General features: G+C 39.0%; 1 protein-coding gene across 1 annotated transcript; it reads left to right on the forward strand.

Annotated features, from left to right (window-relative positions):
* Positions 1–23,521: 23,521 nt before the first annotated feature.
* Positions 23,522–81,797, forward strand: LOC139942019 (neuromedin-B receptor-like). The gene is made up of 2 exons (XM_071938686.1): positions 23,522–23,657; positions 78,351–81,797. Exon 2 carries the CDS (start codon positions 79,267–79,269, stop codon positions 80,371–80,373), a length of 1,107 nt encoding a protein of 368 aa, XP_071794787.1. The 5' UTR covers positions 23,522–23,657; positions 78,351–79,266; the 3' UTR covers positions 80,374–81,797.
* The last annotated feature ends 26,506 nt before the right edge of the window (positions 81,798–108,303 follow it).

Here is a 108,303-nt window from a genome sequence, read left to right on the forward strand (position 1 = left end):
CTACACAAATATGCCTTGAAATTGCGTGGTATTCGTTTTACCTCGTCGACAAACACGGTCGGCCGTTAAATAGCCGACCATGTTAGTTCGCGACGTAAAATGGAAACCGTGCAATTTTGAGTGATAATTGTGTGGATAATTATATTCTACTTTTAAAACATCTTTCTAACCATATGCATTTTATAACAAACGGTTTCAAACGCTTTTCATAGACCAACTCGTCCGATCTAAGGCAACGTGTTCCTTTAAAGATGCTATGTCAGATTTTTGGCCCCTAACATTCAAAATAGATTTTTTTGAGTGAATGGTATTTCAAAGAGTATCACCCGCTCTAACAAAAAAAAGTTTAAGTTTTGGAACCATGACAAAAAATTAAAACGTTTCTTATAAAACACATACGAATTGGTCACGTGATATATTGTCGGGATCCCGACAAAAACTAATTTTGAGCACTTTATTTCACTGCTACTAATAATGGGCGGACTTTTTCGAGCAATGGCTCAAATGAAAGCTTGTAACTTTCTCGACCCCCATCAAAATACCTATTGAATTTTAAATCAAAATTTTGGGGTCAAATCGGCAAAAAATCTGACATAGCATCTCTAACTACAAACGTGTAGTGTCTCTAAAACTTCCTTTGTGTTATTCTGAATTATTTCAAAATTAAGTATCGCTTGACTTATGTTTTATTACTCACTGAAGAAGTAATGTTGCAAGTGAATAGGTTATAGTCTAATATTATTCTTCTTACAGACAATTAAACTTATCAAAATCATCAACTATGATTGTGATATCATTCGTAACAAAATCCCATGTAAATCAGCACAAACAATAGCCTAATTTGTTTTAAAAGCAAACGTTGCATGAGCCTTTTTATTCGTGGCAACATTTTTATCCAGAGTATTTAATTGACGGGGAACACGCAGGACGCAATGATATTACTCCACTATCTGTCTCTTTATTTTCTTACATTCTTGTGACGGAGACATTTTTTGTCAAACTATATCTTGTCTCTTGGCTACGGAGAAGTTTCACTTTGTGTTGAATTATCATGACATTATTTACAAACATTCATATATATAGCCTTGGCAACCATTTTGGCACAGCAAAGTGTTCACATACAAATGGAAGGACATTTTATGACAGTTTCTAGGTGGATGGAGAACTTTCAATTTCCCAACGTAGATAATCTTGGCTGGCCTCAAAATGCCCGAAAAAACGCCACACAGTCCAATCATTTTCAAATTTGACCTTTTTTGCTGGCGCGGAAAATCCTCTTTCGAATGTACGAACCCGTTTGTTTGTTTTTGTAGTCCACTGTGGGGTCATGTTTCAAAAATCATTCTGAAGTGTTGATGTCCCTTTTACTGTAAATATGAGGTACTTTTATCGATTTATCTTCTCCATTTTTGGAAGTTTTGAGGGGGAAAATGTATCAAATAAAATGACATTTTACACCATTTTCATATGAGCTTAGAGAGTTGTAATTCGTTTCTTCATTTTCGAAAGGACTCTATCTATTGAAAAGTGAGTCCATCAAAACATAAAAAAAACTTTAAAAAACTGAGACTTCTTACAAGACATTAAGTGTGCCCGACCTTATTCAATTCAAAACGAATTTTGAGTTTTAAGTCACACTGACATCCAATGCCAGTAATTACAATTTGTAGAAGGAAACAATTTAAGAAGTTTGTTGCAGAAATCAATAAAACGTCTTCACAGTATAGTAAGCATATAAATAATGTTACTTGGAGAGCACACTTGATGATGTCAACATGAAGGAAACAAGGTGAAACACAGTTTGTGTACCTCTCTCTATAGAAAACTTGACAACACTTCAAAACAACAACCAGTGGACAAGGACAAGACAATACAATCAGGAGTGAGACTCGGTACAATGGAATAATTGGATTATCAAATTTTAAATATAATGAAATCAACAATTAGACAAGAACACTTTTTGATGATGTGACTTGAATGAAATGGTTTGGGACTTTATCTCATTTTTTTCAAGGAGACGTTAACTAAATTTACTGGGGTTAAGAGCCTTCAGTTTGGATGCAATTAAATTACACGGACACATCGCGTATGGGATACTAAAGCGCACCTTTCTTTTGTTTAACATTATTTAACTGAAAATAATTTTAATGATTCTTAAAAGAACTAGGTTCTTTTTTTGCTGGTGTATATTATTTTGTTTTCGTATTGTGACATTGTGTGACAGGTATAAAAACACTCCCCCCCCCCCCCCCTATTTGTTGTGGTTGAACTAACTTAGTCTTCCTTTAAGTACCACTTGCAACAAGTTTTCTTTTGTTTAACATTATTTAACTATTTTAATGATTTTTAAAAGAACTAGGTGTTTTTTTTGCTATTGAGTATATTATTGTGTTTTCGTATTGTGTGACAGGTATAAAAACACGCCCCCCTATTTGTTGTGGTTGAATCAACTTAATCCTCCTTTAACAAATTATTTGTTAAACCGAGCGATCTCGATTGTAAAGCGCTATATGATCATGCTCTTTGGAATAGTGTTATACAATCACTGTCATATTGAAGGAACTTAGGATTTATTTACAACAGAATAATAATGCACATTGCGGCGAATGTGTGTTTCGTACAAGAACCATCAGTACACAAAAATATAATTATGATAGCGTGTCTGTGTCTTGTCATTAAAACAAGATTCGCAAGCCAAGGGGCTGTTCTATTACAAGACACGCGGGAATTTAAGAAGAAAAAAAGAAGAAAAAAACACCCTTAAAACAGTCATTGAAACGCATTGCGTATGTAATAACACGCAAAGATCATGACATCTTCGAACTGCGTCCAGGGTTGCTCAGGGATGCTTTTGCATCTTACTCTCTTTCTTCAAGCGGTCACAACCGGAGTGATGTTTTTAAAAATATGAGTTTCATTTTATGATTGCCCGCGGATTCCAGACTGTCCATTATCGTTCGTCATTCCGGCCTTCGCCCACCTTTGGCAAAGCAGAGGTCTTTAACAACGTAGGCGTAACTTTATGCTATCAAATGACACTTTTTTTGTCTTAATGTAAAACGCTTTCATAGCACCCACGACCTGCTACCAGGGGATTGTAAGATTTTCGCAGGGCGGTCAGTTCATTTTGTTTATTACAAAATAAGGGAATCAGAGGCTTGTTATTGTCACGTTTTCTATTTGGAGACCTTGGTGTGCGTTATGTTAACTTTTAGAAGGACAAAGGGTTGGTTCCACCATCCACCGTCTGAGTTTACCCTTTTGATCTGTTTTTCAACGATTGACAAATTATGGTTCTGTTTCGTGATATCACTAAGGTTATAAGTAATTGATCAAATATCTAAAAGCATGAGTTAGTTAAGACACAGGAGTCGATTTCACTAATAGTTAGGAGTCGTCTTATCTCGAGTTAGGACGAGTAACTCTTCCTAACTTAGGACTAATCTTAAGGTCTGCATGCTACAGTGCAGGGTTTGGACTCGTCCTAAGTCCTAAGATTAGTCTTAAAGTTAGGAAGAGTTTTGTAAAATCGACGGCAGGACACATAAGGTGATTGTCAAAAGACAGTATTATCACTGGGTGGTTACTAGCCTTGCTCAAGGCAGTCGAATTATTCACTCCGAAAAAAGACCGCCGTTATATAAAACCCACCCGTATTCACTCTGCGTAACATCGCAACATTGCCCCCGTACACTATCCGCATGCGGAGGCCGTCAGGCCGACAGCCTTGTAGGGTCTGTGTTGAAGCCACCGACCTCATTACTATAATAAGCGAAGATTTTCCACGGTCAGCTCATTACCATAATGCCCGCGAAAGACGAGACATGTTTACATCACACACGAGCATGATATAGGGTCCAAAGGTCGTGATAAGGGAAGTGCGTGATTGGACGTCAAAATGAATAATTCATTTGCCTCACACCCCTGTGTTGTCTGATAGTTCTGACGAAAGATATACATATTCATGGACTGCATACTAGCATATCCGAGAGCCCCCCCCCCAATTTTTTCCACTAGTGGAATTTTTTCAATACAACACATTAAACCCGGAAGGTACAGACCCGACAAGGCTGTCGGCCTGACGGCCTCCGCATGCGGTTAGTGGTACGAGTGCGATGACTTGTGTGAACAGTATTCGTACGATCTGACAGTGTGTATACGGGTGGGTCATGCGGTGTGAGCGCACGCACCACGAACAGGGTATACGGGTGGGTTTACAGCGGCGTCTTTTCGGAGCGAATAATGCGACTGCCTTGAGCAAGGCTAGGTGGTTACCAACATATGCATACAATAGCAAATCTGTGAAAAGTTTGGCTTAAATTTGCACGAAAATAAAAATATAAGTAAATAAAAAAACATTCTTGTTGCACAACATTTGTGTGCTGATGTCAGAGAAAGACTTCATGTCCGAAGTCTTTCGCAGATACAAATTTTGTGAGAACTTATCTCTTTCTCAAAAACTACGTAACTTCAGAGGGAGTCGTCATACGAAATACGACGTTTATATTAGCATTGCTTCAACCGATTGCCAACGTCATGTACACTCGCAAGCTTTTAACGTATGGCGTGGGTGAGATCAACGGGCTCGAGGAATGGAATAAAATCCCACGAACGATGATTGTTACCAACACAATAATCGTTCTCGACCGTTAAATCTCATAACTCAAACCCTCTAACGGTATCGACCATAGACGACACTTAAGACATGCACAATCAATATTTCGTAGTCATTAATATTGTTTGACTCGTGGTGAGGAATACGAAATGCCACAAAGCCCCTTGTCAGTCTGGTGCATTATTCACTTTGATGGTGACCCGGTTCAGTGTGTGATCCATCACTTAGCCGTGCCCAAGGAGGCGTGGTAAAGACCATTACTGTCATGACTGTGTCCTTAATGCATCACGAAGAGGATTTGGCATTCGACTTATCGAGAATGAAAAAAAAACGTTTCAGGTTTTAGAAAGAAGAAAAAAAAAAAAGAAAAAAAAATGCACTAGATACATTCTGATGCGCGTAAGTCTTTGGATTTCCCCTTAGTCTTTACTCGTATTACATTGAACTCTAACTAGTTTGGTTTGTTTCTCTGTTTGTTTAGATGTTCTTCCCGTAAAAAGAACTCGGCAAACTCCATTGGGATATATGAACGCCAAGCTGGTAGACTTGACTCAAGTCCCAATCCCGTGCCATCCCCAGGAAACTACTGTTTTGTGATGCTCTGCGTCCCAAACCTGTTCCGCATGCTCGGGACCATATTTTGACGGCGAGCGCGCACTGTACTGTATGCTACGGGTTGTTTGATAGTAGGTTGGGGCCTATCACACGAGAATGGGACTTGAATCAAGTCTACCAAGCTGGCAACAGCCAATCTCTATCACACAAACATTGGTTTAACGAATATGATTATGAATTGCATAACTAACGACATTTTGATTACGTTACCAGACGACAACATTCTATAGTCATTGTAAAATACAGTGGTTACCTGGGTAGGATTCGAACCCACAACCCTGTGATTGCAGTATATTCGTAGGTTCCGTGTGTCGTGAAAAAAAAAAACAAGCACTTATCGCTCAAATCGGCTTTTAGATGTAGTCCTGGAACTATAAAGAGGCCCTTGCCCTTGAATGTCTAGTCTTGATTAATAAAAAACAAGTTCAATAACATGTCTGGAAATAAAAAATTATAAGCTCTTTGAGACGCCCGAATTTAAAGTGTTGTTATTATCACCGTACATGACATCTCTCTCTCTCTCTAGTCGACCGGGGTCGGAATCATGCTAAGTTTCGCCCATCCCTGTCGATCTCTCATTAAGTTGGGAAGATCAGCTGGAAGCACCCCGATGTCCCTGGCAACTACATCTGTATAACTGAGCCTTTGTCTTCCCCTGTTTCTCCTTCCATGTTTCGGTGACCAGGTGACTAGCTGAGAGACAGGTTCTTTGGTGCTTCTGTATGAATGCCCTGCTAGTCTCAGACGATGATTTTGTATTTTGATGGATAGTTTTGGTTCTTTACCATACAGTTCTGTATTTGTCGTGTGTTGACTCCAGTGAACGTTGAAGCATTTCCGCATAAGTTTTGTGTAGCACCCATCCAGTTTCTCTTCAAGTTCCCGGGTGACATAAAACAATTCTAACACTTTCCTTTCATCCTTCAAGCACCATACATTGTTTGACGGCACTTTGATGAACAAATAGAAAGTGGGATTCCCTAAGATCCCCTTTCTCGTTCAAAGAATCAAAACAAGGGAAAATATTCACACCGCCTAAATCTGTCCCCGTTTCTGAAGATACACGAGAGTATACGACAATGAGAAGATTATAGATCATGGTGTTTAGACATGGGAATATAAACGGCGTTATCTGGGCCCAATTTCATAGAGCTGCTTAAGCACAAAATTTTGCTTAAGCAAAAAAATTCTTGCCTAGTAAAATCAGATTACCGGCCAAGACTCCACTCAATTGTTATGCTAAGTAAACAACAGCTAAATACCAGTCACAAGCAATGTATATGACATGACATTTTTGCCAGTAACATGTGTACAATAAGCGAGCTATTTTCGTGCTTAAGCGAAGTTTTTGCTTAAGCAGCTCTATGAAATTGGCCCCTGGGAAGAATCAAATCACATGGGGCTGGGAACTCAATACGCAAAAGGGGCTTAGATCCGAAACTGAAGTCAAACGAGGGTACACTGGGTCATAAGTCAGAGACACTTGTGGGCTGGGGGAAGGGGGGGGGGGTGTGATAATCGCTAACCCGATACACCAAACACTGTAAGCACAAAATCTTGCTGAGCACAGAAAAGATTCAAACGCGGGTACAAAGGGACAGAGCTCATACAAACCAGTTGGCTGGGGAAAGTGATGGTCACCAACCCGATAAACCAAAAACTGTAAACACAAAAACTTGCTAAGAACAGAAAAGTATTGCTAATCAGGAATAGGTCACCAGCCAAAATTACATCAGGTTTACATTGTTGTGAGTGGTGTCCCACTCGATTTCTGCTATAGCAAAACAAGATTGTCGCAAGCAGTATTTTCTGCTTAGGCAATTCTATGAAATTGGTCCAAGATGATATTTTACAGCGGGGGCGGGGAAGGGGGGCAGTGAATGACACAAACTAAAAAAACAAAAAACAAAACAAAAACACAGTGATTACGCTGTCATCTTCGAAAACACGTACGAACACTTGTAACTCAATCCACGCCATATAAATGTCATATCAAAAAAGACGTTTCAGTCCATCTCACGAGGAGACCATTACTAGTAATGAGATTTGAAGTGGGTCAGTACATACAGTGATTACTCCAGGCCCTTGTTTGGGTCTCTCCTGGCTAAAACGATCTTCACTTTACAAATCTGTCCTTCGGGCAGAGCAACAAAAAGGGAGACGAAGATGAAGAAAATGTTCCACATATAATATCACTTGTCACAATGTCAGACCTGTCGACCTACATTTAATTCTGTTTCTTTTCGCAAAAAAAAGTCATTATCTTTGGAAATTTATAAAAGAACTATTTATCGGATACAAATTTCTATATCATTGACATCCTTCGGTGCATTTATTTCTTAATGTCAATAAGATGGCCTGGTTTTTTAAGTCGAGATCTGCCGACACTTCTTCACCAAACGACCTTGCAATTGATGTGAATTTTGTAAGCTTTGATGCCAGTGAAATTTACGAGATTTGAAAGTTATCTAGTCACCACAAAATTTCTGCAAAAGGTCAGTTTGGGCAAACAAACAAGCACCCGACAGACACCCCAACAAAACAACACATAAAAGGAAGTTTATTACGACTACGACCACGACAACTACACCAACAATGACAATGACGACGACAACAGCATCAGCAACAACAACAACAGCAGCAGCAGCAGCAACAACAACAGGCGGCATTACTCGCGGCTATGACATCACAACTATGACGTCACAACATTGCAACAGGTCTATGACACTGACTTCCACCCTCTTTGACAAGTTCATCTGTAGGCAATAGTAAACAGACCACAGGGTGCCAGACTATATGTTTTTTTTCTCACATTCTTGTTTCGGCGAGGTTAGTATGGGAAACAAAAACAAAAGCTGTAAAACATGTGAAGCTTTACAGAAATGCATTATGTTGAAATGCACGGCATCGGGCCTTGTGATCTAGCTGTGGCTCTATCCGTCTGTTTCGAACCCCGTACAGAAAACGCACGTTTTCAACAAAACAAGCTGGAGCCCAAGCCAGATCCCAATCCGATCAAGCGTTGTTTCGAAAACGCCGCACGAACCGTATACATTTTTTTCTGCCTAGATTAAAAATTGCCATCCTGAAAAAATTTCCAGATTTTCGGGGTTTAAGGTTTCCATTTTTTGATCAATTTAGTCAAACGGATTCCCCCATTGAAAAGCACTACGACAGTGGAAATTAGAATGTATCGATACAGGAAAAAAGTTGTGCACATTTCAAGAATCATGTCATCCGCGATCTGGCCGCATGTTCGTTACCCTTTACTTGATCACTAGTGGCGTGTATTGTCAACCACATCTCCCTAACTCTAGCGTACACGTCAGGATACATTAATCCCAGCATCATCTGTACCTATATCATTCCACTATTGCATCCATTCCGATACAGGAAAACCTGAGTGGCTCTTAATGACTTAGCCTAGAGCATGTCTTGCTTTCTTTTAAAGGCCCTGGACACATTTGGTAATTGTAAAAAAAAGACAAGTCTTCTCACTTGGTGTATCCCAACATATGCATAAAATAACAAACCTGAGCAAATTTGGGCTCAATTGGTCACCGAGCTTGCAAAAGAATAACAACAGAAAAACACCCTTTTTGAATTACTTTGTGTGCTTTCAGATACACAATAAAAGGCTTCAATCAGCTGAAGTATTTTATTATTTGAGTGAGAAATTACATCCTTCTCCAAAACTACGTTACTTAAGGAGGGAGCTGTTTCTCATGATTTGTACATTATCACCATGCTCTCAATTGCTCGTTACACAGAACGTTTAATGCTAACAATTATTTTGAGTAATTACAAATAGTGTCAGGTGCCCTTTAACTCAGCGCGACTTGATGTCATGAAAATAGTCGGAGCCGACGGTGCGCTTAGGAACAGAATTTCCTCTCGCGCCTTCAGGGATATGATTCGGTTCGTCTTGAATCAGAAAGATAGATGCTATTCGGGATGATTCTTGATGGGAAATGTCATTTGAGTTGAAATCTTGGCTGAAAATGTTATCTGCTTTCTACACCTCCTTATTTGTGATAGCGAAACGGTACTGCCGCAGTGATGTGGGGACATCACCTTAAACCACACCCCACCTAGTTTTCCTCTGCACGGCCCAAAATCTCCTTTCTAACACATTGCATGCACACTTAGCCATGTACAAAAGCATTCTGCACCAAGTATGCATCTTACAACTACACAAATTCATACAATAAATAAGTTAACGACGTGACAAGAATTGAGCGTTGTCAAGAAATTCAAACAACATTAGAGCAAACAACCCAATCGCCTACTAGCGTTTCTACTGTTTGCTGAAAAGGTTGGGTTCGAGGTTGTTAAGGTGATCATTTTGGGACGCAGCTAAACATAATCCACTCAATCCTTTTGAGCATCCCTCACCCCTAGCTCCCCCTGGAAATGGGAAAAAAAAAAAAAAAAAAAAAAAAAAACAGTCCTTCGCCTTCCACTTTGGTTTTCCCACCTTCTGTTTCGAGTTTGTTTTTACATTTTGCTCACTCCCCAGAGAATTGCTCACTCTATCCTCCAAAATGTCAGGTATATTTTCTTTGTGACTTCCCAGGTTGAACAAATCGGATTAGCTTTGAGTTTGCTTAGCTGTTCAACAAGCTTGAATTTTTTTTACAAGATTTTACATTTTTGAAAGGGGGGGGGGGAGATCCTTTTGGGGACAGAGTTCTAGATAAAGCTGTTTTTCGGGTATTTTTGTTTCTGGGATCGAGAGCATTACCCGAAAAACAAGGTCTATGCAATTTGGTGTCCGTTGGGTCTCGTCTTACAAAATAAAATCTCTAGGAATGTGAGCTACATGAACAAACTAGACTCAAAAATGTTACCAACGTCGTTCGCAAATAAATTTCCCTACCCAAATCATTTTTTCCCTCCGGGTTTATAAGTTTCTGCCTGGTCGGAAAATGTTGTTACTCGTACGACGTGATGTCACGTGTGCGCACAATGTGATCAACACAATGTTCGTCTGAAAAGTGTTAAAAATGTCATCGCAACAATACATTCCAATAAAGAAATATTTTTTGTTCTGACCAAACAACTTTTCTGAAAGTTTCATCAGGTTAAGATGCTTGTTTGTTTGTCTGAATGATCTTTCCAACAAGGGAACTCGGCAAACTTCCACGAGGGATAAAAACACCAAGCTGGCAACAGCCAACCTGTCTCACAAACATTGGCTTAACGTCTATGATTAGACGACAATATTTTGTTCTAGTCATTGTGAAATCAACGGTTAGCTGGATGATTCGAACCTACAACTTTGTGATTGCAAGTCCTGCCTGCAGTCTAACCACTTGACCACGGTGGCGGCATGCCACTCGTAATGCCTCCTCGTGTGTAGTGCGAATGGTTGCTTGTCAATGATTTTTGTTCAAAGTATTTTGCACAGTTACACGTGTTTCCTTCAAGGTATGATATAAATGTTGAATAATTTTTTTATTTTTTTTTTTTGTATTGAAATCTTTGTTTCCAAATTCACTTTTGTGATGGATAAACTCCTTGCACTGACCGCCATCCTTGATGAAACGTGAAAGGCTATCATTGGCTGAGAGTCGTGCGCAGCGCGTACTCGGGTATTACACTGTCCCCATTGTTTTTCATCCAATATGGCGTCCAATGACGTCATGTGCAATCCAACTATTATCTCAGGTATAAACTTTACCAATTGTTCTGCTTTAATAACTTATCAAATGTACTTTCATGTTCTGTAAAATACAGCCCGACCAGTTGATATCTAAAAAAATAATATGCAAACTTTAACCCTGCGTCTAGACCTTTTTGATTTTTTCTTTTCTTAATTTGTTCACTAAGAAGAGATTTGTATATTTATTACATTCCATGCCATGAGACGATGTAATTACAGCCCAAAATACACACACACAGGTTTGCCTTAAGGTAAAGCTTCAATCAACGTCCATACGGATATATTATATTTAACGGAATATGACAACTTACTGCGTCAATGATGACGCACGGTGCTTTAGAAATTTTAAAGAGAAGATGTGTTTTCAATTATAAGATAAATTGTTATTTTTACCCTCAGCGAAATTTGTGTAAGGTTGAGCCGGTGCATCAAGTATATTATCGGTACCAAAAAGGCCCGTTATTAAAACCGTCGAAATGTAATTTTGGATTGGTGTCTACTATTAGTACTAATGAAATGTATTTTTGGATTGAGCAAAGAAATACTGACTAGAGTGGGATTTGAACCTGCTATACCTCCAGATTGACGTGTCGGTGCTCTCCCAACTGAGCTATATATCGCCCTATACTGGCGTTCTCTCCATTTTGTCAAAATCCTTTATAAAGCCATTGGACACTATTGGTTACTGTCAAGGTCCAGTAGCTTCACTCGGTGTATCTCAAAATATTCATAAACTAACAAACCTGTGAAAATTTGAGCTCAATCGGTCATCGAAGTTGTGAGATAATAATGAAAGAAAAAGCACCCTGGTCACACGAAGTTGTGTGCTTTCAGATGCTTGATTTCGAGACCACAAATTCTAAATCTGAGGTCTCGAGAACTACGTTTACATCAGAGGGAGCCGTTTCTCACAATGTTTTATACCACCAACAGCTCACCATTACTCGCTACCAAATAAGGTTTTATGTTATTAACCATTTTGAGTAATTACCAAAAGTGTCCATTGCCTAAGGGCTAGAGGAAGAAACATAAGGGAAAATACCTTAAGGGAGCTGAAGGTAGGAACTCATATTCATCTTGAAAGCAGTCTAGACTGTTGGACTGAGGGAAACATGCACCAGACAAGGAGTTCCAAAGAGATGCAGCACGTGTAAAACTTTTAGAAAGGCCCTTTGTTCAACATCTCAAAGAAACTATTAAGTGCATGGATAACCATGGCCCAATAGTATAGCGCTGTTTAACGGTAAGCAAATGTTCGTGCTTATTACTATAGCAGAACAGTTTTCTAAGGTGCAAGCGTATTTCACAGGCTAGCAGAACTTGCGCGTTCACCGTGGATTTGCATTGTGGCCTCATTTATTTTCGTGCAGTAAGCACCGAAAGGTTAGTATGCCCTTTCGTGTGCTTACGGGGTATATAATTAGCAGCGCTATGAAATGGAAATCGCACAGTAAGTACAACATTGGCCGCTAAGCAACTCTATGAAATAGAACGCCCTAACCGGAGAAACCAGGTCAGATAGACTGGTGGCATATATTAAAGTAGGCCCTTTTCGAAATGACGGCTTCGGCTTTGGATTCGGCTTCAGGCTCCATCCTCGCGTCTGAAGCCCTGAACGCCTACGCACAGAACGTGCAATATTGTGAAGACAACCGCGGGGCCACAAGCTAACCAGAAGCCAAATCCAAAGCCGAAGCCGTCGTTACGAAAAGGGCTTATGAAAAGACCTGTAGACTAGACAGAGGTTGTCGCCAGACAAAGGCTAACTCTTCACCAACCAGATTAACGGTTTATACCTCAGCCTGCACTTTACATCTAATAACAGATAAATGGCAGGCAGAAGCTCCGGCTTAAACGTGACAACATTACTCCATTAGGGGACGTAGAGTTGTCTTTTAATGGATAGAGAAGCGTCAGGATACAAGACCTTTGAAGCTCGATAGAGACAGACATCCTACATAGAATAACTAAGTGTGATACATCTCTTAAAGGAACACGTTGACTTGGATCGGTCGAGTTGGTCTTTGAAAAGTGTTTGAATCGTTTGTTATAAAATGCATATGATTAAAAAGATGTTTTAAAAGTAGAATACAATAATCCACACACATTTGCCTCGAAATTGCGTGGTTGTCCTACGAAAAGAACGGCTAAAAACATCGTGAACAGCATATTTTCAATAAAAAAGTGCATCTTAAAACAGTGTTGGTTTTTTATTTCTTTGCATGATTTTTTTTTTTAATTTTCAAGAGTAATTCATGTGCAAAAGAAGAGGCCTTTAAAGCCATTATACACTTTCGGTAAACAGTATTGTCCAAGTCCCACACTTCGTGTATCACAACTTATATATAAAATAACAAACCTGTGAAAATTTAGGCTCAATCGGTCATCGGAGTCGGGAGAAAATAACGGGAAAACCCACTCTTGTTTCCGCGCATTTCGCCGTGTCATGACATGTGTTTAAAATAAATCCGTAGTTCTCGCTAACGAGAATTTATATTGTTTTACTGTTTTCTCAAAAAGTAAAGCATTTCATGGACTAATATTTCAAGAGAAGTCTTTCACCATTACCTTCTGTACACCCTGTAAATTATTTGAAAATCTGTGTTTTTTTTTTTTTTTCTGTACCGAAAGTGTATAATGGCTTTAACAAAATGAGAAACGCTAAAAATCTTGTAAACGGCACATGTTCAGTTAAAAATTAAACAAAAACAGTGTGGGGTTTGTAATCAGCTTACAATTGAGTTACCCTTCGAAAGTACATAGAACAAAAAATCATATACAATTTGTTGCGTTAGTTGACTCTAAATATTATTTGGTCAGAACTAACCCGTATTCCATGTCCCACGGGCCATGGCTCATTTCTGGGTTAGGTATTCTGGAAACTGGTTTAAATATTATTATTTTTTTTTTTACTAGGATTATATGCATCTGTTTGACACAGTTCTGGGTTCTTGTTTCTGGGTCCCACTCAAAGACATAAAAGACCGTGATTATCTGATTTTATAGAACATGTCAAAGTTTCAACAATTGTAGATCAACATAACAAGGTTAAGTAATAACTAAGAAAGAAAAGCTGACATCTTTATGACTGACCGTATATATTACAAGAAAAAAAAACTAATACAGAGCTCAGTGTTGGCTCTTCGACCAAAATAAATAAGTAGTGTCGTACGGAAAAAAACAATTTTTTTGAACGGCAGTTTAACACTGCATTCATTTAATTATTTGTTTTTTAATGTGTAAGTTAATTTATTTTGTTATGTATTTTTGTTTACTTTTTTTTTTACTTGTAAATTTTTTTTTAAAGAGGTCTCTGCTTTTTATCTAATCGCAATTTAATTCATCATAAACTTCTTTATGATAAGGTTATGTCTCTCATTTTATTTTGCATTTTTGTTTGTTGGGGTGTTGGGGATTGTTTTTGTCACGTGTTTGGTTTCTATTCGGTTTGTGTTCGGTAACACTCGCAAATTAGCTCATAGTTTACCTCTGTTTTTTTTTTTTTTTTTTTTCTTTTCTTTTTCCCTAGCGTGTGTCAATACTGGTCCGGTTTTATGCCGGGGCCGCTGAACTCTTAATGAACTGGTCCCAAAGCCCGGTCCGTTCTTTAAATACGGCTGCAGTACTTCCCCTAGATTACTGTTTTGAGTGCTTTTCCCATCACTTCTGATACCCGTATGTGCACTGCTCTTGTCCTATGAGGCTAAAGGAAGTAATTTAATTAAAGCCAAAATCAAACGGACAGTTGGTTATGAAAAAGAAAAGAAAAGAGAGCGAGAACTGTTTAGAACAGCAATGCATGCGGACACGGCCAGGTAAAAAAGAGTTCCACCAACGTCAGCAACTTTTATTGTAGCATTTACGACAGTCACGAGAATAAATAGAGAGGGTTTACCAGGCCTGCCAGGACCCTAGTCTCTGACTGCTTGAACGGCTGACTCTGTTTCCGGTGTCGGACGGTGGGACTTGATGTCTCAATAAGGCATGAGAAGCAGAAAATAGCTTTGATTGAATTACGTGTGGACTCCTTGCTCTCCAGTCGTCAGAGCAAAGACGTTATTGCCAACGGGGATCTCTGGATGACAAATACTGCAGAGTCTTCAGTTTTATGTTATCGTATGCTACTTCTCAGGTTTTCCTTTTTATGTCTGTACTGAGCGAGTAGATTTATCTAGATAACATCAAGCCCAGGAAATATCAATTCAATAATGAAAGCTTACAAGGTATAATTAATGTTGATTGACCAAAGAAGCAATGTCGTCTGAAATACAGTGTCATTGTATCACATTAAAGGCACACGATGGGTAATATCAAAGACTAGACCAGCAGGTGTATCCCAACATAATTGTGCATAAAACAACAAACATGTGGCCATTTTAGCTCAATTGGTCATCAAAGTCTTGTATTATTTAAGTTACCTCTTTCTTAAAAAACTACGTTACTTCAGGGGGAGCCGTTGTCTCACAATGTTTTAAACTATATGAACAGCTCTCCATTGCTCATTACCAAGGAAGTTGATATGCTAGCATTTTTTTTTTATTTTTTAGTTTTTACCAATAAAGGTCCGGTGCCTTTAATGGAAAAGGAAGTTGAAGCACAAAAATACTCTGTAAAATAAACGAAGCATGTTTGCATATCTAGCCATACTGCAATGCCCAGCAATGGGTTTATTTTAAAACGTTGTGTCCAGCACGCTGAGCGATTGAAATTAATTTGATTTAGCAATTCTCTACCCTTAACCTCAATTGAAAGGGAAAGGGAACAAACACTATACCGTTATTGTATTTTCATATTGCGAAATTAATATTACTGCGTTGTACGACAAAGGCAACAATCTTTTGGCAACAATATCAAGTTTATTAATTAAATGTCAACGGAGATATGTTTATTTTGTTTCCAAATAAATGAAGGACAAAACCTACGTATAATATAGGCCTATAGGCGAAGTCTTGTTTCCAGTGTTGGTGATAATGTGATCGTGTGTAATCATACAAAAGGGTTGCAGACTACTACCCTGGCTTTTATTTCGGTACATTTGGTTTTAGAGTTTGATATCATAAACCAGAAATGTACATTCACACGGGTATACACTCTAAAACATCCGTAGTTTGAACTGACCCGAATTCGGGGTCCCAGGGAGGTCTGACCCGTTTTGGGGTTAGCCTGACTCGGTAAGGGGTTTACAAAACGTTTTACTCGCATTCTTGCGTCAGTTTGACAGGATGTTAAACACAAGTTTTAAGGAGTGTATTAAGCTTTCCCACTTTCGTCTACTCTAATGCTTGCGGTAATTGACATCTGAATTTAAAACCACATTTTTCCAATACAGTCTTTTGATGTCATCTACATCTGGCCTTTGCCTCCTGTAAAGTCTCAACGAATATTACTCATCATACAAACTGAACAAAAAAAAAACAAGTAAATGGAACAACATACGACATGTACAACAGATCTGGTGGAACCATCAAAATTATGCTCATTGTGCCTTCGGTCATGTTATTATTGCATCGTTACCAAATCACAGTCACAATATCGTCTATAATATTGACGATGTTGTGACAAATCACAGTCACAATATCGTCAATAATATTGACGATATAAAGCCAATAGATGGATTGCACATGACGTCACTGGCCGCCATCTTGGATGACAAACAATGAGACAAGTGCTCGCGTGTACTACGCACGACTCTCGGCCTATGACAGCCTTTCATGTGTGCACGTTTCATCAAAGATGGCGGCCACTGATGCAAGGGTCTACAATGCGTGATACAAAAGACATTTTGCTATGAGGGACCATAGCATTAATTATGCACGGAATAGTCATGACTAAGTAAACACTAATACTTATTTCTGTACAAGACCATAACAAGAAAGACTGAATCGACTAGGGATAACAGTGTTGCGCGTTTTTCCTGCCCGAGACAACAACGCCCATTCACTGCTGCAAACTTGCTAAACAATGCTCGACCCATTTTTTTACCAAGAGTAAATGGAACGTCAAATTAAGTTCGGCAGACAATCCGTGCCCCATAAAAAGAAGAATCTGATTGTTTATGAAATATTTGTTGGTCTATTTTGGTCTATTCGAACAACCAACCAGTTCCCTGTTCACTTTATGGAAAATCATTATTCACGATGCCAGCTTATGGTAGAGTGAGTCAGCTTAGACATGGGATAAAACGAGATAGCAGTCTTGCAAGGAAAGAACTTGTAAACCAGGCACTGGCTACTTATTCACAAAATGCATTTACTAGAAAGTGAATAAGGAACAAGTAACTACGCGCACCCTATGTCTATTTTCAAACATGCGTCAAAGCATCTTCCAGCTGTCGAGTTTTAATTTTAAGAAATCGGTTTAAGATAATTGGAGACGGACCCAGAAACTTCGTGGTTTGTTTAAAAATTACCATCGCACGCAAAGTCTTTAATTTTTATTTTTTTAGTTTGTTCATTCCCCCACCGCCATTTTAAAGATAGAGTCAAGAAAACCTATTATAAGATTGTCAAATTAACTAATGTAATTAATCAGCGATGAGAATTTTCTTCTTCTATAAATTCAATTTGGAAAGGTCATTCCGTTGGGACCATCATTCAATCCGATTATTTCCGCAAACGAATCAGTGAACATTAATCAGCTTAGCGATAACAGGTGCTTGAGCTGTCAGTATTGACGCCGTTTGCTGATTATTCATACTTCACTTTGTAGTCATGTTGAAGGCAGAAGTTGTGTGTCGGACGATGTGTATTTTGCAAGATGGGATCCTAGTCCCACATTGTTAATCATAGCAGTTCATACAGAAATGTTTCTCAGTCAATTTTAGTAACTGTTGAATGAGTATAGATATTCGGCCACAAGCCCTGAACACCTCTTATTTCTTTTTTTTTTCTTTTTTTTTTTTTTTAACCTTGCAGATTGAACATTATAACCTTTTGAACTACATCAGTTTGCACATTGTCTACATTTACTTAAAGGCAGTGGACACTATTGGTAATTACTCAAAATAATTATTCGCATAAAACCTTTCTTGGTGACAAGTAATGGGGAGAGGTTGGTGGTATAAAACATTGTGAGAAACGGCTCCATCTGAAGTGCCATAGTTTTCGAGAAAGAAGTATTTTTCCACGAATTTGATTTCGAGACCTCAAGTTTAGAACTTGAGGTCTCGAAATCAACCATCTAAACGCACACAACTTCGTGTGACAAGGGTGTTTTTTTCTTTCATTATTATCTCGCAAGTTCGATGACCGATTGAGCTCAAATCTTCACAGGTTTGTTATTTTATGCATATGTTTAGATACACCAACTGTGAAGGCTAGTCTTTGACAATGACCAATAGTGTCCACTGCCTTTAAAGCTTGCAGATTGAACATTGTCTATAACTTTTTGAACTACATCAGTTTGCACATTGTCTACATTTACTTAATAAACAACATTTTCATCTCATGGACATGTTAATGTTTCTCAATTAATTATTATTTGTCTGTCCTTTGATAATTGTGTGTGTATTTTGTTATTGAATGTTTAACGTCAGTAAGGTTTCATTGATGGATGCTTTACTCCCGATAAAAAGTGTTCTTGTTTTAAAGGCAGTGGACACTACTAGTAATTGTCAAAGACTAGTCTTCACAGTTGGTGTATCTCAACATTTGCATAAAATAACTCACCTGTGAAAATTTGAGCTCAATCGGTCATCGAAGTTGCGAGATAATAATGAAAGAAAAAACACCCTTGTCACACGAAGTTGTGTGCGTTTAGATGGTTGATTTCGAGACCTCAAGTTCTAAATCTGAGGTCTCGAAATCAAATTCGTGGCAAATTACTTCTTTCTCAAAAACTATGGCACTTCAGAGGGTGCCGGTTCTCACAATGTTTTATACTACCAACCTCTCCCCATTACTCGTCACCAAGAAAGGTGTTATGCTAATAATTATTTTTAGTAATTACCAATAGTGTCCACTGACTTTAAACAAAATAGAAAAAAAAAATTGGGAAAAAAAAAACGTATTTTATAAAAGACCACTGGTTTGCTCTAGCCAACAACGGCAGCAAAAGCTGGTCTTACTGGCACACAAGGATAGAGCCGACCGGTCGGCTAGATTCATCATCTCACGTCAAATTGTTACATACTAAAGAGTTAATTAATTGATTAATTACGTACAAAATTCCATTCACTCTTCTGCCAGGATATGAAGAGGATGTCTAGTCACTTCTCCCCATGAGAAATCCCTATAATGAATGTGTCTCGCATACTTGAACTAGGCTATGTTTTTTGTTATGTGTTTTGCGGGGAAAATCCCATAAATGTTAATTGGTGGATTGTATAGGGTCTTATACAACGTTGGAAAGTTGAACCATGAAAAATCATTAAAATAAACCATCTTGATTTTTGACATAGTCATGTGTTAAAGGCAGTGGACACTATTGGTAATTACTCAAAATATTGGCATAAAACCTTACTTGGTAACAAGTAATGGGGAGAGGTTGATGGTATAAAACATTGTGAGAGACAGCTCCCTCTGAAGTGACCTAGTTTTGGAGAAAGAAGTAATTTTCAACGAATTTGATTTCAAGACCTCAAGTTTAGAACTTGCGGTCTCGAAATCAAGCATCTGAAAACACATGCACAACTTCGTGTGACAAGGGTGTTTTTCCTTTCTTAGTTATCTCGCAACTCCGACGACCGATCGAGCTCAAATTTGAACAGGTTTGTTATTTTATGCATATGTTAAGATACACCAAGTGAGAAGACTGGTCTTTGACAATTAAAAATAGTGTACACTGTCTTTAAGTTGTCGGGTTCATATTATATATAATAACAAAATAACAAAATAGCAGACCCGTGTGCATGTACTGCGCGACCCCAAGAGAATACAACCTGTCAGCCATTTTATGATAATTGCAACAAATTTCTGCAAAAAAAAATGCGTTCTTAAATTACATTCTTAAAAGGAATTGACTTTCCCTAATCAAACAATCGAAAGTGAAACAGGAAAACAATTCTCACTCGGTACAACTTCCAGTCTTTGAAATGGTTTGCTCGGAAGCGAGCGACTTGAAGAAGTAGTTGTTTGTCTTCTGGAAAATGGGAGAACTCCCACGATGAATTATAATGATAACGAACAGATTAGAGGCGTAAGGTATGAAAAAATGTAGATCAAATTGAGTATGTGTATCTACTCGAAAAAGGAACCAGTAACAAGTGGATTTTTAAAAGCCACTTGGGAACGTGTTTCGTGCCCGGGCTTTTAGTAGTTCTAATCAATCACTTCTTGATCAAGATTGACATACCGGCTCGCGTCAAAGACAGCAGGGAGGAGTGTTAAGCTCGGTTCATACTTCCTGCGTATGTGAAAGGAAGGCGAATGTTGACGTCACATGACTGTCTTTTTTTTTTGGCAGCGAATGTTTTGCAGGAGTTCAGCACAAGTCAACTGATTCGAACTATTCGCTGCGAAGTTGTGACGTCAAAATCCGTACATTTGCATTTTCAGGAAGTACGAATGGGGCTACGGACAAACCTCCTTTTTTTTAAACCGGTTTATTGCATGTTTATTTTAATGTTCTATACTCTTAAAAGAAGAGAACAAAAAATAGAATGAATTGTAAATTTGAAGGGTTCCTGAGTTATTTTATGGAGACAAGATTAATATGTTTTATGGAACACGCTGTGTCCCCCCCCCCCCCCCCCCATTGGTATCGAGCAATGGACAGCTGTTGATTGTGAGAAATGGCTCCCTCTGAAGTAACATAATAACCTTTGTGACAGATGTAAATTCTCACACAATTATTATTAAAAAGCCTTCACGCCCGAAGCCTTTCGAAGGCATCTAAAACTACACAAATTGTGCAACAAGGGTGTTTTATTTCAATATAATTTTTCTCTTGCAAATTCGATGACGGAAGAAGCATAAATTTTACTCTCATCAAGTATCCTAATATTTGATGGTCATTAATTGTTGAAGTATTTAACAATCTAATACGACCACAACAAGTCAACTGATTCGAATTATTCGCTGCGAATTTGTGACGTTAAAATCTGTACATTTGCATTTGCAGGAAGTACGAATAGAGCTACGGCCAAACCCTTTGGTCTTTTACAATTGTTTCTTGCATGTTGATTTTAATGTCCTATATTCTAAAAAGAAGAAGAAAAAATAGAATGAATTGTAAATTTGAAGGGTTCCAGAATTATTTTATGGAGATAAGGCCGTGTCCGAAACGGCGACTTCGGCTACAGCTACGGCTAGATCGCGCGCGTCTGCCTATTCTTCAACACTGGTAGACGCGCTGATCTAGACGTAGCTGTAGCCGAAGTCGTCGTTTCGGACACGGCCTTAGATTACTTTGAGGGAAAATAAATTACCATGTTTTATGGAACACGCTGTGTCCCCCATTGCTATCGAGCAATGGAGAGCTTTTGATTGTGAGAAATGGCTCCCTCTGAAGTAACATAATAAAAATGGAGAGCTTTTGATTGTGAGAAATGGCTCCCTCTGAAGTAACATAATAACCTTTGTGACAGATGTAAATTCTCAAACAATTATTATTAAAAAGCCTTCATGTCCGAAGCCTTTCGAAGGCATCTAAAACTACACAAATTGTGCAACAAGGGTGTTTTATTTCAATATAATAATTCTCTTGCAAATTCGATGACGGAATAAGCATAAATTTTCTTCTCACCAAGTATCCTAATATTTGATGGTCATTAATTGTTGAAGTATTTAACAATCTAATACGACCACAACTTTAAGTAAGTTATAGTTACGGTTCTGACATTCTCTGACAGCCGTTTGCCATCAGGGCCATCGCCAGTAAATTGAATTATTTTGTCCTTTCTTTGAGAGACAACTTGTTGTCTCGATTTGTATAAATAGAATCCCTAACGCTGATGAATCATTGAGCTAATGAGCTACACGAACAGATTGCACGTCATTCTCGAACCTACGATACGGGTGACAGCTTGCGCCATTTAGGTACATTCAGAAGTTGGCACATCTTGATCTCTTTAAAGGCACTGGATACTATTGGTTATTACTCAAAATAATTGTTAGCATACAAACTTACTTGGTAAGGAGTGACGGGGAGCTGTTACATTGTGAGAAAGGGCTCCCTCTGAAGTAACGTAGTTTTCAGATGAAGTAATTTCTAACTCAACCATTTTAATCTGATAAAAGACAGTGGACACTGTTGGTAATTGTCAAAGATTAGTCTTCACAGTTGGTGTATCTCAACATATTATGCATAAAATAACAGACCCGTGAAAATTTGAGCTTAATCGGTCGTCGAAGTTGCGAGATAATAATGAAAGAAAGAACACCCTTGTCATACGCAGTTGTGTGCATTCTGATGCTTGATTTCGATACCTCAAAATTCTAAACTTGAGGTCTCGAAATCAAATTCGATGAAAATTACTTCATTCTCGAAAACTACGTCACTTCAGAGGGAACTGTATCTCACATTGTTTTATACTATCAACCTCTCCCCATTACTCGTAATCAAGAAAGGTTTTATGCTAATATTTATTTTGAGTAATTACCAATAGTGCCCACTGCCTTTAAGGCCTGAAGCCCTTTTTAGGTATCTGAAAGCACACACATTTATGCAACGCAGTGGTGTTTTTTCTTTCATTATTCTCTTGCAACTTCGATGATCTAAGTTTTCGATGATCAGCTGTGCTATTTTGTGCCTATGTTGAGATACACCAAGTTATACAACTGGTCTTTGACACTACTACCAAACGTATCCAGTTCCTTTAAAATATTATGTTTCCCGTTCGTGTATTTATTTCTCATAATTTCCTTGCCTTGCAGACGTCTTGTTTTGAGTCTACCGTCTCTGTACAAACAAACTCAGCCAGAATCTTCATCTAGACACTCATCTAGGACCCAAACCACGTTTCCGAATATGGCGTCTCGATTCAACATTTTGGTAAGTTTTTCGATTTCTAAGAAACGGTGACTTCATTTCTTCAAACACAAAATGTTTTCATCAGATATGTAATCAAATAAAACGACGACGATGTCAAAGACCTGAAACATTCAAACTAACTTTGATGGGTTGTTTTTAAATGTCACCGCTTCTAGCCATAACTTAAAACCTTCACTTGTTTATAACAGTCAAATAATCTGTGATTAACAAAGTGCCATTTTTATGTTAAAATCACCCAAGGGAAACTAAGTCAATGATATGTGACTAAACAAAGGGATTACCAAGTGTGCGTTATCACAAAACACAACACAGCGAGCGATCAAAATGGCCCGCACAAAGGTCCCAGAGGCACTCGATTTAAAGGTAACAAAAACATGATTCCTATCTAGCATTGTGATCAAGTAAACATAATCAAAATGTCAATGCCACTGCCTTGGGCGGGTGAGAGCCTCAGTAAAACACAGCGCGCCCTCTGTTGCCACCGAAGGCACACACGGAGCGCTGAGATGCAAACCCACTACATCATAGCCAATGCAGTGCATCGAATACGTAACAACATCACTGCACAGCAGTGTGTTCTGTTACCGGTATAGCGCCGCAGTGTTGTCGCTCACTTTATATTGAACGTCGGTGACAAGAACAAAGTATTTCAACCACTCTCTACCACCTTTGGACATTTACTCCCCTCTGCAAGCCGATGGACAGGTAAATTGCCCCCGATTGCAATAACACCCGAGCACAGACAACCTAGTGTGGATCTTCTTTCTTCATTACTCTCTCCGCTCTTCTAACCAACTTTTACAATCTCATACCGTCTCCAACTTCAAGCAGGTATGTAAAAACATCATCTTGACAGTTATAGTGTTGTGTGTTTGTGATAACCCCGCCGCGCTGCGTTGACTTAAAAGTCATATTCACATGACAGCAATTTAACTGGGGTCCCTAAAGCATGGTTGTAAAATGTAGCAATGTTTGACAAGATTTTGCAAGAGAACTTGGACAGTAGAAAATAATTTGTTGTCCTTTCACACGAGGTACATTTTCTTAAAAGTGTATAACCATGCTACACCTTAGCAAGGGACACTTGATTTTATTAGCTCTCGTGTGAAAGAGGGTTTCATACGATCTCGGTCGGACCACTGCCTATCATTCCTCCACCGCACAAATTTTCTGACACTTTGAACATTTACACCGCGTGGAGATTGGAAGAATAGTGCCTTCGGTTTGGGTTTTCATTTTGACCGCTTGATATTTTTTATAACACCTGTTTTTTAAGGTAAAAAACCTGGATTTAAGCCAGCTATTTTTCCCTTTACCCCCTAGTGTGGCTACAGGCCAACATTGTGTACGATTAGTGGGATGATTCCCCAGACTGCACTGACTTTTTCAATCTATGTAATTATACCTGTTTGTAAAGTACATCCAGACTTGGCGACCAGACTGTTGTTGTTTTTGATAAAACGGCTAAGTGGTCAGCAGTGGTGGGTTGAAAACTCATTCCGAGCACTTTCCAATTCCCCGATGTCTTTACACTTTACATGTGGAGTATTTTTTTTTGAGAAGGTGCACTTAATAGCTCCTTTCACACGAGAGCAATTAACAAGGGTCCCTTGCTAAATTGTAGCATGATTGTACAATTTTACAAAAGGTTCCTTGTGTCAAAGAACAAAAAAAAGTTCTACTGTCCAAGTTCTCTTACAAAATCTGGTCAAACTTTGCAACATTTTACAACCATGCTAAAATTAGGCAAGGGACCCCAGTTAAAATTGCTGTGTGTGAATAGCACCTATGACAATTTATCTGTGAACTCGACTTTACATCTTTATAGTTTACGATTCTTTACATCAACAACATATATGTTCAAGCCCTTTTGTGTTTTTGAGAAATTGACATAATTGTTTTAGCACTCTGCAATGAGGAAATAGATCGGAAGCATGGATAAACCGTGAACTGCAGTTTTCATCCGTTTCATTTTAGGGATGTCGCACATCCCGCTCCCCATGCATTTTGATGTATATCCAATGTAAAAAAAGAACCAGTCAATCGCTGTGTGTTCCTGAGAAATTGATATAATTGTTATAGGGCACTGTGGAAAGATCCGGCGTGAATTACTGTTCATCCGCACCATTTTAGGGATGTCAACCCGCCCCTGGGCCAGGGGGTCTCCGCTCTTGATAAGAACGTGCTTCCCCTTGTCAGCTTCTAATTCCATTCTCAATATGTTGGATTATCGTCAATGCACTCTCCTTTTTGGTTGTGGATTTCTGCTGGTTAATGTGGGGAGGGGTGGTCCCCGAGGGGACGTAGGGGTCGGGTTACAATTTTGTTATAAATGCATCTAGTCGGATCAAGTATAGGCGAGATTTGTGTTCTTGAGTTGCGGTGATTATTTACTTGTTGTGACTTTTTGGGGGGCTTTTCAACTGGAACTTTATTATATTATTTGGTTTGCGGAAACACCATGTGTGTATTTACTTGCCAGGTAGAGTTTGTTCTTAGAGAACTGTCTTGCTTCATTCTACTACCGCGGAGTAGATAATCGGAGGTTCGGGAGACTTCTCAGTTATGAAAAGAACTGTCCTGCTTCTAAAACAATTACCTGGGTGGATGGTATAGAAATAGGCTGGGACTACTGCCTTAGCTTATATGATCGTGATTAAATGTACTACCGCGGAGTCAGTTCTTGGATTGGTCTCAACGTTTCGACTAGCTTGCTCTAGTCATCGTCATGAGACTTTATTGCCTCAGAACATTCTGAAGACAACAAACTGAAGAAGGGTCTATTCAATTGGATCTACAACACTAACATTACTACGGGAAACAAAGACAAAAACCGAAATTATATCAGTCGCAAAATTAATCTTGGATTTCACAACGAGTTAAGACTAGTCTTATCTCGAGTTAGGACGAGTTACTCGTCCTAACTTAGGACTACCCATACTTTTTTTCATATCTCCTAGAACTAATCCTAAGTTAAGGCTAGTCCCAACTCTTTGTGATAATTTGCTGAATGTGTAATGGAGGTGTATTAATTGTAACATTGGTATGTTTAGAGCCATTTGGTTTCTGGATTTTTCTATTTTTATTGACTGTATATCTTTGACAGTACAAACTCACAGAGTAACACCATGTCCAAATACCACTTGCAAACTAGCAGTATACATTTACATTCAGATGCGTTTCTCAAGTCATTGTGTGAGGAAGTTAAATAATGCATTGGGAATGGGAAATATGTCTTCATGTACTTACATTATTAAACATTTAAATTGCTTTTCGACCTACGGCTGTGCCAGAATGTGAGTGAGAAAGTCGTTGAGAGCAGACTAAACCCAACACCCCGACACATAGATATGTTTATTATGCAAAAGCTCGAAGTGTTATGAATAAGTCCGATAATTTTTGACATTTTATGCTGTGCTTAGAAAAAAAACTTTTCTTGCGAGGTGGGTTATAAACTCTTGTAAAATCAATCAATAATTAATAAATCAATCAATCAAAAATTATTTCCACATTGGTGAAAAGGGAGAATAATAAGTAAAGTTGGTATTATTTAAATCAGAGACGATCGAGAACTGGTCATGGAAAACATATATCGAAAATGAAACGAAATAATACAGTGTATGGATACAGAGCAAAACAGATCATAATACCACAAAACACCCATGTTTTTTGATTGGCGGAACATGCACCACGTGTCATTAGGTTTGCCTCATAACCTATTAAAACACCCACAGCGCTTCCAATATTTAAATTTGAGTCCAATGTGGATAATTATTGGACGCTTCGGATAGCATCGTTCCCAAAATAATGGTTCCCCGCCCATTGGACCAAACGAGGCAAGGACGAAAGTTTGTGTCAGTTATTATAAAACAAATTGAATGCAATAATTCGTTCATGCAAATGGTAACGGAATATCTTTCCAGTTGTTACGAGGGTCAAGATGGATTATCTTGCCACACTGCCAATTAGAGCTTAAATAATATGTAACTAGATAAACACTAAAACAACAAACCTGAGAAAGTGTTGGGTCATATATCATCGCCAGAATATTTATGATACCATGAGCGTCAGTTAGGCCCATGTATCTTGCATGCTTGTTTTGTTTTGTCAAGGCAATTTAATAGTTCGTCCTGCCATAATTTAAAGTTGGTCTAGAAGTGGTCTAGACGTGAACATGCGATCAAACTGTTCATGTTTTGTAATGAATTTTGCGCACGTTTATTACGATTAGATATACGCATGATGAGGGGATGGGGTATTCAAGTGCTTTCTCCTAAACGTTGGCTTTTCCCAGGTAGAAATATTTCTCCGGGGGTTAGTGCTTGGTGAAATGTACAAACTGTGAGCTTTCAGATTGAAACCAATATTTATTTTGGATGATTACCGGTATTCTCTATCCCCGAGGCAAGACTGACCTTTTTTGTACACATCCCAATGTCGCTGCATTGGTGTAAAATGGCATTCCACACCTTCCATTGGAACTAAATTGGTTTTATCGGAAGTTGTGTTTTTATATATTTTACACCACGGACAAAATTAACCCTATCCACTAACAGCATACCCGTAGGATCATTGCTTTAGTAAAATAAACATTCCCGTATAAGAGAGAGAGTTAACAGACCAGAAGCAAAATTGTTTCTGTTTTCTTAATCAGTTTCAATTTTAAGCTGATAAAATTGAAGGCGACTGGCTCGTAAAGTCGAGTTACTTCTCCTCTATCAAACACATTGCCGCGTTGAGTAGTTTGCAAGCTTCAAATCTGATTGACACCAAAGGATGCCACTGTAGTCTTGTATGATTATCTGGATTGACGTTTGTTGTTGGCGCATATTTATGATGACTTGTAAAGGCACTGGCCACCTTTGGTAATATTGTTAAAGACCAGTGTTCTCATTTGGTGTATCCCAACCTATGCATAAAATAACAAATCTGTGAAACTTTTGACTCAATCGGTCATGAAAAATACAAGAGAACACAATACAGAAAAACGCCCTTGTTACACATTGGTGTGCACTTCGGCGCCTAATAAAATGCTCCATGTCTGAAGTCTTTTATTTCGAGAAAGATAAATGCAGTCACTGTGGTGTGTTGATTGAAAACTGAAGAATGGAACTGAATGTAATTCTCAAAACAAAAATATTAAAAGGGAAGTCTCGCCCCTTTAAATCATCTCGCCCCGCACATTTTCTTTTGAGTCACATTTATTTCGCGTTACCCGTTTATTTCGCATGGCTTGCTTTGTCAAGTCATATAATGTCACGAGCGTTAAGTCTTAACCCAAATGTCTTATTTCTCATGTCTTGTGTATTTTTCAATCTACCATGGTTGACCCCAATTTCTTTGTTGTTTACCGCGGTGGTCGCTCGGTATTTAAGTCCCCCCCCCCTGTCGACAGTTCAGATTTTCCAGATGACGGGATCAAGGGGTGATGGGATGTTCTACCGTTTGTGCCTTCTCTGCCCCCCCCCCCCCCTGCTCTCTTCAATGCGCTAATGTGACTTTATCAAACTATTAAAGGAACATTACAGAATTACTAAGAAAAAAATCGTCTTAGATGCACAAAACTTACACGGGCTGTGATGATGATAGTAGAAAACATCCCTTGAAATATTTCTGACCGAAAAGTAATTTTTGATGATAAATGTATTAACTTATTGCCCGTTTTGGCGTCCATTTATTCATTATTTGTTATTATGTCACGCAAAATGTGCAATTGGTTTTCATTCTTTTCTCGTGACCCAGATGGCCGATCGATCTCAAACTTCTACAGGTTTGTCAAGGATAAAATAAAGTGCACACTGTTAGCAACTGTTTTGTTGCGACTTCAATTGAGTTCTGTTTCAGAGCTTTTAATGTATTTATTTGTCTGTGTGTGGTATAGCGTACAACTAACGCTAAATTAAGTTCGATCATTCTTTCGCACAACTGACACTATCGATTTACTCGAATGTGTTTTTTTCCCCCCAATATTATTATCCTTGTTGAAAAAATATTGTCTGAATCAATAATGACTGTGGGCCGTCTGGTTTTACAATCATGTCTAAACTCTCAGCAGAACTCAAGGGTAAATAAAAGTGAGGCGTATAAAGGCAGTGGCCACTATTGGTAATTACTCAAAATAATTATCAGCATAAAACCTCACTTGGTAACGAGTAATGGGGAGAGGTTGATAGTGTAAAACATTGCCAGAAACGGCTCTCTCTGGAGTGGAGTAGTTTTCGAGAAAGAAGTAATTTTCCACAAATTTGATTTCGAGACCTCAAGTTTAGAATTTGAGGTCTCGAAATCAAGCATCTAAAAGCACACGACTTCAGGTGACAAGGGTATTTTTTCTTTCAAAGTTATCTCGCAACTCCGACAACCAATCGAGCTCAAATTTTCACAGGTGTGTTATGTTATGCATATGTTGAGATACACCAAGTGAGAAGACTGGTCTTTGACAAGTACCAATGGTGTTCACTGTCTTTAAGCAGGCTGTCGTTTTTTAGTCTGACGGTCATTCAAAGGTCTCTTCGTATTAGGGGTTAGACTTGTGGGCAAGTCGTTAAATTACTGTCGCGGTGACAGCGAAACGGCTCTCTCCCAACTATCCTCGCGAGACTGCTGTCCCTTGCTGGTGAGCGAGACTACTGCTCTCACCACTGCAGGTCCCGATTTGGAGCTGGTGGTGGTGGGGGGGGGGGGGGGGGGGGGGGCACGCATGTCCATCCCTGCATTGGCCGCCATCTTTGATGAAATGTGCACGTGTGAAAGTCTAGTGCGTTGGGGAGGGCAAGTGAGGACCTGGGATCAAACAAAGTCCAAATGCAGAGTTTTTTAAACACTATGTGGACTAACTTACGTCCACACAGGGTTTTCCACCAGTGTTGAAGATACAGGATTTTCCTTTATAGGTGCAATAACTATAAAACAAAGGAATGTCCACAGAGTGACTTCAGCGTGTGGGTTTGCTGTTACGGGGGTGCCCTTGTGAGGTATTTTGGAACAATGGACCCCACAAGGGATTTCTTTGTTTCAACCTTGACCCCGCAAGGGTATTCTCTACAAAAGGGAATAATAGAACAATAATATCATAGCCCCACGAACCGGATCCGTACAGTTATATGCGTGTGTGATATACGGAGAGAGTTCAAATTACTGTACCTTTCCAAAAGCAGCTGTATTTTTCCTTTAAGCAACCTCTTTTCCTCATATCTTTCTTATATTTCAGAGCAACGATCCCCTAAGTCCATTAGAATCGATGCAAATCAACTCAAAGGTCCTTTGCCACGGGAATCAGACTTTTTTGGAACACATGCGCAAAACACGGTTGCACTCAATTTGGATTCCTGGAATCAATGCGGTTCGATACATGGCGAAGAGTACAACTTTGGCCTTTTGTTTAAAAGAGAGTGTAGCCCTGGTTTCTTTCCCAACGGGTGAGGCTTGGGGATCTTGCTTGGGGAGAGTGATGATAATGTAGGTCTGTTGCTTTGAACATAGAGCGAATGTTAAACTGGAGTCTGACACACTAGAGTTACATGTACCTGTTCGTAGAGCAAATACAATGAATGTACTAAACGTTCGGGGAGAAAAGTACATTCCAATATAATAGCGTGAACTTATCAAAACGCGTGTGGACTTTTTCCTCAAGAGGAAACCCAACTTTTGAAAACAACAATCTTAAACCTAGGATTTGAAACTTTGTATGGTGGGAATACGGAATAGTAAGGTTTGCGGTAAGACCTTTAATGATTTTCTAATTTAGTTTGGCATGGTTTTAGAAAGAACCATTAGGTTTCTTTCGAAATTTCGATCAGTATGTTTTGATCGTCTTCTGAAGAAAGCTGAACTCTGTAGACGATGTGACCTCAGTTTACATTCAAACCGCCCTCTGTTGACAAACACTGCGCACGTCTGTTACGCCGGGCAAAAAGACGCGTAGTCATGGTAAGATTGCGTGTACTTTTCTAGCTGGCTGCCAAAACACAAATGTTTTGCCCGGTGGTATACGCGCAAGGCCGCGAATCATGTTATGGTTTTTGAGTGACGTGAGACGTTAAGTCTGAATCTTAAAACTGTTATTGTGCTCAGTGTCGACTCTTTAATCAGATTCGCTGCTAACTGAATACAAGATTTTACATCTATTTAATTTTACACTGTATTATTATACGTTAACTTGGCATTAATGTTATCTGTTAAGTTTTCAATTTTACACTGGTATAACCTCTGCACACCTCATCTATTTGTACCAACACTTCAAACAAGGGAAAATCAAATACAAGTCTCACTCTATCCAGTGCAATTGTACGCTCGAATTAACCTATGGTTCACTGAAAATGGCGTAATAGACGGCAAATAAACCTCATCGGATGACTTCTCCATTCTCCCGTCCTGGGAGGATTCTAAAAACAACACTTCGGAACAAGCCGGAACAGCGTATAATTCCGGAGTGCTAAATCCCACGAGCCATTAGAGGGTTTGTGCGCGCTGTTTATCTAACTGATCACACAACAACACGGTGACCTACTTCCCCCTTGGGATTAGCCAGAGGGTCTCATTATGTGTTTGTAAGCGGCTCGTGAAACCGGGTGCAATTGTTTTTTTGTCTACACTTTAGAATGCACTCTTCAAAAAAAAAATCCTGAATCGATTTAGAACAATGTAAAGAGAATTTTGAACATGACATTTTATAGTAAGAATTAAATAAAACAACGTAATATTATACGTAATTCTATACTCCAGGTGGAGTATATGGTCCGGTCTAAATGGCAACTGAAGAAAATAGTCCTTAAAACAAAGTATGGACCTAATCTTATGTCAGGTGACTTGTGTCAATACAAAAATTACGGAGGTTTTGGACCTAGCTTGTACACACATATGAGATCAGAGTCCCTTACACCAAATATAAGGACAAGTCGAAGTAGTAGTCAAAGAGTGAAACAAAATTCATGGTTTGGATAACATTTCTACCATAATGCTGTCATATCGTAAATTGTGAAACAATTTCGTGAGTCTTTCAAAAGCCTCGCCGAGGTTTTGGGGGATTCTGGAGGATATGTGATTTTGGTTGGGTTCTACTAGAACCAGTGGCGACCCTAAACGAACACTTCATTCACCTTCATCCCGGCTTTACCACTGAGCTGTTATGATCGCCGGCCGTTCAGGTCAGTCCCCCTCTCATTAACTCCTTGCTGAAGCAAAAAAAAAAAAAACGCCTCCGGCTCGAAACGTGACAGATTTCACGCCCTGCGAATTTTCTTGCAAAATGAAAAACCTCGCTCAATTCAGTTCGAAAATATTTGGATAATGACCGCTGAAGACCGGCTTGGCGTTAAGCAAATCCTTGGGGTTGGTTTTTCAGTAAAAGCTTACAAAAGAAGACCCCCGGACAGACAGCAGGCATGATTTCCGTAACTCCGGGATATATGCAGACTTAATTGATTGACTCCAATCAGGTTGGTGGCCGTTGATTCATTAATTGTTTGATCTTAATGCAGTCGTGTTTTACTTTAAGAAAGAAGAGCTGGGGTTTAATACCCCGATGCGTTTAGATGATTCAACATAATGGTGTATTATACGGATCCTGTGGCGTTTAACGTAAGCCTACGCGTGGCTAGCGGCTTGCTGAAGGAGACACCACGGGCCTGTAAGGCACTGGAAACCATTGTTAAATATTCAAAAGATATTGGCATAAAAACTTTTACTTATAAACGAGAAATGGAGAGCCGTTGATAGTATAAATCATTGTTAAAAACGGCTCCTTCTGAAGTAACTAAGTTTTTGAGAAAGTAATTGCTCACTTAAATGTTAAAGGACTTCAGGCCTGAAGCCTTTATGCGACAAAAGTGTTTTTTTTTTTTCTTCTTTTATTATTCAAAGACCAGGGTGATGTGCACCGAAAGAGACAACTTCCATACCGCGACCAAATCCATTATTCTTCCTCATACTAACTGACTTTTTTTAAAGAGCCAATAAAGGATGATCTCAATATGTCAATTATTACCTTTTTATGGCCAAATAGACATCGCAGATACCGGTTAATAACAATTTTACTCTCAAAATTTGCAGGCAGTAATAAATATCTCGAGTCAAAAATGCACCCGGCCGCGCGGCTTTTTCAGCCGAGAGTCAAAAAAGGCTTATCTATTATAATGACCCTGGACGCCAGTGACGAATTTCCCCTATTGCTTTTGAACGCAGTTCTCCGGCTTTGGCATTTCCACACCAAATAGCCGCCACTGACGTCACGATTCCTTTGCCGCGCGGGTTTGTTTGACCCCACGTTTTTCAGAAATTTGGCTTGGAGCGTTCTGGAGAAAATCCGTTTTTACCATGTTTTAACGTGAGGTAAAAGACTCGTTATATTTTTTTTATGCTTCATGGATGGACTGCAGCTGTAAGAAAACTGTAATATCTATAACCTTAAGACCATCCTTTATTGGCCGTTTAAAAACATTCTTGGAGAAGTACACCAGGGAGATATTTTGATAGGTGCAATACAGAATTATAAGAATGTGAAAAGAGCCGATGGCGTGTAATAACGCGACGTTTCGATTAGGTTGTTTTGAATGTCTTCAGGGACAGGCTGTTCACAATTAGTGTACTTTTTTTTTAATCATAACCAAGAGCCAGAGGCGACAGGTGGGGAGTAATTGACGGTGCGAATCCATAGTATGCAAAACAAACTTTTAGACAAGAGGTTACTTTGACTGTGAAGTATATGGATTTTAAAATGGTTAGTATTTTGTTAGTCTCTTGAACACACTAGGTCGGTATTATAGTTTTCGACAAAAGCTTTTTTATACAAAACTCGGCTTTCTGCTCAAATAGCCTCATGCTCTCGCTCCTATCTTGAACATTCTCTTCGTTAATTTTATTATTTGCTTTAACACTACATTAGTTATGTATATACTTTTGATTTTGTACCTTTGTCTGTACTGACAAATTCTCAAATTGAATTATTTGCCAAAAGGAGCATGAAATAAACGTCATATAATGAATTGATATTGAGCCATTTAGGCGTAAGCAAGTATAACTACTCGGCCATAACAAGCCGTAAAAGATGATTCAGCACATGATAGTTATTCTCAATTATTGTACATTTATTCAAGCATAAGCTGCAATCAACTTATAAGATTTAAATGCATGGATTGTTTTTTTTAACACGGTATGGTGACACTCTTTAATAATTTGCAGCTCTGCTTACAGTTAAGGAAATCAAAACTACAAGCAGAACTCGCCCAATATTTGCACTTTGGACACATTTTCTGCCACTGGATTACAAACTATTTGCTCAAAATTCCATTTCCCCCATATTTCAAGCTTGGCACGTCTATAGAAATCGAAGTGGTGGATTCTACATCAAACTGTAGTTAGAATCTTGTATTTTGAAAAGTACTTTCGAAGTTCGAGTATAATTCACATACAAACAATCCCAAATGGCCGTTAAAAATCTACCCGACTCGATCGTGAGACCTTGGCAATGCTGCGTGGATTGGGGGGGGGGGGGGGGGGTGGACAAGTTTCCCGTATGTCAAATAGATCCGTAAAGTAAAACAGATTGTTGTTTGCATAGCTCCATACAGAGATTGGCTATCCATGCAAATAATTTATAGAATGGCGTCTGACTTTCTCGTTTTTAGGGTGGAAGAAGAAACAATTAATTAGAAGAGGTTTACAAAACCGCAGCGAGTTGCCCAGACAGCACGTTGCTCTTAACGTACTTTAACATGTCACGTCGATTCAATCATCAATGTAAATTTGCTACTCGATTGGTTCAATTAGACGTTATTAAGTGAGTGTTGCAACATCAGTACTTTGACGTTTTGGGTGTGAATGCTGATTTCAATGGTTAGTTTGCTCATCTTTTTAATGTTTATAACCAAAGTAAACTGGGCTGGAATGTTTTGTTTTCTGTTTAACATTTTTAATTGTTACAAAACATTTGTAACTCAACAATCTAATGGTGGCACTTTAAATGTCTCTACAACCATGACAACCCGAAGCAGAAATGTATTGAACGGTGTGGGTTTAGATCATGATCTGGTAAGATTGGATCCCTGGTACTCGGACAACCTCCGGACGTTGTTTGACCACGCCCCTTGTTTGTAACCACTTGTTCATCTCGCATATCCATCCAAAACCATCTTGTTAGACTAGAAGAGCATGTTCCCACTACCGTTTAATGTTGACAGAAGTCTTTTTCAAACGCTCTTTACAACATCTGAATCTACCAAAAGGGTTTGTGGCATCTGAGCAGCTCATGCGCTTTCGGCATCGAGTCATGTATTGTTTACACCTGCATCCATGTCTGAAAATGTGACGACGAGTTGATCGTTCAAAATAAAACACCATAAAAACGGTTAAGACTTTGGAAGTCCCGGAGTGAACTCGATTCAGCAAACATAGATAGTTGCGGAGGACGATTATTTTTTCTGTACATCAAAATTGCCACTGTCAGAGTGTTTCTTTTTTTTAATGGGGGAACTGTTTTCCTTCTAAATCGATTAAAAAACGGGAATCCTTAAAACAAAAATCAGTATAATTTTTGAGAATGGCAATTTTTGTCAGTACATCCAAAATTGCCATTGTGGATTTTGATTTCTTCTAAATCAATAAAGGGGATCCTTAAAAAAAAATCAGAAAAAAATGTTTCAGGATGGCAGTACTGTTTTGCGGGGGGGGGGGGGGGGGGGGGCGGATAGAAGAGCACTTTACACAAAGTACGGGGACTTCAGAGCGTGTCAGAATCATTCAATCCTACCGTATCCTCTTCATTTCCCGGGGATCCACGTCGCTGTTGACTCAGCTACAGAGCGGTAAAACTGATCCCAATGAATAAGACGAATTAGGGAGTACTTCCAGGTAAATAAATATTTAAAAATATATTCATATTTATTTAAAGAGAACTTAGAGAGATGAAGGATACAAAAGCAAGTCTTCGTACTTTTGAGATGGGGTTCTTGCAATGGTTTAAAAAAAAAAAAGTGCCGTACCCTAACGTGATTTGTCACCACAGGCGCTTCAAACTGACAACAAGAAGTATCTACGCAACAACTTATCGCGTCTTAATAATAAATCTCAATTAAGCAAGAGACGAAATGTTTGTTGGGTAACACTCTGTCATTTTCTTCCTCGGCTCGGGTGTTACAAAGATTATGTTCACTTTACTTTCCTGGTAAACCGCGAACATTTTTTTTTTTTTCTTTTTTTTTTTTTTTTTTGGGGGGGGGGCGTGTTTAATGTTTGGTTTGACCTGACGTTTGATGGATAGGGTCTTCGTGTAGACCTCTGGGCAACCTAACATGAGATCTAACTAGGATATGATGATGTTGTGCCAGTCAACTTGCTGTCCAGGCATAATAAAAGACTGCAGCTGAAGTCTTTCACTATTTGATTGAACAAAATGTACCTCTGTCTCAAAAACTTTACGTTACTTCAAAGGGAGCCGTTTCTAACAATGTTTTATAATATCAACAGCTCTCATGACATTGCTCAGTATCAGTTAAGTTTTTTATGCTAACAATTATTTTTAGTGCTACCAATAGTGTCCAGTGCCTTTAAAATATTACATTTCCCTTTAACATGGCATGAATTTGAATGTGATATCTATACCGTTTCAAAGTTAAAGGCCCTGTCACACGATGGCGTATCGCCTGAACGTATACCAACGTATGCCAACGTATGCACAAAATAGTTCGAACATTTTAAAAGTCCAAGAACGTTTAACTTCCCAACGAATTGCCTCGAAAAAGTCGACATCGGTGTTGGAAAGGACGTATCCATAGCGTATCCATAGCGTATTGAACGTATACATAGCGTATGACTAACGCATTGATAGCGTTTCACTAACTGATAACAAAGTTATGACAGCGTAGCACAGCGTATGCAAGCGAATGAGTAACGTATGCCTAACGCATTCGTAGCATATGTCTGCCGTGTTTAACGTATCCTCAACGTATCCTCAGCGTATCCTCGGCGTACCACGAAAAGGTGACCTTTACCGCTCCGATCTCAAGCACATCATTCCCGCCGATGTCATCAGGCTGTACGTTTCCCTGTTTAACTTATGCCAGCGTATGTCAACGTATGTCAACGTATGTCTAACGTATCATGAACTTACGGGGAACTTATGCAGAACATATCAAGTACACGTTCAGTACGCCGAGAAAATTTGAAAATGCTCAAAAAAAATTGCGGGCTCGACCTTTTCAAAATTTTAACAGCGTATCACAGCGTGCTCTTAAAGGAACACGTTGCCTTGGATCGGTCGAGTGGGTCTTTGAAAAGCGTTCATAACCGTTTTTTTTATAAAATGCATATGGGTAGAAAGATGTTGTAAAAGTAGAATACAATTATCCACACAAACATGCCTCGAAACTGCACGGTTTTCCTTTTACCTCGTCGACTAACACGGTCGGCCATTTATGGGAGTCAAGTTTTTGACTCCCATAAATGGCTGACCATGTTAGTTCGCACAGTAAAAGGAAAACCACGCAATTTCGAGGCAAACTTGTGTGGATCATTGTATTCTACTTTTAAAACATCTTTCCAACCATATGCATTTTATAACAAACGGTTACAAACGCTTTTTATAGACCAACTCGTCCGATCCAAGGCAACGTGTTCCTTTAACGTAAACGACGTATCCCCAACTTACCCACAGCTTATATCAGCGTACACCAACGTATTTTCGATACTTCGCATACGTTGGATTACGTTCAGGCGATACGCCTAGTGTGGTAGGGCTTTAAAGTTTGCAACTCGGGTATTCATCGCTCATCATTAGTTGATTGTTATCGTTTGCTATTGCCTACAATATACTATGTATCCGAATAGTTGAAAGGGTCCTGCAACAATGACGCTGCAAAGTTGTAATTTATTTTTTATTTTGAGACATCACCACTTTGCGTTTTGGTACAGTGGTGGAAACTTGATCATGGAACGCGCTGAAAGCGCACTGACAAAATAAATGAACATGTGAAGAACAAAAATAGAACGGCGCTCACACTTAAAATCGACAAGCAACTATTTGAAGACGACGTTCTGTTTGCCTAAAACATTACATGAATTTATGCGAGACGGATAAAATGAAATTCCGTTTTTGACAGATATGAAGAGTTATCGGTTAATAGAGAGCGTGGTTTCTTCATTCTTTAATGTTGGAATAGCGTGGGGGCGGTCATGAATCTAGTCATAATTAAATTAGTAGGCCATGGTAAACAACCATCAGAACCGAGCGATGTGCGTAAAACATTTATCATTAAACTGCTGACATGGGCAAGGGTGTCACGCCACCTGAAGGCATTAATGCAATACTTGGTACAAGCAATGAAGAGCAGTTGACAAAAATACACTGTGAGGAACGGCTCCCTTTGCAGGAAAACAGGCTTTGAGAAAGAGGTAATTACTCACACCAAATGTTCAAAGACTTCAGGCCTGAAAGCACACACATTTGTGCAAGGTTTGTTTTTTCTTTCATTATTCTCCTGCAAATTTGATGACAAATTGAATCCAAATCATAGATTTTTTACTGACTGCATATGTCGGAATACACCAAGTAAGAAGACTGGTCTTTGACAATTACCAAAAGTGTCCACGTGCCTTTAATGCAATGATGTTATGAGCTGCGGTGATTACCACTATGTTACTTCAAGCTAACACACACTATGGTGCCGGATGAAGTGACTGACAACAACACATGGACTAATTCGGCAACATTCAACATTAATATTACATCATTTTGCTTTCCACACTCCCCATTACTTTAGGCATTGAGGACTCTAATCATTCAATTAAATCAAATTGGTTGTTTCATCATACGGTTTCATTTGGTTTACTGGTCCCTGATGGTAGAAAGCCAACATTATAAAGGTATGTTCTTGACAAAATATTCCGTCGTCAATGAGCACATCTGAACATTCCTGTGTGCAGGAGTTTGCACTGTACGGGTAACTGTTTAATGAAGCGCATTCAAAATAAATTAATTAAATACATATACAATGCATAGGCCGCACCTATGTTACATTTCGTTTCTACAGTCAGTCCCCAAAAGTACTTCAACAAGACCATTCGTTGGGCCAAAACATGTTGCTCTCTGTTGCAACTGTCTTTCAGAAGCATTTTGAAGTGTGTATCCATTTTCAAATTGAAATTCGGTTTCTTTTCCGTTCAATTCTTTTATTTTAAATTTCATATTCAATGGCACTTTTTACACATAAATCAAAACGCTGAAGGACAAGTCAGGGTGTTTCTGTTCATCTGTTTGGGGTTTACTAAAAAATAAAAATAAAATAGATGCAATAGACAAGTACAAGACGGAACTGAAAGTACCAGCTTAGAGTCTGTATGTAACTCTATAGGCTAGGCTACCAGACTCGTCAAACTTTTACACGATTGAGTGATTATTATCGTTAATTGGCCTCTGTGATTCAGCACACTTTAAAGACAGTGAACACTATTGGTAATTGTCAAAGACTAGTCTTCACAGTTAGTGTATCTCAACAAATGCATAAAATAACAAACCTGTGAAAATTTGAGCTCAATCGGTCGTCGAAGTTGCGAGATAATAATGAAATTAAAAAACACCGTGTCACACGAAGCTGTGTGCTCTTAGATGCTTGATTTCGAGACCTCAAGTTCTAAACTTGAGGTCTCGAAATCAAATCGTGGAAAATTACTTCTTTCTCGAAAACTACGTCACTTCAGGGAGCTGTTTCTCACAATGTTTTATACTATCAACCTCTCCCCATTACTCGTCACCAAGAAAGGTTTTGTGATGACAATGATTTTGAGTAATTACCAATAGTGTCCACTGCCTTTAAAGACGGTCGTGTGACACATTTCATCATTTTTAATTTCTTCGTGCAACCACGCACCCTTGAACCAGTGAGCTTAAACAAATCGGGTGGGACACGGCCGCACTGATATCTACAGTGTCCAAGGTCAGCTTGAACATCTGACGTCACACTTCTAGACTCGTGATTAACGTACGCCATTAGCCTAGGTCAATCCCCCGTCCATATTACACATATACATTAATTTCACATGGAGATACGCAGTTAAATCCTACATAGGGTCTACATATCAACATTACATGCAAGTACTGGCCGTCGATTTCACAAAACTCTTCCTAACTTAAGACTAATCTTAGGACTTAGGACGAGTCCCAACCCTGCACTGTAGCATGCATACCTTAAGATTTATCCTAAGTTAGGACGAGTTACTCGTCCTAACTCGAGATAAGACGAGTCCATCTCTTTGTGAAATCGACGGCAGGTACACCATAGAGCTATGATTGTACATGTATATATATTGTACATGAACATTTTACATTGTACTTGTACAACTGAACCATGTACTGTACATACTGCATAGTTGTGCACACTGCATTTAAGCAGATGACCGAAAAGCTTTCCGTGTTTTGATTGGACAAAGGTCGTGTTTGTCAGCTGCGTCCACATCACCCTCGACTAATAAAAACACGTAATACGGAAAGCTTACGTCACTGCACGTTTATCCAATGACATCATTGTATCCAATGATATTACTGGTTCTATATATTAAACCAGGGACCAGTCTAGACAAAGGGTAGCGTGTGTTGGGTTCGTTTCCCATAGTAACGTTATTGTATTACAAATGGTCAACTCGACCTTGGTCTATTTTCTCCTATTGTTACAGTAATCCTGTATAGGCATATACTTTATTGATATCGATTTAAAGCTAGGGTTATAGGTTTGTTTACGTCAACATGCAGATTTATATTAAAGCAAGATTACAAAAGAAGGTCACAACTGAACACAGTATCTACTTGTTGATAAAACAGCAAAATATGTAACCGTTTTATTTTTTACAAGACCGTTTAGTTCATCTGTGCATGTATAGCGAGGTGACAGCGGGTACCAACCGCATCCCTGGCTGTAGAATTCACTATAGCCATAACGGACACCAGCCCTCAGAAATCTGAGAAACGATTATCTAAGAAACGATGCATAAATAAACCCAAGGGCTAACAATATGGTCCTTGCTCTATGGTTTATAAGTCAACACATAGCTTTTGTTACGAAAAAGGCAGCTTGTGTGCAATTTGTAGGTTCTTGATAAACATGTATAAGAATCTAGCCCGACAGGTCGCTTGGTGATGTAGTTTACACAGTGAACAGTCTGTATGATTATGTATTGATACTTTTACGCAAAATTTGTTGCGTAAACATTGTTTATATACACACAACCTCAATGTTCCTGAATCCACACTGCCCTGTGTCAATTTATCTATTGACTATACAGCCTATAATGCCCGTCCGTATCGCAGCTCGTGCATGTATACATGTCCAATTTTGCCACGCCGCGAGTCATCTTGTTTCGCAGACTGACATTGAGCTCCGGAAGGTTAAACACTGCTCGGTTAACAAATTGAACCAACAACAGGCATAGCATAATAATTGTATAATTATTTGAATCAGTAACTAGATGATGTTTGACAGGTTCATATTTGTTTTCATACCAGTTTCATTACGGTTTTCACTGACCTGAGAAATCCAATGTTGCTACGTGAAAGAGCGTTTACACAATCCTCATTGCGTGCTAGATCCAATGAAAATTCAGCAACTGTGCGTTGTTTCTTGAACACGTGACCAACTCGGGGTTCCAACGGTCATGAAGAATGCTGGGGAAAGTTTAAAGTTCGGAGTAAAAAGTTGTGGAAAAGTCATGACACATTCTAACAAGGAGTTATGAAAAATTTATGTTCATCAAACAAAACAGAAACGTCCTAGGGAAAAAGTTGGTTGATCTTGCACAAGTTCCCCACAACCCTCGCATTATACTTCAGTTAATTGTATGCGCTTTACCAACTAAGCTGCATCCTTATGCTGGTGGTCTCCCTTTTCGTCAATACCTTCGTTCGGGATGCCAATCATTAGCCATTCAACTTATAGCTGCCCGTAAATAGCCACGGATCAAATCAGTATACATGCTGCAGTACACATGGATCACTTGGGATGCAACTTTTGTTTCAAATGTAAAGTATAATATTTGTTAAATTTGCGTCGGGGATAAAGAATATTAATTTTTTGTTTTTACCCATATACACCGATGTGTGTTGCACGGTATACTCAGAACTTTCCCAAGTCCTGTGAACAAAATCACAGGCACTTTACTCGGGTGGGATTCGAACCCACGACCTTTGCAATTCTAGAGCAGTGTCATCCAACTAGACAAATGTAAAGTTACCACAAAGGAAAATGACTCACGTAAATAGGTAACAAGTAATAAACAAAACTGAAATAAACTTAAACTTTTAAATAACTTTTTAAAACAGCGACAGTATGGTCAACAAAATTCTCAAACTTGTCACTAAAAAAACCTGGTAAGTTCATTTTGAAAATGATGTCGGAACCCTACAGGATAACTGATCATTTGCACTGGCTTGTTATTGATTCAAGCCTGACCTGGAACTGGACCGGAATCCGGAACAGTTTTAACCCCGGAGCTTTTGTAGTGTTGTCCGGAACTTGTCTGATTCCTGAGAAGTACTTGTGGTTTTCCATTATCATCCAGTCATGCTGTATTGGTTACGTCAGTGCCTTTCCATGTTGTTTTCCCCACAACAATTAGCGGAATTAAGTAATACGTCAGAGACTATAGTAAGTATAAGCCCTTTCCTAAACAGGTAAAAGAATAAATGTTTTCGTTTAGCTGCACAAAAAGGGAGAAAACATTTTGTAGAATCACCGTTGAGCAAAAAACATTTTAAGGCATGCCGGGACTGCTCTGTACAGATAGAGCGGTTGTCTTGTTTACTTTCATGTATACTTCCGTTGCTCAAAAACAACAATGTTTTACGTCAGACATTATTTTTTGTTAAGAACCATTTACTTAATCAATGTGACGTTGCCGCACAGACAACAGTAATGCTTGTCACGCCCCCTTTCGGCGTGGTGCTTGTTATTGTTTGTCTGCGCTGAAAACAAATCTGACTGCTTGCTTGTACATTTTTTAATTGTTTTTTCCCCTCGATGTCTGTTCTGTTGATGTTTGTTGGTTAATTCGTCCTGTTTGCGTTTTCTTGTTTTTGTGCTTGGGTGGATGTTCTTTTTTTGCTAAAGTCATCATTCTCTTTCTCCAAGTCAGACTGCTTGCTCGTTCGTGTAATTACTTTTCCGGCGTTATCTTAGTCGATGTGGCATCAACATTAATTGCGATCGTGCCTCTAACTAGGTTTGAACAGTTGAGTTAGTGCTGTCATCCTTCTTCTATCAATAATTGTGCCTACTTGTCATGTATTGCACGACGTAAGCTGCGGGTACGGTAACATGGCTCGTTTGCATTTAATCTCTAGTTCTTATAAGGTTGCCTAACAATGTTTGTTTCAAGCTATTGTTACATTAGGTATGTTGCTTTGTTTGAACACTGATTCAACATTCAATCTTATCGTACCTATTGGCAGTAACTATTCATTACAGGATATACCTTTGTTCAGTGACTGGACTGCAGGACAAGCTAGCTTGTCATTTCACAAAGTCCGCCAGCTTTTCCTTGTTTAGTATCGTAAGGTTTTCTTGTCATTTAAACATTGTCATTATAAGGCAGTGGACACTATTGGTAATTACTCAAAATTATTAGTAGCATAAAACTGTTCTTGGTGACGAGTAATGGGGAGAGGTTGATGGTATAAAACATTGTGAGAACCGGCTCCCTCTGAAGTGCCATAGCTTATTAGAGAGAGAAGTAATTTTCCACGAATTTGATTTCAAGACCTCAGATTTAGAACTTGAGGTCTCGAAATCAACCATCTCAACGAACACAACTTTGTGTGACAAGGGTGTTTTTTTCTTTCATTATTATCTCGCAACTTCGACGACCAATTGAGCTCAAATTATCACAGGTTAGTTATTTTATGCATATGTTGAGATACACCAACTGTGAAGACTAGTCTTTGACAATTACCAGTAGTGTCCACTGCCTTTAATATGGGACTTGAGTTTGAAACCTCAAACATTCTGAGCGTACGCTGGATTTACGCGTAGCTCTTGGAAACAAATCTAGCAATGTTAAATTGTAATTTTCTTGAGTTAGGACGAGTTACTCGTCGTAACTTAGGACTAGAGCCGTAACTTTTTAATAACTCCTAAGTTAGGACTTTCCTTGTGAAATATTGACCAAATGACCACGTGGACAGAATTTCGACCTGTCCTCAGAAGTAGCGGACATGTTGCCTGTAGCAGTCCACTGTTTCGGGAGAACGCTGTTGAGATGGTTGTTCAATACCGGTACTAACTTGCGAGTAATGCAGTGAGCGTCTGCTCCTCTTGAAAGAGGGCTGTCTTATAAAGGTTTTAGCTCATTCGATTTGTACACCATCTTGCACTATGTACAAGTTTTCCAATGAGTGGGTCAAAAGTGTTTGTGAGCAGGCTATACGAGTGCTTTAGTTTGCGATTCGGAGAGAAGCTAGGCTTACCTTTCGTTTTCATGCATGTACGATCAGATACTTGTCATTGTTTGTCCTTTCTCTATGTACAATCAATCGAGGTATTTGGTCTCTTTCTTAAGCCAAGCCTGACCGTGGCCGTATTAGCAGACTGTTTGCCGAACTGGGAATCGTTCTAAAGTCACCAAGCAATTTTACGTTCCGCCCTTTCTTCAGCTCGTGCCGCTGCTTGTCACCGATTAGTTGTTGCTAGCTATAGCTCTTGCAAGCTAGCCTGCAATCCAACGTTCTTCGGTGCACTTAGCCAAAGCATTTGTAAGCTGTGGCCTAAAGTTGTGCGTGTTTGGACACTAAGAAAGGACAAGCACAAATAATCGCGTGGCAGCGTATGGTTGTTTACATCCCAGTGACAGTAATTGTGGTATAGCTGTCGGTGCCCAATTTCATAAAGCTGATGGCAGAAAATACTTCTTGACAAATTTCTTTGCCAAGAGTGAAAATTGAGTAGGGCACCAATTACAATAATGCATAGCTTAATATAATTTTGTCTGGTTATCTGTTTCTGTTAAGCAGCACTTTTTTTGTGCTTAGTAAGTTTTTGTGCTAGCATGTTTTATTTAATTGGACCCTGCTCGTTTGCAAGCCATACTGCAAGCCAACATCACACAGTCAGTGTTCTCTTGCCTATCACTTGACAGTCATTGACTGTTGTTTGAAGTCAGGCAAATGATTTCGGATACTAGTACAGAATGAGCAATTGAACATGGATACATATCTCATGATCTTAGCCTAAGGGATTATCCACACTGTCCTTCAGTTCATCTGCTGTCATTTTCCGAATCTAGCTTAAAGCTGTTTTGGAAACGGGATGCAATTTTTATCAAACACGTCGCTAGCAAAGCGACGACTATCACTAGTAAATAAGGCTCAAAATCTCAGGGACATATACCATAAGTCTGTCAATCATACTTTATTGCTTGAATTTAACCCCCTCATGTTATACAAAGCTGTCAACCTGCAACTCCCAAGTCGAGTTGATCAAGCAATCCACGGGACTTGATTAATCAAGTAGTCGCGGTCGCGCCGTATTCTACTAGCTCTAAAGCGGCTGCTCAGCAGCGGTCTCTCTCCCATGCGTCCGGTAAATGGAGTCGCCAGTTAAGACACAAAATAATTACCGAGTTTAATATTTACTGGGATTTGATTTCAGTGTGGAGAGAGGCGTGACATGTTACTGTTTCAGAAAGATCATAATAAACACTTCTCTCCAGTGGAAACCCGAGTCAATTTTGCAAATTATTTTTGGGGATATTATACTATTATGTGTATTGTTTTATGTAGGCCTATATAGATTTATTGCTTTGTTTTTTTTGCTACTATCTCGAATCCTGAAAGCTTGTAGTTATTCCTTCTTGTCTTTGGACACATGATGAGCAACGGTGATTTAAAGTGCCACTGCTCTCTTGAAAGTATGAAGCCTTAAAAAACTTTCAAAAGCAACCCTTTTTTTTAAGAGACCGAGGTGGTCACAGATTGAAATTTCCCTTGTGACCACGGCCACAACGTTTTTCAAGAGATTATTTGCCTGCGAGTAAAAATCAAGCATGTTTGAGCGTTGAGAGTGTACGGCTAGAGGAAACCACGTTCTGTAGACGTACAGGATGCTAACACCTTAACTTCATTTGTTACTCCCCAATTTCCCCTCTCACATCTTCAAAATGCACAACAATCTCCTCTTTTACGTTTTAAGGAATCTCATCAAACTCAGCTGGGAGAAGTGTGGTATCTTCTCCTGACGTGTGTACTCAGAAATTGAATGTCCGCACTTTACTTAATGTTTTTTCGCCTTCAATTGGCGTGTCTTATTTCCCTCCTTATCTGATACGAGAAGAGAGCTTTGCAATCTAATTTGAGTGGGAAATAAATTCCTCCAAGGAGATGATTGACCCAAATATTTCGGACAAATTTGTTCATACCCAGCGACCGTCTGCTGAGATGAGCCCAGGAAGAGTGACATATATCGAGAGAAATGGTCACCGATGATGGAGAACAAAATTGCAGCTGTGACTCGTCTGTGGATTTGTGAACGTGTCCACCTGTGGAACCATAGGCTTAAGTCACGAGCCAGGAAGACTGGTACCCTGTCTTAATCCGCTAGACACGCATCCGCTAGACACGCACAGGTTTTTTTGTTTATAGAACCAGTGATTTAATTGGATGCAATGATTTCATTGGATAATATTGCAGCGACGTAAGCTTTCTACTCTGTGTTTTTGATTGGAGCGAGATGATGTATGTCATCTGCACTTTCAGTCGTCTGCACATGCATCGTGCATACTGTGCCCTGTTCGAGTGTATATAATAATAATAATAATAATTACAACATTTATAGAGCGCTATAACCAGATTGACAAAACAGAAGGGTTTTAAGTTGAGATTTGAAAGTGTCCAATGGAGGAGTTGCTTGAATGTGGGTGGGTAGCTCATTCCAAAGTGCTGGAGCTATGACTGAAAAGGCCCGATCGCCATAGCGTGTCATTGGTGCGGGGTCCCCGGGAAAGCTGGAAATGAGCTATTGAAGCCGGAAATTAGCTATATCTTCCTGTACATGTACATGTGCATGCATTTTCGTGTAATGAGGTCTTATTGGTTATTGCGTGTACGTAGGTTTTGACTGCGAATCTCCATGTAAAATAAATGGGAGGTCAAAGGTGCGTTTGGAATGGGATTGACGTAGTCTCAATGCAGGTTTCTGGCGTAAGCCACGAACCTCGAAGTGTGACGTCTCGAAGTTCAGGCAGCCATTTTTTTTTCTACATCTAAATTGCCACTCTCGTGCTTTTCAATTAGGATTTTTTTTTCTAAATTGATTACAAAAAAAGGAATCCTTAAAAAAAGTCAGGAATGTTTTTGATGGTGGCAATTCTATATTGAGGCTATGAGCTGAGTGATTTGACAAACAGGGGGCGCCCTCTGTTGGCAAACAAGTGGTGACGTCACTGAAAGATGATCACACGCTGAAATGAGATGGAGAAGTCCCCAACTGTCTTTTTGTGAACAGACGGATATCAGAGAAACTATACTAATGTGATGTTTCAAACATAATATTACAACCTTGATTACTGGTTTCAAATTGCGATAAATGATTAAGTGTCACTTACACTCGCATGTAAGTTATTTGTTATAAAAACAACGTTGACAAGAACACGTGTAATTTACGCTGCTGTAACGCTTTATTAAATTTCCTTCTGTCTCATATTTCCATATAGCTTATTCTCATCATACAGACTCAAATAAAATCACTCTGAACTGACCCTTCCATGACCGGGTTTCCTTACTGGGATGCTTTAACCAGACGAATCTATCTTTAAAGCAATGGTTACTATTGATAATACTTGAAATAATTGGGGAAAAGGGTGTTATTATTGCGGATACATTGGCGTTTAATGTGCGTGGCTAGCGGGTTGCTGAAGGAGACACCACGGGCGATAAAGGCACTAACAACCTACTTGGTAACAAACAATGGAAGGTGTTGATATTGTAAAAACATTGAGAGAAACAGCTCCCTCTGTGGTAACGTAGTTTTTGAGAAAGAGATGAGTTACCACCCAAAAACTAAAAGACTTCAGCTGAAGCCTTTTAATTATAAGCAACTAAAGTCGCACAAATTTGTGCAAAAAGGGTGTGTTTCTCTCATTATTCTCTTGTAACTTCAATGACCAACTGAGTCAACAATTTATTTTTAAAGTTTTGTTATTTTCTGCATAGGTTGGGATACACCAAATACTGGTATTTGACAATTACCAATAGTGTCCAGTGTCTTTAAGCATCCATACATTATAACGGTATAATGCTAGTCACCATGAACTCAGGCTTGCGTTAATCACACTTAATCCGTTGGGCCAATAATTCTTGTCGGGGTCGAAGGCCGGAGTTTTACGGACTTTCGTTCACAGGGGGGAAACCAATAGTTTGGAAAAAATGGCTATTACTGAGTTTTGAGTTCATGTATGACTGTGTATAAGTGCGTCCACCGTTATTGATTACAGGGGCGTGATTCACAACAAGGGACTCATGTCCTCTCTAATAACTACATGCAGGGTCGGGGACTTGACCCATTTCTGGGTCAATCTGACCCGCAAAACTCAAATGGGAGTTTAACTTGAATTCTACGATACCACTAACATTTTTGTTCAGCATTATTTGAAAGTTTTATTTGAATCACATAAACTACCTCAGTAGGCGTTTAATTGGATACTTCCATCCTGTATATACCTTCAGTTTGCAATCAATTGCAAATTGGGAACTCTGTGCACGAGCTAACTCCCTTCTCTAACATAGGCCTATTCCTTAACCCTGTTTTGTTTTCAAATCAATTTAATAAAAATGTATTTCGATACTGCCCCCATATGATATAACACATAATTGGTGGTTTATAATATTAACAGTGGGTGTTATAAACAGTTGACAACATTTTTAAGAATTCAGAAGGGCGAAACTTAGGATTGGGTGAAGCCTTTGCTTTTGCACCCTTGGTAAAAGAGCACTGTCTACTCCCGTTTTTGTCTACCCCTTCTCGAAGCTAAACGTTGCATAAAAATCAGCTTAGACTCTCACAGCTTGCTGTCCTCAGGTCACACGCATTGAACGGAAGCGTTTGATGCTGAAGGTTTACGTCGCTTGACTTGTAAAAGTATACGTGCTTGAAATTCTTGAACAGACTACTCTGGGCGAAATAAAGAGGAATAGCATAACATGATGGTCATTGAGGGTCAAGATAACACTATAAAAGGGTGTTATTCCTTCGCTTTCTAATATGCTTCATACGCGATAAAAAGTAGGGATAGTTATAGAAGATATTTATTGACGGGAGTAAACTTCGGTCACTAAAGGCACTGCACACTATTGGTAATTACTCGAAGGAATTGTTAGCATAAAAACGTACTTGATAACGAGCAATTAATTGGGAGCTGTTGATAGTAATAAAAAAAACATTGTGCGGAACGGCTTCCTCTGAAGTAACATAGTTTTCGGGCCTGAAGCTTTTCTTAGGCATCTCAAAGCACATACATTTGTGCAATGAGTGGTTTTTTTTTTTTTTTTTTTTTTTTTTTTTTTTCCTTGCAACTAAGATGACCATTTTCCTTGCAACTAAGATGACCATTTTCCTTGCAACTAAGATGACCATTTTCCTTGCAACTAAGATGACTAGTTGATGACAACATTCACAGATTCGTTATTGTGATACTCCAAGTGACAACATCATTGTGTAGTATGTACCCTTCCTTTAAAGACAATAAAGATATAAGTTCATATTATGCATATCGCCCGGTTCATAAATAACAGGATAATAACGCTGTCTGTATTGTGATAATAGCCGTCTAGGTTTGCCATGCCTCGGGGGGTTAATGAATATAGGGACGGCAACGTAGATCACCAGCCCAAACCTCATCTTGCTAATGGACTAATTGGTAATGCTTTCTCAAGCGTTGTGTCTAAGCTAATATTGTAAAAATGTTAAAAATGTGTTACGCATGAACGGTTTTAAAGCTGTCTATTTCTCAAACGAGGTTTACTTAATAAAAATAATTTACTGAAATTATATATTGAGCCTTATCTCGGAGGAACATCCTATTCGATGGAGCATACCATTTAACAAGTACACAAAACAAAACAATTAAAACCTGTCCTAAATATAGCAGGATTACTCAATTCATCATGCAGTGGGGGAAAACGCAAACTCATTTGAGTTCTGTCTGAGTGTCAAACTCAGAGATGGTATTGAGAATGTTGTTTAGTAAATGTTTACAAATAGGGACCATTTGTTTTGGTCACGTGGTTACTGGACAACATTTTTCGGTCGAAATGCAGCACAACCCATGTAAAGACAAGTCTGGCACGCTGTTTTCACCACAGCTGTTTGTTTTTTTTTGCACAAATTGCGGCTTCTTGTGTCGATATCAAAAATATATTCCTATTAGTTAGGACCAGTCCTAGGAGTTATTAAAACATAAAGCTGTAGACCTAAGTTGTGACGAGTTACTCCTTCTAAGTCGAGATAAGACTAGTCTTAACTTTGGTCTGGGGTCGTTCGAAAGTGTCAGGGTTATCCTGTTTCTTTATTTTCCTGCTTATGTCCCCTGTACTGTATATTTGATGTAATTTTTATAAATCTTGTTATCTTCTCAATTTTTTGAGGTTTTGAGGATTTTTTTAAAAACTCTTTGTGAAATCAAATGATCAGAAGTTATTAGTGTAGGCTAACCCTTGATTCCCCCCCCCCAAATCTTGAAGGAAATTCAAACCTTCCTGACGTCTGGAAGGACTTTAAGATCGTCGTTTCAACCTGACCCCTGACTTCACTCTCACCCTAGCAAGAAGCACCATTAATTCTGATCTTTAGATAGAGCGTGGTACTGCAACTGTTTTCTGGCCTTAGACACGCGTCATAATTTGATTAAAAGATTAGTGACTTGCGCGCGTTTAAACGTCATGTTTATATTGTTATAGACTGAATAGAAAGCCAAGGGCCCCACAGAGTCCTCATGAAAAAAACAATATCGCTCTCTGTGGATTTATTACAGAAATGTACTGTAATCCACTGTAAATGTACGTAATTTTTAACAGTGCAGCAGTCGATAAAGGCAGTGGACACTATTGGTAATTTATTAGCATAAAACCTTACTTGGTAACGAGTAATGGGGAGCTGTTGATGGTATAAAACATTGTGAGAAACGGCTCCCTCTGAAGTGACGTAGTTTTCGAGAAAGAAGTAATTTTCCACGAATTTGATTTCGAGACCTCAGATTTAGAATTTGAGGTCTCGAAATCAAGCATGTGAAAGCACACAACTTCGTTTAGGAAGGTATTTTTTTTATTTCATTATTATCTCGCAACTTCGGCGACCAATTAAGCTCAAATTTTCACAGGTTTGTTATTTTATGCATATGTTGAGATACGAGAAGTCAATAGACTGGTCTTTGACAATAACCAGTAGTGTCCAGTTTCTTTAAAGCTGTATTGACATATTATTTTGTATAATGTGTTTTTACATGTTTATAATAAGGGTGAGTGCTTTTTGCACTATTCTTGTTTTCATGATTTCTGTTTCTATTATTCTATCTGTCGAAAGGCCAGATTCTATTTCCCTTTGGATTTCACGTTGTGCTTGTGCTCCTAGGGGAAATGTGGATTGAGCTAAATCGGTCGTGTATGAACAAATATGGAACAAATATGTATATGGAACAAATATGTATAGGCGTGACGAGTAATTTTTAACCCGGGTAAAGCACTTGGTTTAGCCCGATTCAAAATCAATTTCAAGGGATCAAAATGAGTTAGACATCGATAAAAATCCGACGAAAATGGTTGGAGAATATTTACGATTGAATTTTATTTTAACAATTTGACCAGAAACTTGCTGACTTGTATAATATCGACATCGTAAAGTATGTCCTCATCAAATGGCGTAACTTGTTGGTTGGTTTTAGAAGAAAACCATACACTTTTAAAGAATGTTTGTGTGAATTATTATATTCTTCTTTCTAACAATTTTCACCTCATAACAAAGCGCTCAATCCGAAGGCAAATCAAAGAAAACGATCCCTTTAACTGAGCGTAAGCTTCACATTGGTATGGGTTTGGGCTGCACTTAGGTTTGGGCTACGCTTAGGCCTGGGCTATAGTTACACACAGCACGCACGAGTGATATAATGTTAATAAACATACAATATCGATTGTGTAAAACCCTTCTTTCATGACAAATAAATACTGTCTGAGCTGTATATTACTTAATTGTAAGTTTGTCTTCGGATGGGTAACTGTCGGTTGCGTCTCAAGAGCTTCAGGGTTGTCATGGAAACGTTGATGGGCATCTCTTCCCTCATTGGTTTGGCTGTCACTACCTTAAAGACACTGGACAGCTTGGTGTATCTCAACATATGCATTAAATAACAAACCTGTGAAAAGTTGAGATCAATTATAAGTCGTCGAAGTTGAGAGATAATAGCTGCTTAAGCAGATGCTTTATTTCGAGGCCTCAAAATCAAGTTCTGAGGTCTCAAAATCAAATTCGTGGAGAATAACTTCTTTCTCGAAAACTACGTTACTTCAGAGGGAGCTCAGAGGGAGTCGTTTCTCACAATGTTTTACATACAATCAACCTCTCCCCATTACTCGTTACCAAGTAATGTTTTGTGCTAATACTGTTTTGGGGTAATTACCAATAGTGTCCAGTGCCTTTAAGATGTTTTTGGGTTTTTTTCAAATCACCCACAGCCGTAATAGACAAACTTCGATTCGTATAAATACAATACAGTTAACAACAACAACTGGCGAGTGCTTCAGAGCTCCATTTCATAATGAACGCTTTCTGCCCGTATTAAGTTTGACAACTGCAAGCGAAGACTTGTCTATCGTCATCAATTCCGGGTGTCCATTGTCGTTAGTGGAGGAGTGCCATTTTCGGCGAATTTGAAATCCCAAAGGGAAATTTTTTAAGAGCTTTTCCGCAAACATTTTGAATTTCTGTCTTGTATATCAGTTTGAAATTAATGAGCATTCTGGTTTTCGTGTACCATTACCAGCAGGAGTTGAATTACGTGTGAACATGATTATTGGATAAAATGCAACACTGCATGCAACTGTTTCCTGAGGGTGCGAAAGTTTAAAGGTATATGGAGGATTGGTAAAGCTGACAAAATAGTCGCAGTGTTCATGTTTTGTGCGATCTACATCTGAAATAGCAAACATATTGGCTGAAAGACACTGGACACTATTGGTAATTGTCAAAGGCCAGTCTTCTCACTTGTTGTATCTCAACATATTATGCATAAAATAACAAACCTGTAAAATTTGAGCTCAATCGGTCGTCGAAGAAAAAAACAACCTTTGTCATACGAAGTTGTGTGCTTTCAGATGCTTGATTTCGAGACCTCAAATTCTAAATCTGAGGTCTCGAAATCAAAGTCTTGGAAAATTACTTCTCTTTCGAAAACTTCATTACTTCAGAGGGAGCCGTTTCTCACAATGTTTTATACTATCAACCTCTCCCCATTACTCGTTACCAAGTAAGGTTTTATGCTAATAATTATTTTGAGTAAGTACCAATAGTTTCCACTGCCTTAAATATGTTGTATGGGTCAGGAGAAAACAGGGAAAAATCATGCTCAGCAACGTCCCTATGTTGGTCCTTTCTCTATGATTGTAACAACCAATCTCAGCTATTGCGTTTTTACCTTTTTATCTTGGTTATAGATACAGCTTTCTGTACAACTTTATTTCAGACGGAAATGTTTTATGGAAAGAAAACAAAAATGGTTCTAGTATGAGCTTCAGAACATTAAAATTAAACAATTTTTTTGATTTATCATTCCTAATGATCCTGTGGGTATATAATATATTTACCTGTACTTTTCGGTGCGCATATAAACAAATCGTCAGCCCATCCCAAAACCGAACCAAAAACGGGTCAGGCCCCACGGTGACCCGAGATCCGGGTCAACCCGACCCGGAAGTTTTAAGGAACAAGGGGGAATATCGTGTTGGGCGACAATCCTTGCATTTCATTACACATGCACACTAAAAAAATGTTTCAATTAGAGTTTCAATTAATGTCTGTGTGGCTCTAGAATATGCTGTAGGGTCTAGTCTGGCTCTTACGCACAGTGTAAATATTGCGCAACCTTTTTTGTCCTTTTTTGTGTGTTTCTCTTCGCACCATGCACCGTCAACCAATCGCGGCACCATAGCACCATCCCAGTTTAGCTTCCTGTACGGGAAGTATATGGGGATTATTAAACGCAAGACTCAAGAGAGAGACACATTGATGTTTACATCTGGCAAGTCTTTTTGCCGGAGAAAAAAAAGAATTCTAACTCTTCATTCCCTGGCATCACGTTAAGTTTGCGTGACTGTTTTCCCCAAAACGACCGGAGCCAAAAGAAAATATTTGATCAAAATCACAACAGCTCAAGTCCGGGTATCCTTCAACTTTTTTTCAATCAAACATCCGCGAGACTGCCTCGAGCCAACAACATCTCCGATTTCATTAACGATAAGATGGCAGTAAACTAACCACTCTCTCCCCCTGGGGAAGGGGAGGGAGGATTGCCCCTATACGATTGTTAATTTTTGACACGATATCCATGATATTCTGCTCCCGTTCTCGTGTGAACACAGCACCCTAGAGAATTAGCCAATTTGGCAGAAAGTCACGGTCAAAACTAGAGAACGTCCTCCTTCCACTTGTGGTTCGTAAACTCCCTCGAGGGTGGAAGGAAGATCTGGCCAAATTGGAAAAATAAGGAAAGCTTCATTATCAGAAGTGTTTTCTACACATATCGGTGTTTATTTACGTGTAAGATAAGGTCCAAATGGGGTCAAGTAGCCTGGTTACTAACCGTATCTTCTTACGCTATATAAGGCAAGTACAGATTGGTAATTTAGTATTCTGCTGCATCGACTAATAATATTGCCTTTTAAATCAGGATTCTGGATTCTAAGGTCTGAGTGTTGAGAAGTGAAGTATGGATAAGAGGCGACTTGGGGAACTAAGGCACCAACCAAATAAACAAGGTTTTTTGAGTTAATATAAGGTCAAAGATCAACACTGTTTATACCCTTAATTGAGATCAGACCAACAAAAAAAAAAACCCATTAAGGCAGTGTACACTATTGGTATCTTATCAATGGATTTTATCTGGTAAGTCTGCTGCCACCAAGCGTCCCAAAAGTCTCCCATTTATTCGCTTCGGATTTACGACGATATCTTAAAAAAAAATTAAAAAAATAAAAACTCTTACATTCCGCCGAGTATGATTTATTAGAATATTTACTTAATAATTTACATAATCGCCAAACATTTTAATATGGTGCTTTGAAACATTTATATAATAATAGAACCAAATGCAATTTTAAAAAAAGAAAATTTGATATGCATTCACCTGTGTATCCATAAACTTAGTTGGTGATAATAGTTGGTAACTAATTTGTAGTTCGTTGTCACGTAGTCACATTTCCGAAGCTGCAAAGGAAACAAGTTCCTAGAAAATCCCATGATAGCAAAAACAGATTTAATGTTTTGTGTGATATGTGGTCCAGGTACATGCTTCTATTTACATGTGGCTACGTCATTACTAAATCTTGACCTGTTTATGTAATCACTAAAACATTCACAAAACCTCCTCTGGGAACAGGCCGTGCAAGTCTCGCGTGAGTTCTGTTGTTCTTTAAAGGGAAGGTATCGTTTGGTAATCACTTTTAACATTAATGGCAATAGGAACCTTTGGTTAGAAGCCTCAAGCAACATTTGATAGTATAAAGCATTTAAGAAAACATTTCACTGTGAAGCAATGTGGTTGTAAAAAAAAAAAAGCCAAAAAAGGTTTCATGTCCCCAAATTTAAATATGATAAGCTTACAGTGTAACGCTTTTCACGATGTGTATTTCTAACTACGATTAGTCTTCCTGTGTGAAAATTTGCTCCGGTTTTTAGGCGAGATCACAAAAACCGCGACCTCAAATTGAAACGAAAACTTCAGATGTCAGTTTTATTGTATATATCTACATTTAGATAGGTTTAAAGCAATCGAACGGTTCCCAAAACGAAAGGTAAACTTTGCCTGGCGTGGAGTTTCGTTTTCTTCACGCGTTGAAAGAACCTAAGCAACATGTGGACCCAACCCAGTGTTTGTAGTAGGTTATCTCACTGGTGGCCTTACACTTTCGACTTATAGTGTATCTGTGTACAGAGGAAGAGTCCTATAAAAGGGCGAGCTATATCATGTGCGAGTAAACAAAATAAGATAACCTTGTGTAAATTTATCTTCAGCGTTGATCTGAAACAAAAACCATTTCGCAATGTAAACCGTGAACAAATTACTGCCAGATGCGTTAACGTGAACCTACCCTAGAATTCGCAAGTTATGAAGAAAAAAAGAAGAAACAAAAAACCAATGTGCCACAGAAGAAGACAAATCCAGCATAAACCAGGCTGAAATCTTTCAGCTTGGATTGACTTCTGTGACGGTTCTTAAAAATGAGTCGATGAATTTGACGGTGGGTTGTTTGTCTTGTACACGTAAGTTATACAGTACTTTTATAAAACGCAAGTAGTAAACTAGGTTTATGCATAGATAACAAATTGTACAAACGGAGACCTTTTGAAGGGTCGTCTTCTTTAGTTGAACACCAGAGATTTATATCAACAATATTATGCAGATATTTTGCATGTGTAACATTTTCAGCAGTTGATCTGACCTGGTTCTAGCGCAGGGAACACAGCCGTTACACGACCTCGCTTCCCTTAGATGCCATAGGCACTCTTTGTTGTTAGTAAATTTAGCGAAGGTATAGGCCTACAGATCGACACATTGTGAGCAATTAAACTTCTACAGTTATTCGTTATTCAATTAGAAAGGTTCAATAGACAATTATCGCTTTATGAACTTTTTTTTTGTTGAAAGTAGTCTTGACGACGGTGTTCGAAAAAGAATGAAACCTCATGAGGCAATTAACTTTGTACACTAATTCTCTCCTCCATAGTACACGTCCTAACACCCACAATATGAACTAAGTCATCTCTACACAATGCTTATGTAATATTCACGAAACTTGATTACTATTCATCGTTTTTAAAAACAAATTCTGATCAAACTTTCATGGGATAAAACAACTGTGTGATCTCAGCCAATAACAAGCCGCCACGAAAAACACAAGCTTTTACTAGTTATTAACTATACAGAATCCTAACTCAGATTATCAATAATTGACACTAAAACATGGAAGACACTCTATATTATTTACATTCGTCATCAGTCACAAAACGAAAGTTCATTAAAAAAAATGCGAACCTCCAGTTTTGTTTTCGCAGCTGTTTTTATTTAACATTACGGGGGGTTATTAAACAAACCATGAGTACATACAGCTTGCACAGCAAATGAATACCATAATTTACACATAGTCATTTCATGTCCAAAGGGAATGAACCACAGCGTGCATTAGGTTTGACGGGGCGCTTAAAGGTGCAACTATTCACTTTTAAACTGGTAATAACGCTGCACGTAATCATACTCGGGCACGCGTGTACGTTGACCATCACTGTAGCCTCATCAGCCAATATCATATTACACGGTACAGGATTTCCATTTTTAAAGGATTTGGGTACTTTTTATAGGACACAAAACATTGTTATGGGACCCGAAATGCCCACCAGTAATCTTTCTACCTGTAGGTTCAAACTTTATGCTGGGGCCGCTAAGTAGTAAACATTGCTGTTTTCATGATTAATTTGCTTACCGTTGATATGTTGTTTTCCTAACAACGAGTGTTCATATTATACGGCCTTTTTACTGTTATGAATCGAATTAAGGAATTGCTTTTGTCGTTTCACAAAGTTGAAGCTGACTTTGACTTTTACCTATGTTAAGGTCATTAATCACAGGGTAGGAGAAAGGTTGTTGATGTTCAACTCTGATTCAACCGACAATTTAATTCAGGGGGGGGGGGCACCATCGGAAGCCTGGAAAACACTTTGCAGCGTCCCATTGGGGGCCTTCCATTAGGAACGAGGGTGTAGAATGGAGTCTGATCCGGCAAATTAATTTGCAAAACTTGCCATTCTGGTATATTAAAGGTGAAAGTATCAAATGCGCAAGATGAACTATAACGTCTTGAATGACAGTTTTTAGACGCAATTTGTTTGATTTTTTTTTTTTAAGAGTTCCTGCTAGAACATTGCCAGTGCAATTTTGAGATCCTTGTGTTCCTGTTGGGAGAGAATGCTACTCTTAGGCAGATTTCAATTTCGGAACATCGCAAAAAGATTCCCACTCGTTTCCAACGCGTGCTCTTCACTAAAAGTACTTTCATCCCCCAACAGGGAATTTTTGAATAAGCGGCAAAACAATAAATCAAAATCACGGAGTGAGTAAGGGGTTTCCCCGTAAAATAAATGGATTTTTTTCTCTCTCTCCTGTGGGATCGGACGTAGATTTCATGATTTCTGAATTTTTCTGAATTGATAAGTGCTAGGTCAATAAAAACCTCGTCGTCCAACCATCTCGCTAAGGTGGTAAAGGTCGCACAAACTAATGTTTTATAGGAAAGAAAACCCCGCTTGGGAAGGTAAATTTGAATGTTGGTTGTCCCCTTACTAATCTGTGATTAGCACTGTTCTCTCCTGGTATATTCTAAATCTGAGGTCTCGAAATCAAATTCGATGAAAATTACTGAAAATTACTTCTCTCTCGAAAACTACGTAACTTCGAAGGGAGCCATTTCTCACAATGTGCTACCTCTCCCCATTACTCGATACCAAGTTAAAAAGGTTTTGTGCTGATAATTATTTTGAGTAATAGCGAATAGTGTCCAGCTTTAATGCTTGTCTGCTAAGCAGAAATGAGCAGGAGATCAGTTACAGATTGTACATGGTAAATGGTAGCTGGTAAACTTATTCCCTGGTAAGCATAATTTTGTTGTGCTAAGCAATTTGTCGGCTTAAGCAACTCCATGAAAATGTGCCCTATATCCCGTAGACTACTGTACTGTCTGAGTAGAGGGGAGGCCTACATTAATTGTGCCATTTGGGTAAGATTCAATTATCAGTCATCGTGAAATGAGAGCACCCAATATTGCCCTTGCGTCCCACAAGCGTACAAATAATGACGATAAACGGTGAGAGTTCGATGCCGTTTACAGCAATATTGAAACAAGAAAGTTAGTGAGGCAATTAAACTAAACAAATATATCGTCGATCGCGCGCGGACTGTTGCTGGTGACTTCAGTGTTATCTTGGTCGGCGATAGAGCCGGGCCCAAACATTGCCATGATTATTTTAGTCTCCCCACTGAATTTGCCAAGCGCACGAAGGGCGAGCAGTTAAGATTGGGGTTTCATAACCTACAGGTTTTACAAAGTGCAATACTGCTTTTATAGAGATAAAGAGTGCAGCCTGACTGTTGGGACGCATAACATGATCATGGCAATTGGACATTTTGGATCGCTTGGTGGCGCCATATATTCCGCTAAACTTCCATCGTTTACGTTTTTCTGTTTTTCTGGGGGGTTATCTGAGCCACAAACCGAGAAGAATGGTTACGTGATCGATCATTATTATTAAGGTTTTACGTGTGTGTTGTTCTTTATTTGGTATAACACAGCTTGTTTTGTTTGGTATCAGAAAATAAACATTTGTAAACATATACACTAATGTAATGGTCAGTAATATTCTCCTGGTTGCGGATTGTTCACAACTTTATGTGAACGCGTGATTACTCCATCAGTGCTGTACTGATTTTTTTATCAAAACTGTATCCTTGGTACAGTCTGAGCCCTGTGGAAATAATCCAAAACGCATCTTGAGTCGAAACCAGCCGAAACAAATTCGAAATCAAGAAGTGGGCACCGTACAAAATAGACAAAACTCATTTAATTTTGGCATATTTTTCTACTGGTATATTTTGCGTATTGCGTGAGGTCTAAGATACAAATAATGAATTTGCTCATAAATTGTTTTTAGTTTACAGAATAAGGCCCACGCAAGTTAGATGTGCAAACGCAATTACCGGCCCTAAACAAACACGCCCGAAGAGCGAAGTTTATTACCAACCATACGAAGCGAAAACCACACACTCCGATACGACGCCAGATTCAGTGTTTTTATAAACTAAACAAATTCTTGAATTATAATTTTAATAAGTTTCACATTTATAGTGATATCGCCAACACACTGTTTACGAACACGTCGACCATTATCAATCTATTGTTGGAAATTAAAAGAAAACAAAGTGGCTCGAGGTGGACAGACGAAAACTGACAGAAATGTCTCCCGGAGTCAGACGAACTTTGTGTATATAGAGAGATGAAGCAAGCGAAATGATATTAGGCACCACAGATTTGGAATGTATAATAATAGTATACTATAATAACAGTAAATACTTTTATTATACTATAATAACAGTAAATGCTATTATTATACCGTAACTATAATACATTAATAACATCATCAGTATTGTTGTCGCCGAAGTTCTTGGTGAAGGATCCATTTGTGCGAGGTGAACTAATTACAATTAAAAAAACATTTGCACGAGTCATAAGTTTCTCATTTGTGGAATACACTTTCAAGGCCGAATCTCCCATGCAAGTTAAATGCACTGGAAACGTTTCGTATTTCTCAAAGATCAGTATTCTCATTTGATGTACCTTCATTTATGCATACAAATAACAAAGCTGTGAAATGTTGGGCTCAATTTGTCATCGACGTTGCAAGATAATAATGAATGAAGAAAAAACACCGTTGTTGCATTACTTTGTATGCTTTAGATTTCAGATGCATACTAAAAAGGCTTCGGCTGAAGTACTTATTATTTGAGTGAGAACCTTATAACCTCTGTCTTAAAGGCAGTGGACACTATTGGTAATTGTCAAAGACTAGCCTTCACAGTTGGTGTATCTCAACATATGCATAAAATAACTAAACTGTGAAAATTTGAGCTCAATCGGTCATCAAAGTAGCGCGATAATAATTATGAAAGAAGAAAACACCCTTGTCACACGAAGTTGTGTGCGTTTAGATGGTTGATTTCGAGACCTCAAGTTCTAAACCTGAGGTCTCCAAATCAAATTCGTGGAGAATTACTTCTTTCTCGAAAACTATGGCACTTCAGGGGAGCCGTTTCTCTCAATGTTTTATACCACCAACCTCTCCCCATTACTCGTCACCAAGAAAGGTTTTATGCTAATAATTATTTTGAGTTACTACCATTAGTGTCCACTGCCTTTAAAAAAAACTACCTTTCTTCAGAGGGAGCCGTTTCTCCCAGTGTATTACACTATCAACAGCTCTCCACATCTCGTACGAAGTAAGTTTTTATGCATTTACTTCGAGTAATTACCAATAGTGTCCAGTGCCTTTTAAACTCATATTTCATGTCAGAAACTATTGTCCAGTCTCGGACATTTATTTGTCACAGCTGCTTATAAACTCCTCGTTAGGTTGTTTCGTTTCCATAGAAGTTTAGGTATTTCCCCCAAAACCATTGATGCGTCGGCTTGAGGTTAGATGTTGTGTCCAGATGGTTGCCACAGACTTTTGGGACTTCATCGCCAAAATAAATGGATTTGAACAGCTTGTGCGTTATGGTTTTGTGATTACTAAAAAAAAAAATTGGGTTAAACGAGTTATGTCGTAATAGATCTAACTGATGCTATAATTGTTTACCAGTTTGAGGATAGTTTGGTGGTTTTCTATACATTACAATGCGGTGAGATTGAGGTGTTTATGTATTAAATTCCCATGAAATACAATATTATTTTAAGGAAATTAAACAATGAATAAATCTAAAAGTTGATGAGTGGATTATTAGTTCGCAGTCACTTGGGTGCAGCCCGCAATGCATGTATTTGGAGACTGAACGAAACTATAGACATAAAGAAACTATGCAAACGGCGTTGGGAAAGTATACACAATACACGGCCTTTAAGTTTTAACCTTAGCAAGCTTTCAGAGGTAGGGTAGTAAGTGGAACAGGAGGGCAAACAAAGTTTTGTGATTTTCGCCTGTGCAAAAGCGCACGTACACATAAAGAAGATACGTATATAGTGACATCGGTTATAACACCACAGTGGGGCAAGGTGCAGATATACATCGGTTTGTGCCACTGAACGAACGTAAACATCTCGAGGAGGTGACTGCGATGTAGGTTATCTGAAGACTTACACGCAAGGAATAGGGTGGTGGTAAGGGAAATGATTAAAGGGTTATGGGGTAAGGGGTGGGGTTAAGGTGAAAGGATTAGGGTTAGGAAAACACACTGGGGTGGCAAAACATTGGGCTGTCGAACATAACGGGTGTCATAAAGGGGTGCCAAAACGTAGGGGTGTCGAAACATATGGGTGTCATAACATAGGGGTGTCGAAACATATGAGTGTCATAACATAGGGGTATCGAAACATACTGGTGTCGTAACATAGGGGTGTCGAAACATAAGGGTGTCGAAACATATGAGTGTCATAACATAGGGGTGTCGCAACATAGTGGTGTCGGAACATATGGAAATACAGGGGTTTGGAAATATAGCGGTTTCGGAACACATGGGTGTCATAACATAGGGGTGCCGAAACACAGGGGTGTCGAAATATAGGGGTGTCTAAAGATAAGTGTATCGAAACAAGGGATGTCGGAACAAGTGGTGTCGAGACAAAGGGGTGACAGAATATAGGGGTGTAAACATATAGCTTTCCCCCGGGTGTCGAAACATATATAGGTGTATCAAAACAAGGGATGTCGGAACATAGGGTAGTCGAAACGAGTGTCGAAGCACATATGGGTGTCATCGAGGGTAGATGGGGAAGTAGTGTGGTGCCTTGACATGGTGTGGATATTTAGTGCTCAGCGTATAAGTAAACAGGGAACACGACTTTAAGTCGAAGACTGCGATGAAACACTTGGAGGTTTCCTTGTATTCAATGCAGGACTGTGTTGGATTATTCCAATTGATTCAAGTACCATAGTCCACTCAATGAGCACTTTGTGAAGCTCTTACATCGCGAATGTACTTCCGATATATTAGTGAAATCGGACTTATATGGGTTTTCAAATTGGGTATTGTATTAACGACACCAAGGGGGGAGAATTCGACACCGCGTTGCCAAGTGTTTGGTGAATGCCATCCTCAAAAAAAAAAAAAAAAACATCCTTGTGATTTATTCAACTCTGAGTCCGTAATCCGAGAAGGTGTGTTTCATCAGAACTTTATCCGTTTTGCTATTAATGTATTAGTTTGCAACTGCTCTAGTCTGACTGTCTACGTGATGCACGCGTTGCAAGTGATTCTATTACTGTTTTCTAAATGGGGGCATTCGACCCACACAAACAATCAGGCATCACTCACGATAGTGATGTTTTTGCGCAAAACGACCATGCATCATTCTCCGGTGATGGGAGCGTGGTTTGTGGAGGGAGTTTGTTCTGAGCGGCACTGTCGGGGGGATTGTGATCTATGAAGGCTGATCTGGACAAATTGAACTGATAAACATGGGTTCCGAAAGCAAGATTTTTGATTCTCTATAGAAAGAAAGATTGGCTGCATTTGGGTGATCTTAATCATCTAGTTTCGTAAAGAGAGTTGCAGCAATAATCTTTGAGCATTTCATCAATAGGTCCAAATTGCATGTGTTTCCTTACGAGCAATGGTGAGATGTTGATAGTATAAATTATTGTAAGAAACGGCTCCCTCTGAAGCAACGTACTTTTTGATAAAGATGTATAATTTTTCACTCATTAAAGCCATTTGACACTTTCGGTAAACAGTATTGTCCAAAGGCCACACTTCGTGTATCACAACTTATATATAGAATAACAAACCTGTGAACATTTAGGCTCAATCGGTCATCGGAGTCGGGAGAAAATAACGGGAAAACCCACACTTGTTTCCGCACTTTTCGCCTTGTCATGTGTTTAAAATAAATCCGTAATTCTCGATATCGAGAAGTGATAATTGTTATAATGTTTTCTCAAAAAGTAAAGCATTTCTGTAAATAATATTTCAAGAGAAGTCTTTCACCATTATACCTTTTGTAAACCCCCTTTTTTTTTTTCTTTTTTTTCTGAAAGTGTATAATGGCTCTAATATCAAAAGACTTCAGGCCTGAACCCTTTTATTACGCATCTGATGAAAGCACACAAATTAGCGGAACAAGTGTGTTTTTTCTGTTGTTATTCTCTGGTGACTGCGATGACCACTTGAGTCCAAGTGTGATTACTGGTCTTTGACATTTTACCAATGGTGTTCAGTGCCTTTAAACTTTATTTGGAAAATTTGAATCTGCTGTCAATTGGAAGTGACTTTGCAGGAATAACTGTTATAAACTTGACACACAAGAACTGCCAGCGCTTCGGAGAAACGAATCCCCATTACTGAACACACTAATATCTGTAAAGTCGTAATGTCTCGTGTCATTACGAGAAGTGGCGAGAAGTCGCATTGGTATGAAATGCGATCTATCTCCATTTCGCGCGCTCATTAAACAGCTCCCGCCAAAAAAACGACTAGTGTTTGGAGAAGATTTGTATCGTTTTCAAATTAAAGATCACGTTTTTGTCATCAGATGTCAAATATAGGGATGGAAAGAACGTTTGCAATTTATTGGTAGTCCTCCGAATGAGTGGTCGGTACTGTAGTTTGAATTAGCCAGGCTATGTAGTGCCCGTCAAACGGTAATTGTTGCAGAATGAAAAATGTAGTTGAACATGAATATTTAGTTACCTGTTCATGTTTGTTGTGTTGTTTAGCCTTCGAGAAAAACCCTGCTAGGGTCGAAACGTTAAGTTGTAAGCCATTTTCTAACATGATTGCGAGACAACCGTAGATGTCTTTAAATAATGTTATAGGTAATGAGATTGTAAGTTGCCTTTATTTTTTAAGGGCCACAGACTACAAGATTGTGGTGCTTCTGAATAAAAACAAAACAAAAGTGTATATCCTATATTTAAACAGCATTCGTAAACACAGTCCCAAAATGATCCCCAAAGCCATTCACAAAATGACTTAAAAACCCCTAAAGCCAAAATAAAGAAGAACACCCCTTAAAACCAGTAAGCAGGAATAAAAAAAATATTAAAAAACTCAATGGTTTTCAAGAGATTAGGGAGCCTTCATTTGCATAAACGTGACATCATGTCGGTAACCCGAGGCATCGGGCCCCCTGGCTGTGTTCATATAAGTGCACTGTGTGACCTGGTACATCAGTAACAATCCACAAAAGGGGGGCATGACTTATTCGCTTATTACGCAAGTAAGATATGTCGGGAATAAACAAAACACGTATTATTGATATGTTCAATACATATATCAGAAATAAATGACAGCAAAAGTAACTGTTTTATTTGAATTCACTGCAGCATCCCTTCAATTAAAAACCACCAGCACGAACAAGATAAAAGGTCCTCCGTCAGCTTCATACGTTGTATCATTTTAGATGACAATAATTCTCGGAGATAACAGTTTTCAAATTAATTTACCCCAAAACGGACAAATTTCATCGGGTAAAAACGAATCGTAAACCTATTATGATGATCATCCCCAATCATTTGTTACTCTTATTAAATTAACAGAGCAGACAGGAAACTGCAAGGGTACACGTAGGTAAGTTGTCACACATAATTGCTGCTTGGCGTGATTTCTCGAGAGAAAAGAACTGCAGCTACAACTTAAACCGACAACAAAACAGCAAGGTCTAGTGATATTAACCTCGTGGTGGTGTCCAGATTTAAAAACTAATCAGTAGTTGATCAAATTTGTCTTGCCAGAACGGTTCTATATTTGGTTTTCGAGGAATGACTCTTAAAAAAAAAGTCATAAATTAAGTTATAGAGGTTTATAAATGGTTATTATCATACAATGGATCCCTGCATTTTTCTGTGTACGCTCATCTACATACAAGTAATGTACAATTGGATGTTCTTTAATGTGCTTACGGGAGTTCCCTTGAGGGGTCCTTTACACGAAAGAACAGTGGACCATCGAATACGATAATTTGTTCAACATGGACCCCACACGGGAGTTCTTTTGGAAAGGGAAAAATAAGAGAGCAACAATACGGGATACATTAGGTTGTTTGTGTGCACAAACTCTTTTAACTAAAAAACTTTACGCCATTTTGAAAACGAGACGATTCCATAAAGGTTTGGTTATTGTTTTCACCTGTGGGCAGTAAAATTCAACTTACTGATTTAACCACAAATTAGAGATCTAGAGGGTAATATTAATTCATTAAACTAGAAATCCACGTTCGGAAAGTGAAAGTATATGAAAAATTACGAACGGGTGAATGACCGAGTACAAAGGCTGACGAGGCGTCGTAGGCAGTAGACTCAAAACGACCGTGCATACTTGTGGGCATACCTGAAAGTCATCATACACACTTTGACAAAATTAGCTAACTGAAAAAGCGTCATTGATCATATTGTAGGGAAGATAAGATTTGGCACTTCAAGTAGTTCCTTCTGAAACCAAGTCCATCCGCCCCTCTCTGTAACTATCCTAAACAGATTAGATACATCCACGGGGACAAAGTTTTGGAAGTTATCAGTGTCTAAATACAGCACTCCGATCAAGACATCCGGACCCAATTTCATGGCTCTGCTTACCGCCGAATTCTGCGCTTACGATCACGATTCCCCGCTTACGCGCAAGCGCCGAATTTCTGCGCTAGCCTTGTAAGCGTAGAATGCCGAATAAAGTGGAGTACGCACGCGCAGAAGCCAAAATTCGCCGCTAGCCCGTGAAACACGCTTGCCGTAAGCACAGAATGATCTGCCTGCTTCCGTAAGCGCCGATTCTGTGCATACGGTTAGCAGAGCCATGAAATTGGGCCCAGATGTACCTGCCTGGCTCTCAGTCATCACGTCCAACTCATCCCAACCAAGTACATACATTAATTCCAGCGACTAGAGAGATGTAAATCCATCAATGTCACATCGATGTCGTCTTGTTGGCAATCGATGACAAGATGTATAGCCAGGAAACAGCGCTACTATACATGCTTTCTCAAAGCACCCCTCCCCAATCATCAGTCCAAGAGAAATTGTTATTTAGTAATTGGCCAGATAATTACTCTTGGGAATTATGTAAAATATATATATATATATATATATATCATCAGTTTAGATTTCGAGATTGGAGATTTCTGGAGAACATTTTCTGGTTAACGACACCGGTAACAAAATCTCAAGCAATTGTTTTTTTTTTGTTTTTTTTTCTTCTTTCTATTTTATGTTATCCACTGATTTTAAGCCCATAATTCACGTCGGACTAAGTTTCACTTCTCCATGCCAAGTTTCGTTCCCACCATTCAATTAGCCAATTTTGAGATCGTGTCTTACTGTCCCCCCCCCCCCTCCAATTTGCTAAAACATTCGCGCCACTGCAAGCCAAGACATAAGATGTTAACAGTATCAAAAGAAGAAACAGTTTGTAGAACTAGTGGCAGAAACACTTTCTAAAACTAAACTAATACCATTACAGTTTGTAAAAACCAACAAAAGCCATTAAACTCTGACACAACAGCTTCTTTGTAACGAATAAACCGAGACTGCAATATATCAGAAGTACAGAAACAGTTTGCAGAAGTAGTAGCAGAAACATTTCTCAAAGCAACTAGTGACAGCCCACGAGCAAACTTGTAAACCTACAAAAGTCTGGGGTCACTAAGCGGGCCCTGACACAAAGTAAACTCTGACACAAAAGCTTCTTTGTTACGGTTAAACCGAGACTGCAACATATCAGAAGTAGTGACAGAAACAGTTTGCAGAAGTAGTGGCAGAAACATTTCTCAAACTAACTAGTGCCAGCCCACGAGCAAACTTGTAAACCCTACAAAAGTCTGGGGTAATTAAGCGGGCCCTGACACACAGTAAACTCTAATACAACAGCTTCATCGTATAACGAGTGGCTGATATATCGCATTCACCCCGCAGGGAGAAAACACAACATGACAATTAGTTGGCAAATACCATAAGCTAAACAACACATTCCCTTCCAGCCGCTGAATGTCATGGCCTCGTGCGTCTCTGTGTTTGGATTAATTCAAGTATCTTCTATAATTAACATCTACCTTGATAGCAAGTGATCCTTGCCAAAAACAATCAAGGGATGCGGGTTTTATTTTGTTATCGAGAGGACGAGCAGGCAGGTGTAGTACCAGTAAATCAAACCCCGTATTTATTGATCAAATTACCGGCAAGGACCTCTTGATATTGCGCAGGGCCAGACCGAAGCCATTGTTTTTTCTCTGAAATCGTTAAAATGTTACTGATAAACATCATGCCCAACCGAGCAAAGTATTGATAAACACTAATTAGTTCTTGTCTGCACTACCTGATGTTGGTTTATTATCAGTGATGAAGATGGTTCAGCAATGGACTGCATGTCTTAGGAAATCCTTGAAGCTAATTATAGTTTGATCATGGATGAAAAAAAACATAGCTCCATGGTTTGATTTACGGATTGTGTATATCGAAGTCGACTTTCGCCAACTGTTGTCTGAATCGATTGTACGGACGGGCGTTTACATTGGTATTTTTTTCATGGACTCGTGATATAGTCAGTTGTTTATAACTTAACAGTGACGTCAGAGCCTCACATCAACAAGTATGCATGGACGTAGAATTGGTGTATGTGAGTATTCGTTATTGCTTACGGAGCGGGCCCGTAGCACTTCCCGCTAGCAATCGAACCGTTAAACAAAAACATTTACAAACCAATCGAGAGACTATTATGTTCGAGTGAGGACACACCCCCCTTTAACATGACGTCACAAGTTTTGTGTCCGAAAACTGCATTGGCGATACAGGATACCAGACTTGTCTGCTCATTTGGGTTGTGCTGCATTTGGACTGGATGTGACGTCCAGTTATCACGTGACCGAAGATAACTGGTCATCCTATGTCGCAGCTCTCTATACCTGATTATTGACTATCGAATATCAATCACATGTGTTGTTAATCGATATACGATAATCGATGTCCATTGTGATACAGTGCCAATAAAACTAAAAATAGACCATTGCGAGACATGTATAATTAAAAACAATAATTCAAGTGTGAACTTGACGTATGTGGTGACTACTGGCCAGAAAAAGGATGGTGGTATTGGTAGAAACGTGCGGGCCAAGGCCAGTACTCGCTCGACGCTTTGTTCTGGCTAGATGGGGGGGGGGGGGGGGGGGTCCGACCAAAGGGTGTTGCTATTTAAAGGAATACGTTGCCTTGGATCGGTCGAGTTGGTCTTTGAAAAGCTTTTGTAACCGTTTGTTATAAAATGCATATGGTTAGAAATATGATTTAAAAGTAGAAAACATTGAGCCACACAATCTTGCCTCGAAATTGCGTGGTTTTCCTTTTACTTTGCGAACTAACACGGTCGGCCATTTATGGGAGTCAAAAATTTGACTCCGAAAAAATGGCCGACCGTGTTTGTCGACGAGGTAAAATGAAAACCACGCAATTTCGAGTGATAAATGAGTGGATCATTATATTCTACTTTTAAAACATCTTCCTAATCGTATGCATTTTATAACAAACGGTTACAAAGACCAACTCGACCGATCCAAGGCAACGTGTTCCTTTAAAAGCACTGGACAGTATTGGTAATTACGCAAAATAGTTGTGAGCATAAAAACTTACTTGGTAACGAGCAATGGAGAGCTGTTGATAGTACAACACATTGTGAGAAACGGCTCCCTCTGGAGTAGCGTAGTTTTTGAGAAAGAGGTATTTCTCACCCGAAAACAACAAAAGACCTTAGGCCTGAATGCATTAAAAGGACACAAAGTTGTGCAACTTCGATGACCAATTGAGCCCAAATGGTTCACAGGTTACTTGTGCAATTTGTTGGGATACACCAAGTGAGAATTCTGGTCTTGGACAATTACCAAAGGTGTCCAGTGTCTTTGACCTCATTTCCTCCACGCTTAAACTGTCATTTTACGGTTTGTAGACTGGCGCGTATACTTTCAAAAACAAACTCATCCAACCTTGCAATGCGAGATATACACATCGATCAAACAGACCGTGCAAAGATTGAAATCATTACAGTAAACAACACTTCACTTGTTTTCACACGATCAATTACATCGTGCGTAGCAAGAGAAGGGAAGAACTGCGACTATTCACCCACTTGACGAAGTAGGTTGGTTGGGGCACATTTTCTTCCTTCATGGTTGGGGTGAGATGGGATGCGCGGTGGTGAGTAGGTATACACAACCCAACCGGGAACCTATAACAGAAGAGTTTCCGAAAAAGTCCACGGTTCTGAAAGGTCCACAGTTGAAAAACGTGTACAAACCCAATGGGAGCTGTTCTAAAAAAGTATAGGCGTATAAACAAAACAGGGATTTGTGGGTAGGACGGGCTGCGTATTGGAGCGCCTTGATGGGTCCGGTGTGGCCGGAGATTTAGTCCCCCAAAGATCCTGTCCCCCAAACTATTAACTTCATCTGATAGTGCCCTCTTTTGCATCGTCCTCCATCAGCCCACGTTAAGTTACCAAATGGGGGACAGCATCTCCGGCAGACAGATTTCCGTGGGACACCGGCCTTTTGTGGAGTGGGGCATCTACTTTGGGATCAGTGGGTAGGTTGAAGGTGGGTGGTTTGGAGTTTGGGGAAGAGGCGGTTGTTGTACTTGGCGGACTTTCGTGAGTTGGGGGCATATACTTTGGGGGTGTGAGTAGGGTGGGCACGGGGGCGTGACATTTATTCTCGGCTCGTCGGTGCATTGCAGGCTTGCCTACGGAACTTGGGATGGACGCTTGTGGCCATTGATTCACAGCTTCTTGTCATACTTCCGCTGAGATGGGTGGGTGGGAAGGGGCACGTATGATCTTGAAAGTTTGCCAATATTTCTTCAAACGTTCTAGCAACACGATTTATTTTAGGCCTACAACAATATATTAGCGTGTGTGGGGGGGGGGGGACTTGCTCCGCATCAGTCTTCACAACTTGTCGGATGACTGTTGACGTAAAGACTAGTTGAGCTGAGATATTCTGACGTGGGTGCACGAGATTGTCGCCCAGTGCGCGAGGTTTGACGCATTGCACGTGTCAGATTAAAATGATAGAAAACAAAACAAATGGGTGTTGCCTAAATGCACGCGAATTTACGCCAACGTATTAACTTGAATAATCGGACCGATTTGAGAGTGTTGTCCTATAGGATGAACTAGAATAACGCCCGCTTTGAGGCAAGTTGAGGCACCATCGACTATTTGCAAAAGAAAAGAAAAAAAAACTTTTAAAATTTAACACCTTCCCCTTGCTATGCAACTGTGTTAAGTGGTTTACTCTGAGCTTGAAACAAGCTAATAGATTGATTCAGTTAAGTAGCACATCACAGCTTGCCGCGTATTACTACCTTGTCATCTTGTCTTAAAATATACATTTCAAAACACTTCATTGTTTAACGGTTGTATGTCTTTCAAGGACTTCCAAGACGCACGCGTGGGCAAGCGTGGAATATCACATCTCTAGTGCCCTCGAAATGATGTTGTTTTTGTTTTGAAACACTCAAGTAAAGTATCTTTTATCGCCTATTTGCGTAAACCATGAGCCGATCGAGTTGTTTCAATTTGTTCCACTCCCGTGCGTAGTTTGTATCTCCATCGATAGTTGATGTGGAAGTAGTGTTGGTTTGATTACCTGCTCTTGTGAGTGATGTTTAGGTTGTCTCTTTTCGGCTACTTTCGGCTCGGTAGAAAAACCTTCTCGATGACCTACTTAAAAAAATTGTTAAGATTGTTTGGTTTTTTTTTTCTTTTCTTTTTGCGTCAAGCGCTCAGTGGGTAAATGCGTGGTAAAACTACTAGCGAGGTTTCGTTGGCGCACGTTTAGAGTGTACTGGCTATCCGTACGCGTAACCGTTCTGATGCGGCTGTCTATTTGTTGGTTTATTTCATAAAAAACAACATTAAAGGCAGTGGACACTACTGGTAATTACTCAAAATAATTATTAGCATAAATCCTTACTTGGTAACGTATATGGGAAGAGGTTGATAGTATAAAACATTGTGAGAAACGGCTCCCTCTGAAGTGACATAGTTTTTGAGAAAGAAGTAATTTTCCACAAATTTACATTTCGAGACCTCAAATTTAGAACTTGAGGTCTCGAAATCTAAACGCACACATCTTCGTGTGACAAGGGTGTTTTCTCTTTTCATTATTATCTCGCTACTTCGATTACCGTTAGAGCTCAAATCTTCACAGGTTTGTTATTTTATGCATTATGTTGAGATACACCAACTGTGAAGGCTAGTCTTTGACAATTACCAATAGTGTACACTGCCTTTAAAGCGATTGTAAAGTATGTCAACCGATGGGTTGAGTTGCACTAGTACAGTACATAAACATCTCTTTAAAAGTAGCTTAAAGGGAAGGTACTCGTTTGGTAATTACTCAAAACAAATATTAACTTAAAAATTGACTTGGTAGCGAGCATTGGAGAGCTATATAAATAGTGTGTAACATTAACACCATGTTATACTTTGGCTGGTAAGTAGTAGATAAGTAGCTTGCAATAGCTAATTCTTTCGACTCACCTATTAATTATCTTCAAACCATGTTAAAAAAAAACATTATTTACACTAAGATGATCCCAATCCAGCTGGAAAATACGTGGTGAATTGAAATCAAACAAAGGAGGGGGGAAATAAATAATAATTAAACTGAACTTACTGGCAGCTGCTAAAATAACCTTTACGAGGCATCGTCATCGATTGACGAAAGAGAAAAACATACATCAGAGCTGTCAGAATAAAAAAATAAAAAATGAACAAGTACATGTGGGTGTTTGTACAATGGAAAGGAAAGTATACGCTTTGTAACCACTCTTAAAGCCATTATACACTGTCGGTAAACAGTATTGTCCAAGTCCCACCCTTCGTGTATCACAACTTATATATAAAATAACAATCCTTTGGAAATTTACACTCAATCGGACATCGGAGTCGGGAGAAAATAACGGGAAAACCCACTCCTGTTTTCGCGCGTTTCGCCGTGTCATGACATGTGTTTATAACAAATCCGTAATTCTCGCTAACGAGAATTTATATTGTTTTACCGTTTTCTCAAAAAGTAAAGCATTTCATGGACTAATATTTTAAGAGAAGTCTTTTACCATTACCTTCTGTAAACCCTGTAAATTATTTGTAAATCTGTGAACTTTTTTTTTTTTTCGGTACCGAAAGGGTCCAATGGCTTTAAAACTAATGGCAATAATAACTGAGGTTGGACAGCATTATTTCGATGTCATAACTCATTTTGAGAACAATATTATTCATAGTCTAAGAGTGGGGTTATGGAAAAGGTTTTAAACCCCAACATTTTAATCTAAGAAATGTTACGTCTCGTCTAATTGTGTATTCAAATTAAGGATAATTCTTTCTTAGATGGACATCATTTACACGATTGAGCATTATGATAGGCTAGCAAATCGGGGCCCAAAGAGACAAATCTATAGACACAAATCCATAGGGCTGCTTAAGCACAAAAAGTTGCTTAGCGAAAGAAAATTGTGCTTACTAGAATAAGATTCCCAGCCAAACTGCTGTCACATGTACAATTTGTGACTGGTATCCTGCCAATATCTGCTAAGGATAAAATTCTAAATCAATTTTTTTTCTTCTGCTTACTTAAAAGTAGCTCTATGAAATCGGGCCCTGGGGTGGATTTCACAAAGAGTTAGGACTAGTCTTATCTCAAGTTAGGACCAGTTACTCGTCCTAACTTAGGACTATCCAAGCAATTTGTATATCTCATAGGACTAGTCCTAAGTTAGGACTAGACTTAACTCTTTGTGAAATCGACCCCTGGTCTCAGTGATGTCGATGCATGATGCGGACCTCTTACTGTGACTCTCCTTTGCTTAGTTGGACGACTTTTCCAAGCACTGAAAGGGCGCATTAGCCAATTGAAGATTGTCAATGGATAATTCAAATTCACTGTGGACTAAAAATAACCCACTTCGCTTGCTGGCACAGCAGGTGAAATGTCTAATGTGATAATGATACGAATGAGAGCTTTGTTTATTTTGTTCCTAATGGACCAACCATTCATAGATTCAAGGTCTATTTTACGAGATTGTCATTCTAGCCAGAACCACCCCCCCCCCCCCCTCCAGCCACCCACCCACCCACAGCCTATCCATAATTGCTTTCTACTATTACTATTAACAAAAACATTCAAAGAAGAAGTATTAATACATTTCGCTACTGCCGTCGTTGTTTATAATGGTAACCACGGAGTGACAACCTTGACTTACTGTAAATAAAATTGTGTAAAATGGAGGGGAAATTCACTCCTTTCTGTGACCTGAATTGGCATCGACCCGCAGTGATAATGGCACTGGTTTGTAAAGAATGACAAAACCTTGCTCGCCATAGTGTCAATAGAAACGGATACTTTTACAAAAAAGAGACACTTACATTTGTTAAGCTCAATTCAACGCGACAACCAGGAAGATTTATTTTGTTCACACACTCAATCGCTTCCGGGTACGGTACTCCGGCCGTACTACCCTTTACAGAGTCGGGGATCGAAAGCCTTCTTCACTCGAGCTCACGTCGTTGTCACAATTTCGATCGAAAAGTATGATATTAAATGGCCGGATAAAAGTGCGAATTAGCTTTTATGTTACTGCTTGAATTGGTGAGTTAATATCCGACGGAACAGCATCAGCACAGAAACGTTGTGTAACAATTTTTTATTATTTTTGTTTAGAATTCAACTACTTATGTTTAAAGGCAGTGGACACTATTGGTAATAACTCAAACTAATTGTTGGCACAAAACCTTACTTGGTAATGAGTAATGGGTAGAGGTTGATAGTATAAAACATTGTGAGAAACGGCTCGCTCTGACGTAATGTAGTTTTCGAGAAAGAAGTAATTTTCCACGAATTTGATTTCGAGTTTTGTTTTCTTTCATTATTATCTCGCAACCTCGACGACCGATTGAGCTCAAATTTTCACGGGTTTGTTATTTTATGCATATGTTGAGATACACCAACAGTGAAGGCTAGTCTTTGACAATTACCAATAGTGTCCAGTGTCTTTAAGTGACTCGTGTATAGTGGGAGGCAGGAAAGTAGTTCAGCTGTGCTTGACTTTAAGTCAAGCACAGCTAACACCATATACCTTTACCATCTTCACTATTATTAGTCATGCTCCTTATATCCAATAACAGTAATGGATGCTGATAGTCATTATACAAAAATGAACCAGACTGCTTTTCCTTCTAGCCTCGGATTGGTTTACATTGATTTAAATGGAAGAAAATCAATATGGCTACTACGAACCACGACGAATATATATTTTGCTAAAAGATACCTAACTACCAGAGCGTGCACGGAAAAAGAAAAGTTTGCTTTTATGGAGCTTTATTTTAAACTCCCGCTGCGTTTGACGTGCTTGGTTGCAACGCCCTCTGGGGTTCGGTTTCAGAGCATGCTGACAAGCTAAGTTGTGTTTGTTTAGCATTTTCTCAACTTGTTTTCATTGGTATTTTTAATCCAAATGGTTTTTTGACGGTGTCAAGGGTAATGCTTGTGGTTAATTGACGCTTATTTGTTTACTTAAAGACAGTGGACACTATTGGTAATTGTCAAAGTCTAGCCTTCACAGTTGGTGTATCTCAACATATGCATAAAATAACAAACCTGTGAAAGTTTGAGCTCAATTGGTCATCGTACTTGCGAGATAATAATGAAAGGAAAAAACACCCTTGTCACACGAAGTTGTGTGCGTTTAGATGGTTGATTTCGAGACCTCAAGTTCTAAACTTGAGGTCTCGAAATCAAATTCGTGGAAAATTACTTCTTTCTCGAAAACTATGTCACTTTAGAGGGAGCCGTTTCTCACAATGTTTTATACCATCAACCTCTCCCCATTACTCGTCACCAAGAAAGGTTTTATGCCAAAAATTATTTTGAGTAATTACCAATAGTGTCCACTGCCTTTAATCAACTAGTTGTATATGGTTTCATCTAACATTGAACGGTGACATACTGATTGGCAAAGTGTGTCCTGCCCCTTTCTGACCAAGTGAACCCAGTTGATTGACAACTCCTGATCATTCGATTCAATTACAAAAATTGCCAAATTAATAAATGTCTCGTTAAAAACTTCATTGCACACATGCAGATATCAAATAATTATGTTTAAAAATACATCAAATAGAAATTAACAAATTATGAGGAGAAACAAGATAATTATGTTATATTATAGGTTTTGTCGGTCAATTTCGGCAAATGAGCAGCCAATTTAACCACCAGCCTATTCTATTTCGCACGAAATCGAATGCTACTGAAAAGGGTATTTTTTTTAATTTCGTTTTATGAGTAGTCAAATGTAATGTTGCGCCTTTCGCTTTAACAAAATAATAATTCAATTTCGCAATTCATCGAAGCAGCGTTCAAATTTGCAGACGCTTCTTGAGGCGTGTTTGTCACGAAAAAGAATGGCGATACGCAAAAGTGAACAGAGAGCTAAAGGAATTTGACTTGACACAAAACGAATTTGAATTTGAAATTGGCTGCTCATTTGCAGAATTTGACCGAGAAAACATTTACAATGTCAGAAATACATTTGACAAAACCCAAAAGGCACATGTTCCGTGGTCCCGTTGGGGATACCATGGCATATGAGCTGACCAGTTTGAAAGGTCGTGGTTAAAACAATACAAATATTAAAGATGTCAGTGTGAGCTGACAGTGGCCCCACTACAGAGTTTTAAGAGCTCCACAAGACAACCAAAAGATACCACGCGTTTGTCGTGGTATATGCATTTGGAGTGCAAGCAAACATCATACACAAACACAGATGGTGGTTTCTGTCCGGATACAGGGTACTTTGGCACCAGACTGCCATTACCACAGTGTACATTGTCCATATATAATATCGACAAAATCTCAAGAAGTGATCCCCCAGATTTTACCCTCAATACTGCGCATACATCATGACAGAAACAAAATCGATTTGGGAGACGAATACCACTTGAACTGTCAAATAAAAACACCAATAGAAGATCCCCTTGTTTTGTGATTGAAGTGTGATTTCAACAAGCCTATACCCCTCGAAATTCTTGACGGTTTCCAAATTGTGAACTTCGATTGTGGTTGACATGTTCTGTCGCCTCTAGGCGCTGATACTGTCTGGAGATCGTGTATTGCCGCTAACTGAGTCGACATTGATACGACTCTAGTCTAGATTCCCATCTCTAATAAGGCAGGGAGCTTTAGTTACTCTGTCCCCTGCAGCAGTATTGTGTTGCTCTCTCGGTGATGATGCCGTTCAATTTTCCTGTGTGAGTGAGAGCAATACGGAGTCTGATCTCTTTGGTTTGACAAAAAAATAGTGATTGAACTTTGTTCTCCTTTTTAGTGTGTGATTTAAATTTATATAACATCTAGGCCCAATTTCATAGAGCTGCTTAAGCAAATAATTCGCTCAAGCTTAACAAATCCTTGCTTAAGAATTAGATTACCGGCAAAGACATTGCTCAACTGTTATGCTAAGTAAACAGCAGCTTAATGCCGTTCACATGCAATGTATAATGGCATGACATTTGTTGGCTAGTATCATAAGTAAAATGAGCAAGCTATTTTCGTGCTTCAGCAAAACTTTGTGCTTAAGCAGCTCTATGAATTCGGCCCCAGGTTATAGTTAGGGTTGGTCATTTTTGAAGTATTGTTAAAATTGTGTACGTTTGTGATTTACCTCCTGTTGACCTTTACGAAGTATTGGATACGACCGTTGGGGCCGAGCGAATGTGCGTGGGAACCGGAGTTCCCCAATGGACGTCAAGTACGCGCAAAAATGCGTAATATTTGGTCATTGCTTTTGTGTATATATAGCTTAACCCCTACAAGTAGGCTAGAAAACACAACATCCAAGATGGCCGCCGGATATAAAAGCTCTTTTGAATCCTCTACTGTATTTAATAATATCACGAGAAACATCGATACCGTCTTGTTGGGGGTGAACAAAAAACAGTTGCAAAAAGACAAATCTACTAAAAACTATCAAAGGTTTGAACCAAGTACAAATTTTGCCCAGGTTCAAATTACGCCCGAGTTCAAATTGTGCCTAAGTTCAAATAGTGCCCTTCCTCGACCAGTAAGGTTGGCACGACACCACAAAATACGAAACACAGCTCTTGTCCACGTTGTAGTTTGGGTGGTTGTACAACATGTTTTAACCAGTTCGTGACTTACCAACTTAAAAGTATAAACCTCTCTTATATTTCTCAATAAATTTCAACAGTTTTAGAGACCTCAGTCAACCCACTTTCCCGTAAACCTTTGAGGTGATTAATTCGCCATCAAAGAGGAAGAAAAAGATCCCTAAAACACGGCAGTTCCGTTTCTTTTACCGCACTATGGGTAGTAATTCCCTGCCCCAGATCCTATCAAAGGAAGCTGTTTAGATTGAACCGGGCAAGCTCTCCCTGTCAACGCCACTCCTTAAGCGGCATCCAAATTAGTCGAACAACTCGGGCATCAGGTAAACACTTAAAACAAGACATCTCACATTGTATCTCTTGTTCTTATTTTCTTTTGTGTAGGTTTTTTTACCGGCCCAGCAGGAGAATTCATCTCACCGAGCTACGCCCCCGCAGCCAGCGCCGAGTATCGAGCTCAGACACGGGTGGGAGGATCGTGCTCAGACCGTGCTGATTTAAAAGACGAGTCGTCATTGTTGCAGCCCTCAGACCAGACGCTTCCCATCGGTGGTGTGCGTGAAATTACTCCCGAGAAGCTAGTGGTGTACAGTGACGGATGCAAGGCACTATCCCAAAGGGTAGTTGTGTGATCAGGAAACAGTCCGCACCAGGCTTTTTTTAATTAAGCTGCTCCCTAGCTGTATATGACAGCGAAAAGTGGCCCAGGCAACTGTACGAAATCTGACACTACGTGTGCTCTGTGTAATACCGCATCTCGTCTGGTCATTCGATATTTGGATGCAATGATCTTAGGTTGGACAGTTCAAGAGTTTCACGATTTGTTTGTTTGCGGTTGCTGAGGAGGTGTGCAACCTTGCCCTTCATCTGGCCTTAATTGGAACATGAGAGCTGAGAACACCTTGTCCCCCCCACCCCGTACGCAATTAACCAGTCTTCACTTGTCATTGGATGATTTGTTTACCAATTATCGACTGGACTATTTTGTGGTGTCCACCGCCACCAAAAGTGATTTGATTTTATTGCCGTTTCCTGGACTGGAAATAACTCGATCGTGAACTCCAACTTCAACCAGACTCGGACTGAAAAGAAATCAATCGGTCAAGATTTGAGTTTCGGAACCGATTTCGTTTTTAAAACTTACACCTGCCCTCTTTTTGGACTTCGATCGTTTTTTTGTTTTACCTTATAGGAGGATTTGACTCCACCGCACACAAGGTGGCAAGGTAGGACAGGTGGTTCTCTCACTTAGTGCTCTGATCAAAACGAATCTCGCATTCACTTTGAGTATCTGTCTGCTATGCACGTACTTGGCATCCCCAGCAGAGCTATGGAGTTTTTCGGCTCCGACTACAATAACCAGTCTGTACTCTTCGATGGAGATGCAGATATAGTGGTCCCCATCATCGTTCTGGTGGTGCAGATACTCGGGATTGTCGGCAACACCAGCGTCATCCTGATCATTCTCGGTTTTAGAGACATGAGAAATATTCCCAATCTACAGATACTGAGCATGGCAATCGGAGATTTCGTCTTTCTTGTCATGAACGTTCCGGACGCCGTTGCCTTCAACTTCTTACACACGTGGCCTTTCAGTGACGTGTACTGCAGGATAACATTGAGCTCGATTTACATTTCCCAAGGGGTTTCCGTTCTCACCCTGTCGGCGCTTAGCGCCGATCGGTACTACGCCATCGCGCGTCCGATGGCGCGACGCAAGATCAACGTCGCAAACTACACGCTGGCCGTCGTGGTAGCTATATGGGTAATGTCTTTCCTGTGCGGCATCCCGGCGTTCTTCATGGCCGACAACAATGGCTTCTGCACCCTCCCATACCAAACATACAACTATAAGGTTTACCTCGTGCTGCAGTTTGTTGGACTTTACGTCATCCCCTTGGCGTTGATTACCATGTTCTACTCTCTCACGGCGCACACGCTCATCTGCGGAGTCAAGACCATTGGGCAGAAAGTACGAGACGGTAACGGGAGGCGCGATCCCCAGTCCCAGGCACGCCGTCGCCTCGCCATCATCGTCCTGGTCGCCGTGGTGTGTTTCGCCGTCTGCTGGGGTCCCTACCATGTCTACGACATCTGGGCGGAATTTGAAACTGACATCTCAGTATTCCTGACACCCGGCATGACATTCTACCTGAATATAAAATACCTTCTCCCCCCTCTCAGTGCTAGTTTGAACCCGATCGTGCTCTACGTCATGAGCTCCAACTACAGACGCCACTTCAAGAGGATGTTTCTGAGTTGGTGTCCGTGCTGTCGGGATAGCAAGCAGCCACTGACCCATACCTGGACCCTACTAACGGCTTTCAAGACCATGCCGACGTCGAGACGAAGCAGCGCGGAGTTTCAACTGAAACACAGCTCGTCAACGTTGGTATCCCACAGTTAAAATGGCACTCGAAAACCCAACAGTTTGTAAATACACCACGGCCAGCTTAGACATATAAGAAATTATTTATAATATACTAAAATTGAAACATCCACAATTTATCCAAATGGGAAACGCATACGACGAGAGAGACTGAAAAGCCAATTCAACTGGCCTGCAGCTGATTTCACGAAACGCCATAGGATAAATTAATCCTATCTCGAGTTAGGACGAGTATTAACTCGCCCTAAACTTAGGTTGTGTTCAATGCGTCCTAACGTCTACGGATACAGAACTTAACTCGTCCTAAGTCCTATGATTAATCCTATTGTGGGGACGAGTTTTGTGTAATCGACGGCTGGGGTCGAATTCACACAGAGAGAGAGTCCTAATTTAGGACCAGTCCTTGGAATTTTGAAAAACTGAAGGGCTTGCTAGCCCTATGTTATAACTCGCTAACTGGAGATAAGACTAGTTTGAACTCTTTGTGAAAGAAATCCACTCCTGGATTGGCGCAGAAACCACGGAAGCCCGCACCGTGATGTTATAGCGTTTGTGTTTGTTTCAGAATACCTTTTGGGGGGCAATTCCACAAAATCCCCTTGTTACATTTTGATGAAAGGAATACTAAATCTGGCTTTCTGGTTGAGTTTTGTTCTTGGGTATGTATACAAGATTATTGTAAACATTGTTGCAAATCAAGTCAACAAAACCTCTCGTGTCATCATACTTGCTGCGGTTGCTATACGCGATTGAGCGTAGACTTGCCCCAAGACGAATCTTAACTCAAAAATAAGAAATGTAATTGTTCTCAAAAGAGAGGACCAGACTGAATCACGAATTGCAAGTCCAAGGCCTGGGGTTTCAAGTAAACTTTGCACTTGTAAATATTGCTCTACGTATTCAAAAAGATTAAGAGTTATTGACATGCAAATCATCTGCTCAGCGAAATTTAACCATGACACTCGTTTTGTTTCCTTCATGGAAACTGCATGTTTAAACCGAGATTACAAAAAGTAATTTAAAGTAAAATTAGTTAATTTATAAATATTATCGTTAAAAAAAAGCCTGACGGTCTATGAAAAATATAACCATATATTTTTTGAAAAAATTATTTCGTTATTTTCTGCACCCAAGTACTGGCTGTCATTTTTAAAATAAGAATCTTAAAAACTAGTGGTTTTCGCACTGTGCCTATAAGCGTTGCTACAGTTTTAGATTTTTGCGGAATTTCTTCATTTTTTTGTTCTTTTCTTTTTTGACTTTTGATTGATTTTCATTACATTTTTCGTTTGGAGTCGGGGTAGTTCTTTTGTTAATGGCGTCAGTTCTAAAGCCAACCTACATTAGAAGGTACAAAGCGTTTGAAAGGTGTTCGTTGTGAAATTAATAATTTTATGATTGGAAAGATTATTTTTGTTAGATAAAAAAAATTGACTCACAAAAATAGGTGTTGTTTTTCTTACTTCGTTAACTAACATGGTCCGCCATTTTGGAGAACCCCCTCTCCCCCCCCCCCCCAAAAAAAAAAAAAAAACCTCTTTTTGACATCATCAAAATCGCCCAATTCAAAGCAAAGTGTCCCTTTAAAACAAAGATGAGAGAATGTGTGAGCTGTGTTTGTTTTGTGGAAATGATAATGTGACGATGGAATGGAGAAGTAAAAAAAAATTGAAAGATGGCGTGTTTTTTTTCTTGGGGGTGGTGACCAGAAAACAACAACATGCTCATGTTTTGAGTTTTCTTTCATTATAAACTTAATACCAGTGCTGACATCAACATATAAAGAAAACAAAAATCCAAAAACTGCCATGGGCCATTTGAAAAGAAACAACCTGCTCATGTTTTTAGTGTTCGATCATACAAGCATACCAGTGTTGACTTTGTGAAACAGATGACAAATAAACCAATCTCAAAAACTGCCATGTGCAATGTAAAAACAAACAATCTGCTCCTGTTGTTTAGTTTTGCTTAATAGCTCACCTATAAACTTCATAACAGTGTTGACATAAGAAACCGGGGAAAAATAAACCAATCTCAAAAACTGCCATTTTGTTTAAAACCAAAAACATCAGTGTTCTCAAACACTTTTTTTTTCGTTTTTAATGTCACCTTTTGAGTTTTATAGTGTGTGATTGTTTTGGAATTTTTTTATTTTAATAAAAACGAGATTTGAGTGAATTCACCAATGCTGCATTATACTAATGCTGCATTATAACGAGAGAGAGTGTACTAAGAGCATTTGCCGACATACGGGCACATGTGGAGTGTTTCAGACAATGGAACAATGAAACCTAACAATGGTTCCTTTGTTTTATTTAGAAAAAGAGTAATAATGGCGTGTGTTTTAATAATGAAAAGTGCTCGGTTGAATGAGTAGAAGAACATGTTTATGTTTGAATGTGTGTTTGATTTGAATTCTTTAAAGCCATTGGACACTTTCGGTACAGATAAAGAAGAAGAAAAGAAGTTCACAGATTTACAAATAACTTACAGGGTTTACAGAAGGTAATGGTGAAAGACTTCTCTTGAAATATTATTCCATGAAATGCTTTACTTTTTGAGAAAACATTAAAACAATATCAAGAATTACGGATTTATTTTAAACACATGTCATGACACGGCGAAACGTGCGGAAACAAGGGTGGGTTTTCCCATTATTTTTTCCCGACTCGGATGACCGATTGAACCTAAATTTTCACAGGTTAGTTATTTTATAAAGAAGTTGTGATACACGAAGTGTGGGCCTTGGACCATACTGTTTACCGAAAGTGTCCAATGGCTTTAAGAGGGAATAAAGGCACAACAAAGCAGAACCCCATAGACCGTATCCGTAAGATTTGCCTGTGCGTGTGCCCGTTAGCGTGGGTGTGTGTGCAAAATTGCTTTTGTGAGAGAGAGGGTATTGTCTCGATCAAGCAAAGTTGCAGGCAACAGCAGAAGAAACAAAAGTTACTCATTTACGGGTTCAACAAACAGTGTGAGAGTGTGTGGTGCATGCACCAAATCGGGCTTGCCATGTTCATCAATCAGTCAATCAATCATTCAACGAATCAATAAACCAATCAATCGTCAAATTTATAAGATGCCAATCCAACCGTCGTTTCTTGTCATTATATTCCATCAGGGTTGTTATTATTATTATTTTAAGCTTGACTTTTCGAACAAAGAAATCAATAATTGGGACCTAACCGCAAACAATAAACAAGTAAAGAATCGATATCAGTCAATATGACGCAATATCAACATGGGTTCAAATGTTTAATTGTGTTGACCCGTTGCAACATGTTTTGCGTATAATACAAAGGAACATTGAGTATTAATGCAAAGTGGGCATGGAATGCTCAGTAGGCCCCCTATAAGAAAATCTGTAAATATTGTTTAATTTAATTTTCTTTTTTTAAGACTGAAAAATGCTCTCTTGGAGTAGGCAATGCAGCTTTGTTTGTATATACAGGTATATAGATATATTTATTGTACAAGTAATGCTTACGATTATTTACTATCCGGCCGCTATGAAGCGGCCATCTTTGTTTCCGGTCAACCAGTTATACATCAAACCGAGGCTGAAAGGACAGACCTATAGTCTGGTCCCATTTGTATATAACGCAAAACGGCATCGATACAAACAGGGAACACGAGAAAATTAGTGAGTGTACAATAGTTGCCTTACTGGCTAAAATACGGAAGTTTTTTTTAAAAGCACTGACACCTTTGGTATTTGTCAACGACAACAGTATTATCACCTGTGAAAATGTCGGTTTAATTGGTCATCGAATTTGCAAGAGAATGAAAGAAAAACACCATGGTGATGTGTTTGCTCAATTAGATGAACAATAAAAGGCTTCATCTGAAGTATTTTATTATTTGATAGAGAAGTTACCTCTTTCTCAAAAACTATGTACGACAAAGGAAGCCTTTCCCCACAATGTGTTATCAACAGCTCTCCATTACTCGTTACCAAGTAAGTTTTTACGCTAACAATTATTTTGAGTTATTATACCGATAGTGTCCAGTACCTTTAATTATATTGTATTATGTTTTATTCCAAACTGGAACATATCTCCCATAACCCTGGGGAGGGTAGCAACATTATAAGAATTCAATTAAAAATTTAGTATGCATGTATGATACACGCACCTGATGATAGTTATTAATTGTTACGAATACTGTCCGGTCAGTACTGTAGATGAGAAATTCATTCACATTAATTTACCTAACATAACTGTGTGATAAATAACTGTTAATTTGTATTTTCAAACTTAGCTCTTTCATAACATTTTATTGAAATGACGGTAAAACACTGCTCAAAGGTTAGTCCAATTGACAAAACGCACAAACTCTTGGTATGGGATTTCGTGACACACACTTCATGTTAACTTCGCACTGAGAACAACATGGTGTTTTTGAGGTTTGTATAAAATACGCGAGAAATTATTTTAGCTTGCATTGGTTGATCATTTCCAGCGACTGAAATATGGAGAAAAGAAATTGAATATAGTTGAACTGTTCTAACAGAAAAAATAGTTGTATTATAATAGAAAGTACGTGTAGTTTAACAATCCAAACTAGATTGCGTCATTTTGTAGATTTGTAAAAAGTAATTACGTTGGTGTGTATATTTTGCAGCCTGTGAAGAAACAGGACGACAGTTTTTTGAAAACTCAATTCGGCAAGAAAGGGTTATAAAACATATTTAGATCATTTAAAAAAAAAACGTCTTAAGAGCACTGGACATCTTTGGTAATTGTTAAAGACCAGTCTTCTCACATGGTGTATCTCAACATTATGCATACAATAACAAAGCTGTAAAAAATTTGAACTCAATTGGTCGTCGAAGTTGGGACGAGAGTAATGAAAGAAAAACACCGTTGTCGCACAAGTTGTGTGCTTTCAGATGCTTGAACTCAATTCAATTCAAATCAATTCAAATATTTTAATGATAAAACTATTTGCTTTGTCAAAAACTACTTCACTTCAGAGGGAGCCGTTTCTCACAATGTTTTAAATTATGAACAGCTCTCCATTGCTCGTTACCAAGTAAGTTTTTATGCTAAATATTAGTTTGAGTATTTACCATAGTGTCCAGTACCTTTAATTGTAAACATTTGTCTCATACTATTACGATTGCCATATCTTTATTTTTAAATAAGGATTGGGTTTGTTTACAGTCATGCTTCGATTATCATAAATCCTGTGGTATGAACATAACCAGTGAATAAAGTAAGTTAGTATTGCTACATAACTTTTGTCTCAAATATAACTTATAAGTTGTGCGATGTCAGATTATATTCAAATCAAAGATTTAGCTGTTTTCTAATTGATTCCTTTAAACCAGGGTATTTGTAATTTGAGAAGAGGGCTGATCGAGGCATGAAATTCCAAAATATTGAGAAAGAATAAAAAGCGTCGGTTCTAATTATATGTCTTTTTTAAAGATCCTTAATTGGCGTTTAGGAATTGTTGTCATACCCCGGCAAATTGTTGATTGGAAAGATTGAACTAAAATAAATTAAGCTGTTATTAAATTAAAAACATGTAAATACTGTAATTATAATAATATATGAAAGAGTATATAACAATAAAGAAACTTCAAATGTCATTGTCTGTGTGTAACAGAAGTTATAAATTTACGAGCACTCTTAAAGGGCCTGTGTTGTTTATTGGAACTCTTTGAATGTTTCCATCCTATATATAAAGGCTGATACTCTCTTAATGTAAAAGAGTGAAAAGGCACTCTTTCAATAGCCATGTGAAGGACAACTCTTTTCTCTCTTTTAGATTGAAGTTTGCATATTTTTGAGTGATTTTTCACTCTGACTGGAGTGAAACCCTTCTAAAAGAATGAAATAGCCACCACTCTTTTTAAAGCGCCATTTGAAGGACAACTCGAAATTGTTAAGAGTGGTGTTTTTCACTCTTTTGCATTTAGAGAGTATATATTCAATAAACATCTTCAAAAAACATATTATTTTCCAAACGATGGTCGCGTTTTGGGGATATCGCCGAAAATCGGGAGTAATTGTCCACACATGACAAACAACCTGATAGGTATACACATTCATCCCTTCATTCATTCATTCATTCATTTTTACAAAAACCAACTGGCCGTACAAATCTGTTTATGTGGCATTACTAGGTAAAAAATATTGATAACAAATTGCACAGATAAAAGACATAACATTGCACCATAAAATTGCACCGTATAGAAGCGTTACCGACAATGCTTCTCATATTCAAATTTGTTGGGTGAAAAGGGTGATAAATTTTGTTAATACCTGCAGTACTTCGAAGTCAAATGTTTCTGAAAGTGCATTATACTACCCAAAGCTGCTGTACTTCTTTAACCACTTAAGTTTTTATTGCAATTTTTTCAGAGTTATTACCAAACGTATACAGACCATTTAAACGTCAATTGTAAAACATACAAGATACGAGAACGGGAAATACAACTTTGAGTGGGCGCGCAACGACCACAATGTGGTTGTATTATCAAGGTCCTTGAAAATTGCAGGACCAGACGGTCATCATGACTTTGCAATGCGTGTCACACCTAACGACCGTTAATGGGCCCCTTCTTTCTGTTGAAGGCACTGGACACGATTGGTGACTTGCCAAAGAACAGTATTCTCACTTGGTGTATCCCAACATATGCATAAAATAACGTATCTGTGAAAAATTTTGCTCAATTGGTCATCGAAGTTGCAATAGAATAATGAAAGTAAAAAAAACTCCCTTGTTGCACAAATTTGTGCGTTTCAGATGCCTAATAAAAGGCTTCACAGGCCTGAAATCTTGTAATATTAGGGTGAGAAGTTACCTCTTTCTAAAAAAAATTACGTTAGAGAAAAAATTACGTTAGAGGAAACCGTTCTTCACAACCTTTGATACTATCAACAGCTCTCCTATGCCCGTTCTATTGGTAAGTTTTATTTGCTAACAACTATTTTGAGTAATTACTAATAGTGTCAAGGTGCCTTTAAGTGCCAATCAAGAATCATTAACCCTTTCTGCTTGGATTTGCAGGAATTTACAGTGAAAACAATTTTGTTTTCAACGCACAGAAAAAAAAAATATTCATCGGGGTGTTTGCCAACTTTCTTACGGTCCAAGTCCCAGAGAGCTCTTCAAACAGCGGACCGCGGCGGAACCGTTTGATCATGCATTGCGTACAAACAAGTGGCGTTCCACGGGATCTACGGACTACAGGTTTTTTTTTTTTTTTTTATTAAGCAGGTTAGAATTTCTATCCTCAAAACTTTGCCTGATTTTGTGTAAGGATTACCTGTTTTTATTCGACTTGCAAGAACAAAGTGCCCTATTGAAAAGCACGACAATGACCATTTACGTATATGAACAGACACACGACACCGCCCAAGCAGAAACCAACCACGGCCCAATTTCATGAGCTGCTATGCACAACAATTTGCTTAGCATGATTTTTTTCCTTGATAAAAACAGGATTACCAACCAAATTTTCACGTGATTCACAGCTGAATACCAGTAACAAGTAATTTATGCATACAAATAGAAATTTGATTGGTAATCTTGTTTTTATCAGGAAGGGATAACTTTCATGCTATTAAAGCAACTGTGTGTGCTTAGTAGCTCCATGAAATTGGGCCCACATCAAACTTACTTGAACCACCCTACATCTCAGGACAAATTAAGCGAACAGAAGTAAGAGACCCTTGTGTCCTCTAAAACGCACAGACGAAGATGAAGCACATAACAAAATATTCCAATGTCGACCCAAACTGGCCCCCAGGCATGACAAAATAGAGCAGCACATTTCAATTAGATGCATCCGAGTGTAATCAAATAGTGAGAGGCTAATACGTGACCCAAAGAAGGGGAAAAGTAATCATGGGCGAAGACAGTAAATATCAAACGTGAACTCAATAAGAAAGATTTAGACTACATCATTTGGCCAAGGTACGGAAAACTCCTTATCCAAACTTTATCAACCTAAACATGGATGCTTTAGAACTGTTTGTACAACACTGGCAAATTTGGGGTCAGAATGGACTCGGATTTCGGGTCAGAATGGACTCGGATTCAGTGGTCATTTGACCCGGGCAAAATGTGTTAATATGGCCATGGAGTTTGTTAACAACTGGAGATTTGATTACAATTTAGGGTCAATGACATGAGTTTTGGAGTGTTTAAGGCAGGGAACAGATCAAAATAAACTTTTAATTAGGCCGTAAGAAAAATATTGGGTAGCAACAACGAGTTGTAAGCGAGTACACCGTAAAGTAGAGAAAGACGTCACCTTCAACAACTGGAACCAGTTTCAGTGTGGAATCGTTTTCTTTTCATTGTTCTATAGCAATCCTGCCTAATGACACTAAACAAGACGAGTCCGACCATTAAGCCTTCAACATCGAGTTTGGTATTACAGAGCTGCTTAAGCACAAAAATAAGCTATAGGCCTAAGCAAAACAAAATAATGCTAACCAGAATACGATAACCAGCTTAAACACTATGTCATGAAATGAATAATTTGTGACTGGTATCTTGTTCATTGTTGCTTAGCAGGGATTTTTGAAGCATTATTTTCAGTCTAAGCAGTCTATAAAAACAGGTCCTATGAAAGTGGGACCTGAATGTAACATTCAAATAAGCTACACACAGTAGAACATACAACTCTTCATTAACCGTCATATGCCGTCACGAGCCAGTGAGTGACGGCCATAATAATTGGAGGGGAGGGGGAGGGGGGGGGGCTTGGTTATAGAATTAGGCCGTGTCCGAAACGACGACTTCGGCTACAGCTACGTCTAGATCAGCGCGTCTGTCAGTGTTGAAGAATAGGCAGACGCGCGCGATCTAGCCGTAGCTGTAGCCGAAGTCGCCGTTTCGGACACGGCCTAACCCTGCACAGCAGCACCAGTTTTTCCCGCGAATCCCTACACACATAAACCAATACCATAGTCAAGACCCATCAATTGCAACCAAATCACCACTTTCAATTCATGAGTGTGTCGTTCTTTTTTATAGTGAATGTTGCCGATTTGGAGTAAAATGGGATCCTGTGGGAGGGGATGAACTCGATTTCTTTGAACATCAATCCATCAAACCCAGCTACTTTTTTTCTTAAAGGTAGTACGATTATTGGCGTATGTGATCTACAGTATTCTCTCACCAAACTTTCCGGTCCTGACTCTTAGGAAAACAAATCTAACAGCACAATGCACACATATAAAAACGTAACCTTATAGAGTATAGGCATAAATATGCATTACTGTCACACAAAACATGCTTATTGCCGGACACTACTTTAAATTTACTGTACAAATATTATAAAAGGCAAATTGTACAAATGTTTAAGGTAGAAAGGGGAGGGTATGTTTGAATGCCCCATAAAGGTATATAACATAATTGATTTGTATTGTCACACCACTTAGGGCTGTTCTTTTTTGTCTAAGTCTCTCTTACCTTCATATTTCCAACCAACAGTCTTGATCACCCAATCGTTGTTTACGAATCATATCTTTCAATCGAACGCTAGGAACGGAGTGAGTATCTCTCATCCTGGAAAAAGTTCTCCAAAGTATTCCAAGGATTTGCAATATCAGATGAGGATGGGAGCTGCTAAAGTACACCCCGGTGCCGAAACTACCGGCCAGAAGAACAATATCCATTTGTGTAATGATGAAAACTTAAAGGAACACGTTGCCTTGGATCGGACGAGTTGGTCAAAACAAAAGCGTTTGTAACCGTTTTTTATAAAATGCATATGGTTGAAAAGATGTTTTAAAAGTAGAATACAATGATCCACACAAGTTTGCCTCGAAATTGCGTGATTTTCCTTCTACTGTGCGAACTAACATGGTCGGCCATTTATGGGAGTCAAAATTTTGACCCCCATAAATGGCCGACGTGTTAGTCGACGAGGTAAAAGGAAAACCACGCAATTTCGAGGCATGTATGTGTGGATCATTGTATTCTACTTTTACAACACCTTTCTACCCATATGCATTTTATAAAAAACGGTTACAAACGCTTTTCAAAGACCAACTGGACCGATCCAAGGCAACGTGTTCCTTTAATCCAGAACGTCTCTTTAGCCTTGCCAACCCACAGTTTGAAGTTGTGCTCATTGTCAAGTTTTTTTTTTAATCAAGTTTCTTTACAACGTACTTACAACAAAAAATGGCAAGTAAAACAACATCCAGCATTTGTACTGCTTCGAACTCAATCCAATGTTTCCTTGGTGTTGGCAAGCTAAGGCAGAAAATTCTAATCATTGTCAAGTCTGTATCCCTCTTCTTAGCGTACTTCCAACAACAATGGCCAAGAAAACAACATCCAGCCGTAACTTTGTCCCTCTTATTTCATGGGCTTCTAAACCTATACGTTGGAATTAACTCTCTATGGTCACTTCCTTCCCCAACCTTTCCCTTCTACGTTTTTACTTTACTTCCCCCTAATAATCTTTCTCTATAACTACTGACCATACGGTCCACTGGTTCTAAGCGTCCAAAAGAGGCTTTCTCTATGACTGTACACGGGTCATTTTGTTTGTAAGAAGTAATGTATGTTCCATTAACATTCCTTCCTATGAGTGAGTAGTCGTTGTGCTTTGAGCACAGCCTGTGGGTGGATGTTCTTATTCATATGCAAAACCGCGTGCTTTTAAAATTCCCGCCTAAAATACGAGTCTTTCTTGTTTAACAGCTGTTATCAACTTGAGTTAAGTTTTACGCTCTCGTTTGTATGTAGCTTAACTGTTTTGTGGTCCATACATTGTAAAGAGTTCAATCGAGTGCAGTCCGAGATTTTAAAGACACGGGATATTTGGTGATTGCTCAAAATAATTGTTGGGTGACATAAAGTGATTCTTTTGTTCTCCTTAACTTGTTTGACGTTATATGTGTTTATCTGTATCTGTTCGTATTTTCGAGAGAGATTGTGCTTCATTTTTTCACATTATAACCTCATCAAACAAAGAACCAACAGCTGCTTGCATCATGTCTGTCATTTGTCATCTTTCAAACTAGTTCCTTCCCCTTCCATCTACCGACCCCCCCCCCCCCCCCGTCACCGACTACCCCCCCCCCACACCATCCCTCCATTACACTCCATCTTCCACTACTCTCCTCTCATCTCCTCTAACCACACTTTAAGATGAAACCCGAACCCTGCAAAGTATCGTTTGTTTCTTCACGCAGGACTTGGTTTTAAAACGTCACAGCATATTACCCTGGCGTACGGAGATAGCTTTTATTTCAATAAAGTGTAATTTACCGGTGATATTAGCGCATCGGAGGAAAGAAAGTAGGAGGAAAATCTCGATGTAGTAGCAAGTCAGTTCTTGAGTTCGCGCCAATTAAGCGGCCTTGTTTCACAACATGTGGAGACTGTTTGAGCTGATGCGAAGGACCATCAGCACGTACGTGGGTGGCAAATTGTCTGTAGTCAAAGTAATCTGAACGTGACGAGACCGAGGCTTAGTGGTAAATCAGCCCCGTAGCTAAAACCATCCTCACAGTCACACTCAAACCATGTTGACTTATGTCACGCATAGTCCCATATCTCCCTTTTCTCTTAACGCCATATATGTCAGACCGAAGTCAAAGCAACATGAGCGTGACGAAACTGAGGCTTGGTGGTTAATCAACCGCTACCTAAACCATCCTCACACAGACACACTCAAATCATGTTGATTAATGTCACGCACATTCCCATATTTTCCGTTTCTCTTAAAGGAACACGTTGCCTTGGATCGGACGAGTTGGTCAAAACAAAAGCGTTTGTAACCGTTTTTTATAAAATGCATATGGTTGGAAAGGTGTTTTAAAAGTAGAATACAATGATCCACACAAGTTTGCCTCGAAATTGCGTGGTTTTCCTTCTATTGTGCGAACTAACATGGTCGGCCATTTATGGGAGTCAAAATTTTGACCCCCATAAATGGCCGACGTGTTAGTCGACGAGGTAAAAGGAAAACCACGCAATTTCGAGGCATGTTTGTGTGAATTATTGTATTCTACTTTTACATCTTTCTACCCATATGCATTTTATAAAAAACGGTTACAAACGCTTTTCAAAGACCAACTGGACCGATCCAAGGCAACGTGTTCCTTTAACGCCATGGTGTCACACCTTGGTGCAATTGTTACCGTTATTTATTTATTTTTTTACTTGAATGCAACCCCTCTACTGGAGTTTATAAAGTGTGTCAAAATATTCATTTGTATTGACTGAGATATTTCCAGGTTAAATGTGAGCAAAAATCAACTGAGTTCCGTGGTTTTCCTTTTACTGTGCGAACTAACACGGTCGGCCATTTACTCCCATAAATGGCCGACCGTGTTAGTCGACGAGGTAAAAGGAAAACCGTGCAACTTCGAGGCATGTTTGTGTGGATCATTGTATTCTACTTTTGCAACATCTTTCTACCCATAATATGCATTTTATAACAAACGGTAACAAACGCTTTTCACAGACCAACTCGACCGATCCAAGGCAACGTGTTCCTTTAAGTTTTGTGACCCACTAAGTCTCCAATCGATGGGGTTTTTAATTAAATTAAGAAACCTTCGACAAAAAAGACTCTGCTGTGATCGAAACGTCAGGCTACTGAAAAAAATTGTATGCATTAATAAATAGGTCCTTTTGGTTGGTAAGCAGTTTGCAACAGCAAATTTTAAATAATAATGAATAATAATAAACCTTATAAAGCGCTGGTATCTAGAAACAATTTCACTGCGCTTAATTGAGAAGGGTATTGGTTGAATGACACTATTGTGTTTCCATGTGTCGCAGATCAACCGCGTAGTCTTTTTTCCCTCTTTTTTAGTAATAATTAATACTATTCATGTATAAATGACAAGATGGCGTTAGAAACCGCAGCATACAGCGGGGTGCGAAAAAAATATAATATTTCTAGGAAAGTTGTTTCTTAATGAGCTGACTCATAAAGAGGAAGCGATGCTGGAGAGAAACTTCACGCTGATTCCGAAACTGCATGTGGGGAACAATTTCCCTCTCTCGGTAAGATGGAGATGGTCTCGTCCTCCAGCTGTTCCGGTAGTTTCTTAGAAAGGATCCCAGCGGTAAATCAATCCAATAAGTACATCTGACTGCTTTAAAGAAGACTATAGAAACGCCGTGACATGGATTAATGAGGTATCAAGTTGTTTATAGGGAAAGTGTGTGGGGTTTTTATATTGAATAAGTGGGCCACATCAGAATTGCTTTACATTATCAACTTCCGTCTCTGGTGGTGCAAACACTATAAGGAGTCTCCGCAGGTGATATTTTTTTCTTTCTTATTTCGCACTAGCGGCATGATTAATTTGCAATTTGAAACTTGCTTTCTGAAAGTCGACGTTTCGTTATGTTTTAGGGGCAACTTTCTCTCTTCTGATTTCGGGCTTATGCGGCGTGATCTCTTTACAAATTGAAATTTGCTTTCTAAGCAGTCGACGTTTCATTATGTTTAGGAGCAATTTTCTAAGCTGCGACTCGCCTTAATTTTTATCAGATTCAAGGTTGCACCGTACCTTTAAGATTGTCTTGGGTTATTGGCGGCCACAATCCATATCTTGTTCTGCCCAATTAAAATAGACCTCAATATATTTTTACAATTCAAAACAGTAATCCAAACCGTCTATTCTATCAAAAGTATTAAGACTACTTTGTTCAACACAAGTTCAAGTGAAAAACACTTCTTCTAGCCGATTTACAATATATTCCACTATTTTACAATTCAAAACAGTAACCCAAAACTTCCATCCCACAAATTAACACCACTGTGTCTGAGTGCTATGCTTTTCAACACAAGTCCGGACTTTTAGTATTTGCTTTCCAATCTCATGCAAATTATTATTTATTTCCACTTTCAGGAATATAATCGGCTAAGGTTTCACCATCAAAACTAAACACAGAGCTACAGTCATAAGGGGAATACATCAAAGACACGGATAATTTACTGTTTCACAGACTGCACTGGAATGGCAAAAAGTCTTAACTCAACCAAATGAATTTATTTTCAGCACAATTATTTTAACGAACACATGGCGACAGTGCTTATTATTGCATTTGGGAGTCCGGCGTGTTGAACTGCGGCCAAGCGTTTTATAAACTCGAATCCAATTTAAGCTCGCTTGATGAGGTTTTGAATTATAGGGCCACATTTTGATGATAGTCTATGCGAAGGGAATGGAGTACTTTAAACATCCACATGGTTCGGCAGTTGGAAAATTTGTTATTATCTTATTTATAGCTTTCTGACAATTGAATCGAAATAGCAGTCGGACAAAGTAGGTCTCTACTTTAGCAAAAGCTCCCGGGTCAGAATTGTCCTGGGTTCCGGGACCCGGTAGCATGATCACTTTCTGTGGTCAGTTTGACCGGAGTCTGTGTCTAAATGAACAAGAAAAGGGTCAAACTGACTCAGAATTGTACGCTATTAAACAACCAGATTGAGATATTTGAGCTAACATCACTTTCACTCGCCTATAGAAAAAAGTGGCATTAAAAGTTGGGCTTATCAGTGTCCAAGGGTTCGGTACTAAATTGTCCATTATGATCGATAGGAAGTGCAAGAACTAAATTGGAAGTGCAGGAAGCATTTATTTTTTCTTCGTACCACACGCTGGCGATCGCAAACACGCATAAGGTATCTTCGCTTTCCCGGATCCCTTCACTCCCCGAGAGGGATAAAGTGCATAATAATTGCAAAAAGCGCAGATCTAGGCGCATGAAAGCGCCTCCCAGCCCTTCTTGAAAGTTCTGCTCACTCCTCGTAGTCTTTCATTCCACCCGCTTAAAGAAGTTTGCAAGGAAAACATATCCTGTGTTGTACATCACTTTATACAGACAGTTGCAATAACTTCTTGTTTTGTCAAAAGAATAAGAGAGGAAATTACAGAACGTGATCAGAATGCTCCGCGTGGCTTGGTGCGGTGAGTCAGACGGTCTGCCGCCGTCACATAGTAGCGGGGGCCCTCACCACAAGCTACACGACCAGACCGCTTGCACGATTCACTACACGGTGGAATTATAATCAGATTAAACTATTAACATCGCTTTAAAATCCCGTTACGGTTTAAATGTGTGAAGGTAAACTGGTTGACACGTGGGAGCCTACATTATTCCATCATTTAAAGACATGTACACCTTTGGTAATTTTAAAAGACCAGTCTTCTCAATTGGTGTATTTCAACATTGCATAAAATAACAAACCAGTGAACATTTTGACTAAATTGTTCATCGAGGTTTCAAAAGAATAATACACATAACACCATTGTTTGAATCGCATTTTTCTTTCAGATGAATATTAATAAGCTTCGGGACTGAAGTCTTTTGATAGTGAGTGAGGAGTCGCCTCTACGCAAAAGCTATTTTGAGTAATTACCAATAGTGTCCAGTGCCTTTAACATAGGTATTATGTACTCTTGGGGAGCCTCAAATAAACCGGGTTGTCTAGTCTTTGATCTCGACCTGAAGAACAGACCCTCTCTAGTTGATAAATTCCCTACAGAGAGTCTTTCTCCGTGAACAAATAGACAGACAGAAGTATATCAATGGCTAAAATGACTAGTTTTAATAGTTGAAACAGGACGCACCATATTTCAAAAATGCGGCTGTCCGCGGCCGGGACGAGTGTAACTAATGGTTGGGTCAAACTTAATGGGAGACTTTTGGGACGCTTTGTGGCAGCAGACTTACCAGGTAAAATCCATTGTTCTCGGTCATCTGCGCACGCTCAGAACTATGTAAACAATGAAAATTTACCTGGTAAGTCTGCTGCCACCTAGCGTCCCAAAGTCTCCCATTATAGTTAAGGCATGCCTAACTATGGCTGAAATGGTTTCAATTATAATGTGTAATTCATAAGCTCCTCCGTGATAATGATTCTGTATTTTTAGCAAGAAAATACTGGCTTGCACATTTTGTCTTTCATTTCCACGAAACCAATGCGAAACCAAACTTCTCCTGTATGGACTAATGCACCAACTTGAAACCAACTCGAGTCTTAAAGACAGTGGACACTATTGGTAATTGTCAAAGACTAGACTTCACAGTTGGTGCATCTCAACATAAGCATAAAATAACAAACCTGTGAAAATTTGAGCTCAATCAGTTATCGAACTTGCGAGAAAATAATGGAAGAAAAAACACCCTTGTCACACGAAGTTGTATGCGTTTAGATTTAAATTAAATCTTTCTCGAAAACTATGGCACTTCAGAGGGAGCCGTTTCTCACAATGTTTTATACTATCAACCTCTCCCTGTTACTCGTCACCAAGAAAGGTTTTATACTAATAATTATTTTGAGTAAATACCATTAGTGTCCACTGCCTTTAAAGGTCAAAGGAACTCACTGAATAAGTCAAACCGTTTTCCCAGAAAAGAAATCCAAAGTATGCGTCAGTAAAACAAGACATTTCAATGAGTGCTATCCATTATTTATTTTTTAATTCGTTCCCTCAAACTGCAGGCTTGCATAATTTCGTCATTATCACAAGGGAGAGATGGAGTTGAAGTGATTTCAGCATCCATGACATACCTCACAATAAAGACATCACATTTCTTCTTTATACATTTTAACAGACAATCCAATCAATATTTTAAAAGGTAATGATTAAAATGTCCCCTTTTATAAAAGATCATCCGAAGTTTAAGTATTCAGGTTAAAGGATTATGTTTGCTCAATCCCATTAGTATGGGATGGATGCACGCGTCATTATTGGTAATCTTTATACAGTGTCTTCCACCCTCGTTTTTTCTCCCCCACAATTTTTAAAGGCACCGAACACCTTAAGTATTTATCAAAGACCATAGTCTCACTTGGTGTATCCCAACATATGCATTCAATAACACCTCCAAGGTAATGTTGACTCGATTGGTCGTCGAAGTTGCAAGAGAATAATGAATGAAAAAACACCAGTGTTGCACAAATTTGTGCACTTTCAAAAAATAATAATAGCCTTCAGGTCTGAAACCTCTTACCTTTATTTGAGTAATAACTTCTTTCCTCAAAAACTATATTTCACAGGGAACCGTTTCTCACAATGTTTTATATCATCAACAGCTCTAAATTACTCGTTACCAAGTAAGTTTTTTTGCTTATAATTTTTTTGAGTAATTACAAAATAGAGTATTGTGCCTTTAAGTTCAATTAGTAAAGACAGCTTTAAAACATTCACTCTGCATTCCTTACTCACATTCGTTAATACAGTATATAGGGGTCATCTATGTGTATAGCTAGTGTACTTTACAAGTATTACCCTCTTCCAGCTGATAGCCTTTGCGACCACAAAAACATCGCCGTCATTTGACCACTAATCACGGCCATGGACCACACCGAAGTACGCCCGAGGGACTTCATGGAATCTCGGTAAACATTTTTCACATTAAGACTTTAGCTTTGAGAGTTATAACATTCCTCAATAGCTAGTTATTTTTGAGAGAATTCCCTCATGCAGTAAATATGAAAAATTAATTTTGAAGGATTTTTTTTTAGGAGGAGACTGCCGAATATTCCCACGAAGAGCTTCTGATGAAACCAATCAATCTTCACTGAGAAGAATTTTCATATCGTCGTAGTCTTCGTCTACATTGCCTGTATCGTCCCATTGACGGCATGTTAAATAACCATACCATGAGTTGGATATGGGACGCAGACGCGCTATATTTTCCGTATTTCCACGAGCGCGCGTGTGATAACGTATTTATCTATCTTTAAGCAAACTTGGCATGTGACATAGAACACACAAGACGCATGGTAGTGATATTAGTTGTGCAATATTATACAAATATTGACTGCTTCGAGTGCTATGGTTAAAATTTAGGTGATCCCCGGAGCGTTCTATTTTCCCAAGGCGAAGCCGAGGGAAAATAGAACGCTACGGGGATCACCGAGGGAGTCATAGTTTTTAACCATTGCACGAGTAAAAGCAGTCAATATTTGTTTTATAACACCCCAAACATTTCTAAATACTGTACTTTACTGTTATTATTGAGTTACAGACCTGAATACTACAATCCACGGACGACGCGAATACATATTGCAAACACTTTTACTTAATGTGTTGCATGTCGTGTCGTGCAATCCGAAGTGGTTACAGATTATTAATTAATCATCTCAGTACACGCAACGGACGTCTGGGTACTGCACGCCATGTGCTAGTCTTCGGACTAGCGCATGGCAAACCGACGCTCCACACGGCCGTCATCTGGCAAAACTAAGACATGTCATGTGACACGCTCTAAACCAATGAGCAGGCAGAATACTTGCAAGGGGTGTTATAAAGGTTTTTATCACCACTCCATTCTGCCAATCTGATTGGAGGATTAGCGCGTACTTGAAGATAATATAAGCCCGTGTGATAACGTATTTATCTTCAAGCAAACTTGGCGCGTGACACACAGGACGCATGGTAGTGATATTAGCCGTGCAATATGTTGTGCTCTCGGTGGCCATTAAAATTGTCATTTAGGGGGTAGGCGGGGCTAAAGAGTTTTTTATGGGGTGATACTTTCTCAATATAAATTGTTTTTTGGGTTTTTTTTGTACAGGTTTCAACGTTTTAAGTTGTTCGTGTTTTCAACCACTCTACTTGGTGGGGAGGTGGGGTGATGAAGCTATAGCGTGCGCGTTATAACAATCCCACACACTGTATTAAATTGATTATCGATACATGTGACAACACCGACACAGTGTCAATTTCACCGGAGATAATATAGTAATGTGGATATATAGCACTATGTTGGTGTTGTCACACATAAGCTACCTTGAAGAATCAATTTAACAGCCCGGCTTTTGAAGTGTACCCTGACATTTATATGAGTTATTATCACAGTAGGCCCAATATTCCCTTAGGCATAAAGCTGCATCATCCCTCCCTCTACATGATTTCGCATCAGTGGTAGTGTCCTTAACATTTAAGTTTATTGCATCAACCGCGAGCTCTGTTAGAAGTTGGGTCAAGTTATCCGTGGCCCGATTAATGTGTTGTTGGAATTGTGCGCTTTACGGCCACGTAGAAAATACGAGTTTCATACATGAGTGCCTTGACATTTGACCCATGTTTCTGCACAAAATGGGGCTTTTTTTTTTTTTTGCTTTTTTTTTTACTACCCTACCTTTAAGCTGTTCAGTTTGTAGCCTGATAACACTGTGGGCCTTTCTAAGGGTGCGTTCGTTTAGCTTCCCTGGGTCGACCCCGGTGTGTGGCGGTTTTTTTTCCACGACGAAGTGGGTAATTATCTGCACACGTTCGTCCTAGAAAAAAAGAAAACGTCACACACCGGGGTCGACCCGGGGAAGCTAATCGAACGCACCCTAAGTATGTATGCATGACGTCATCATTGTAGTCATGAGGTTTCCGGCAAAAGCCTGTTTCAGATTATGGGGGACGCTATATGAGTGTACTATTTGGTTTGGGTATGGACAGCCAAATTTACCCAAACCAAACAGTCGTCCACCATTATCTCAAAATGACTTTTTGCACCTTAGTTGTGATCGCAGACTTCGCAGTTGTGATTGGTCACTGCAAAATATTGGGTTGGGCTTACTGGGTCGATTTCTTGGTTGCACATGCACCCTTAGCCTCGTTTTGGATGGAAATGATGACATCATGCATAGATAGGAAGAAATATGTTTAAAGAACCAACAACCCTTAAAAAAATTGTGTTGAGCTGCCCGAGTTCTTTATGCAGCACTGGAAACGCATTTACATTCGTTCCAGATCTGAGATTGGAATCATTGTCTGGTTTATATTGACAATAATTGATCGTAGTACCTTTAAGGCCGGCCCCACGGGAGTTTGCTATCAATGGAGTTATGCAGAAGCAGAGATCAACTAAATGACGTCATCAAACCAGAAGTCTAGAAGTCAAGGTGTGTAATTATTGAGCACCGGACGCCATTATTTTAAGCATGTCTGTTTTAAAGGTTGATTTCAGAAAAAGTTAAGAGTTAAGAGTTAAGACTAGTCTTATCTCTACTCTACGTTATGACGAGTTACTCGTCCTAAATAAGGACAACCTTAATTATAGGACTAGTCACAAGTTATGATTAATCCTACCATGGATATACATTATTCCTCCATGATCCTACATCCTTGGTAATTGTCAAAGACCAGCATTCTCACTTGGTGTATACCATGAACATGCATAAAATAACATCTTTGAAAATTTGGACTCGTTGGTCAACGAAGTTGTAAAAGGCTTCAGGACTGAAGTCTGTTTCTTAATATTTGAATGAGAAATTTTACCTCTTTTTCCAATGGTGTCTGGTGCCTTTAAAGAGTGTAATACACTGTGTATTGTTTCAGATTTGAAGAAATCATCAGTTAAATCTACCACACACCTTTGCTAATTATAAGCCATTTTGAGGGGCTGCCAATGCTATACAATAGTGCTGTCATAATAAGATGTGTAAAACTAGGGTATTCTCTACTTTCAAATAATATAAGGCTGACATATCCGCTCTCAAGGATTGCTCAAGCCTTCACAGTCACACATTTTTATTAGCCTACACAATATTAGGCCCGCTTACGATCATATCGCTGTGTTCTGGCTTTAAATAAGGACTCAATTTTGTGTGTTGTTAGAACTCTCTGCAACCCAGATTCTGAGGTTGCCTTTTAAAGAACTAAAGATGGGGAATCATGTCCGAAAGGTGTAGATTACAGAGATAAGGGGCTGTCCTTGGTGTTAAGCTAGATAGAAGAAAAGAGGCAGGGTTTGTCATTGGAAAGGAAACAGGGAGGATGCATCATAATACTGACAAATACTCTAAGGTGTAGCTATCACATTAAAGGTGCATGTTGCCTAAGGCGTTTTGCACTACAAGTGCTTGAAAGCTTTAATATGAAATGAAAAGTAATATATTTGGAAAGAAACATCAAAAGTAAAATAATGAATGATCCACACTTTCGAATTTGTGTGGTTTTCCTTTTTACTTCGTGAACTGAACAGTCCGCCATTTTGTGGTGGGGTCAAACATTTCTACAAAATGGCGGCACTGTTATGTCCTATTATAAACATATTTTCATAACAAACACATTTAACCTCTCTTGTTGTTACCAAAAAGCGCCATATACAAGGAAACATAAACCTCGTCAAGCAAATACTTTGTCTTTTTTAAGAGAGGGGAGGGGGCACACAGCGAAAGGAGGGTGTTTTATGGAGCTTCAAGGTGCGTTTGTGTGTGTACGTGCTCCTTGTAAGAAGCTGAGTTTTTGTCAGCGCGCCTCTGCCACAGGGTAGGTCTCCGATCCCCCAAGCCCGCCGGGAGTGCAAGGGAAGGTGACACGGCACAAGGACAAAGCGCAACTAAGGACAACTACAAGGTGTTCGTGGTTTATTCTAAAGCAGTTTTTTTCGCGGGAAAGTAATCAAGTTTGTTTATTTCTTTTGTCATGATGTCGAATGACATTGCATTTTTATTTTTGTTAATAATTAAGGAAGGAAAGCCTTCAGGCTTGCAGTTTACAATAAATAAAAATAAATTGCCAGTTGTATCATGCACTGCAAACAAACTGGGTGTTAAAATTAACACCATCGTGTCATCCTTCACCTTTGTGAGTTATGATTTACCCTCTTGTGCCGTTCTAGCTTGTTTAAAAAAAATAGACACATTTTGGTTATTGTCAAATACCAGTCTTCTCACTTGGTGTATTTCAGCATAAAGATACGCATAAAATTTAAACTCAATTGGTCGTCGAAGTTGTGAGAGACTATAATGGAACAACAAAAAACACCGTTGTCGTGCAAGTTGTGTGCTTGCAGATGCTTGAATTCGAGACCTCAACTAAGGTCTCGATTTCAATTCAAATATATATTTTTTTTTTCATGTTTCGTTCTTTCTATCGTTCTGTTGCAATTAGAGTTCTAGTCTGAAGTCCAGCGTGTTTTATTTATGAGGCGATTCTATACAATACTTATCTTTTTAATATGCCTAAATTCTTGCCTCTTTTTTCCATTGTGTCCCCTTTTATTATTATTCTAGCAGTTCTTTATCCCTTTGTTCAATAGACCATCATTATAACTACGTGTATGTTAGTTTTGCAATAATATGGAAATAAATGTTGAAAATCAACACCTTAAAGCCATTATACACTTACCGGAACAGAAAAAACAGTTCACAGATTTATAAAAAAACTTACAGGGTTTACAGAAGGTAATGGTGAAAGACTTCTCTTGAAATATTATTTTATGAAACGCTTTACTTTTTGAGAAAACATTAAAACAAACTCAAATCTCGATAATGAGAATTACGGATTTATTTTAAACACATGTCATGACACGGCGAAACGTGCGGAAACAAGAGTGGGTTTTCTCGTTATTTTCTCCCTACTCCGATGACCGATTGAGCCTAAATTTTTACAGGTTTGTTATTTTATATAAAAGTCGTGATACACGAAGTGTGGGGCTTGGACAATACTGTTTACTGAAAGTGTATAATGGCTTTCATAAGGGAGTTTACAGTTATGGTAAACATGTAGTTGTTTTTGCAGAGTTAGTGTTACATAAGGAGTATTATTTTGAAACTTTTTTTTACCCCAAGATCGATTGTTCCAGATTTCATTAACTGCCTTCAAATTATTTTAGCGACTCCCAATTCATTAAAATACTTAAAAGTACTTGAATTCATATTATAATTTTTTGTATAATAGTCCTTGACCACGACAAATAGAAAAATACTAAATCTCAATATTTTACTCCGATATGCCTATTCCTTATGGGACCTGACTATTATTCAATTTGCTAAATATAATTTGCCACAAAAGGATCGCAACTTAGCAAAGCCTTCTAACGAAGTACATTGTCATCCTTTGTGACCAGTTTGGCGCCTTATGGGAATTCACGTAACGCACTTACTACTTCCGTTAATAACACACAAGCGAATAAAGGAATGAATAGGCCCCGTGTATCGGCGCAATTACGGGTAGGCGATACCCAGGAACTAATGGTCCCCGGTGAGGAGGCACCGTATTTGTTAGCCAGAAATTACTAAATGTTTAAACTTAACAATTTAAAGGACATTTTTTTTTTTTTTTTTTTTTTTGGATTTAATTGTAGACAATATGTACAGTACAGCATTTTTAACGTATGTCAATTTGGATTTGTTATGACCTCTATGTATGCTGCTTAAAAACCAGTGTAAACAAAAATCTCTTTCACTCATGTGATGTGAACCGATAATGGTTTAAACAAACATACGGTATTTTACGTCCCAATAGTCTTCACTTTGGAACCAAACAGTTGTTAAGGATAAAGCTTGTGATGTAGGGCAGTTCGAACGCTCCAGGGCTCGGCTAAACTAAGGCCTTGTTCGAAACGGGGACTTCGGCTACAACTTACGGCTATATCAGCGCGTCTGCTGCCAGTGTTGAAGAATAGGCAGACACGCGCGATCTAGCCGTAGCTGTAGCCGTAGTCGGAAACATCCTTTTAGTGTGATTTCCTGTCAAGCAAAGTATGGTGTAACAGTAGACCATGTGAATTTTGTTTACAGTAAGTGTGACCTTGTACATTCTTTGAGTTTTCCTACGGGAAAGTTGACATTTTGTGTCATAGTTTCCACATAAAACCAAGAGTTATGAAAGTAAAAGCTGGATAAGTTTTGAGATATGCCCCATTTCATCATATCAAAAATTGATAAGAATTAGACAGTGCAATCCCCATAAAATATAAGATTTGATGTTGTCTTCTATTGAGCTGTGTACAAATCGTGCCTGTATGAAGTCCAGACTCTGTGGCTCTTTTGTAAACGTGTGATGTCACAGGTCATATCGTCTATACATTGGTCAGTAATAATGGCAACTCATCTTATGATGAATCTTAAGACCGTGTCCAAAATGGTGACTTCGGCTACAGACAGCTATGATCGCGTTCTTCAACACTGACAGACGCGCTGATCTAAGCCGTAAGCTGTAGCCGAAGTCGCCGTTTCGAACACGGCCTTATAAGATTTGTCAATAGTATTGCTTCGTTCGTGAATAGTCCAGCATGTCCGTTTCACTGATCGAGACTTCCCCCAGCGAAGTACACTATCTCGTAATCGCTCGATAAGTAGCACTGCATTAACGGAGCACCGTATATAGCTTTCGATGCGGGAGAGACAGAAAGTAAATTGTCGGCGTTAAATCGACGATAACGAGAAACCGCGAGAACAGGTGGGGATTTGCGCGTGAATTGTTTCGGGAGTGACGTCACGGATTCACACCTTTAAAAGTCGATGAGCTCTTATGACGTTAATCTTTCCCGCTGGGTCTTCTATTAGGACGGTCTCTCCTTTCACTCCGAAGGTATATATATGCAGTATTCTATATTGACAAATTCACCTGACGTCATATACATTTGTCTACATTATTTCCACCTTAATAGCAGAGGTCACTATTGGTAATTACTCAAAATAATTATTAGCATAAAACCTTACTTGGTAACGAGTAATGGGGAGAGGTTGATGGTATAATACATTATGAGAAACGGCTCCCTCTCAAGTAAAGTAGTGTTCGGGAAAGTTTCAACGAGTTTGATTTCAAAATTTGAGAGTTTGGGGTCTCTAAATCAAGCATAATATATGAAAGCACACAATCTCTTGTAACAAGGATGTTTTTTCTTTCATTATTATCTCGCAACTTCGACGACTGATTGAGCTCAAATTGTCACAGGTTTGTTATTTTATGCGTATGTTTAAATACAGCAAGTGAGAAGACAGGTCTTTAACAATTACAAAAAGTGTCCAGCGTCTTTAAACCGAGCCAAAAAAAAACATCCACGACGTGCCTCATGAGTCATTGTACTAAAGGTTGACGAAAAAGTCGTTCCTTGCGACTGAATACCAACACTCTTTTTATTATAGGCCTACATTATACAAGGGTCTTTTTTTTTTTAAATAAATTTTTGCAGTGACATGAATCCCATGTGTATGATAAAAACCTGTCGACGTTTCAGCCTCATTGGTCGTCAAGTTTTTGTGAAAAAAGGGTGTACAAATTACATATCAATGTTTTTTAGTGAGTCGCATGAATTCGCTGTTAGTGCTAAACTACCTATCATGAAATAGCTTTATTCGTTTCGCAAAATTGACAGCACCTCAGCAAGTAATTCACCATCGTTTTAGTGTAAATAATATGTGTACGCTGTGTTTTATGTCGTACAAAAAGTGCCCAACCCTTAAAGGAACACGTTGCCTTGGATCGGACGAGTTGGTCAAAACAAAAGCGTTTGTAACCGTTTTTTATAAAATGCATATGGTTGGAAAGATGTTTTAAAAGTAGAATACAATGATCCACACAAGTTTGCCTCGAAATTGCGTGGTTTTCCTTCTACTGTGCGAACTAACATGGTCGGCCATTTATGGGAGTCAAAATTTTGACCCCCCATAAATGGCCGACGTGTTAGTCGACGAGTTAAAAGGAAAACCACGCAATTTCGAGGCATGTTTGTGTGGATCATTGTATTCTACTTTTTCAATATCTTTCTACCCATATGCATTTTATAAAAAACGGTTACAAACGCTTTTCAAAGACCAACTCGACCGATCCAAGGCAACGTGTTCCTTTAAACATAGACGCGGATTTACACGACTAATGTGATACAGTTTATTGAGTAAACATTTGTTGCTCCTACAGACAGCTTTTAGCGGAAGGTGAAAACGGCGTGCCATCATCAACAGATTATTCTAACCCATTTTAAAAAGTTTTAACCGGATTGGCATTTCAATCTTTGATGTGAGCTGTGGATCAACAGCGACATAAACCCAAATACAACAACAGACAAGCAGATCGTATGTATTATACTGGAGGAATCAAGCCCGCATGTCGATCTTGAAACTAAACTTGTTTGTTTCCCCACCAAAAGGTCGCATAACCGGGGGGGGACAAGCAGAGCACAGAATGGAAGAATAAAGACGGCATTTCTATCGGTACCTTCGGTATGGTTCTAAATATTATGCATTTACTGCTGTTTTCTTCGTTTGCGATCCAGATAACTTTGTCGGGTTGTTTGCTTGAACTTGATGTGTACAGATTTTAAGTCGCTCGATACCAATCGCTCCCAAGCAATGTCTTTTTCTGCGGATAAATGCAAAACAAAACATGAGAGATGTTTGCTTGCATTTCTGCTTTCCACACGAATACACTTCTACCAGGTCAAGCAGACCATTTTGGAGATATGGATTTTGTTTATCAATTGACCCTGACATCCAGGACGTTTCGGGTTAAGGAAGCAGGCCCATTTGGGGGTCAATCTGACCTGCACTCTGGGTCAATAATATAAAATACATGTGACGTGGTCATTTTGACTGTGATAAAATATTCTGACCATGAATTATTACTTCTATCTGTACAAATTCAAAGCCATATTTCATTTTATTTATTAATTGTAGTTGCATGAAGTCAATGATTCTTAATAGAAAAGCGAGTCCAATCACTTTATTTAGCCAAGAACCCAATGGAGAGAAGACAATGAAGGAAGTTCAAATAATTAGATGTGGGAGGAAAACCCATAAGAATGCTAGGAAACACCCACGCAATTGGGTATAAGAACTGTAAACCCACTCCACCTAGTGCCTCGGCGGGTTTCGAACCAGGGATCCCAGAGGTGGTAGTCAAGCAAAGATACCACTTAACCAACCGTATGTTCCCACTTGAGTTTACCAACTAATTAGAATACTGCTCACATTAACTCTGCTTCGAACAAAACATCATAAATAATAGCAGACGTCTTTAAAGACACTGGATACCATTGGTAATTGTCAAAAACCAGTCTTCTCACTTGGTGTATCTCAACATACGCACAAAATAACACGCACCTGTGGAAATTTGAGCTCAATTGGTCGTCGAAGTTGCGAGATAACTATGAAAGAAAAACACACTTGTCACACGACGTTGTGTGCTTTCAGATGCTTGATTTCGAAACCTCAAAATCTAATTCTGAGGTCTCGAAATCAAATTCATGGAAAATTACTTATTTCTCGAAAACTACTTCACTTCAGAGGGAGCCGTTTCTCACAATGTTTTATCAACCTCTCCCGGCCGTTACTCGTTACCAAGCAAGGTTTCATGCTAACACTTATTCTGAGTAATTACCAAATATCATCTGAAGCTTCACTCTAACTACACCGGTCATACTCAAGAAAACCCACATTCTACGTTTTACTTTACATTCTAATTCCTTCCGCCGAATCAACCCCTAACGATTCGCCTCTGATCTCATAAAAAGCCGAGGAGGAGGAAAAAACAACCCTTCCGTTATTCCAAGCAGTGCGTCCAGCCGTATAACAGGGATATTGGCTTACTGTTTTTAAGTGGATAGTGCACCTCTAAACGGACCCCATCCGAAGCCCATTATTTCCCCTTGAAAAAAAATTATATATTATATAAACACCATCCACGGTTCTCCTGAATATAATGCTTGACTTACCACCCTATCAGTTTTTAATCTCGTAATGGTCAGACTTTAATTTATTAAGTTTTTTATATTTTAAAATACTCTCGACTTAAAACAAGATTATGCTGCTGTGTTGAGTCAGGCGTGAATCTTTAAGACTTCCACCCTTCTTATAGAACGCTCAATCGATTGACCGTATTATTATTATTATGAAGTTTAGATAAGAATCAGAACTCGATATTTGAGGCCATCTTTTGATGTGTCAGCATCTGAGGACAAGGTGATGCTAGTTTAATCTTATAAGGTCAGATATCATGAGGTATATTTGAGGTAATTCTCAATTCCATTTGGTGGCTCCAATTTTGTCTTTTCTTGGTAATGTTTACAAACGAACCGCTCAAAAAAGCGATTATCTTACTTCGTATTTCTCTTTTCGGCGAAATGACTGTCGATCCTCTTTAGATCACTCTAAGAAGACCCCAAGGTGTACAGGACACAAAAAGGGGTAAACAGAGCGAAGAAGGTAACAACAATGAAAAAAATTAAAACAAAATGTCAATGCTGCAATTGGAGGAAACTGAGCAG

The sequence above is a fragment of the Asterias amurensis genome, chromosome 9 (genome assembly GCF_032118995.1).
Source record: "Asterias amurensis chromosome 9, ASM3211899v1".
NCBI classification, from domain to species: domain Eukaryota; kingdom Metazoa; phylum Echinodermata; class Asteroidea; order Forcipulatida; family Asteriidae; genus Asterias; species Asterias amurensis.

Bases quoted from the DNA above. Each gene is read 5' to 3' on its own strand.
- LOC139942019 (XM_071938686.1), top strand. From the start codon at position 79,267: ATGCACGTACTTGGCATCCCCAGCAGAGCTATGGAGTTTTTCGGCTCC.